Source organism: Quercus robur, chromosome 11 (genome assembly GCF_932294415.1).
Source record: "Quercus robur chromosome 11, dhQueRobu3.1, whole genome shotgun sequence".
Taxonomy (NCBI): domain Eukaryota; kingdom Viridiplantae; phylum Streptophyta; class Magnoliopsida; order Fagales; family Fagaceae; genus Quercus; species Quercus robur.
The window spans coordinates 46,522,028-46,666,206 of NC_065544.1; the positions used below are offsets into that span (position 1 = coordinate 46,522,028).

The 144,179-nt window shown below is 34.9% G+C and overlaps 6 protein-coding genes, 3 long non-coding RNA genes and 1 pseudogene across 12 annotated transcripts in view; 3 read left to right on the plus strand and 7 right to left on the minus strand.

Annotated features, from left to right (window-relative positions):
* Window positions 1-5,298: 5,298 nt before the first annotated feature.
* On the minus strand, window positions 5,299-6,001 carry LOC126706053 (histone H2B-like). Its single transcript, XM_050405313.1, has one exon. The coding sequence runs from the start codon at window positions 5,913-5,915 to the stop codon at window positions 5,469-5,471; it is 447 nt and encodes a 148-aa protein (XP_050261270.1). The 5' UTR covers window positions 5,916-6,001; the 3' UTR covers window positions 5,299-5,468.
* Window positions 6,002-15,526: 9,525 nt separating this feature from the next.
* LOC126707465 (D-ribulose kinase) lies at window positions 15,527-21,151 on the plus strand. Of its 2 annotated transcripts, none has more exons than XM_050407122.1 (9): window positions 15,527-15,652; window positions 15,943-16,163; window positions 17,201-17,340; window positions 17,436-17,688; window positions 17,796-17,928; window positions 18,164-18,252; window positions 18,693-18,970; window positions 20,557-20,626; window positions 20,741-21,151. In XM_050407122.1, the coding sequence occupies exons 1-9, from the start codon at window positions 15,601-15,603 to the stop codon at window positions 20,942-20,944; spliced, it is 1,440 nt and encodes a 479-aa protein (XP_050263079.1). In that variant the 5' UTR covers window positions 15,527-15,600; the 3' UTR covers window positions 20,945-21,151. The 2 variants fall into 2 exon arrangements, with proteins under 2 accessions (XP_050263079.1, XP_050263080.1); XM_050407123.1 differs by having other exon boundaries at window positions 15,544-15,652; window positions 17,197-17,340.
* A 1,186-nt stretch (window positions 21,152-22,337) lies between these two features.
* Window positions 22,338-62,968, minus strand: LOC126705114 (phospholipase D delta-like; annotated as a pseudogene).
* A 9,036-nt stretch (window positions 62,969-72,004) lies between these two features.
* LOC126707467 (uncharacterized) lies at window positions 72,005-75,266 on the minus strand. Its single transcript, XR_007648963.1, has 3 exons — window positions 75,109-75,266; window positions 74,877-75,017; window positions 72,005-72,296 (listed from the first exon to the last, which is right to left on the minus strand). It is a non-coding gene; the product is annotated as an uncharacterized LOC126707467 (long non-coding RNA).
* Window positions 75,267-82,418: 7,152 nt separating this feature from the next.
* On the minus strand, window positions 82,419-93,040 carry LOC126707463 (phospholipase D delta-like). The gene is made up of 10 exons (XM_050407118.1): window positions 92,216-93,040; window positions 91,199-91,369; window positions 89,413-89,607; window positions 88,914-89,189; window positions 88,379-88,438; window positions 87,057-87,186; window positions 86,732-86,871; window positions 84,995-85,162; window positions 84,231-84,437; window positions 82,419-82,768 (listed from the first exon to the last, which is right to left on the minus strand). Exons 1-10 carry the CDS (start codon window positions 93,020-93,022, stop codon window positions 82,505-82,507), a joined length of 2,418 nt encoding a protein of 805 aa, XP_050263075.1. The 5' UTR covers window positions 93,023-93,040; the 3' UTR covers window positions 82,419-82,504.
* Window positions 93,041-110,529: 17,489 nt separating this feature from the next.
* LOC126705116 (uncharacterized) lies at window positions 110,530-111,951 on the minus strand. The gene has a single exon (XM_050404063.1). The coding sequence runs from the start codon at window positions 111,949-111,951 to the stop codon at window positions 110,530-110,532; it is 1,422 nt and encodes a 473-aa protein (XP_050260020.1).
* A 4,339-nt stretch (window positions 111,952-116,290) lies between these two features.
* LOC126707464 (phospholipase D delta-like) lies at window positions 116,291-125,966 on the minus strand. Of its 2 annotated transcripts, none has more exons than XM_050407119.1 (10): window positions 125,112-125,966; window positions 122,754-122,903; window positions 122,046-122,240; window positions 120,161-120,427; window positions 119,079-119,129; window positions 118,829-118,958; window positions 118,521-118,666; window positions 118,146-118,316; window positions 116,672-116,902; window positions 116,291-116,314 (listed from the first exon to the last, which is right to left on the minus strand). In XM_050407119.1, exons 1-9 carry the CDS (start codon window positions 125,895-125,897, stop codon window positions 116,798-116,800), a joined length of 2,001 nt encoding a protein of 666 aa, XP_050263076.1. In that variant the 5' UTR covers window positions 125,898-125,966; the 3' UTR covers window positions 116,291-116,314; window positions 116,672-116,797. The 2 variants fall into 2 exon arrangements, with proteins under 2 accessions (XP_050263076.1, XP_050263078.1); XM_050407121.1 differs by having other exon boundaries at window positions 116,305-116,314; window positions 116,701-116,902.
* A 4,366-nt stretch (window positions 125,967-130,332) lies between these two features.
* Window positions 130,333-132,933, plus strand: LOC126707468 (uncharacterized). Its single transcript, XR_007648964.1, has 3 exons — window positions 130,333-131,072; window positions 132,672-132,745; window positions 132,883-132,933. It is a non-coding gene; the product is annotated as an uncharacterized LOC126707468 (long non-coding RNA).
* Window positions 132,934-133,021: 88 nt separating this feature from the next.
* LOC126707466 (uncharacterized) lies at window positions 133,022-134,472 on the plus strand. 2 transcript variants are annotated; one of them, XR_007648962.1, is made up of 4 exons: window positions 133,022-133,118; window positions 133,513-133,572; window positions 134,087-134,169; window positions 134,382-134,472. It is a non-coding gene; the product is annotated as an uncharacterized LOC126707466 (long non-coding RNA). The 2 variants fall into 2 exon arrangements; XR_007648961.1 differs by having other exon boundaries at window positions 134,087-134,466.
* Window positions 134,473-135,626: 1,154 nt separating this feature from the next.
* LOC126707462 (phospholipase D delta-like) overlaps window positions 135,627-144,179 on the minus strand; it is a 9,525-nt gene continuing 972 nt past the window's right edge. Inside the window, exons 2-10 of the mRNA XM_050407117.1 lie at window positions 142,459-142,617; window positions 141,361-141,555; window positions 140,873-141,142; window positions 140,383-140,436; window positions 139,871-140,000; window positions 139,577-139,716; window positions 138,028-138,195; window positions 137,323-137,526; window positions 135,627-136,100 (exon numbers count right to left, since the gene is read on the minus strand). Coding sequence (XP_050263074.1) covers window positions 135,798-136,100; window positions 137,323-137,526; window positions 138,028-138,195; window positions 139,577-139,716; window positions 139,871-140,000; window positions 140,383-140,436; window positions 140,873-141,142; window positions 141,361-141,555; window positions 142,459-142,617 — 1,623 coding nt within the window. The 3' untranslated portion in view covers window positions 135,627-135,797. The remainder of the gene's footprint in view (window positions 136,101-137,322; window positions 137,527-138,027; window positions 138,196-139,576; window positions 139,717-139,870; window positions 140,001-140,382; window positions 140,437-140,872; window positions 141,143-141,360; window positions 141,556-142,458; window positions 142,618-144,179) is intronic.

The window sequence follows — 144,179 nt, forward strand, 5'->3', positions numbered from 1 at the left end:
CTGATGATGATGGATTGGGCTAAAGGGGGCGCGAATGCTCTTAAATTGAAATTTTCTAATTTAGTATTAGGTTTTTGAATTGAGTTCCATTGGTACACGGACGATATATATGTTAGAAAAATATTATGGAGTGAATATGAAATTGACTCCTAATATGTCTACTTGAAAATAATATTGAAGTGATGAGAATCCTTGAGTCCTACATAGGAAATGATAGAGAATACGAGTTTATATATTCATGGGTTGGACACTGGGTTGAGTTTTAGACATCTATAGATTAGGCCCTCTTGTCCAAATAATAAAAAAAATTTATTTTTTTAGTCAACGAGTCTATATACAGTAGTTATGTCTGAAACAATGTATTTGTTTAGTAACATATATATTCATAATCCCTCATTCAAGAAAAAAAAAAAAAAAAACTTTGGAAAAACTCTCCCAAAGAAAAAATATTTTGTGCATTAGCATTTGAGTCAAAGAGAGAGAAAGAGACATAGATTAGTTCGCAAAGTATAGATCTTATGTGCTTCTTCTTTTTATCCTGGGAGGTAGACATCCATAAATCTCAAAGCATCACAAATTGTGCAAGGGATGAAATTTGATTTAAGAAGATTGTGTCAAACACAAGACTTGATCTATAACATTTATCTTTCATGCATTTGATTTGTGAGTTTTTAATTATATTGCAGATTTCTTTTTATATATACAAAATACAAAATTATGACCTTTGTTACATTTTGCACCCCAATGTTAGTTTTACTGTTAAGTTAGACAGAAATTAATAGCACATGATTTGCACATGATTTGCACATGATTTTTGCTTAAGTGACACTCTATTTAAAGACTAAAATACCATTTTCACAAAAATTAAAAACAAAAGTTTTTTTTTTTTTCATCCCATCAAAAAAAAACTTTTTTTTTTTCAGCTCTTTCTCTCTCCGGCGTGAGTAATTTTAACAAGACGTTTAGGGAAAACATCATCTGGGTCATGAATACGAGGGTTGTGCTCAAGTATATAAGGGTCGCCGCACTTATCACTGATTGTAGTGTGGTGGGTGGATCTTGTGGTTGTAAGATTATTGCTCTTAAGTCTTGACAGCTTCAAAAGTAGTGTGGTGGGTCTCCCAGCCTAAAAGAGCTCTTCTTTTGATTCATTGTTTCATTTTTTTTTTTTTTTTAACTATTCATTGTTTCATTTTGTGTTTTCTTACTTTATTCTTTTAATAACGTTCATAAAACTCATAGCTCAAAAACGTGTGTATTTTTCTTAAATAGTGCAGCGCCCTTATAAAGAATATAGTTGAGCACAACCCTTTATTCATGAACCAGATGATGTTTTCCCTGGACTTGTTATTAAAATTACTCATGCCGAAGAGAGAAAGAACTGAAAAAAAAATTGCTTTTGTTTTTAATTGTTTGTGAAAAGGGTGTTTTAGTCTTTAAACAAGGTGTCACTTAAGAAATAATCATGTGTAAGTTATGTGCTATTAATTTCTGTCTAACTTAACAGTAAAACTAACGCCAAGGTGCAAAGTGTAACAAATGTCATAGTTTAGGGTGCAAAGTGTGCATTCGAATAGTTTATGATGCAAAGTGTAATCTAATGTATAGTTTAGGGTGGTAAAGTGTAATTTCCCCTTATTTTTGTCTATCACACCTTTTTTGTGTTATTACTTATGTTTTTCCTTTTTGCTTAATCATAAAAGTAAATTGTTGAAATATATCTAACAAGAAGTTCAAGCATTGCTTGAACTCAATTAAGAATATATTTTGTTATGGACAATGTGAAGGTGGAGCACCCCTACCCACAACGGGGTGTAAAGAGTGTACCCAAACTGGTACAAGAAGAATAATAAGGAGTTATTGTAATTATACTAAAAGAGTTAGTCTTACACTATGTTGAAGTCTAAAAAATCACAACATCCAAGCCCAAAGAAATAACACAAGGGGCCATAAAAAGTGAATTTAAAAAAAGGTGGTAAGCCTAAAAGGCTTGAAGTCTAAAAGCCATAAAGGGACAAGCCTTAAAGCCAATGAGAAAAGAAGGAAGAAAAAGAAAAAAGGCCCCGTCTGTCAAGATCAAAAGATTGAAGAAAGACGAGTGTAAAGAGCTGAGTTAGGATCCCCAAAGGCAGCCAAAGGCTCGGGATCCCCGAGACGTGTAGCATAGCTAAGATTGGATTAAGACAGCTCAAAGGCAAAAACACAAGAAATGAAGGGCAAATATGTCCTCAGGCACCAGAGATGCAGCCAGGGCCGGCTCTATGGTGGAGCAAAAAATGCAACCGCCTAAGGCCCCAAGTAAAAAAAAGGCCCCTAAATTTTAACCAATAAGATTATTTATAATCAATAAATAAAATAATTTTTTTTATTAGATGAAAAACAAATAAAAAAATAGAGAAAAATGCAACGTCGTCCACAATATTTTTCACAACACTTTTACAACTAATGCTAAGTAGCAAGTTATTATAGCCTATTGTTGATGGCAAAAAAATAATTATACTGATATTTTCAAATAAAAAACAAAAAGCAGTTTAAAATCTGGGATTTGTTGTAAAAAATATTGTGAATGTTGCACTTCTAAAAAAAAAAGAATAATAATAAGAGTTTAATTAGCAAACTTTTACTAGTTTTCATCTAAATCTACCACTAACACCACTGTTTTACTTACCACTATCAATCTACCACACCAACAAGTATGAAAAATTTTGTCAAATTTTTTTTGTCTTAAAAATTCAAAAAAATAAAAAAAGTCTATGTAGTTCATGTTAATTAGTAGTAATTTTGCATCTAAATAAGATGATCAATCTTCGCCTTAGGCCCCCAAATGCATCAAGCCGCCCCTGGATGCAGCAAGAAAAGTAGAAAGCCTAGAGTAACCACTCACAATACAAGGGAACGGTACCTCGAGGAACCAGAATGAGGAGCTATAAAAAAGAAAGTAGCAAGAAAGACCTTCGAACCAGTAGAGATGGATTCTGCTCACTTGAGAAAAATGACAAAGAGGAAGGACGGCCAAAAGCTGAATCAAAAAGGGGTAAGAGGTTTTGAGGAACGTGAAATTAAGAACAGGCGCATTCCAAAATGGAAAGTCAGTCATGGGCTTTCAAAGAAACAGTACCAAAAGGAGGAAATTATGAGAAATAGGGAAAGGCTCAACCTTCTGGGTGATGGGTACAAAACGGGCTCTGGTACCCAGGGAGCAAAGGAGGGGAATCAATAGTTCCCCGGGACCCTAGAATGACACTATAAAAAGGGGGGAAGGCAGCCAGCAAAATGGGGGAATTTGGGAGCAAGCAATAAAAAATCTCGACAAAAAAACCATTAAGAAAACTCTGTCAAATTCAAGGGAAAACAGTAAAATATCTCCTGGTATCCCAGAAACAGCCACTATAGTACATACTTTTGGAAGGATTCAGATTTTACAAGTCTTAGGGGCTTGGATAACTATCAAAATCTGTAATTTTTGAGCTTATTTGAACCTCGAATCACGTTTTAGTGAGCACATTATAACCATAACTAAGGAAAAACTAATGAAGTATTTCTTATTAATCCAAGGATTCCTAACAATTGTTTTGTGTATTTCTTGATTACTTTGCACTCTTTTGCTATTTTTTATTGTTGTTCAATACATATATTCTTGTTTTGCTAGTTTATGTGCATTGTAGGAAACATGCTCTGTGTGCCACTTGGTTCTTAAACAACCCCTTTAGTTGCGGGGAACCAAGCCCAGTCCACTAAACTACAATTATTTGGCCCAGGATTCTTGGGCCAGTGTGCTGAAGAAAAAGGCACTCTCACACACTAAAAAAGAAAAGAAGCAAGAAGGCCACTCCATATAAAAAGAGTAGTGGTGTAGCTTTGTTGTTTACGTATGAGAATTAGGAGAAAAGTTGTCTCGTGAGAGAGTTGAAGACTAAGCTTTGTCTAGTGTGATAGTGTGAGGAAACCTCAAGGTGTATTATGTTTGGGATTAGTTTATGTTAAAGAATTTTTGTGAGAGTTTATGTGTGGTTGTAATTCCTCCTATTAATGGTGGATTTTAGTCGGTGTTGTGTATGGATGTAGGCTTTTAGAGTTAATTGAACCACAATAATTTTATTTTTCGCAGTGCTTTGTATTATATTTAGCATGTATTTCATAACAATATTAAACCATGCTCCCCACAAGCTAGTATCTCATGCTCCTGGCACATGAGAGATTTTTCCACTCCCTAGTCCCCACATAGAACTCTCTCTCTCTCTAGTAAATTGAAAATCTTCTTTTACACCTCAAATTCCTTCTCTCACTCCACTTCACTAAATGCCCTTCTCAAATAAGGAAAATACTTATCATTAAGAAGATCTAAGCTGGTTGATAAGCAAGAGAATTTGGCCAACTCTTTGTTGTGCACAGCGGAACATGCTCTCTCTCTCTCTCTCTTCACCAAAATACCAAGTTTTCCTTTTAATCCAAAGGGCACATGGAATCATGATTGGTTTACTATTCTATTGTAGCTGGAATCATGATTTTGTTATTTTTTAGCTCTGACTAATTATTGGCCATGTATTGTTGGATTCTTACATGCATTCATTGTTGAGACTAATTTGCTTCAACTTTTAACACGCTGATATTGAATTGTTGGATTTTCATACGTATTAATTATCAAAACTTTTCAGCTTTAACATACCGCTAGACACATATTATCATGTATTATTTTACTACAGGATGTCGCTATATATTTCTCTACATCTGACTTATCATTGGACATGTATTAAAGAATTTATAGTCCACTTATCATTTGTCTTCTTTGGGCCAACGTTGAGTTTCAATCTCTACCCACAAAAATTTACCAGTCTATGGACTTCACAAGACATATTAGCCAACTGTTTTTATTAAACTGAGAATAGCTATCCTCTACATGATTTTAGCATTTTCATTTGTAATTTTTTTTTCATTTATAATTTTGTTAATATAATAAGAATAAATTTAATAATTCATATGTGCTCCATTCTTCCTCCAAATTCTCTATGCTGTTAATGCCAAATATTTCACAGATTGCATAGAGCTAATACATATTACACTCTTGGCCCTATTTTGTTTGGTATAAAACGAAAAAAAAAAAAATATATATATATATATATATATATTGATAAAAATCCCAAAGTTGTGACCTATATCCCTGACTACTTGATTTCGTTTTTCCCAATTTACTAGTTCACATGTACATAACAAGAAAGAAATAACCAATTTTAAAACTACAGCGATTTTAATTCAAAACAGTAACCAAAAGAAGAAGAGGAAAATCGAAGAACACAACAATTAAGAAAAAGCTATCCGATTTCATTTTTACCATAGACATAATTTGGATCGAGAAATCCATATTGTTCAATTACAAATACCACATATTAAAAAAAAAAAAAAAAAAATCATTCATTCAACTACGAAACCCTAACCCTAACCCTAGTCACATATTGAAATTTCCTTCACTTTCAAGCGCTAGTAAACTTAGTCACCGCCTTGGTCCCCTCAGAGACGGCGTGCTTAGCGAGCTCACCGGGCAAGACCAAACGGACCGCGGTCTGGATCTCCCGAGAGGTGATGGTTGGCTTCTTGTTGTAGCGAGCCAATCGCGAGGCCTCCTGAGCGAGCTTCTCGAAGATGTCGTTGATGAAGCTGTTCATGATCCCCATGGCCTTGCTGGAGATCCCGATGTCTGGGTGAACTTGCTTCAACACCTTGAAGATGTAGATCTTGTAAGTCTCCACGCTCTTCTTCACGCGCTTCTTCTTCTTGTCTCCGGCGCCGGCTCCGCCTTCCTTTGGCAGCTTCTTCCCTGCCTTCGGCTTCTTCTCCGCCGGAGCCTTCTCGGCCACCGTTGATTTCTTCTCCTCTGCCGGCTTCTTCTCGGCGGGCTTCTTCTCAGCTTTGGGAGCCATTGGGAATTTTTCTCGGAAAGTGAAAAGGTAGAAAGGACTTTTGAATTGTGTACTGAATAAGCGGTGTGAGGTTTTTATTTTTTGAGTGGTTGTGAGAGGTTTATATAGAGAAGAGAGTTGGATTCCTATTGGATAATAGGGACTTCACGCGGATCGGTGACGTGGAATGTGTTTTCCGCCGTTAGATTGTTTGTGAAATTGACGGATGTGGCGCAATGCAGAGTTTGGGGGGCGTGGATCGATGACTTGGATAATTTTATGACCGTTCGATGGAGGACTTGAGAATTGACGGCTGAGATGATTATTTTCATTTCGTGAATTGTTTGGGTCGCGCGGGCATATCTTTGGTTTTTGGTCTTTGGGTATTTTTCAGTTTTCACCAATAAAGAAAATTAGCTTAAAGAACTTTGAACTGAAATTATCGGAGAGGCAATTTTGGAAAATAAGGAGTCATTTGGTGAAAAAGTGTGTAAAAATATGTTTAATGTTATTTAAATACTGAAAACTATTACTCAAAACACTCTATCAAACAGCCCCTAAAAGTGAGAACAACACTTCACCACTAATATTATATAAATTTTAATGAATTCCAATTAATTGGACTATTGGATTGAAAAAATCATTTACCGTTTAATAAAAATCTAGCACCAAAAAAATAATCAATCTATAATTGAATCTTATTTACATTGGAAAAAAAGGCTATTAGTGTCTTAATTTAATGATGAAAAATAATTATCATAACCCAATTTGACCTTGTTGGATTTAAAAATTCACAACTCATCACATATATTGATCATTCAACCTTCGTACGGTCTTGTCAAACTTATACATGTTCTCAAAGCCATGACAAAGACATGATTAACTCATTTAGTGTCTGTTTTGGAATAATTTTTTGTTGAAAACTTTTTTGTTGAAAGTGTGTTATTTGTGCTTTGAAAAAGTAATAAAATGTGGAAAAAAGTGATGTTTTAAAAAGCTGTACATAAAAGCTAAAAGCTAAAAACTAAGCATATAAGATAATACCAAACTAACACTTAATGTTACTTTCTATGTTACAGTACTCGGCAAAAGAGAGCATAATAGAAGTGTCTAAATATTGACCATATCCCTAAGATATTGTCGATTTAGGTAACTCGTATGGATGTGGTCAATTTGGGTAACTTGTATGAATGGAAGGAGAGAGTATGTTAGTTATGAATGCTCTATGAGGTTAGTAAGTTCGTTTTAAATGAAGAGGGGTAGTGCCAGAAATATTTGTGATTATTATAACAATTAATTAAGTGATTATTATAACAATTATTATAGAGCTCATTCAAGGGAATAAAACAGTGTTATAGTATGAGGCTAAATTTACTGAGTTGGCTCGATTGGCTTCTCATGTTGTGTCTGATGATGTTAGGAAGGCTAAGAAATTTCAAAGGGGACTACGACCAAGTATTAGAACTAGGATGGTTGCCTTACGGATGAAGGCTTATTCTAAGGTAGTGAAGATGGTAAAAGTTGTTGAGAAGGAGTGCGAAGACTATCAGAAAATTCGAGATCAAGATAAAAAGAGATCCAAGCCTAAAGAATCTCAAAAAGAAAATGAAAATGACAAACCATTCAAAAAGAAGACTACAATAGAACTAGAGCCTAAGGTGGTGCAACAAGTAATAGAGAATTGTTTGAAGTGTGGTAAAAAGCATAATGGTGTTTGCTATCGTGAAAGTGGGGCATGTTTTAAGTGTGGACAAATGGGACATCGTATCAAAGATTGTTCAGCTTTGAAGAATGAGCTGATGGTTAAGCCTAATGATGTAAATCAACGGCCAAAAATCTAAGGACGAGTGTTTGCTATTACTAGGCAAAGTGATGAGGAAACTAAGTCAGGTACCATCTCCTTATTTTCTCTTATTAAGTGTTGTATGGTTATGATAGTAGACAAGGAAGTAATGACTCACTTAATTCTCTTTAAGATTTGAGATTTCGATATGATATAATGTAGATTGGTTATCATGATACTTTTGAGTTCTAAATAGGGGTTATATTCAACGGTGTATTTCCATGTGGAAAAGATATTATGCATAGACAGTAGGCGATTGAATAGGATGACTGTGAGGGAAATATATATATATATATCGATTACCCAAGATTGTCCTTAAATCAGGTTACCATCAACTCTAAGTTAAGAAGGAAGATATTCTTAAGATTGCCATTCATACACGTTATGGATAGTATTGAGTTTTAGTGATGCTAATTTGGTTGACTAATATCTCTCTATGTTCAAGGACTAAGGTACGTCAAGTTTAGAGGTCTAAACTTATTTTAAGGGGGGGAGAGTGTAATACCCCAATTTTGTTTTTATGACTATCACAGTACCTTGTCATTTTATTAATATAGAGTTGAAGTACTATATGTGTGTGCACAGTAAGATGGGAGTAGACAATTTTGTGGTGCTACAAATAGGTGAGGAAATTAAAATTTTAGTGCATACAATTTAGTGAGGCAATTAAAATAATAAATAAATAAATAAAAGAGGAAGATGTTTTATGGGCTTCTTGGAGATTAAAGAGATAAGCTCAAGTGGGTTTTAAACTCCAACCCACTACCCCACCAAACCCATATCTCTGATGCCTTAAAATATAAGGTGAAGGAAAAGATAAATTAGGGTTTTCATAAGCAGGGTTTCATCACTAAGGAGGCTAGGAAGTGTGTTTTTCCCTTAAAGTTTAGAAGTTATAGAACACATATAATTGAAGAGGCAAAATTATTTAGGGGCATAAGATTTGGCTACAAAATCAAGGTGAGAACCCCATCTCAATATTTCTATACTGTTTATAAATCTTGAGATATATTTACGATTTTGGCAGCATGATAAGATTCAATTATGTTTACTATTTGACCAATCGATTACAATGGAAAGATGGTTATATATATGAGCATTATTCATGTAAAAATCCGATTGTAATACTCTTAAGTTATGATATTTTTGTATTTTATATTGATTACCGTTGAAATTGAGGACCTTGGGTCTAACAAAGGATTATATATATTAGATTAATTCCTAAAAGTGAGTACACGATTTCATTGAATTGCCTACAGATTTCATTTGAACATAGATTCCATGATTATAACCTTAAATCCTAAATGTGGCCTTGTATCCTTACGTTTTCAATGGGAATATTAATTTAAGTTCTAGGGTATTTCGGCTGCTGCTTCTCTAATGGTAATATAAGATTTGAGCCAATGCAATGAAACATAATTGGCCTCTGTGTATATGGCTTGCATGTTGCCCACTGTGCATCCCCAAAACAAGTGATTTTTGCCATCAAATTTCCTTTCGGATATGTATATATTAAGTCCTATTAGATTTGCCACGTTTCTTTGATTATGTATATTAGGTTGGATTAATGTTTTCTTTGGTTATATACATTGGGATGGTTTAACGTTTTGTTTGGGGTTTTATAATAAATCCTAGGTCAATGATATTTTGGCTACTGCCTTGCTCATGACAATATGAGTTTCGATTAATGCAAGGATTTATTATTGATTAGAATACCATTGGTTAGAGAAACGTTAATTTAGTGTTGAAAGTGTTATTAGTTCAGCAAAGTATAATCCTAGTGAGTCTATTTGTATAGTTCTATAAGTTTTATATTTTGTAGAGGATATTAAGAGGGCGTTTGGGCTCCGCGTCTGTGCGTCCGCGTTTTCTCCAGTTCACGTTTTCTCCTTTTTTTTTTTTTTTTTTGGCCCGCATTTGTTGACTTTGGGAGACAAATTTTACTGTTATGAACAGTGAATGCACTGTTCACGCACTGTGCTGACACTGTTCACGTATTAAAAAATATTAAAAATGGGTCCCACGGTACTATTTACACATTTAAAAATTATTTTGCTACAGTGTTTTCAGTTTTCAGTTTTCAGTTTCAACAACAATAAGCTCAATCCAAACAGACCCTAAGTATATTTTCATGATTGATTATAGGTCCCATTTAAGAGTGTTTTGAGGCTTTTTGGAGGTTGTTTCGGTTGAACTTTCAGAGTGATTCAAGTGCTGTAAGTAATTATGCATAATATGCACAATTTGTTCATTAGGTTCTTAGATGTCAAAAGTTTTCAAAAGTTATGTTTTAAGCTTACGTTTACTAAAGTTTATCAAAAGCATTTTTACATCATTGAAAGAGAAAGTTCAAATTTTAAATGTTTTGAATGTCCGAATCTCATTTAAAAGATGATTTCTAAACTAAACTCTTTTAAAAAAATAATCGAGTTTCAATGTAAGTTTTCTAAAATGGTTATTGTTTTTTAAGTTTGTTTAAAACCAAGTGATTTCAAAGCCATATTCTTATTTTCCAAATGGTACTTAAGACGTTTTCTTTTAGCAAATTTGTTTTTCAAACTTACTCAAGAATTGTAAAAATATATATATAAACTCTTCAGTTCTTATTCATTCCCTAAGAGAGTCAAGCATCCTTTGATTTATGATTCAATTTGATATTGTGATATTCGATATGCCTTTATTGTTGGAATAATTGTTAATATTAAGAAAATTATTCTATGTTGTATAAACTTTGCTTTTTATAATACGTGACTCAAAATAAGTGTTTTTAAAATTGATCATATATATGTGTAAATCCACTCACAAGATTGTATGTGAAAATATGTGTTGATCCTTCACTAGCAGGGGTTAGATGTTGGTATCCGCTCATAGGATTGTATGTGAGAATATGTGATGTGTATATGTGACACTGTGCTCTAATAAATTATCAGTATGTGTTTTCAAATGATTTTAAAGTGTGATTATATATGTATTAAGTGATTCTTTATATGTTTTAGAATGATTATATTTGATATCATTGAATGAATTTGTGAAAAACCAAAATACTTGTGCTTTGCTTGACTCTATCTTGTTGTGTATTGTGTATAACTACTTACTGGATGTGTGGCTCATCCTATCAATTACAATTTTCATATTAAAGTTTAGTTGGGGAATAGAACCTTTGGATTACTTATAAGGTGCAAGGTAGAGCGTGAGAGTTTTTAGGCAGCGTCAATAATACCTGAAGTCTTAAAGGATTATTAGTTCTTTTTATTCTGCTTTAGATTTCACAGTATTTTTGAGATTATTCTAAATTGTGGATTTTAGTATTTTAAAAGATTGATTAAGAGCATTGTTTATTTGGAGTTTTATTGAATTATGTTTAAATTAATTATTTTTATTGAGTTATGTAAGATCAGCAAGTTAGTCATGCATCTAAATTCATATTCCATGGATTTGGGTCGTGACAGTGTTAGGGTGAGCTCTGATACCAACACTATCACGACCCAAATCCATGGAACATTTATTTAGATGCATGACTAACTTGCTGAACTTATATAACTCAATAAGCATAATTAATCCAATATAAATTAAAACTCCAAAGAAACAATACTCTAAAAAAAAAAAAAAACCTCTTACAAAAATCTAAACTCCACAAATTGGAAATAATCTCCACTATATAAAACATGAATTACAAAAGAAAGGTAACTAAAATTCTATAAGTCTTCAAGTAATACTGAAGTCGCCTACAACTTCCACGCTTTACCTTGCACCCTACAAAGTGATCCAAAGGTTCTATATTTCCAACTACACTTTAATCTGAAAACAGTAATTGATGGGGTGAGCCACACATCTAGTAAGTAATTATACAGAATATACAACGGAATAAAGTCAAGCAAATCACGAGTTTGATTTCACAATTTCACTCAAAATATCAAATATAGTTTTCCAAACATATAAAGAACCACTTAATACATATATAATCAAATCTTAAAGTCATTTGAAAACACACACACACACACACACACACACACACACACACACATATATATATATAATTGATCAGAACACAGTGTCACATATACATATATCACATATTCTCACATACAATCCTGTGAGCGGATACCAACATCTAACCCCTGCTGGTGAGGGATCAACACATATTCTCACATACAATCCTGTGAGCGGATTTACACATAAATTTGATCAATTCTAAAAACACTAATTTTGAGTTACATATCACAAAACAAAATATATACAAAATAAAATAATTTTCTTAATATTAAAAATTATTCCAGATATAGAGATATATCGAATATCACAATATTGAATTGAAACAGAATCAAATGATGCTTGACTCCCTTAGGGAACAAATAGGAACCAAGGAATTATATAAATATTTTACAATTCTTGAGTAAATTTGAAAATTCAATTTGCTAAAGGAAACATTTTAAATACCATTTGGAGAATAGGAATATGACTTTGAAATCACTTGGTTTTAACAAATTTAAAGAACAAAAACCTTTTAGAAAACTTACTTTGAAACTCAATTATTTTATGAAAATAATTTAGTTTATAACTCATCTTTTGAATGAGATTCGGATGTTCAAAACGTTATTTAGAATTCAAAGTTTCTTTTTAAAACATTATTTAAAGGTCGAAGTTTCTCTTTCAATGATGTAAAAATGCTTTTGATAAACTTTGGTAAACGTAAGCTTAAAACATAATTTTTGAAAACCTTTGACATCTAAGAACATAATGTGCATATTATGCATAATTACTTACAGTACTTGAATCACTTTGAAAGTACAGCTGAAACACCCTCCAAATAGTTTCAAAATACTCTTAACTAGAACCTATAATCAATCATGGAAATATACTTAATATCCTCTACAAAATATAAAGCTTATAGAACTATACAAATGGACTCACTAGGATTATATTTTGCTGAACTAATAACACTTTCAACACTAAATTAATGTTTCTCTAACCAATGGTATTCTAATCAATAATACATCCTTGCATTAATCGAAACTCATTTTACCATGAGGAAATGCAATAGCCAACACTTTAGGGTTTAATATATAACCCCAATGCAAACGGTGGCCAAAACCAATATGATTCTGTTCATGGACTTAATATCATTGACCCTAATGGATTTAATATCACACTATTTTGGGATGAAATTACAATTTGGATAAAAATCAAGTTTGTCAATATCCTTCAAAACAATTGTAGTAGTATTGAACCTAGAGAACAAAACTTGTTTTAGGGACCCACGGTGGACAACGTGAAAGCCACACACATAGAGGCCAATTCTAAGATTTAATATATACACAAATATTTCTCCCAATGAGTTTAATAGCATATAACCTCAATGAAAAACGGTGGGCAATATCAATGACTTATTATATATATATGTATGTAAATATCCGAAAGAAAAACGTAAGCCATAATCATAGATTAGAACTTGTAATTCCATGGCTCAATTCAAGAACGAAGTCTGTAAACACTAACTAAAAGTGTAACAACAATTCTAGGAAATATCCCTTTTGAAAAATCTAAACATCATTAACGTTCTTAAGGTCAAATTCTAACTCTTTTAAATTCTTTGTTTTTAATAGATGAAAAATCATACCTGGAACAATTGGTTGTCTCTTCAATTAACTCCAAGGAAAAAACAATTGGTTCTTTCTTCCACCTTATATTTTAACGCATCAGAGATGTGGGCTTGGTGGGATAGTGGGCTGGAGTTTAAAACCCACTTAAGCTTATCTCTTTAGTTTCCAAGAAACCCATAAAACATCTTCATCTTTTATTTATTATTTTAATTGCCGCACTAAATTGTATACACTAAAACTTTAATTTTCTCACCTATTTATAGCATCACAAAATTGTCTACTCCCATCTTACTGTGCACACACACATAGTACCTCAACTCTATATTAAAAATGACAAGGTACGATGATAATCATAAAAACAAAAATTGGGGTATTACAATTTTGCTACGACCATAACTTTTGCCATAATGTTGATATGGTCAGTTGTGAGTGTGAGTGACTTGCCTATCACTTTGACATGTACCTACCACTTTTCTTCACCACCCACAATCGACTACATCAAAATTGTATCAAAAGTTGTCTACATAGAGTTTCTCTTATTCTAAACGCAATTGTGGTTAAATTGTCATTGTCTATAGTGAATAAACAGGGCTATCACAAAATGACCATTTTTTTTTTATTTTTTTTATTTTTTAAGACTAAGAGCACTAGAATTGGGGAGTGTAACACCCCCCAGTTGCTATTTTACAACCCAAAACACCGAAAACTCACTCCATCCGGGTTTGTAAACTTAAAAAAATTTGCAACCTATGACCAATAAGGTTGCATATATGCAACCTTATTGGTCATAGGTTGTAAAGAAAAAAAAAGTTATTTTAATCTTGTGGTTGTGTGTGAAGAGAAAAAGAAAGTGGGAGGAAAAAGAGAGAAAATAATACTTTTTATTATTTTATTAGGTAATTTATATTATTTTATTAAATTGTATGTAAAAATAAAAACTGGGATGTAGAGTAAGGTTTAAAATGGATTGGTAAAATAGATAAAGTAGTGTTTGAGGGTACAAAATATGTTTTTTTTTTTTCTTCATCCCTAGATGCTAGTGCACTAAGCACAAAATTGGGTAACTCATATGGACCTTTCTTTTTGGAACAAAAGCCTATGCCGTCAATTTTTGGAGAAGTCAAGAACCCCCAGACATTTTTTGTGTTTTAAAACCCTCAAGATGATTGCTTGTAGGGGGGAATGGGAAAAATGTACAAAACTCTCTTTGTGTTCTACTTGATTCTCTGTCAATCACAAATTGCCACATATTTTATTTTTTTCCTTATAAGTCCACTAATTTTTTTTGAGTAGGTTCATTAAATTTTAAAATAGGAAAAAAAAATGACATATAGCAATTTTTTATTGTGGAGCGTAAAATTAGGAAAAATGATTTCTAATTTTTAAGAGAACTAAACAATGCTATTGAGAATTGCAAATGAAGTGATGAGTTTAGTTTTTGAGAACATAAACACTCCCTAACTGAAGTTAGAGTTATAGATAGAGAGTAGACAAAAGTGTTAGTGATGAAAAGACCTAAACTAAATACTCCCTAAAGTGAAGTTAGAGTTATAGATAGATAGTCGACAAAAGTGTTAGCGATAAAAATGGTGTGAAATCAATAAAATTACTGTCAAAATTCACAACATTGAATTTACCTACCACCTCACCTCAAACATGTATACCAACTACAATCTACCATTTCATTTTTATTTTTTATTGATGACCCAGGTTTAAAGTGATAGACCAAAAAAAAAAAACACTCAATTTCTTGGCCGAATTAGATTTTACAAATTAAGAAGTGTATAGTTTGCCATGTTATTTAAAATACACTTCTTAGGTGCTGTTCTTTAAGTTTCCTTCTTAAAATTCTGCCATGTAACTACTTAACTAAAAATTACACTTCCATCTCACAAGAAGAACACCGTATAATAGAATTTTAAGAAGAAAATCTAAGGAACAACACCAAAATAATGTATTTAAGTCTTGTCATTTAAAATAACATAATAGTTGTTAATACCCATTTTCGCAATGCAAGTGAAGCCCAATTTTTTTTTTGGACCCAATTCATGTATTTAATCTCTTTTTATTTTCTTTTGCGTGGCCCAAGCTTAAATGTAAGCTAAGCCCAATTATTGTGAATTTCAATAATGATCCAAACATATCAAGTGTGAAAATAATATTAAACTTACTTCTAAAAACGACACCGTTTCATTGTTTTCCATTAATCTCCTTCCTTATCTATCCTTATTCCCTGGGAAGAGGAAGGCACAGTGCAAGAGATATGCTTTCCTCAATTAACCTTCCTTTGCTCTGCCCTTCGTTACCGAAACATGGTACCTTCTTTCCCAACATAGTGTTTATCATATAATAATAATCTATATTCTAGTTTTTGTATGACTTTCACTCTCTGCTAAATTTAGCTTAATTTTCATTATTTAGCTACAATTATGACCACCAAAATCATTTTCTAGTCACAACTTGAACACAGTTATGGGTTTTTTTTTTCGTTGTTGTTGTTAAAATTAGTTGCTGCTCTGCTGAAGATATAAATTCAAATTGCTGCAATGAAGTGCCACTTGTTTAGTTTTTAAGGTGTTAAACATATATGATATTGATGTGTCAGGATACTGTAGTTCGAGAACTAGGATATGTAGTATTGTGAGGAAAAAAAGAGCAAGAACAATGGTTTTTGCAAGGAATGAAGGTAACTCAGAAGTGGGTGTTCAAGTTAGCGAGCAGCTTTATCTTGGGTTGGACTTTGGGACTTCTGGTGCTAGGTTTGCACTCATCGACAAGGGAGGGACAATTCACGCCCAAGGGAAGAGAGAATATCCGCTATATAAGGTATAATAGTTTGTTGGAATTTTAGGAGTGATGCTAGAGATACTACAAAAACATAATTCTTATGTTTCTTTACTATGTTGTTGAAGTGGCACCAACCAATCGCATTTATTGTCTCGTCAGTTTGTAAGTTTTTTGTAAAAGTTGGTAGTTGCTTTAGTATTTGCTTTCATAGAGCAATGCTAGGGATAATCTTTTTCACAACTTATTTCACAATTTGTTAAGGTGGTAAGTTGTGATTGGTACAACATCATATTTATATGGACCCATTATTGACACCGTTTTTATTTGTGCTTCAGTTACATGTCAAGTAGCACTTGCAAAAAAGGTTGTGAAATTTTTTTTGTATCACTTATTGATATTCATACAGTGTGTGCTTGACTAAAAGTCTAGTCCCATATTAGATTGTTTCTGGGGTCTTAGTGCCACATAGGATAATAATGGGTGATTGGTTAATATAATGTTGTTGGGCCAAAATCTTTTGGGTTAAGGCTTAAGTTACTGAATTAAGGTGGTATCCTAATATATTTTGTGAAATCCTTGCAAAGAGACTATCTATGATGTTAGCTCCCAGTTAATTGCATTTGTTGGATGGTGAAACTTCAAACTTAGATGTACAAATGGACAGTCTAACACCATCCTTTGTGAAAGTGAGAACAAATGAATGTTTGTGAGTACATTTAGCAATCAAATTTTTGAGTATTAGTGTGTGTGAAGTTGAGTGTCTTAGCATCTAGACTGCACAATATTCATCATGGTAGTGTCCTTAACATTTGGGTGAATTTTTATTACAGAATAAAGTGGTCTTAGATGTTTAGTAATGAGGACCAAGTAATTTGTTGGCTAAAAGATTATGCCAGATGTTGTCTATTCAATATGAATTTTGCATACAAGTTGCATATATTAACGAAGCTTCCTACAGCTAGAATTTCTCATCATAATAGAATAGATTTTAAAGAAGAGCATAATGTTATTTTTACTACTGCAACAACATTCATTGCCCAGGTAAATTGAGAATCTTGTTTCTGTTGTCTAGAAAGAGAAAAGAAACAGTGGACTGGGTGCGTTCTTGGAAACAGACACTTTTCTTGCTACTTGAAGATGTTCCATTTCATCTTCGCCAAATTATTGCTTCCATTTCCATTGATGGTACTTCTGCAACTACCATGATTATAGACAGGTGGATACCTTACTGATTTGTCCCATATCATTGCATTGTTCTCCTTTTCCATGTCAAGATGCATTTGAAGTAGGCATCTGAATTTGGTACTGCAGCACAACAGGAGAACCATTATGGAGACCTTTTCTCTACAATGAGAGTTGTCCTGATGCTTTGCCAATAGTACAGTCTATTGCTCCTGAAAACCATACAGTTTGCTCTGGGTCATCAACTCTATGCAAGCTTGTCTCATGGTGGAACACTGTCGATTCAAATAAAGAATCTGCAGCATTGTTGCATCAAGCAGATTGGTTATTGTGGCTTCTTCATGGAAATCTTGGAGTGACTGATTACAATAATGCTTTGAAGGTATTTGGATTAATTCTTTCCAGTTTGGACCTTCTACCTCTACCACTTGTCAATAATCAAATTTCTGTGTTGGAAACTTTATTTTAATTGTTCTTTATCTTTCAAAGGTTGGCTATGATCCTGAACTTGACTCTTATCCACCTTGGCTGCTCTCTCAGTCATATTCTCAACTTTTACCTTCTGTTAAAGCTCCTGGAACTCCAATTGGTATCCTAAAAGAAGACATTAGAACACAATATGGTAAGTCTTCAGTCCCTTTTAGTAGCCTGGTAATGAAGGCTATACAACATTGTACTTTGCTTCTTAAGGCACAATTTTTATATACACAAGTATCAATTAGAAGCTTGGTCAAATTGTTATTTGCTCGGAACTAACAATTTAGGTCATACATTTCATTTGAAGAATGTTACTTTGTATAAAAAATTTCCATTAGAAGATTTCATGTAACTCAATTTTACAAAATACATCTATGCAGGTTTTGCAAAAGATTGTGTTGTATGCACGGGAACCACTGATAGTATAGCTGCCTTTCTTGCAGCTCGTGCAACAAAACCAGGGAAAGCTGTGAGATATCTGCTAGACTTACCTTTCTCCTTTATTCAGTAAGGAAATTGTAACACATGTTTAGGCTTGCCATACAGGCAGGATTCTATTGGTACAACTCATGATCTGTACCATATCTCTTTAAACTTGCAACTAAAACATGACATTTCCTCTTAAAAAAGAAGGCATTTCCCAGGAAATAAATTTGATTGATGGTTGTCATTGAATCAGACAAAGTTTTGCCATTTCCTTGTTTTAAACTTCGCATTTAGTTCTGCATTGTGAAGCCAAGTAGTGACTCACTCTGTTGCAGGTGTTGCATTTCACAGTGCTATTATTCTGTCTGTACAGATGTTGTATCTACTATTTTCCTAAGAATTTTTTTTTGGGCTTTATAATGATGCAATTAAGCTGTTATCTGAAATTTTCACGAATTTTATGTTTGTAATTTTTGTATTTAGGTCACTTCTTTGGGTTCAACACTTGCTATAAAACTTCTGAGCACCAGTAGGGTTGATGATGCCCGATATGGAGTGTATAGTCATCGTCTTGATGATAAGTGGCTTGTTGGAGGTGCTTCAAATACTGGTGGAGCTGTTCTTCGACAAATTTTTACTGATGAGCAGTTGGAGAACTTGAGCGAACAAATTAATCCCATGAAGACCTCTACACTAGATTACTACCCTCTCCCAACAGTTGGAGAGAGATTTCCCATGGCAGATCCAAAGATGGCCCCTAGGTAATAAATATTTTCCTAACTTCTTGATGAAGCCTTAGAAGAGTAATCTGAAAGCTAATAGAATCTCATATTTATATCCTAATACTTTTTGTATATGTGTGAATCAAAACTTTTGAGAAGCATTCTCTAATAATTTGCACATTAATGTATTTACATTATTGCAAATTTTGACTAATAGCACAGTATGTTCAGGATAATTTGTGACTACACAAAGGTTCATGGCAGGAAATATGAATAAAAAACTGTAAATTGAAAGGTCAGGAAAATATTCAAAAAATTAAGAAACCTACTTGGAGCTTGGTCATTTGCCATTTAAGATTGATACTTCTTATTCTTCTCTCTCTCTCTCTCTCTCTCTCTCTCTCATTTTTACATTTTTTTTTTGGAGAATTTATATATCATATTCTTGGTACACATGTTTGGGAGTCACTGCCCTCCTCCCTTCTCATGACTTTGGCAGATATTATTGGATAACTAAATCTTGTTTTTGAGTATAATCTGGCTGAAAAAAAAAGACAGGCATGTAGGTGAGAGCAGACATCTGAATCTGGTGATTTCTGCATTCTAATTCTCTAAGTTTGTGGATTTTTGTCTGTATTAAAGCAACCATAGCCGGTAGGCTTAAAGCAAGGGGGCATTTTTGTTTGATGTTACCAGGGTGTGAACTGCAAAATATTAACAGAGGGGGAAGAAGAAGACAAATTGGCTTAAGGTCTTCTGTTATGTATTGATTTGTTGGTGTTCTACCATTATTTTTGAGACTATTTGCATGTCCTGATTATAGGTAAATTTCTGTTGTTTTTAGTGTAATTTAGAAGGTCCCTAGTTTCACATGATCTTTCAAAAAATGAAGTATGACAGAAAGCAACCTGATCAAAAGTAGAAATAATATTGTCTATTTGTTTGAGATGAGGTTTCTAAATGAAATAACCACCCAAATTGCATAGGCTTTATTACACATTTCTTTAAAAAGATCAAAGATTTTTCAGCTCCTAGTTCAACATTTGTATGGCCATGCTAGATGAGATTTTTGAGTGTTACTTGAGTAATTGTTAGTTGTGGCTGTGGGAAATACCTTTATTTTCCCTTTTTGGTAATTAAGTAATCCTTTTAATGATATGATTCAGATTTGACAAATTGGACTTTGTTATTATAATATAATTCCAGAATGCAACAACTAACAAGTAGAGGGGATATGTTTCTACATCTAAGTATTTATATACCGTTTTGAATGTGTTTAGAATAATAATAGGCATACATGAGTGAACTTGAATTACTTGGCAGTAGGACGCAGTGTTATATTGATTTGTTAATTTCTATGTTGTAAATGAGATATGTCAGTTGTGGCACATTTGAAACAATAAACAACGAAGATTGTCAATTGATTATTGAATGTTACTGTCCCATGGTCTGTCCATTGATGTGTTGCAGTTAGACATTGATCTGTTTTGGGAAAGCTGAGATAACCCTCCAGAGCTTTCCCTGCCAGATCCAATGTACACGCACACTAGCACACATTCATCTCTTTGTGCATAAAGCAAGCTCCTGAATTTAGGTTGATTGAATTAGTTCTCATTTTTGTGCAGGTTACACCCTCGACCAGAAAGTGATGTTGAGTACTTGCATGGGATTTTAGAATCAATTGCACGTATTGAGGTATGAGGACTCCCTTCTATTTGTTTTAACTTTCTTGCATATTGGTAAAGAGGAAACATGTAATCTTCAACTAGAAACTAATGACATGGACGTGTATTATTATATAATATTCAGGCAAAGGCTTATAGCTTATTGAAGGATCTAGGAGCAACCCAAGTTGAAGAAGTGTTCACGGCTGGAGGTGGTGCAAAAAATGAGAAGTGGACAAAGATTCGAGAGAGGGTACTTGGTTTGCCTGTGAGTCGTGCAATTCAAACAGAGGCTGCTTATGGAGCTGCTTTATTGGCATTGAAGGGTGCCCAACAATGTGCCCAGTGAAAGCAGGGTGGAAGGGATAGACCAGGTAGATAGCAATGGAGTGAAGGCAACCGAGGAGAAGCCCAACATTAAGTGATGATTCTTATTAAGTTGTTTATTGCTCATGTAGACATTGCTTCTGGTGAATAGCACCGGTTTATGATATCATGATGGATTTATTTTTTGTTGTGATCATATCTCATATTTATTGAGCATAAATTTGCACTATTTTTTCTTGAGATAAACTCGTATAAGAAGGAAAAAAGTTAACGAGTTTTTTTCTTCTTAAAATTTCATATTAAAATAGGTGGAAAAGTATTTATTTTTGGATATAGGTATTAGGGAAAGGGTATAATTTACACTCTCATCTTCAACTTTTTTCCATTATGGACTCGAATATTATGCCTATGCAATTATGTGGAGATTATGGAGATTCTATTTTTCATTCAACGAGTGGGATAAGGGATTCAAATCCAAGTTTTATTTATCCACGCACACAGTCTACAGTTCACATAAGGTGGCTTGGGGGGTTGTTATTAAGTGTAGAGGGAAACTTTTGGAGCCATGGAATCCTCCTCCAGGTTTTGCTAAGATCAACTTTGACACAACTGTGAGATACTCCTCGGTCACTTTAGCTCCTTTGTGTTCTACTGTTATACCCCATTTGTCTGTTGCTTCTGTTACTGCGGATATTTGGGTAGTTCTAAACTCTTTTGCTTTTTGGAAAGTCTCTTGTATTTTGAGATCTGGTAAATTCTTGCTCATGTTATTGCCCGTTGGAATCTTTTTTTGAGAGGAAGGATTTCCATCTCCTTCATTCCAAGTCTTGTTTTGTCCCATTTAGAAGGAGATTGTGACTACACATTTTCAACTTTTATCCATTGTGGACACATCATACCTATATAATTATATGAGGATCATGAAGATTTTTTTCCTTACAGAAAGTGAGACAGGATTCAAATGCAATTTTTTTTTTCATGGAACAAATTGAACGATACTACTAAATCACAAGAATAGAATTATAAGAGGTTGAATATTTACCGTAGTAAAAAAAATCATAGTGTAAAAGTTGAAACCAATGTCCCAAACAAATTGCTCTATTTGGGTCTCTATAAAAATTTTCATTAAAATAAGAATTCATTTTCCCCAAATATTAATCAAACAACATTAGAATAATGTATTGAATGGTATATATGCCATATATTACAATTCAACACGCATTGCATCCTTTACAATGCAGGTAACAAATTATGAGCAAGCATAAATTCAATCAATAAGGCTCCTGTCGTTGCTCAAGGTCGTCAAGGAACCATTTTTTCCCCCTCTTTTAAGTCCCAATTAAATGCACCTTATTATTTTATTTATTTTTATTTTGACTAAATAATGCACATTAAATTATGAACAAGAAGTGTACCTATGTAGTTAATAAAGACAAATCAATGTCAACCGAAATAGATCCGGACACTTTAACGCTAATAGTTGGAAACTCAATAGATCCGATCACTTTAACGTTAACATCTGGGAAAGTCTCTTGTTCATCCAAGCACTCTACCTTCCCATTGGCATCAACCTTAATAGGGTATTTAAGGAGGTGCCCCTGCAATGGCGTAAAGTCTCGGTCTTGTACTTCCTCCAGTTTTCTTCAGCAATCTTGTTCACACTCTCAATGCAACCCAAAGTTTCAGGCTTCATGAAGTAATCATCTAAAGTCCCCAAATGTTCTGCTTACAGTGACATTCTATATCTGTATATCTGCATATGTATTGATCAAGGTGGTTAACTTACATAACAAGCAATTCTGCGCGTGTGTGCACAAATATATATTGATAATGCAATACTTGAGAGTGGGAGGATTTGAATCATAGATGTATCTGTTAGAGTGTTTACTAGTTGAGTTATAAGGCTCTTGCCTCTTGATAACTATTGCACACATATGGTGCCGACGTTTGAGTGATCACTTAAACCAAGGCATTAAATTATTTGAGCTACCCTTGGTACGTCCACCAAAACTTGCAATCATGCAATAGAAAATATAGTACAATGTATATATATATATATGAGGTCTAAATGAATGTACAAACCTGGCCATGTGGGTGGCCCTTCCTCTTACCCCAAGTGTGATGGGGTTGATATGCATCCATGGCTATTTCACTGTCTCTTGAACCATCCAAAGATCGTTCATTAATATTGGCAGAACCTAATATCATGTACTCATCATCTACAATCATTACCTTGCCATGTACGTAAACCATAAACCTTTGAAACTTTTGTGAGTTAGAAACCTGCAAGTTGGTCATGAAAAAACTCTCAGAGTCACAATTTCTTGCGTATAGTATAGGAAAATGTGATCTTTTTTATTCACTCCTAGAATTCTATTGACGAAATGAGCTAACGCTCATCTACGAGTAAAAAATTAAAATATACAATTTTATGCACATACGCTTGATCAACAAGTAGGATATATTTTCATATATGCAACTTGTATATGGCACTGTTTAATTGTGCTAGCTCAAAATAAAGCAGTAAATATTACTACATCAGTCTTACAAAATATTTTACAAATTAAAAAAAAAAATTCAAACATTTGTTTATTATATATTAAATAGTTACCAATCACAATTTGTAAGTATTTTGTATAGTAAATTAGTAGTAGTTTTAGTATTTTGCTAAATCAAAACAATCACAATGACAGTCATGAACTTTGGTTAAGTTAGTTCTATCTGTTGATTTTGAAATGAGTTGATTGAATTTTGTACATACTTATTTGTTGAAATATTTCACATGTAAGTAATGTAATTAGTTAAGTAGTAGAGTATAATGACAAAAAAAAAAAGTTGTTAATATAATATAATTGAGCCCAAACTTATAAGCTTAAACTTTTGGGTCAAGTCTTAAAAAAAAAAAATTGTGCCGAGTGGTATATATATTATATTATATTAATTAATTGATTGGATTCTCCTTATATTTGTAATGACCCAAGTAAAGACGCTAACTACATATGTACTATATTCTAGTATAGTACCCAAAGTGACTAAGTGAGACTCAACACATACTTAATTATGTATTGCTTGGACTTGATTGGAATTTGTAGTCTATGATAGCTGAGATACTTTCTCAACTTATATGTATGCACTACAAAAAACGAGGGCTATAGCTGCGTTTGAAAAACGCAGTTATAGACCCTAAAGATTATAGCTGTGTTTTTTATAGCCATATTGCCACATAATCACCCCATAGTTTTTGAAGGTTAAACACTTAAACTTATTGTATTTTTGTGTGTTTTGTGCTAGATCTCTAAGGATGTATTTTGTTTTGTGAGGGTATTTTTGTGTCATCTATTTAATCTCTCTACCTTTTAGTAAATCTTTCATTTAGACACCCCATTAACATAGGCATATGAAATAATAAATAAATATTTGTGTTTCCTATTTGATTGCTTCTTCTATCTTTCTATTCTATTTTCTCATAAACTCATATAGAAGATAGTAGTTGTATGGATATTACTACAGAGCCACTACTTGCTCCTTGTTAGCGTTGGTCAGCCTACAGACTCGTTGGCAAACCATAGTTTCGCGTTGGTCAGCCCCTTTGTTGTAGCCGACGGACAGGCGTTGTTTGGGTGGTCCTGCAATGGAGTTTCCCGAGGAGGTGGTCCCGATAGCAAGGATACCAGTGGTTAGTAATAGTTCCGCCAGTAAGTATTAATTGTTTAGAAAGAGAATAAATACATTTATTAGCTCATCATCTGTTTGCTTGTTCACACTTAGGCTAGGCACACACTAATTGAAACATGGACTATGATGATATAGATTATGATGAAGGTTATAGCATGAAAGATATAGATGAGAATTGGTCTAATAGTGATATGGATTATGAAATTGATTCTGATTCTGACAGTGAAATTGATTATAATTATAATAATAATACAAATAATTGGAGTAATTTAACAGGAGATAAAATCAACCGACAGACTAATAAACACAATAATAGTTTTTTGGACAGAATTAATAGAAAATTAGAGTCCTTGGAAAATATTGACAGATCTACTATATATACTAAAGTTGAAAAGAAAAATGATAGTTTTTTGGACCTCTATGAAAGAATGAAAGCTTTAAATTCACATTTTGAAAAAGAGATAGAATTTGAACCCCATCATAGATCATCTTTTACAGAAACTATGACAGATAATTGGTATATAAATAGTACTAAGAATTTGCAGATGCTAAAAACAACTGACAGAAGAGCTGATACAGAAATTAGCCCTATTAAGGAAAAAGCAACACGTATAAAAGATACTATAGAAAGTGTCAGAGATATAATAAATGAAGATAAAGAAAGAAGTAAGATAAGGAAAGGCATAGTAAAAGAAATGATAGAAAACATAGAAAGACAAAACAGTAAAGAAAATAACTCCCTTAAAGAATCTCTAAGTCAGAAGTTAAAAGATGAAAAGACTAATACTATAGTACAAGACAGAATGAAAGAAATGTTTGAAAGACAGAATTGCGAATTAAAAAATGCAACTCTACGTAAAGGATTAGATATAGGAAAACAAATAGACAATCTAAAGAAAGATGATAGTCCTAAAAATTATGATGATAGTTTGAAAGACTTACATGAAAGACAAAATAGTAAAGGTGTAGGGAAAGTAAAGGACATGCAAAAACCAAAAACAAATAGTAGCAAAGAATCCCTACGTAGGAAGATAGAAATAGAAAAGATGAGACATGAAAGAGAAAAAGTCAAAGTCTACAAAGGTAGGAAAAATGATAATGGTAATCTAAAAGAAAATAATGATAGTATAGTAAAAGTGGAAGTAAAAAACAAAAAATGTAATAGTTTAAAAGAAATGGTAGATGAAAGACTAAAATTAATTGAAAAATCTATAATAGAAACCCAAAATGATAATTTGACAGAATTAACTAAAAAAATGAAAATTTTAAATACACCCTTACAGACAGACAGAAATAGAGATATAACAGTTTTAAATACTACTGAGTTATCAGATAATCAGAAAACTGACAGACATGTTAGTAATACTATTTGTCATAAATATAAAAAATATGGATACCATGTTACGGATTATAGAAAGGAAGAAAAAGACAAGAAAGAAAAAATAAAAATGAAAATGAAAGAAATAAATTTACAAGACTTAATGACAGAAGCGAAAATCGTAAAAAAGGAAATTAAAGAAATTAAGAAAGAAAAATCCACAGACATAAATGAGCGCAATATTGCAGAATTGATAAACTTAAAAGAATTCTCTAATCCCACAGACAGAAAATTTGATAATAATAACAATAGACAGAATTTCTTAAGTTTAATTGACAGAATGATTTTCCAAAAATGGCATACAGAAATTACTTTGGTAATTAATAAAGAGTTTTCTTTGACAGAAATTGCTTTGATAGATTTAGGTGCTGACATGAACTGTATACAAGAAGGATTAATACCTTTAAAGTATTATGAAAAATCATCTGAAAGACTAGCTCAAGCGAATGGAGAAAAATTAATAATTAATTATAAAATACCTAGTGCTCACATATGTAATGATGGAGTTTGCTTTGAAACAGTTTTTGTTTTAATTAAAGACCTTTCTTCTAAAATCATTCTAGGAAACCCCTTTATGACTCTACTTTACCCCTTTTTAACGACAGAAGAAGGTATCAAAACTAATGTGCTAGGGAAAGATATCCTTTTTAAATTTATTTTACCACCAATTCCAAAAGATATTTATTCACTTAATACCATAGTAAAAGAAATTGATAGAGAAAGAATTGACAGAAAGAATAGACATTTGGAATCTTTAAAGACAGAAATAAAATATAAAAGGATAACTGATCAATTAACTGACCCCATATTAAATATTAAAATAAATTTATTTAGACGACAGATTGAGACATATATTTGTTCTAGTCTACCTACTGCCTTTTGGCACAGGCATCGACATATAGTACAGTTACCTTATGAGAAAGATTTTAATGAAAGACAGATACCTACTAAAGCTAGGCCAATACAAATGAATAATGAATTATTAGAACATTGTAAGAAAGAAATTGAAGACCTTTTAACTAAAGGATTAATCAGAAAAAGCAAGTCTCCTTGGAGTTGTGCTGCTTTTTATGTTAATAAACAGGCAGAATTGGAGCGAGGAGTTCCAAGATTAGTTATAAATTATAAACCTTTAAATAAAGCATTACAGTGGATAAGATATCCTATTCCCAATAAGAAAGATCTTCTTGACAGACTTCATGAAGCAACTATATTTTCTAAATTTGACATGAAAAGTGGATTTTGGTAGATACAGATAGATGAGACAGATAGATACAAAACTGCTTTTACAGTTCCTTTTGGTCATTATGAATGGAATGTTATGCCTTTTGGTTTGAAAAATGCACCCAGTGAATTTCAAAATATAATGAATGACATATTTACACCTTTCACAGATTTTTCCATTGTTTATATAGATGATGTTTTAATCTTTTCTAAAACAATAGATGAGCATTGGAAACATTTGGATATATTTGTTAGAGTAATCAAACAAAATGGTTTAGTTGTTTCAGCCTCTAAAATAAGTCTTTTTCAAGATAAAATTCGATTTTTAGGCCATAATATTTATAAGGGAACTTTAAGCCCTATTGACAGAGCTATTCAATTTGCAGATAAATTCCCAGATGAGATAAAAGATAAAAATCAATTACAGAGATTTCTCGGCAGTTTAAATTATGTTTCAGATTATTTTCAAGGATTAAGAAAAATATGCAGACCCTTGTATAAAAGATTAGAAAAGAATCCTCCACCTTGGACAGACAGACATACTATGATAGTCAGACAGATTAAGAAATTTGTTAAGCAACTTCCTTGTATTGTTATTCCCTCTCCTAATACTTTTAAAATTGTTGAGACAGATGCTTCTGACATAGGATATGGTGGAATCCTAAAACAGGTAGCAAAAATTGATGCTAAAAAACAAATTGTTAAAGAACAAATTGTTAGATTCCATTCTGGCTCTTGGTCAGCTACTCAGCAGAATTACAGCACTATTAAGAAAGAGATTTTATCTATCATACTATGTATTTCAAAATTCCAAAATGATCTTTTTAATCAAAAGTTTTTAATTAGAGTTGATTGTAAAAGTGCTAAAGAAGTTTTACAGAAAGATGTTCAAAATCTTGTTTCCAAACAGAGTTTTGCTCGATGGCAGGCTATTTTAAGTGTTTTTGACTTTGACATTGAATATATTAAAGGAGAAACTAATTCAATTCCTGATTTTCTGACCCGTGAATTTCTACAGGGAAGATGAGTTCCCCTGCAGATAAGAGCAAATCCCCAAAACCCAGAACCAGACAGTCTTATGCTGCTCCCCCAATTCCTCCTCCCCCTAGCAGATTCCTCCCTTGCCCCTCTTTCACCTCACCCACTTTCTCTTCAAATAAATCTCTAGACAGATCCCCATTAATCTGTAGCCCAAACCCTTTCCAACCACTCTCCCCTAGCCCCAATCCAACATCCAAACAGACTTATGCCATACCCTCAACCTCCTCAACCCCTCCTTTAAAGAAACCATTTAATGTAGTTGCATCTTCTTTTCCTCCTTTGACCTCTCCTTCCAACCAACCAAAATATAGATCCTCTACCTCTCCAGAAACCCAAATTGACTACCCAGGAGTGAGCACAGCAGTAATATAGAAGCATAAACAATGATAAAATAGTTGATAAGGAAGAGAATAGCAAAATAGATATAGTCAAAATAGATTAAAACAGGGTATGGAATATGAAAACTGAAACAAATAAAATCTTACTTGAAAATACTTCTGTCTTTGATTAAACTTGAAAACAAACTGTCTTTCTTACAAGCTTTGAAAATAAGAGCTGTCTGAAGAGTTACAAGATTACAAAGTAAAGTCTGTAAAGGGTTACAAGATTGTCTGTCTGGAAAGGTAAGGTTACAAAGTTATCTGTCTGAAGGGAAGGTTACAAGATTACAAAAAGATAAAGTAAAGTACAAAAGTCTTTCGGAGAGGGAAAAGGAAAGCTAAAAGTCTTTCTGAGGATTGGACCTTGGAATGGAAACTAAAACTTGGACCTTGGAAATGGACCTTAAATTTGAACCTGTCTTCTGTCTTCGGAGTCTGTCTATTTATAGATAAAGTGAACCATAGTAAGTCTTCAAAAGTAACCTGAGTTAAGTAAGGTGAACTCAAGTTAATCTGTCGGTAGAATCTTGAATAGTAAAAGTCTTTTCTGTCACGTGTCTGTCTTCTGTCTTCTTTTTGTCTTTTCTGTCGCGGGTCTGTCTTCTGTATTCTGACCTCTTTTCTTTTGGCAATCTGTCTTCTGTCTTCTTTTTGTCTTTTCTGTCACGGGTCTGTCTTCTGTATTCTGACCTCTTATCTTTTGGCAATCTGTCTTCTTTTTGTCTTTTCTGTCACGGGTCTGTCTTCTTTTTGTATTTACCTGTCGCTTGTCTTCTTTTTGTCTCCTTCTGTCACATGAGTCCTGTAGTTTGGAGAGGGTAAAGGAGGATTTCATCTGTCTGTATCTGTCGGAAACTAATCTGGCGCAAGGGGATAGGGACTTGGCGCAGTGTCTATCTCGTCTGGCAAAGTGTCTATCTTGTCTGTTATTCTGTCTAACCATTTGAATACACTGTCATTTCTGACCCTGTATTCTGAAGGGATATTATCTCTATTGAGATGCCTTCATGCTTTAATTGAAATCTGTAATAAAGATTTCTATTTTTGGCAGGATTTGGTCTGAGATTTTAGCCTTAGAATGGCTATCTTGCTTGTTAGGCAATTGACCGTTAATTTTAAAATTAACTATTTAAAGGTTATTATGAAATGGTAGAATATATGACGAGAAAGGACAAAAAATTAACTAATTATAGGTTATTACGGAATGGGAAAATATATGATGAGAAAGGACAAGAATAAACTAAAAGTCATGAACCTATAGTAGAAGACAAAAATCCTAGCAAAGAGATAGGAGATACGTAGGAACAAAAGAAGGACTTAGGATAGTCAACAAAAGTAGGAAATTTTTTTTTTATATATATATATATATATATATACGCATATATATACATGCTTAAGTATATATATACTTAAGTACTACTGCTACTGGGTAGAATAGTATTATCTACCATTGTAGGAATCTCATCATCATCTATCACTAAGTCTGCCATTGTAGGAATCTCATCATCACTCTTATCTTTTGAGATGGAAATTTCTTTCAATAAGTGTACATCTTTGGGGAATGGGGGTAGGAGGAACTTAAAGAAAACTTCTGTCTTTAAAATATTAGTACATATTCCATTATCTGTCGTGAAGAAAGGGTAGATTAAAGCCAAAAAAGGATTTCCTAATATAACTTTAGAGGACAACTTATCTGTCAAGAAGAAAGGTGTTCTGAACTTGATTCCATTATTATATATGTATGCCTTAGTTAGTTTATTACTTATTTTAAGTCTATCACCATTAGCCTGAGTTAATCTGTCTGTCGTTGATTCATAATACTTAGAGGGTATTAATCCTTCTTGTATGCAATTCATATCAGCACCTGAATCAACAAGGGCAATAACAGTTAATGAAAATTCTTTATGAATTACCAAAGTTATCTCTGTGTACCACTTTTGAAATATCATTCTGTCAATTATATTTAAAAATTCATCTTTATCATCTTCTTTATGAGAACTTTCACCAATATAATTATGTCTGTCAAGAAGAGAGGAGTCTGTTAGAGGTTCATTACAATATTTAATTCTATCTTTTATGCTAATTACCTGTGCAGTTATCTGTTCAACCATGCCTTTTAATATGAAATTTTCTGATTTTAATTTTCTCAGTTCATTTTTTAGGTTATTAATGTCTGTCTGTAGGTCTGTCACAGTTATGGGTTTATTGGGTTTAAATCTATCAGTAATTTCAGTAAAATTATAAGTTGATTTATAATCTTTTAGATCTATTTCAAATCTATCAGTTTCAGTTAAAGATTCTTTTAATTTAGATAAATAATCTTTTTTAGATTGTAGGTCTGGAAGTTTATCTATCAAATCCATTATTATGTCTTCTTGTTTTGTTAAGACACATATTTTTAATTTTCTTTTACAATAACAATTATCAGGATTGTTACAGTTACATAATTGAACATTTCTATCATGTGAAGAAACATCTGTAGAGGAGGATGAAGTACTGTTAATATTATCTATCTGGTGAATTTCATTATCTGTTTCATCACTATCTGTCAGTTCCATTATACTTATTAATTTATCCTTTAATTTTCCTGATATATCAAGTTTATTTATCTGTCTTTGAAAGTTACAGTATCTGCTAGTGTGTCCCTTTTTTCCACATTTGAAGCAAGTAATGTCACTTTCCCTACGTCTAAGTTACAGTATCTGCTAGTGTGTCCCTTTTTTCCACATTTGAAGCAAGTAATGTCACTTTCCCTACGTCTATCATAATTCTTTCTTTTGGATTCTTCTTTCTTGTCTTTAGACTTACTTTTATAATATCTTCTATTATTGTTCTTATATCTATCACTTTTGTCATCTTTCTTTTCTTTTCTTCTTTTCCTAGAGGGAGCAATTAATGGATCAAAACCATATTGCTCACAAAAAGTTCCTAATTCTTTTTTAGCAAATCTTTTTTCTTCTTCTATCTGGTTTTTTAGTCTTAAATCATTACATAGCCATAAACCTGTTTTATTAATTGAAGATATTATGTCTCCATATGTTAGGCTAGGATAGTCTATAGTTCCGTCATTATTAACTATATCAAGTCTAACTTTCTGAGCAAAGAAATAGGGTAAACCAGCAATAAATTTTTCTTTCCAATAGGACTGTTGACAATCATTCCTACTTAAAACTTTTGAAATAAAAACATCTTTATACCATCTAAAATCTGAAAGTTGTGGACATCTTAAATTAATTAAAACATCTGAAGCTCTTTCTTTATATTGATTGGGATCACCAACAAAATGTTTGGTTATAGTAAAAATTAAAGATTAACTGCATCTTGTGAAGGCTGTCTATCTGTCATTATAACACTTCCATCCGTTTCTCTTTTAACGGCTGTCAATATTCCATTTCTGTCATCATTATTTAAATAATGATCCCACCAGCCTTTCAACTGGCCAGTAAAACCAGTGACAATTAAATGAGCTATCTGATGGTCCTGTTTTCCATGATTTTTATAAACATTAGTGAGCAAAGTCATTTCATGTAAAAGGTTTATTATTTCATATTCTGACATTCCATCAATATTCCATTCATAAATTAAGTCTGGCGAATAAGATGAATTAACATAAGTATGTCTTTCTTCAAATTGTAAATCAGGGGGAGTAGGTTTAGGATACCAATTCTTTTTGGGGTATAAATCGTCAATCTTTCCTTTTTTACGATCTTGTGATGAAGATGCTAAAATTAATTTATTAATTCGTAATTTATCTGTAAATTGTGATTCCAAATTATTTATATCTGTCAAATCTGTCAATTGATTGTCTTCTGATTCTTCATCCTCTGAAGAGTCAGTTCTTCCTTTTGTATTTAATGTTATAATATTCTTATTTTTTAATGGCTCCATATCCTTTGATGATTCTAATTTCATTAAGTCTAATTTTTTATTTATTTCATTAAGTAAATTATCAGTTTTTTCTGTCACGGGTTTCTTTAAAGGTGCTCTAAGGTGAGGAGGTATCTCATGAGGGATAAATAAAGGGGTATTGGACGTGTTTTCTTTTTTTTATGGAAGTAGAAGGGGGTATTAGTCTGTCTTCTATATCTTGTAGCTTTTGACCAATAGTTTTTAGATAAGTATTGGCGTAATTGTTCTGTTGAATTATACTGTCTAGATTCTTATTATCATCACTTAGACTTGGTCTTTTAATAGGTGTAGCCAAAACTTGGACTCCACTATTTTGACTCAATATAATTGATTCAAATGGTGGATAAGTCTGATACACTTTCTCATGATTTTCTGTCTTTGTCCATGATAATATTTTCTCTATTACACTTATCTTTTTGTTATGATAATCCAAAAAGTCAAAGAAACTAAAGTGTGTCTGTAAGTCTGTCATCATTTCAAAATACTTAGTTCTTAAATTGTTTCTTTCATGTTCATTATATTCTTCAAAAAATTGGTTCTTTCTGTCATTATTTTCAGGTTTTAAATAATCATATTTTAGTAGTTCTTTATCTAAAACAAATTCTTTAGATAAAACATTAATTTGTCTATCATCTGTAAATCCTAATATATCTGTGTGGGTAGGAGAATCAGGCTGAGGTTGGGGCTGATAAAGAGGTTGGTGAACATTAGGGGTAGGTTGTGTGGTATCTGTCGGATAATAAGCTGGCTCTGTCTGAATGGGGGTTTTCTTAGTATTTATAGGGGGAAGGTGTATAATTGGAGGAAGATTCTGAGGAGGTAAAGGTCTGGAATCAGAGAAAGGTGTCCTAGAGGAAAAGGAGCTTCTAGGGGTAAACATCATTGGGGTCTTTCTGCCTGTAGAACTACTAGGTCTTATGAGACTATCAGTATGTCTTTCATTATTATTAAAAGAAATAATAACTGTACCATCTGTATTTTGGGCTATGAAGTCTGGTTCAGTGTTTTCTATTTTTGGTGTGGGGGTAACAACTTCAAGTTGCCATCTTTCAGGAAGGGTTATATCTTTCCACTGTATTTGTTGAGGTACCCGTAATCTAGTATTCCGGGTTGAGGCTTGCATAAGGAGAGTCTGTCCTTTAGGGGAAGGTTCCACTATGGATTAGGGGTCTAAAGTGGTTTTCATTAGTTTATAATAAATCCTATAAATAATAGCTAAAGGTTCTGAGCCTTCTTTCATGTAATAACCATTTGTTTTTACATTTAAAGTTAAAGCATCCATAATATTTCTGTCAGATAGACTTAAAGCAAAGTTAGGATAACAATTAAAATATACTGGTCCTTTATGTAGACTTGTTTCCATCATTCCAAGAAGTGAGTCATCAAATCTTAAATGTCTGTCATCTCTTAAGCAAAGTAAAACACTTGCATTTAAAGCTTCTCTTGTTAATGGTTTAACAGCTACTTGAACCAAACCAATATGTAAAAATGCATATTTCTGTCTATGTCTTTCAATTGAATCTATTGAGAATAACTGAATTGTTTCATATTCATTAAATAAAGAGTAAGTTCTTTCAACAGTTCTTATGGTATAATCTGTCAAGAAAGGAAATTTAGAAAAAGTAGTCTGTCTGTAAATTTTATCAGTTTTTTCAGTTGGTATATTCCATTTATTCCATTCTAATAAATTTCTGTCTATATCTCTCATGCTAAATTCTTCAGAATTAACTATCTTATCACTTTCCATGTTCAGATTAGTGTGTGCCTAGCCTAAGTGTGAACAAGCAAACAGATGATGAGCTGATAAATGTATTTATTCTCTTTCTAAAAAATTAATAATTACTGGCGGAACTATTACTAACCACTGGTATCCTTGCTATCGGGACCACCTCCTCGGGAAACTCCATTGCGGGACCACCCAAACAACGCCTGTCCGTCGGCTACAACAAAGGGGCTGACCAACGCGAAACTATGGTTTGCCAACGAGTCTGTAGGCTGACCAACGCTAACAAGGAGCAAGTAGTGGCTCTGTAGTAATATAGGTTCCTAGTAACTTCTTAATTGCAAAGAAATAAAACTCATACACCTACCACCCATGGCTCTGATACAATTGACTACCCAGGAGTGAGCACATCAGTAATATAGAAGCATAAACAATGATAAAATAGTTGATAAGGAAGAGAATAGCAAAATAGATATAGTCAAAATAGATTAAAACAGGGTATGGAATATGAAAACTGAAACAAATAAAATCTTACTTGAAAATACTTCTGTCTTTGATTATACTTGAAAACAAACTGTCTTTCTTACAAGCTTTGAAAATAAACACTGTCTGAAGAGTTACAAGATTACAAAGTAAAATCTGTAAAGGGTTACAAGATTGTCTGTCTGGAAAGGTAAGGTTACAAGATTATCTGTCTGGAGGAAAGGTTACAAGATTACAAAAAGATAAAGTAAAGTACAAAAGTCTTTCGGAGAGGGAAAAGGAAAGCTAAAAGTCTTTCTGAGGATTGGACCTTGGAATGGAAACTAAAACTTGGACCTTGGAAATGGACCTGTCTTCTGTCTTCGGAGTCTGTCTATTTATAGATAAAGTGAACCATGGTAAGTCTTCAAAAGTAACCTGAGTTAAGTAAAGTGAACTCAAGTTAATCTGTCGGTAGAATCTTGAACAGTAAAAGCCTATCTCGAACAGTAAAAGTCTATCTGTCGGTAGAATCTTGAACAGTAAAAGTCTATCTGGCAATCTGTCCGGGTACGCATGCTGGTGAACAATAAAATCTGTCTGTATCTGTCTGGACTGTAATGGATCTGTCTGGAAGCTATCCATGCATGTCGGTGAATAGTGATCTGTCTCTAGTGAATAGTGATCTGTCGCTGGTGAATAGTGATCTGTCGCTTCTGTCTGTCGGAAGAGTATTCTGTCTGTCTGTGCCTTCTGTCTATCTGTCTATCAATCTGTATCTGCGTAGTTATCATAATCTAGCGGATCAGTGTTATCCTCATACTGCTCATGCTCGTGGAGCACTCCATAATCATTACATAGGGCACAATATGAAATAGGAATGAAAACAGGAACATGATCTTTAGCTGTCATCAATCTGGGATCTTTAACAATCCTTCTTTTCCCAATGAGCCTTCCTGCTGAAGGTTTTGGGCCATACACAGCTATCCTGTCGGTGTAGCCATATAAATGAAAACCTCTGTCTAATTCTTTCTGTTCTTCATAAATCTTATTACTCATGAAATTGGACCATTCTTGAGCCAGAGCACCTGGATCATCAAGTGGTAAGTAAGTATCACCTGTATACCAGTTATATTCAAGGATACCACACCAATCATGAATAAGGACTAAAATGTGTGCTGGTTGAGCTTCCATATAATAGCTAGTGTCCCAAACTAGAAGAGTACTCCAGATTTCTATCTTCATATAATTAAGTCCTCCAATCTGTGCTGCTGCTTCTTGGATGACTCTGGGAAATAAACTAATCTGATTTGCAGAAGTAATGGTTAATTTTCTGATAAACCCTGCTTCTAGCATTTCAGATAACCATAAGGGTTCACAGATTACTGGATCTTCTGTCTCTGTGTTGATAAGTAATCCCGGGTAGGGATCAAATCTGTCTCCTGTTCTTTCATAAACTCTGTCTGAATTTCCAAAACTGTCATACCATTTAGCCTTATGAGATAACCATATATCACCTGTCATGTCTTTTGTTCTGATAAATGCTGTAGAGATTAATAATTTAAAAAGATACATCCATCTGTCATAAGAATCTGTTATAGCTTTATGAGTTAATATATTCTGTTGGATTTCAGGGGGTAAGGTTCTAATAGCAAGTCTCGTTTTTTGCTGAATCTTAGGGTGGAGCTTTGAAAAGCTTGTTCCCATAAGATAGCTTTTTAGAGACTGTAGTTCTGTCTTTGTGGAGCTTGAATCTCCATCCTCCTTGCTAGGAAGTTGACAACCGAGAGCTTCAATAAATGCCCCGGTGCTAACAAGATGTAATTCCAAAGCCTGAAGGGTCATTTGGAATAAGGGTTTCTGTCTGAGGGTGAATGCTGCCTGTAAATTATCAAGAAGTAGTTTAATATGAAGAGGAAGGTCTGTAAATTTTCCGTCTTGAAACATAACATCTCTGACGGGCACTTTTTGCAGAATTACACTTTTATCACCACATGAATACATTGCCTCTGCTAGCAGTGTATCTTGAAGGGATATTGTCTCTATCGAGACGCCTTCATGCATATCCAAAATTTGGACTGAGAGCTTTCGGAAACCTCTGGGTTGCACCGCTGGTGCCTTGCCCTTGTCTTTCTGAGAGAATCTTTTACTCATGGTAGTCTGCAATTGGGTTTTTGGAAAAGGATTATATTTGGAACAAATAAAAACTTCTTTTGGAATTCTTCTGTCAATGTCTTTCTGTGAAATTCTTTTGAAATATTTTATAAGAAAAATAAAAACATTTATAGAACAAACAAAATTTAGAAAACAAACTTTTCTTTGTACACTTTTGTGCTCTTGCTGAGTAGCAATAATATTAGAGTAGTCATAATGGGATCTGTCAAGGTAAATGAGGTTCAGAATATTTCTTAAATCTAGTATGATTCTATCTTTGTGAAGTCTTTCATTAATAGGACAATCTATCAAGGGATTAATTCTACCTGTTAGGAAATTAAATCTGTCATTATTCAAGAAATTACCATAATTAATGTTTTCTTTAATGATTAATAAAAGAGAGTCTGTCAAAGCTTCTTTTATTAAAATATCTGTTATATGAATATTTAAATATGCTATAAAGGGTGTACATTTGTCATTTAGTACTTCTATCAGTCTATCAATTTGTCTGTCATTATTAATAATAATTTTACCATCTATATTTTGTGTGGGGGCAATAGTCTCAAATTGCCATCTATCAGTCCATATACTATTATTCCATGCATATTGATTACAAAAGACTATATTCATATCTCTGTCTTTTATGGATTCTTCTGTAGAGTGGACTTTATATAAGAAAGCAATAGGAAAATAAGAACGTATCTCTGTCTCTTTATCTTGTCTATCTTTATTTTTGTCATTTTCTGTCAATTGATTAACAAGTAGCATTTCTGTCTTTAAAGATGACAATCTTCTGTCAGTTCTATAGATTCCTCTATCGTTGATATCTATTAAAATAGTAATCTTTTTGGAAGAGTATATTTCTGTCAAGACAAGTGGTAAAATCAATTTAAAGAATATATCTTTTTCTAACACATTAGTTTTAATTCCTTTATCTGTCATTAAAAAATGATAAATTAAAGCCATAAAAGGAGTTCCTAAAATAATTTTAGAAGGAAAGTCTTTAATTAAAACAAAGGCTGTCTCAAAATATATTCTATCATGGCATATATGAACATTGGGTATTTTATAATTGATTATTAGTCTTTCTCCATTGGCCTGAATTAATCTTTCAGATGATTTTTCATAATACTTTAAGGGTATTAATCTTTCTTGTATATAATCCATATCAGCACCTGAATCTGTCAACGTAATTTCTGTCAAGGAAAACTCTAAAGTAATTTCTGTATGCCATTTTCTGAAAATTAGTCTGTCAATTATACTTAAGAAATTTTGTCTATCAAATTTATCACTATTGTTTGAAACATTGATATCTATAACTTCTTTATTTGTAGGAGGAACAAGGGGGTCTATCATGAGATTAGAAAATTCTTTTACAATATCATTTATGTCTGTCGGATTTTCTTTTTTAATTTCTTCATTTTTTACCATTTTTGCTTCTGTCATTAAGTCTTGTAAAGTCACTGGTTTTATCTCTACACTATTTTGTTTTATTTTTACTTTTTCTTTCTTGTCTTTTTCTTTTTCTTTCTTTCGACATTCTGTAACATGGTGTCCATATTTCCTACACCTAATGCAAGCAATAGGTATTTCTATAGAGTCTTTCAATTTTAATAAATTTTCTTTCTTGTTTTTATGGTGATCCGGTAGATTTTCTATCAGTTTTATCATTATGTCCTTTTGTTTTCTTTTTCTCTTATTAATTTTAAGTGGGTTGGTTGATTTTAACTCTTTCTTAACTTGATCTATCTCTTTTTGACTAACATTAAATATTTCCATTAATTCATTTGTAATATCTTTCTTAAATTCTAATTTACTAATTTGTTTAGTAATTCTATTATGTCTGTCACATTGTTTTTTAGTATGTCCATATCTTTTACATTTATGACAAATAGTATTATTATCATGTCTGTCAGTTTTTTCATTATCTGATAATTCTGTAGTATTTAAAACTGTTATGTCTCTTTTTCTGTCTGTCTCCATTGGTAAACTTAAGATTTCTATCTTTTTAGCCAATTCTATTAAACTGTGATTTTCCGTTCTGTCAATTGTTTTAAGTCTCTCATCAATTTCTTCTTTAAAACTATTACTCTTTCTGTCTTTGACTTCCATTTTTGCTTTTACTACACTATCACTATTTGCTTTTTCTTTTAAATTACCATTATTTTTCCTACCATTGTTGACCTTTTCTCTTTCATGTTTTATCTTTTCTTCTACTTCTATCTCTTTTGTGTCTAAATTCCTATGTACCATTTCATTGTTTTGTCTTTTGTTTTGTCTTTCATACAATTCTTTCAAGCTATCATCATGAATTATTAAACTATCATCTTTTCTCTCTTTCATTGTCATGTTTCTTTGTTTTACTATGTCTTTTCTTATATCTAAGTCTTTTGAATTGGTTTGTTCACTATTCTGTCTTTCATATATTTCCTTCATCTCTTTTACTATTCCTTTTTTTATTATTTCTTTCTCATTATCTATTAACTTCTCATGTAGATATTCTTTCTTATCTGTCTCTATTAGGTTCTTTTGTCTATCTATGTCTAGCTCTGAACTAGAAACTTCTCTATTATTTTGCTTTTCCACTATTTCTTTCAATTCTTTTAGTCTGTCATTTTCTATAGTACTTCTATCTTCTATACGTGTTACTCTTTCCATAATTGGGTCAATTCTTTTATCAACACTTCTGTCAGTTGCTTTTAACATCTGTAAATTCTTATCTATCTCTTTTGAATTACTATTTATATACCAATTATCTGTCATGGTTTCTGTAGAAGATGATCTATGATGGGGTCCAAATTCTATATCTTTTTCAAAATGTGAATTTAAAGCTTTCATTCTTTCATAGAGGTCCAAAAAGCTATCATTATTCTTTTCAACTTTAGTATATATAGTAGATCTGTCAATATTTTCCAAGGACTCCAACTTTCTATTAATTCTGTCTAAAAAACTATTATTGTGTTTATTAGTCTGTCGGTTGATTTTATCATTTGTGAAATTACACCAATTATTTGTGTTACCATTATAGTTATAACTAGTCGCTAACCCGTGCGATGCACGGGAAAACTATTAGAAAATAATAAAGCATGCATATATTAAAAGACAATTTAAGTTTATGTGTACTTGCAAGGGATACATACCTAAATAGTTCTTGCGGTAGAAATAAAAGCCTTATCTTTGAGATAAAGAACTGATGCAAACAAACTAACCTTACATAAAACAAATTAAAAAAAAAAAAAAAAACATAAAACTGATGTCACGGGAAATTCAGCCACATAGTAGTAATATATAAATCTCTTAAAACCTAAACCTAAACCTAAACGTAAGGACTAAATATTTATGCGCCTTCTCTTGCTTTCTTGATGTATTTGGTTAAAAACATAAAACTGATGTCACGGGAAATTCAGCCACATAGTAGTAATATATAAATCTCTTAAAACTTAAACCTAAACGTAAGGACTAAATATATAAACAAACTAACCTTACAAAAGCTGAACTTTATAAGCTAAAATCTATACCGTGAGTTGTAGATCTTGAATGCTATACCGTGCGTTTAGGGCTTCCTACATTTGGAGAGAGAGAGAGTTTACAGAAACCAAAGAAAATCTCTCTATAGCTTAAGAAACACAATATACTAAAATCAAAGAGATAAAATTTTTAGAGGACAAAATATTATAAATAATTTAAAAGAAAATTTTGGTTTAATTCTTAAGCACCGCAACTCCATAAAATTCATACTAATAATAATATTTTATGATAGCGCAGTTAGAATTTTGGTTTAATTCTTGAACACTGAATTGGAAATTGATTATATGAGTATTCAATGGTAAACAAAGTACTATGTATTAATTAATATATAAACAAAACTAACCTTACAAAAGCTGAACTTTATAAGCTAAAATCTATACCGTGCGTTGTAGATCTTGAATGCTTTAGGGCTTCCTACATCTGGAGAGAGAGAGTTTGCAGAAACCGTGGCTTTATATTTCTTAACTTGAGAGAGGGGTAAGGTTGCTAGGGTTTTGTAGATCTTGAATGCTTTAGGGCTTCCTACGTCTGGAGAAAGAGAGAGTTTGCAGAAACCGTGGCTTTATATTTCTTAACTTGAGAGAGGGGTAAGGTTGCTAGGGTTTTGAGGAGTTATAATTTTTATTTATTTATTATTTTTTAAATATTGTGCTTTTTTAAATATTGTGCTGACGTGGAAAATTGTGGTACCAGCAAAGGCTTCGGTTTTATATATATATATAGATTATCAATTTCACTGTCAGAATCAGAATCTGTTTCATATTCTATATCACTATTTGACCAATTATCATCTATATCTTTCATGCTATAACCTTCATCATAATCTATATCATCATAGTCCATGTTTCAATTAGTGTGTGCCTAGCCTAAGTGTGAACAAGCAAACAGATGATGAGCTGATAAATGTATTTATTCTCTTTCTAAACAATTAATAATTATTGGCGGAACTATTACTAACCACTGGTATCCTTGCTATCGGGACCACCTCCTCGGGAAACTCCATTGCGAGACCACCCAAACACACGCCTGTCCGTCGGCTACAACAAAGGGGCTGACCAACGCGAAACTATGGTTTGCCAACGAGTCTGTAGGCTGACCAACGCTAACAAGGAGCAAGTAGTGGCTCTGTAGTAATATAAGTTCCTAGTAACTTCTTAATTGCAAAGAAATAAAACTCATACACCTACCATCCATGGCTCTGATACCATTGACTACCCAGGAGTGAGCACAGCAGTAATGTAGAGGCATAAACAATGATAAAATAGTTGATAAAGAAGAGAATAGCAAAATAGATATAGTCAAAATAGATTAAAACAGGGTATGGAATATGAAAACTGAAACAAATAAAATCTTACTTGAAAATACTTCTGTCTTTGATTATACTTGAAAACAAACTGTCTTTCTTACAAGCTTTGAAAATAAACACTGTCTGAAGAGTTACAAGATTACAAAGTAAAATCTGTAAAGGGTTACAAGATTGTCTGTCTGGAAAGGTAAGGTTACAAGATTATCTGTCTGGAGGAAAGGTTACAAGATTACAAAAAGATAAAGTAAAGTACAAAAGTCTTTCGGAGAGGGAAAAGGAAAGCTAAAAGTCTTTCTGAGGATTGGACCTTGGAATGGAAACTAAAACTTGGACCTTGGAAATGGACCTGTCTTCTGTCTTCGGAGTCTGTCTATTTATAGATAAAGTGAACCATAGTAAGTCTTCAAAAGTAACCTGAGTTAAGTAAAGTGAACTCAAGTTAATCTGTCGGTGGAATCTTGAACAGTAAAAGTCAAAAGTCTATCTTGAATAGTCTATCTGCATGTGAATAATATTCTGTCAAAATATCTTTCTGGATCTGTCTGTATTTGTTTGGACTGTAATGGATCTGTCTGGAAGCTGTCTGGAAGCTGACTATAATGGATCTGTCTGGAAGCTATCCATGTATGTCGGTGAATAGTGATCTGTCGTCGATGAATAGTAATCTGTCGTTGTTGTCTGTCGGAAGAGTATTCTGTCTGTCTGTGCCTTTTGTCTATCAGTCTGTATCTGCGTAGTTATCATAATCTAGCAGATCAGAGTTGTCCTCATCATGCTCGTGGTACACTCCATAACTATTACATAGGGCACAATATGAAATAAGACGGTAAATAGGACCACGATCCTTTGCTGTCATTAATCTGGGATCTTTAACAATCTTTCTTTGCCCAATGAGCTTTCTTGCTGAAGGTCTTGGACCATATACAGCTATCCTGTTGGTGTAGCCATATAAGTGGAAGCCTTCTCTGTCTAATTCTTTCTGTACATCATTAATCTTGTTACTCATGAAATTAGACCATTCTTGAGCCAGAGTACCTGGATCATCAAATGATAAATAAGTATCTCCTGTATACCAATTATGTTCAGGGATACAACCCCAATCATGGATAAGAACTAAAATATGGGCTGATTGAACTTCCATATAATAGCTATTATTCCAGGCTGGAAGAGTACTCCAGATTAGTAATTTCATATAGTTAAGTCCTCCAATCTGTATGGCTGCTTCTCGGATGACATTAGGAAATAAACTGATCTGATCTGCAGAAGTTATGGTTAATTTGCTGATAAACCCAGCTTCTAGCATTTCAGATAACCAAAAAGGATCACAAATTACTGGATCTTCTGTCTCTGTATTGATAAGTAATCCCGGGTAAGGATTGTATCTGTCTCCTAGTCCTTCATAAACTCTGTCTGCGTTTCCAAAACTTTCACACCATGTAGCTTTATGAGATAGCCATGTATCGTCTGTCATTTCTTCTGTCCTGATAATTGCTGTAGAAACTAATACTGTGAAAAGATGAATCCATCTGTCATAAGAACTTGTTAGGGCTTTATGAGTCAATATTTTCTGTTGAATTTCAGGAAGTAAAGCTGTGATGGCAAGTCTCGTATTTTGCTGAATCTTAGGGTGGAGCTTTGAAAAGCTTGTTCCCATAAGATAGTGTTTTAGAGACTGTGATTCTGTCATTGTGGAGCTTGAATCTCCATCCTCCTTGCCAGGGAGTTGACAACTAAGTGCTTCAATAACTGCACCAGTGTTAACAAGATGTAATTCCAAAGCCTGAAGGGTCATTTGGAATAAGGGTTTCTGTCTGAGGGTAAAGGCTGTTTGTAAATTATCAAGAAGTAGTTTAATATGAAAAGGAAGGTCTGTAAATTCTCCGTCTTGAAACATAAACTCTCTGTCGGGTACTTTTTGCAGAATTACACTTTTATCACCACATGAATACATTGCCTCTGTTAGCAGTGTATCCTGAAGGGATATTGTCTCTTTCGAGACGCCTCCATGCATTTCCGAAATTTTTACTGAAGGTTTTCAGGTACCTTTGGGTTGCACCGCTAGTGCCTTGCCCTTGTCTTTCTGAGAAAATCTTTTACTCATGGTAGTTTGCAATTGGGTTTTTGGAAAAGGAATATATTTGGAACAAATAAAAACTTCTTTTGAAATTCTTCTGTCAATGTCTTTCTGTGAAATTCTTTGGAAATATTTTGTAAGAAAAACAAGAAAAGCATTTATAAAACAAACAACATTTATAAAACAAACTTTTCTTTGTACACTTTTGTGCTCTTGCTGAGTAGCAATAATATTAGAAAAGTCATGCTGGAATCTGTCAAGGTAAGTGAGATTCAGAATATTTCTTAAATCTAGTATGATTCTATCTTCGTAAAGTCTTTCATTAATAGGAGAATCTGTCAAGGGATTATAATTAATTCTGCTTGTTGGGAAATTAAATCTGTCATTGTTCAAGAAATTACCATAATTAATGTTTTCTTTAATGATTAATAAAAGAGAGTCTGTCAAAGCTTCTTTTATTAAAATATTTGTTATATGAATATTTAAAAATGCTATAAAGGGTGTACATCTGTCATTTAGTACTTTTATCAGTCTATCAATATGTCTGTCATTATTATTAAAAGAAATAATAATTTTACCATATATATTTTGTGTGGGGGCAGTAGTCTCAAATTGCCATCTGTCAGTCCATATACTATTAGTCCATGCATATTGATTACAAAAGATTGCATTCATATTTCCGTCTTCTATGAATTCTTCTGTAGATTGGACTTTATGTAAGAAAGGAGAACAAAAACAAAGAGAATAAAAACATATCTCTGTCTTTCTGTCTTGTTTATACTCTTTTTTGTCATTTTCTGTTAATTGATTAATAAGTAGCATTTCTGTCTTTAAAGATGACAAACTTCTTTCAGTTCTATAGATTCCTCTATCGTTGATATCTATTAAAATAGTAACCTTTTTGGAAGATCCTATTTCTTTCAGGACAGGTGGTACAATGAATTTAGAGAATATATCTTTTTCCAATATATTAGTTTTAATTCCTTTATCTGTCATTAAAAAAGGATAAATTAAAGCCATAAAAGGAGTTGCTAAAATAATTTTAAAAGGAAAGTCTTTAATTAAAACAAAAGCTGTCTCAAAATATATTCTATCATGGCATATATGAACATTAGGTATATTATAATTAATTATTAGTTTTTCTCTATTGGCCTGAATTAATCTGTCAGATGATTTGTCATAACACATTAAGGGTATTAATCTTTCTTGTATATAATTTATATCAGCACCTGAATCTGTCAAAGCAATTTCTGTCAAGAAAAACTCTAAAGTAATTTCTGTATGCCATTTTTTAAAAATTACTCTGTCAATTATACTTAAGAAATTCTGTCTATCAAATTTATTATTATTGTTTGAAACATTAATATCTATAACTTCTTTATCTGTAGGAGGAACAAGGGGGTCTATCATGGGATTAGAAAATTCTTTTATTACAATATTATGTTCTGTCAGATTTTCTTCTTTAATTTCTTTAATTTCCTTTTTTACCATTTCCTCTTCTGTCAGTAGAGCTATTGGTTTTATCTCTACACCATCTTGTTTTAATTTCATTTTTACCTTTTCTTTCTTGTCTTTTTCTTTCTTTCTACAATCCGTAACATGGTGACCATATTTCCTGCACCTAATGCAAGCAATAGGTATATCTATAGTGTCTTTCAATTTTAATAAATATTCTTCCTTGTTTTTATGGTGATTCGGTAGATTTTCTATTAGTTTTATTATTATGTCTTTTTCGTTTCTTTTTCTTTTATTACTTTTAAGTGGGTTGGTTGATTTTAACTCTTTCTTTACTTGATCTATCTCTTTTTGTTTAACATTAAATATTTCCATCAATTTGTTTATTATATCTTTCTTAAATTCTAATTTACTAATCTGTTTAATAATTCTATTATGTCTGTCACATTGTTTTTTAGTATGTCCATATCTTTTACATTTATGACAAATAGTATTATTAACATGTCTGTCAGTTTTCTCATTATCTGATAATTCTGTAGTATTTAAAACTGTTATGTCTCTTTTTCTGTCTGTCTCTATTGGTAAACTTAAAATTTCTATCTTTTTAGCCAATTCTATTAAACTGTGATTTTCCGTTCTGTCAATTGTTTTAAGTCTCTCATCAATTTCTTCTTTAAAACTATTACTCTTTCTGTCTTTTACTTCCATTTTTGCTTTTACTACACTATCACTATTTGCTTTTTCTTTTAAATTACCATTATTTTTCCTACCATTGTTGACTTTTTCTCTTTCATGTTTTATCTTTTCTTCTACTTCTATCTCTTTTGTATCTAAATTCCTACGTACCATTTCATTGTTTTGTCTTTTGTTTTGTCTTTCATACAATTCTTTCAAGCTATCATCATGAATTATTAAACTATCATCTTTTCTCTCTTTCATTGTCATGTTTCTTTGTTTTACTATGTCTTTCACTTTTCCTACATCTTCTCTATTCTGTTGTTCAAACATTTCTTTCATCTCTTTTATCATTCCTTTTTTTATTATTTCTTTCTCATTATCTATTAACTTCTCATGTAGATATTCTTTCTTATCTGTCTCTATTAGGTTCTTTTGTCTATCTATGTCTAGCTCTGAACTAGAAACTTCTCTATTATTTTGCTTTTCCACTATTTCTTTCAATTCTTTTAGTCTGTCATTTTCTATAGTACTTCTATCTTCTATACGTGTTACTCTTTCCATAATTGGGTCAATTCTTTTATCAACACTTCTGTCAGTTGCTTTTAACATCTGTAAATTCTTATCTATCTCTTTTGAATTACTATTTATATACCAATTATCTGTCATGGTTTCTGTAGAAGATGATCTATGATGGGGTTCAAATTCTATATCTTTTTCAAAATGTGAATTTAAAGCTTTCATTCTTTCATAGAGGTCCAAAAAGCTATCATTATTCTTTTCAACTTTAGTATATATAGTAGATCTGTCAATATTTTCCAAGGACTCCAACTTTCTATTAATTCTGTCTAAAAAACTATTATTGTGTTTATTAGTCTGTCGGTTGATTTTATCATTTGTGAAATTACACCAATTATTTGTTTTACCATTATAATTATAATTATCCATTTCACTGTCAGAATCAGAATCTGTCTCATATTCCATATCACTATTTGACCAATTATCATCTATATCTTTCATGCTATAACCTTCATCATAATCTATATCATCATAGTCCATGTTTCAATTAGTGTGTGCCTAGCCTAAGTGTGAACAAGCAAACAGATGATGAGCTGATAAATGTATTTATTCTCTTTCTAAACAATTAATAATTACTGGCGGAACTATTACTAACCACTGGTATCCTTGCTATCGGGACCACCTCCTTGGGAAACTCCATTGCGGGACCACCCAAACACACGCCTGTCCGTCGGCTACAACAAAGGGGCTGACCAACGCGAAACTATGGTTTGCCAACGAGTCTGTAGGCTGACCAACGCTAACAAGGAGCAAGTAGTGGCTCTGTAGTAATATAGGTTCCTAGTAACTTCTTAATTGCAAAGAAATAAAACTCATACACCTACCATCCATGGCTCTGAACTACAGTCTCTAAAAAGCTATCTTATGGGAACAAGCTTTTCAAAGCTCCACCCTAAGATTCAGCAAAAAACGAGACTTGCTATTAGAACCTTACCCCCTGAAATCCAACAGAATATATTAACTCATAAAGCTATAACAGGTTCTTATGACAGATGGATGTATCTTTTTAAATTATTAGTCTCTACAGCATTTATCAGGACAGAAGACATGACAGGTGATATATGGTTATCTCATAAGGCTAAATGGTATGACAGTTTTGGAAATTCAGACAGAGTGTATGAAAGAACAGGAGACAGATTTGATCCCTACCCGGGATTACTTATCAACACAGAGACAGAAGATCCAGTAATCTGTGATCCCTTATGGTTATCTGAAATGCTAGAAGCAGGGTTTATCAGAAAATTAACCATTACTTCTGCAAATCAGATTAGTCTATTTCCCAGAGTCATCCAAGAAGCAGCAGCGCAGATTGGAGGACTTAATTATATGAAGATAGAAATCTGGAGTACTCTTCCAGTTTGGGACACTAGCTATTATATAGAAGCTCAACCAGCACACATTTTAGTCCTTATTCATGATTGGTGTGGTATCCTTGAATATAACTGGTATACAGGTGATACTTACTTACCACTTGATGATCCAGGTGCTCTGGCTCAAGAATGGTCCAATTTCATGAGTAATAAGATTTATGAAGAACAGAAAGAATTAGACAGAGGTTTTCATTTATATGGCTACACCGACAGGATAGCTGTGTATGGCCCAAAACCTTCAGCAGGAAGGCTCATTGGGAAAAGAAGGATTGTTAAAGATCCCAGATTGATGACAGCCAAAGATCATGTTCCTGTTTTCATTCCTATTTCATATTGTGCCCTATGTAATGATTATGGAGTGCTCCACGAGCATGAGCAGTATGAGGATAACACTGATCCGCTAGATTATGATAACTACGCGGATACAGATTGATAGACAGATAGACAGAAGGCACAGACAGACAGAAGACAAAAGAAGACAGAAGACAGACCCGTGACAGAAAAGACAAAAGAAGACAGAAGACAGACCCGTGATAGAAAAGACAAAAGAAGACAGAAGATAGACCAAAAGATAAGATGTCAGAATACAGAAGACACACCCGTGACAGAAAAGACAAAAGAAGACAGAAGACAGATAGACTTTTACTGTTCAAGATTCTACCGACAGATTAACTAGAGACAGATAAGAAAGAATATCTACATGAGAAGTTAATAGATAATGAGAAAGAAATAATAAAAAAAGGAATAGTAAAAGAGATGAAGGAAATATATGAAAGACAGAATAGTGAACAAACCAATTCAAAAGACTTAGATATAAGAAAAGACATAGTAAAACAAAGAAACATGACAATGAAAGAGAGAAAAGATGATAGTTTAATAATTCATGATGATAGCTTGAAAGAATTGTATGAAAGACAAAACAAAAGACAAAACAATGAAATGGTACGTAGGAATTTAGACACAAAAGAGATAGAAGTAGAAGAAAAGATAAAACATGAAAGAGAAAAGGTCAACAATGGTAGGAAAAATAATGGTAATTTAAAAGAAAAAGCAAATAGTGATAGTGTAGTAAAAGCAAAAATGGAAGTCAAAGACAGAAAGAGTAATAGTTTTAAAGAAGAAATTGATGAGAGACTTAAAACAATTGACAGAACGGAAAATCACAGTTTAATAGAATTGGCTAAAAAGATAGAAATCTTAAGTTTATCAAAGAAAGAATAATCTATAGAACTGAAAGAAGTTTGTCATCTTTAAAGACAGAAATGCTACTTATTAATCAATTAACAGAAAATGACAAGAAAGTTTATATTCTTTCTTGTCATTTTCTGTTAATTGATTAATAAGTAGCATTTCTGTCTTTAAAGATGACAAACTTCTTTCAGTTCTATAGATTATTCTTTCTTTGATATCTGTAAAAATAGTAATCTTTTTGGAAGAGTGTATTTCTGTCAAGACAAGTGGTAAAATCAATTTAAAGAATATATCTTTTTCTAACACATTAGTTTTAATTCCTTTATCTGTCATTAAAAAAGGATAAATTAAAGCCATAAAAGGAGCTCCTAAAATAATTTTGGAAGGAAAGTCTTTAATTAAAACAAAGGCTGTCTCAAAATATATTCTATCATGACATATATGAACATTAGGTATATTATAATTAATTATTAGTTTTTCTCCATTGGCTTGAATTAATCTTTCAGATGATTTATCATAATACTTTAAGGGTAATAATCTTTCTTGTATGCAATTCATATCAGCACCTGAATCTGTCAAAGCAATTTTTGTCAAAGAAAACTGTTTAGTAATATCTGTATGCCATTTTTTGAAAATTACTCTGTCAATTATACTTAAGAAATTCTGTCTATTAAATTTATTACTATTGTTTGAAACATTAGTATCTATAACTTCTTTATCTGTAGGAGGAACAAGGGGGTCTATCATGGGATTAGAAAATTCTTTTATTATTTCTACAATATTATGTTCATTTATGTCTGTCAGATTTTCTTCTTTAATTTCTTTAATTTCTCTTTTTACCATTTCTTCTTCTGTCAGTAGAGCTATTGGTTTTATCTTTACACCATCTTGTTTTAATTTTATTTTTACCTTTTCTTTCTTGTCTTTTTCTTTCTTGGCTTTTTCTTCCTTTCTACAATCCGTGACATGGTGACCATCTTTCCTGCACCTAATGCAAGCAATAGGTATTTCTATAGTGTCTTTCAATTTTAATAAATATTCTTTCTTGTCTTTATAGTGATTTGGTAGATTTTCTATCAGTTTTATCATTATGTCCTTTTGTTTTCTTTTTCTCTTATTAATTTTAAGTGGGTTGGTTGATTTTAACTCTTTCTTAACTTGATCTATCTCTTTTTGACTAACATTAAATATTTCCATTAATTCATTTGTAATATCTTTCTTAAATTCTAATTTACTAATTTGTTTAGTAATTCTATTATGTCTGTCACATTGTTTTTTAGTATGTCCATATCTTTTACATTTATGACAAATAGTATTATTATCATGTCTGTCAGTTTTTTCATTATCTGATAATTCTGTAGTATTTAAAACTGTTATGTCTCTTTTTCTGTCTGTCTCCATTGGTAAACTTAAGATTTCTATCTTTTTAGCCAATTCTATTAAACTGTGATTTTCCGTTCTGTCAATTGTTTTAAGTCTCTCATCAATTTCTTCTTTAAAACTATTACTCTTTCTGTCTTTGACTTCCATTTTTGCTTTTACTACACTATCACTATCACTAGTTCTAAAAGAAATAATAATTTTACCATCTATATTTTGTGTGGGGGCAATAGTCTCAAATTGCCATCTGTCAGTCCATATACTATTAGTCCCTGTCTATTGACTACACCAACTATTTGTTATTCCTATGAGTTTTATTTCTTTGCAATTAAGAAGTTACTAGGAACTTATATTACTACAGAGCCACTACTTGCTCCTTGTTAGCGTTGGTCAGCCTACAGACTCGTTGGCAAACCATAGTTTCGCGTTGGTCAGCCCCTTTGTTGTAGCCGACGGACAGACGTGTGTTTGGGTGGTCCCGCAATGGAGTTTCCCGAGGAGGTGGTCCCGATAGCAAGGATACCAGTGGTTAGTAATAGTTCCGCCAGTAATTATTAATTGTTTAGAAAGAGAATAAATACATTTATCAGCTCATCATCTGTTTGCTTGTTCACACTTAGGCTAGGCACACACTAATTGAAACATGGACTATGATGATATAGATTATGATGAAGGTTATAGCATGAAAGATATAGATGATAATTGGTCAAATAGTGATATAGAATATGAAACAGATTCTGATTCTGACAGTGAAATTGATAATTATAACTATAATGGTAACACAAATAATTGGTGTAATTTCACAAATGATAAAATCAACCGACAGACTAATAAACACAATAATAGTTTTTTAGACAGAATTAATAGAAAGTTGGAGTCCTTGGAAAATATTGACAGATCTACTATATATACTAAAGTTGAAAAGAAAAATGATAGCTTTTTGGACCTCTATGAAAGAATGAAAGCTTTAAATTCACATTATAAAAATGAAATAGAATTTGAACCCCATCATAGATTATCTTTTACAGAAATTATGACAGATAATTGGTATATAAATAGTAATTCAAAAGAAGTTATAGATAAGAACTTACAGATGTTAAAAACAATTGACAGAAGGGCTGATTTAGAAATTGGCCCTATTAAGGAAAGAGTAACATGTATAAAAGATAGAAGCACTATAGAAGGTGTCAGAAATGTTATAGAAAATGACAGACTAAAAGAATTGAAAGAAACAGTGGAAAAGCAAAATAATAGAGAAGTTTCTAGTTCAGAGCTAGACATAGATAGACAAAAGAACCTAATAGAGACAGACAAGAAAGAATCTCTATATGAGAAGCTAATAGATAATAATAAAGAAATAATAAAAAAAGGAATGAAAGAAAGGTTTGAACGACAGAATAGTAAAGATACAGGGAAAGTGATAGACATAGTAAAGCAAAGAAACATGGCAAAGAAAGAGTTAAAAGATGATAGTTTTAGAAATAATGATGATAGCTTGAAAGAATTATATGAAAGACAAAACAAAAAACAAAACAATGAAAACAGGAACAATGTTTCTTTGAAAGATATAACCCTTCCTGAAAGATGGCAACTTGAAGTTATTACCCCCACACCAAAAATAGAAAACACTGAACCAGACTTCATAGCCCAAAATACAGATGGTACAGTTATTATTTCTTTTAATAATAATGACAGACATACTGATAGTCTCATAAGACCTAGTAGTTCTACAGGCAGAAAGACCCCAATGATGTTTACCCCTAGAAGCTCCTTTTCCTCTAGGACACCTTTCTCTGATTCCAGACCTTTACCTCCTCAGAATCTTCCTCCAGTTATACACCTTCCCCCTATAAATACTAAAAAAACCCCTATTCAGACAGAGCCAGCTTATTATCCGACAGATACCACACAACCTACCCCTAATGTTCACCAACCTCTTTATCAGCCCCAACCTCAACCTGATTCTCCTACCCACACAGATATATTAGGATTTACAGATGATAGACAAATTAATGTTTTATCTAAAGAATTTGTTTTAGATAAAGAACTACTAAAATATGATTATTTAAAACCTGAAAATAATGACAGAAAGAACCAATTTTTTGAAGAATATAATGAACATGAAAGAAACAATTTAAGAACTAAGTATTTTGAAATGATGACAGACTTACAGACACACTTTAGTTTCTTTGACTTTTTGGACTATCATAACAAAAAGATAAGTGTAATAGAGAAAATATTATCATGGACAAAGACAGAAAATCATGAGAAAGTGTATCAGACTTATCCACCGTTTGAATCAATTATATTGAGTCAAAATAGTGGAGTCCAAGTTTTGGCTACACCTATTAAAAGACCCAGTCTAAGTGATGATAATAAGAATCTAGATAGTATAATTCAACAAAACAATTACACCAATACTTATCTAAAAACTATTGGTCAAAAGCTAAAAGATATAGAAGACAGACTAATACCCCCTTCTACTTCCATAAAAAAAGAAAACACGTCCAATACCCCTTTATTTATCCCTCATGAGATACCTCCTCACCTTAGAGCACCTTTAAAGAAACCCATGACAGAGAAAACTGATAATTTACTTAATGAAATAAATAAAAAATTAGACTTAATGAAATTAGAATCATCAAAGGATATGGAGCCATTAAAAAATAAGAATATTATAACATTAAATACAAAAGGAAGAACTGACTCTTCAGAGGATGAAGAATCAGAAGACAATCAACTGACAGATTTGACAGATATAAATAATTTGGAATCACAATTTACAGATAAATTACGAATTAATAAATTAATTTTAGCATCTTCATCACAAGATCGTAAAAAAGGAAAGATTGACGATTTATACCCCAGAAAGAATTGGTATCCTAAACCTACTCCCCCTGATTTACAATTTGAAGAAAGACATACTTATGTTAATTCATCCTACTCACCAGACTTAATTTATGAATGGAATATTGATGGAATGTCAGAATATGAAATAATAAACCTTTTACATGAAATGACTTTGCTCACTAATGTTTATAAAAATCATGGAAAACAGGATCATCAGATAGCTCATTTAATTGTCACTGGTTTTACTGGCCAGTTGAAAGGCTGGTAGGATCATTATTTAAATAATGATGACAGAAATGGAATATTGACAGCAGTTAAAAGAGAAACGGATGGAAGTGTTATAATGACAGATAGACAGCCTTCACAAGATGCAGTTAATACTTTAATTTTTACTATAACCAAACATTTTGTTGGTGATCCCAATCAATATAAAGAAAGAGCTTCAGGTGTTTTAATTAATTTAAGATGTCCACAACTTTCAGATTTTAGATGGTATAAAGATGTTTTTATTTCAAAAGTTTTAAGTAGGAATGATTGTCAACAGTCCTATTAGAAAGAAAAATTTATTGCTGGTTTACCCTATTTCTTTGCTCAGAAAGTTAGACTTGATATAGTTAATAATGACGGAACTATAGACTATCCTAGCCTAACATATGGAGACATAATATCTTCAATTAATAAAACAGGTTTATGGCTATGTAATGATTTAAGACTAAAAAACCAGATAGAAAAAGAAAAAAGATTTGCTAAAAAAGAGTTAGGAACTTTTTGTGAGCAATATGGTTTTGATCCATTAATTGCTCCCTCTAGGAAAAGAAGAAAAGAAAAGAAAGATGACAGAAGTGATAGATATAAGAACAATAATAGAAGATATTATAAAAGTAAGTCTAAAGACAAGAAAGAAGAATCCAAAAGAAAGAACTATGATAGACGTAGGGAAAGTGACATTACTTGCTTCAAATGTGGAAAAAAGGGACACACTAGCAGATACTGTAACTTTCAAAGACAGATAAATAAACTTGATATATCAGGAAAATTAAAGGATAAATTATTAAGTATAATAGAACTGACAGATAGTGATGAAACAGATAATGAAATTCACCAGATAGATAATATTAACAGTACTTCATCCTCCTCTACAGATGTTTCTTCACATGATAGAAATGTTCAATTATGTAACTGTAACAATCCTGATAATTGTTATTGTAAAAGAAAATTAAAAATATGTGTCTTAACAAAACAAGAAGACATAATAATGGATTTGATAGATAAACTTCCAGACCTACAATCTAAAAAAGATTATTTATCTAAATTAAAAGAATCTTTAACTGAAACTGATAGATTTGAAATAGATCTAAAAGATTATAAGTCAACTTATAATTTTACTGAAATTACTGATAGATTTAAACCCAATAAACCTATAACTGTGACAGACCTACAGATAGACATTAATAACCTAAAAAATGAACTGAGAAAATTAAAATCAGAAAATTTCATATTAAAAGGCATGGTTGAACAGATAACTGCGCAGGTAATTAGCATAAAAGATAGAATTAAATATTGTAATGAACCTCTAACAGACTCCTCTCTTCTTGACAGACATAATTATATTGGTGAAAGTTCTCATAAAGAAGATGATAAAGATGAATTTTTAAATATAATTGACAGAATGATATTTCAAAAGTGGTACACAGAGATAACTTTGGTAATTCATAAAGAATTTTCATTAACTGTTATTGCCCTTGTTGATTCAGGTGCTGATATGAATTGCATACAAGAAGGATTAATACCCTCTAAGTATTATGAATCAACGACAGACAGATTAACTCAGGCTAATGGTGATAGACTTAAAATAAGTAATAAACTAACTAAGGCATACATATATAATAATGGAATCAAGTTCAGAACACCTTTCTTCTTAACAGATAAGTTGTCCTCTAAAGTTATATTAGGAAATCCTTTTTTGGCTTTAATCTACCCTTTCTTCACGACAGATAATGGAATATGTACTAATATTTTAAAGATAGAAGTTTTCTTTAAGTTCCTCCTACCCCCATTCCCCAAAGATATACACTTATTGAAAGAAATTTCCATCTCAAAAGATAAAAGTGATGATGAGATTCCTACAATGGCAGACTTAGTGATAGATGATGAGATTCCTACAATGGTAGATAATACTATTCTACCCAGTAGCAGTAGTACTTAAGTATATATACACTTAAGCATGTATATATATGCGTATATATATATATATAAAATTTTTTTTTTTTTTTACTTTTGTTGACTATTCTAAGTCCTTCTTTTGTTCCTACGTATCTTTCCATCATTTCTCCTATCCCTTTGCTAGGATTTTTGTCTTGTACTATAGGTTCATGACTTTTAGTTTATTCTTGTCCTTTCTCATTATATATTTTACCATTTCATAATAACCTTTAAATAGTTAATTTTAAAATTAACGGTCAATTGCCTAGCAAGCAAGATAGCCATTCTAAGGCTAAATTCTCAGACCAAATCCTGCCAAAATTAGAAATCTTTATTACAGATTTCAATTAAAGCATGAAGGCGTCTCAATAGAGATAATATCCCTTCAGAATACAGGGTCAAAAATGACAGTGTATTCAAATGGTTAGACAGAATAACAGACAAGATAGACACTTTGCCAGACGAGATAGACACTGCGCCAGGTCCCTATCCCCTTGCGCCAGATTAGTTTCCGACGGATACAGACAGAAGAAATCCTCCTTTATCCTCTCCAAACTACAGGACTCATGTGACAGAAGGAGACAAAAAGAAGACAAGCGACAGATAGATACAAAAAGAAGACAAGAGACAGATTGCCAAAAGATAAGATGTCAGAATACAGAAGACAGACCCGTGACAGAAAAGACAAAAAGAAGACAAGAGACAGATTGCCAAAAGATAAGATGTCAGAATACAGAAGACAGACCCGTGACAGAAAAGACAAAAAGAAGACAGAAAACAGACACGTGACAGAAAAGACTTTTACTATTCAAGATTCTACCGACAGAATAACTTGAGTTCACTTTACTTAACTCAGGTTACTTTTGAAGACTTACCATGGTTCATTTCATCTATAAATAGACAGACTCCGAAGACAGAAGACAAGGTCCGAAATTGAAGGTTCAAATTTAAGGTCCATTTCCAAGGTCCAAGTTTTAGTTTCCATTCCAAGGTCCAATCCTCAGAAAGACTTTTAGCTTTTCCCTCTCCGAAAGACTTTTGTACTTTACTTTATCTTTTTGTAATCTTGTAACCTTTCCTCCAGACAGATAATCTTGTAACCTTACCTTTCCAGACAGACAATCTTGTAACCCTTTACAGATTTTACTTTGTAATCTTGTAACTCTTCAGACAGTGTTTATTTTCAAAGCTTGTAAGAAAGACAGTTTGTTTTCAAGTATAATCAAAGACAGAAGTATTTTCAAGTAAGATTTTATTTGTTTCAGTTTTCATATTCCATACCCTGTTTTAATCTATTTTGACTATATCTATTTTGCTATTCTCTTCCTTATCAACTATTTTATCATTGTTTATGCTTCTATATTACTGCTGTGCTCACTCCTGGGTAGTCAATGGTCTTGGGGATGTGAATCTTCAAGATGCATAGATTTCAACTCTCGTGCTATGATTCCATACATCATTTGCATTGTCTGGTTCTGAGTACAGCAAAAGAACAAGATAATAATATGGAATTTAATAATACAATGATTAAATGTAATTACATTACCCCATGCATGAAGGAAAACTACTATCTACTTGATTTAACGTTTTGGACAACCATGCAAGGTTCAATAAGTAGGAGGAAAATAATGTAAATGCTAATTGGTTAAAGAATTGTGAATGTTACCTGCCAAAATAGCATTTCTTCTGTGGCTATGCGCCTTGTACCTTCGGGGTACATTGTTATGACAATGTAAACTGCAAATCTCTCCTTTGCTCTAATCTTACTAGCAATCTTTAAAGCCAGCTCCATTGGAATTAAATTATTGGCACCTGATCAAACCCAAAAAAGAGTCATTGAAGTAAGAGTTTGATGAATAAGAAAAAAAAAAGAATATAGAGGAGCCATTGGACAGTTGAGTTTGAGCATTGTAGAGAACAATATTACAAATTGTAGAGATTGGGTCTATGACCTGGGTCTTTGTCAGATTGTCATGCATATGAAGATCCAAGAAAAAATTGATTCTCAATGTATATAAAATGCTGGGCAGATCTAATTGCCTGGATGTACGCTGATTGAATGCTCTTCTCTACAACCAAATTCTACAACAGAAGTGAAAGGCAGAGAAATCATAATGGAAAGTGTGGTGAAATGTACTAACAATTTTCCTATCAGAATATAAGGCAAGCAGCTAGCTCTGTACTTATTTAAAACTAAAAGTAGTGAATGAAGAATCAATATATCATTATCACTTAGAAAATAGTAAACCTGAGTTGCAGGAAATATTTCCAAACACCCTGAATCAACTGAGCGGAAAACCTGCCTAGAATGAACAGCTAAAGACTAGGTAGAACTAAATGAATATATGTAATAAATTATAGGTTTAATTCCCATTTAAGCTCCTTACCTTGGTTTTATGTTTAAAAACGGTCCAAATGTGCCATTTTACTCCTTAATCTTTTGATATATTGTATCAAAATAGTCACTACCATTGAGTAGTACATAGAAAAGTCCAACATGACATAAAGTGATATTAAAATAGTATTTTTGATTATGAATGAATGCCTCGTGTGATGCCACGTGACCTTTGTTAAAGGAAGTTTTTTTAAAACCTTTTGACGTGTCAAAATAATTACGTCGCTTTTATATTTTTCCGTGTTCAAAGGTGGTATAGTGCTTATCATAAATCAGATATACGAGTCTTCATGAAGGGCAATGCTTCGGTACAATTGCTTCGAGGTCTGTAACATGCCGTTCATAAATTGATTTGGGTTTGGGATGGTCTGATGTTAAGGGAGTAAAAAAGGCTGTGGAAAATTATGATAGATCAGGAAAAAGATTTGAAATTCATGACTGTCCTTTTCTATTCACTCATATCTTCACTCTTGCTACCAAAAATATCTTCCTTCACTTTCAAGGAAAAAATATACCCTTTAGTGGGTATATGCAACATCTCTTTTATAGGGTATTGAGATTAGGCACAATTAATATGTAATTACTCTCAAGGGTTGAGATTGAGAATTGAAAACTTTCAGTCTCAATCTTTAAATAAAAAAAGTTAAAAGTTAAAATATTTTGTGAGAAGAATGGAGCTAATTGCACCCATGTAATACCCTAAGTTGCACGGGCCCTAATCCATCGGTAGGAACTATTTTGACACAAATTCAAAATGTTAAAGACTAAAATAACAAATTTGAAATGCTAAGGACCATTTTAAAACATGAGACAAAAGTGAAGAACAAAAAATAGGGATTAAACCTAATCATATAAGCTTCACTTTGAGAAGCGCATACTAACTACTTTACCTGAACATGCTAGTTTTCTAGATCATCTTCCTTGGAAACCCAAAATTTAGGGTCATCATCTGAAATTCATTGGGAAGAACTCGGCATGGGGATGTCTAAGTTCATTAAATCACGAAGAAAGATTTTGCAGCACTTCTTAAGCCCTGACGACCATCTTGCAGCTTTGCCCCAAAGCTGCTCAAAAGTAGTGAGCACATCATACGCAGCAGGCCCTTCTATCTTGCAATATAAATCATGCCATGGTAGCCTTGGATGCTGAGTTTCTGCCTATTATTTGAGAAGAGACGAGAAAGAAAGATCCAATTTGTGAGCTGTGGGGGCAGAGAATTTGTGATCCCGGCCCACTTTTCATTAGGGCCCAAGGCTTGCGCCGAGGAGAGTCGTTGCCGAGGACATGCAGCGAAAGTCCAAATGGCCTAGAGATGCAGCCGAGGACGACCTTGTCCTCGGCATCCCAAGGCCTAGAAGGGAAGAACGACACGCCATCAAAGGCAGCCCCCAAAGCGCTCCCAGAAGAAAAGGCGAGTAGAATAGAACTCGTATGAGGGTACAGTGTGGGAGCGGTTCAAGGAAAGAACGTCACCTCCGCATTGAATGCGCCAACAAACGTCCTGGCCACATTGATGGGAAAAGACCCCTGAACAGTGTGGTTTCGGTTATTGCAACTAACAAAAAGTGTGGGAAGACGGCTGATGGGACAAGCACTCGAGTAGTTACCTGCCTGATCAACAGATGGAAGGTCAGGATCAACGGAGAGGGGCTATATAATGTAAGAATTCATGCGCCAAAGGAGGAGGATCGAATCTTGAACCATGGGAACCGAAGGTAAAAGGAATAATAAGAACATTAACCTCCTCGGACGAGGTCCAATGACCGGAGCCGCTCAGGCCGCGCCAGAGAGAAAGTCTTCTTGGACAAACTCAGTTCACCTCTGTGCGACCATCATGAACACCATGACTAACAACTATCCGGTGACCAAGGCCTAGCCTTTTAGCCCACTCTCTACAAATTTATTATTTGGGCCTTTAATGTTCGAACCCAATACACCAATTTGGGATCGTTACGAATTGAGTCCTTACATGAGCTATGATGTGGTTTTGAACCCAAGTTCTCCCTGGAGATGGTGAATTAGTGGCACAGCCACTTGGAGGGGGTATACTTTTTATTTTTATTTTTATTTTTAATGTTAATATAGGCATGGTTATAAGGTTTTTATTTATTTATTTTAATTTTTAAATAACACTTGGCCCTTGAAATTTTTTCAATATTTATATTATAAATTTATAAGCACATACATAAGGTTTCCATCACATGCATTAGTTTATAAGTATAGTGAATATATTCCAATGATAATATTCCAAGCGCAATGGATGAAAGTGGTGTGACTAAAGCATTTGTAAATCAAATGATTCTGATTAAAAAAATTTAAAACATGAGGTGTGATTAGAAAATATTAATCAAAGGTAGAATAATATATGTATATTTTATTTATTTATTACAAATATTTGAATCTTATACAAAGATATTATTTTTTAAGGATAATTAGATTAAGGAGTAAGGACAATCCTGGCTCTCTCCCATCGAACTTTTTTGGCTAAGTCACTAAGGTGGTGGATTGAGGAGTGAAATTTTCTAACATCTCTTGCCAAAGTTGTCAAAGTTTATGTATTAAAACTTAAATGCCCCCAACCCCAAAGTTTATGGATTTCTTTTATATTTTTCTTTTTTAAACGTCAAATTTTATTTAAAAAAGAAAAGAAAAATATGTCTATGTTATCCATAAAACTTTATGTATTAAAAGAAGCTCAAATTCTTAAATGCAATAATTTATTCATCCTCAATAAAATTTTTTGTTAAAGTAATAACATATAAGGATATATACAAAATAAGAGTAATGCTACATGTGAGGCCCAATAATTTATGGGCCAGGCCCACTTACTCATGGGGAGTCCTAAGGCCCAAGCCAAAAAGGGTTATGGTCCAAACTCAATAATATAAAGCACAAAATGGTCCGGAGATGCAGTCGAGGACAGTTTAGTCCTCGGTAGACCCAAAGTTCCACCGAGAAGAGGGGCAAAAACGGTATAGGAACAAACTTGAAAGAAAATCTAAAATATCTAAGAAAAGCTGCCCTTACTACCCTTCCCATACAATACTCTGCACCTAACAGAGCCGTATTCTTCGGCTTTTTCAACCACCCCCAACGACTTTGGGTCTGGACTGACGGGACAAGTATCAATCTGGGAAAGGTCGACCCTACACGTGGACGAAGGACAGCGAACGCAGGTAAATATAAAAGAAAAAGTGAGTAATCTGGAGAGAGGGGCTGGGGAAAAATGGCCAAAAGGAAGGGCCTCCCAACCCACCTCCAGGAGAAAGGCTCCAGGGGTGAAAACACCTTAAACATGTATGAATACCACAAAAAAACCCACCGCCGGGTAACCAAGGCCTAGCCTTTCAAACCCACTCTCTACAAATGATATTGTCTGGGCCTTTTTACGTGCGAACCCAACACTGTTGTGGTTCGTTGCGAATCGTGTCCTTACACTACAGGTACAAATTATTTTACAACATTTTTACAAAATGTTGATATGGCCAACCTCTTATTGGTTTTCATCTAGTCTGGCCCAGCATTAATGTCATATTTTCATTTACCAATAATCACTCACCACATCAGTAGTTTATAAATTTTTTTTGTATCTTTAGCATTATTCACATAATAAACTCTAAAGTTTTTTTTTTTTTTTTTAATTTATTGTTTTCAAGTTAAACTTTGAATTCAAGTGCATATATATATATATATATATATATATTCATAGTATAGTTTTTTTTTTTTTAAAAAGTTACATTTTGATTATTTTGTGGGTTTATATTAACCAAAAGGTCAAAAATCACATGAGCCATACTCGGCATTTGTCTAGCTACTAAAAATATTTTTCTTTAGAATCATAAATTCAAATTGAAATTAAAAAAAAAAAAAACCACAAAGTGTCTTATTCACGTGTAAAAGAAGCAAAAAAAAAAAAAAAAAAAAATCATAATACATAAACACAACTCCTTTTCCTCTCCCTTGTGTGTGTATGTGTTTGTTTCTCAAAATATATAACTTATTATTAATGTGAATGATTTTTATCAATCAATTATGTTTCATGTACTTGCGTGCATGTATGCGCATATGTGTCGCTAATGAATTATTCCCCCCCTCCCCCCAACAAATAAAATCATTATCCGTCATTGATTCTTCACATAGAGAGAATACAATTTGTTTACAGGACTCTTGGCAATGGCCTATTCTACTAAAAAGATAATAAAAGTCTCCAAGATATAAATAGTAAATACTCATAGGAAGTATTGGATTACAATAATCGTTCTGATATACAGTGTAACAATCACGAAATAGTCGATGCTCAGGGGTATTATAGCGGCCATTACGAAGGTCTAAACCTCCAATGAAAGCAGTTATCTTCCTTGTATCATCAGATGCTTGCGTATCCACAATCACACATTTCTGATGATGCGAACAAAGAAATTTATTGACCTGAAGAGTGAAGATACACACCATAAGATAATTGTGAGCAATTTGATTTGCTTAATCATACATCAAGCTAAGAAATAAAATTCAGGCTTCATTCTAAGCTAAGAAGTGCAATTTTTTGTCTAATTTGCAACCTACCATGTAAGATAAATTTCTATACAAAAGAAATTTGAAGGAGCCAGTGAAGCATAGACATGCATTAAGATGTTTTTCCTTTCTTAAGTCCAATTAAATGGTCATTAAACTTTAATTATGACAAGTAATCAATTTTCTAATATTAAAACATTACATTATTGCACACTTTTAGTGTGATGGTCACTTCATAAGTAAAAGTGCTTGTGGGAGGGAGGGGGGTTTAAGTCTTTAGAATGAAGTTTTACACATATACACTTAAATTAGACTATAGTAGAATTCTATCTCAAATAAAAAATAATACAAGAAAATAAAATATTGATTTATTCTAAAATTGGAAAAAAAAATGACACATTTTAAGCATGTTTTGAATTAATCTTCAGTAGAAAATCAATACCATAAATTTCCTTGTCAAAGTCACAATTCCTGGTTCTCTGTCTAGATATTTGAAAAGGTTTAGCTGACTTCGAGATGACAGTATACATTGGACGGAAGAGTTCTTGAAAAAATTCTGAGTTTTCTCATCATGAGTACCCATCATACGAAGCTGCATGCAAAGCTCTACGAGTTAAATAATTATTTTGTAAGAGAAAAATTTAGGTATAATACCTAAAGTTATCTAATTAAATTCAAATTCAAATAAATGATTGTATTGATTAATATAGATTTAATGCTATTATGTGTTTGAATTATATTAATTTAGTTCCTCAAATTTTAAAAGTTAGTATATATGATCATTCTTGGATCTCCTTTACATTTGCATTTTATTAAAATTAATAGTTGAAATTGACTTGATTTTGAAAATTTAACTTTTTCATTATAGTCATTTAAAGTGTGCTCTTACGAAGCACCAGCACAAATACAGGAACGGGTACAAGTACAAATATGGTGCAGTGACACGACAATTTTTGAAAAAGTAGAACATGAGTATGGCGGGGATATGTATATGAGTAATGCTACGGCCATAAACCATTTTACAAATTATTGATGTAACCAATTTCTTATTGGTTTTTATTTAAACCTACCATTAACATCACTTTTTCATTTACTAATAACCACTCACTATATCAGTAGTTTGTAAATTTTTTTGTATTTCTAGCAATACTCTACGTATATTAATTAATTATTAAATATATTTTTATATATAGTTAAGCATTTATTTTTCATATAATATTAAACATATATATATATATATATCAATTTAATAGAAATAATGAATATTTTCTTTCTATTTATTATTAATCATTTATTTTTTTATTAAATTAAGAGTAATAATGGATAATAAAGTAAATTCATGACTGTAGGGACAAAGTTTGGAGCCCAAGCCCGAACCGTATGGAATCTTGGTCCAAAAAGCCCGATACAATGAATTTTGTAGAGTATGGGTCAAAGAACTAGGTTTAGATGAGTTGAGCAATGGCTTGCATGGAATTGAAGAACAAATAGACAAGAATAAAAGCTATTATGGTCAAAGGACCTTTATCTAAGGAGACTTAGGATTTTATTTATGAGTACAGATCGCCACATTAGGGTTCTTTTGTATGCTACAGTATTATCATCTTCTTTTCTCCTCAATTAAGTCTAAACTTCTTTCTAGCAATTCGTGGTTGTTACTTGGGGTAAAGGTGCCGGTTTTCAACGTTGGAAAGCTAGTTTCCAAGGGGAGTACAGCCTCGGCCCTGTAAGTCATAGAAAAATGAGTCTCTCCCGTTGACCGTCGTGGCATAGTTCGATAGGTCCATAGGACGTGTGGTAGTTCTTCTACCCATCTTCCCTTTGCATCATCCAATCTCTTTTTTATCCCATTAACTATGACCTTATTTACAGCCTCGGCTTGCCCGTTTCCTCGAGGATAGGCCGGAGTGGAATATCGGTTCATAATACCCAGGTCGCAGCAATATTTCCTGAAGGTCTTACTATCAAATTGAAGGCTGTTGTCTGAGATGAGGGTACAAGGGATTCCGAAGCGTGTAATGATGTTTCTCCAGATGAATTTCTTTGCATCCACGTTTCTGATGTTGGTTAGAGGCTCATCTTCGACCCATTTGGTGAAGTAATTTGTGCCGACCATCAAGTATCGCTTGTTTCCTGCTGCTTTCGGGAAAGGGTCGACAATATCTAGGCCCCATTGAGCGAATGGCCAAGGACTAGAGAGGGGATTAAGGACTCATCCCGGTCGGTGGATATTTGGGGCAAACCTCTGGCATTAGTCGCACTTCTTGACATATTCTTGGGCCTCTTTCTGCATGCCCGGCCACCAGTACCCTTGAGTGAGGGCTTTGTGTGCCAGCGATCTTCCTCTTGTGTGGATCCTGCAAATTCCTTCATGCAGTTCTTCGAGTAACATCTCTGATGCTTTTGGGTGTACGCATAATAGATATGGCCTAGAATAGGAGTGCTTGTACAGCTTGTGATCTCCTGACAGCCAGAACCGATGAGCTTTTCTTCGTACTTTCTCGGCTTCCGATTTCTCTTCGGGTAATACATCATCCTTGAGAAAACTCACTATGGGATCCATCCAACTCGGACTTACTTTGACTTGATGGATTCGGACCATGTCCTTTTTGGTTGCATCTGCCTTGCTCAAATCCTCGACGAGGATGATTCGAGGTAGATCATGCTCCGAGGAAGTGGCAAGAGTGGCTAATGAATCCGCATGTGTGTTCCCGCTTCTAGAGATGTGTGTCAAGTTGAAAAATTCAAAGTCTGATTGCAAGCGCTTGATTTGACCAAGGTATTCCTGCACTCTTACATCCTTAGCTTCCAACTCACCTCTCACCTGGCCTACAACCAGTCTAGAATCCGAGAACACTTCTAATGCCTTTCCCCCCATTTTCTGCACCATGGCCATTCCTTGCAATAAAGCCTCATACTCGACTTCGTTGTTTGTAGCCGAGAACCCAAGTCTCAATGATTTTCAATGGTAATCTTCTTAGGGGATATTAGAACCAACCCTACCCCGGATCCCCTTTGGTTTGCCGCGTCATCAACGTAGACTTTCCACTGTAAGACTCCTTGTGTAGAGATTGTGTCAACCGATTTTCCATTCATGTTTTCCTCCTTTGCTACTGCTTCTACTGGGGGTTCAGTAAATTCGGCTATTAAATCAACGAGAACTTGGCCCTTGACGGAGTCCGAGGCATGTATTTAATATCGAAAGCTCCTAGGAGCGTGCTCCACATGGCAATTCTTCCTGTGTAATCGGCGCTCCGGAGTACCGACTTGAGGAGAAGTTGGGTTAGAACAATGACCGTGTGTGCCTGGAAGTAGTGGGGGAGTTTCTGTGTAGCATGCATTATTGCAAGAATTGCCTTCTCCAGCGGTAAGTAACGCACCTCGGCTTCATGTAATGATTTACTCACATAGTAAACTGGTTGTTGTACGTCGTCGTCAACCTGTATTAATACCAAGCTCACAGCGTGAGGGGCCATTGCTATGTAGGCGAATAGAACTTCGTCAGTCTCAGGGCTAGACATTATGGGCGGCCGCGACAAGTACTCTTTAAGTTGCTAGAAGGCTAAGGCACAGCCCTCGGATCACTCAAATCTTTTCCATTTGTTCATCAGGAGGTAGAAAGGGCGGCATCAGTCTACAGATTGGGAAATAAACCGATTTAATACCGCGATCATTTCAGTGAGTTTCTGGACTTCTTTTGGGTTCCGAGGAGCTTGTAAGTTATGAATTGCTTTGATTTGATCTGGGCTCACCTCTATTCCCCTGTGAGTTACCATATAGCCTAAAAATTTGCCGAACCCGACACCAAATGAGCACTTAGAGGCATTGAGACGCAGTTTGTGTTTTCTTAAGATGCCAAAGATGACTTCGAGATCTCTCACATACTCGGATACCACTTTACTCTTTACTACCATATCGTTTATGTAGACTTCAATACTCTTGCCTAGTTGTGGTCCAAACATTTTGGTCATCATCCTTTGGTAGGTAGACCCTGCATTCTTTAAACCGAAAGGCATCACTTTGTAGTGGTAGTTTCCAATAGGAGTCATGAATGCTGTTTTTTCTTGATCTCCTGGGGCCAATGGTATTTGATGATAACCCTGGAAGACATCCAAGAAGCTCATTCGAGGGTGGCCTACAGTTGCGTCTACCAATCAGTCTATCCGAGGCATTGGGAATAGGTCTTTTGGGCACGCCTTGTTCAAGTCTGTGAAATCTACGCAGACTCGCCACTTCCCAATCTTCTTTTTTACCACTACTGTATTCGCTACTCGGGGTAAAAGACTTCTTTGATAGCCCCTGCCTTTTTCAGTTTTGTCACTTCGTCCTTAACAGCGTCGGCATGCTTTTGGGCACGCCTTTTTCAAGTTTATGAAATCTACGCAAACTCGCCACTTCCCAATCTTCTTTTTTACCACTACTGTATTCGCTAACCACTAGGGGTAAAAGACTTCTTTGATAGCCTCTGCCTTTTTCAGTTTTGTCACTTCGTCCTTAACAGCGTCGGTATGCTTTTTTGACCGGCGTCGGGGTGGTTGCTTTTTGGGAATAGAGGATGGGTTAACATTTAGGTAGTGGCAAATGAGATTTGGATCAACCCCTGGGGCATCATAGGAGTCCCAGGCAAATACGTCAACATTTCCTCTCAGAAACCCAATCAATTCCTCTCTCCCTCGGAGGGGTAATTCCGAGCCGACTTGAAAGAATCTCTCTAGATCGTGGTCAACAATAACCATTTCTAGATTTTCGCATTTTACCTCTTCGGCTGGCTCATTAACGGGTATTGCCAAGGTGGCTGATTGCTATAAGTCCTTTCTTGTAGAGGTCGAGGATTTTGCCTTGGATTGGCGTGAGATGGTAGCCACCATGCATTGTCTGGCCATGGCTTGATTTCCTACAATCTCCTCTACTCGGCCCTCTGACGGGTATTTTACCTTCTGGTGAAGTGTAGAAGAAACGGCTCCTAGGGCATGGAGCCAAAGTTTGGCCATTATGGCTGTGTACGGTGAGTAGGCGTCGACCACGATGAAATCCACCTCCACCACGTCTGAGCCGGTCTGTATGGACAGTTTGATTTGTCCCCTTGGTGTAACAGTCTTCCCTTCGAAACTTACCAAAGGGGAGTCATATGCTGTTAGGTCCTTGGGCTTTAGGTTCAGTCCCTTGTACAGATCAGTGTACATTACTTCCATAGCACTGCCCTGGTCTACTAGTACTCTTTTCACATCAAACCCCCTAATCTTAAGTGTAACTACTAAAGCATCGTTATGGGGTTGGATGGTTCCAATCTTATCCTCGTCCGAGAATCCCAGCACAAGTGAGGCTCCCTTCTTAGACCTTTTGGATTCCCGATTATTGTTCTTGGTGGAGAGCCGAGCCACAGACATTACCGTGGAGGGAAAAGAGCCGGTTCTACCTGGAGAGGCAAGGATGACATTTATCGTACCCATGGGAGGTCTTATAGATATGTCTTTTATGGGGTTCTTGGTTTGCCTGACCCGGATGATCGCTGGAAGGATGTAACAGGTGCCGCAATTTTCCTTCTCGGACCAACTGATCCAGGTGGTTCCATAGGTTCCTGTAGTCTTCAGTGGTATGTCCGTGGTCTTGGTGGTACTGACAATACAAACTCTGATTGCGTTTTGAGGAGTCTCTGGCCATTTTTTTCGGCCACTTGAAAAATGGCTCATTCTTGACTTTCTCCAAAACCTGTTATACCGGTTCTCTGAATACGGCGTTAACCGTTTGCGTGTTGGTTGATCCAGATTGCCCCGCAAAATCTCTTCTCAGATGGTTATTGTTGTATTGTTCTGACCTGAAATCATTCCTCTTGTGAGGGATGATCTTTTCCTTTCCTTTCCCTTGTAGTTGGTCCTCTTCCACCCTTTTGTATTTGTCAATCCAGTCCATAAGTTGACGAACGCTGGTAGTAGGTTTACCAGTTAGGGATTTCCTTAAATAATGCTCGGTGAGGAGACCGCTTTTAAACGTGCTGATGGTGACGTCGTCGTAGTTGCCATCCATCTCGTTGTACATTTCCTAATATTTGTTCGAGCACGCTTTTAAAGTTTCCCCTTTGCGTATGGACAATGACAACAATGAACTCAAAGGCTGAGGAACCCTGTTGTTTGTAATGAAACGAGAGCCAAAGGCTTGGGTGAGCTGCTTGTAGGAATCTATGGAGTTCATTTTCAAGCTGTTGAACCACCTCATCGCCACAGGTCCTAGACTGGACGGGAAAATTTTGCACATCAAAGCCTCGTTTTGAGAATGGATGATAATTCTTTGGTTAAATTGGCTCACATGCTCCACAGGGTCTGTTCGGCCATTATAAATAGTGAACGTAGGTTGGTGGAAACGCCGAGGTAGTCTAGCCCCTTCTATCTTGTGCGTGAAAGGTGACTTAGAGATCTGATCCAGAGCTTTATTCATGGCATCATTACCCAAGCCCTTACCAGATGGGCTCTTATGTCTCCGTCCATGACGCTACTTTTTTTCATAAGAGAAGGTTTCGCTTGGGGGAGTTCTTGATCTCTACCTGTAACTGACGTCCTCCTCCTCATTAATATGTCGGAACTGGAAAGGGACCGCCTTTATTGTGCATGGCACAATCTCCTTCTCAAGTCATCGATCTCTCGCTGCATGGCCTGACGATTGTTTTGTCTTTGGGATATGCGACTACCTACTTGGGAATGGCTTTGGCTTGTCTGGGTAGTATGTACACTCCCCTCTCGATTCCTTTCATTGCCCTGATTTTGCTCAGGGTCAGGAGGATTACTTTGCCGTTGAGGCCCAATGGGCTCTGTCCGCTGGGGATCGGTTTGGCGTGGGTTTTCTTGGTGTGGACCTAACTTTACCATGTTTAACCGTCGCGCTCACTAACACCCAAGTTCTTCCCCATAGACGGCGCCAATTGTAGGGACAAAGTTTGGAGCCCAAGCCCGAACAGTATGGAATCCTGGTCCAAAAAGCCCGATACAATGAATTTTGTAGAGTATGGGTTAAAGAACTAGGTTTAGATTAGTTAAGCAATGGCTTGCATGGAATTGAAGAACAAACAGACAAGAATAAAAGCTATTATGGTCAAAGGACCTCTGTCCGAGGAGACTTAGGATTTTATTTATGAGTATAGATCACCACATTAGGGTTTTTTTGTATGCTACATTATTATCTTTTTCTTTTCTCCTCCTCTACTTCATAGGGGCTTCTCTACATTATATAAGCTCTTTTTGATCATCTGGGCCTTACACTTGTTGATCATCTGGACCTCCACTTGAGCACCCATCCCATTAGACACCCATTTCAGTTCTTTGTGAGTTGCGGCAACCAAGGTAACACCGTTCAGGGGTCTTCTCCACATTAATACGGCCAGAAAAGCAACAGCTATGCATTTAATGTGGTGGTGGCAGCATTTCCTTAGATATTTTGAGTTTTCTTCTCTTTCATGTGTTCAGGGGGCGTACTTCAACCGCTTCACTAACACCCAAGTTCTTCCCCACAGACAGCGCCAATTGTAGGGACAAAGTTTGGAGCCTAAGCCCGAACCGTATGGAATCCTGGTCCAAAAAGCCTGATACAATGAATTTTGTAGAGTATGGGTCAAAGAACTAGGTTTAGATGAGTTGAACAATGGCTTGCATGGAATTGAAGAACAAACAGACAAGAATAAAAGCTATTATGGTCAAAGGACCTCTGTCCAAAGAGACTTAGGATTTTATTTATGAGTACAGATCACAACATTAGGGTTCTTTTGTATGCTACAGTATTATCCTCTTCTTTTCTCTTCCTCTACTTCATGAGGGCTTCTCTACATTATATAGGCTCTTTCTGATCATCTGAGTCTTACACTTGTTGATCATCTGGACCTCCACTTGAGCACCCATCCCATTAGACACCCATTTCAGTCCTTTGTGAGTTGCAGCAACCAATGCAACACTGTTCAGGGGTCTTCTCCACATTAATGTGGCCAGAAAAGCAGCTGCAATGCATTTAATGTGGTGGCGGCAACCTTTCCTTAGATATTTTGAATTTTCTTCTCTTTCACGTGTTCAGGGGGCGTACTTCAACCGCTTGAATATTAACTTGGTTTGGGTTTGCCGTGTCCGAGGAGAAGTTCGTCCTCAGACTTTCTTCCCTTTGTCTCCCAATGGTTGGGCTTTCAAAGTAGATCACTTAAGTCATGTTTCTCTTCTCGGACTTGTTAGTGTCCTCGGACAAGGCCCAAGGCCCAATACATTATTTTGGGCCATAGTCCCCACAATTACTATTAAAGGATTTTCAAAAATTAGAATACAAATCAAGAATAAAGATATTTATTAATTTTCAAATGCAATATTATTATTTAGAGTATAAATGTTTTCTTTGTTTTGTGAAAGGGTATTCGATTCATCTTGTTCTCATGTTTTGGTTGTATCCTGCATTTTTTTTAAATTTTTTTTTTTAAAAAGGACACAATTGGGACATGCATGCGAAAGTGTCAGAAAAGTGTAAAGTGTTTGATGTGTCTAACACGGGTACGACATACTAAATAAAGTATTTGTTCTTCCTAGGTGTGCTCCATTTACCTCATCGGCTAATTCCTTTAGAAATAAAGCAAAGAGAAAACTAAATGATGAAATTGACTTGATTTTAAAAATTGAAAGTCTAATGAAAAATGACTGGCAATTCAAGTGAAAATAGCTAAAATATATTTTTGTCCTTAAATTTATTTTTTGTCCTTAAACTTTTTAACATTAAGATTAAATTGGTCATTCTGTTTGTTTTGTCTATAAAATAAATTATAACTATTTTATTTTTATTTTTTTTTATCAGCTATAAGCCTATAACTATTCACATATATGATATGACCCTACTTTACTATATTTAACGGTAATTCATAGTCAACGAAGGTCGGAAGCTTCGTCTAGAAAGAAATGTTGAAGTTAAAGCACTGCAATAATAACAACAATAAAAAAAAAAAAAAAAAAAAATTATAGACATAACAATGTAGAAAATTTAAAGTTCGGACGCTAATAAGTTGAAACTAGTCGCTAACCCGTGCGATGCATGGGAAAGCTATTAGAAAATAAATTTAATCCGTCTTTTTGTTCTATTAAATATATTCTTTCTTTTATTCTTTTAAAGTTTAGGTCTAATGATAAAAAAACAATCATCGTGTAACAGACGTAATAGATTAATATTTTATTAAAATTATAAAAAAAAAGGGTATAACATTATTTTAAATAGTAAATCTATAGTTTTATAACATCTTAAACTTTTTTTTCTTAATGGCATAATGTGTTAGGATCATAAAGGAGTTTGTGTAAAATCTAACTGTGAAAAGTTGTTCTTAGAGGTTCAGAAAATCTAACTTTTATCACATTTTATAATAACTTTACAAATTTATAGCATTTATCTTTTAGTTAAGGTTGTATTAGAGGATTGGAGTTTTTCTTGCCCAATTGACATAAAGCTTGAAAAGCAAACAGTCCCAAAAAACATGCAACTACTTCACAGTCTTGGCTTTAGTGTTCTTGGAACCAAATGCTTACTAAACATTAGATTTTCTATATCAAATTGTTGCACACTCTAAATGCTTTATTCATCTGTTAACAATTTCCACAATTACTACAACAGGGCATTGAAAAAAAATTATATAGCAATAGTAACTAATAATGTTAGGTCTATCTTTATCTTAAAGCTAAGATAGTAATGTTTGAGGGAACATTTCAACTTAATGGGGTGCAAACAAAATGCAAATCAAACTAAACTCTTAGGATAAACCACTACTATAAAAAAAAATAAAAATGCAGGTCCTCCCATTCCTTCTTGCAAGCCAATAGTAGCTGCAAGAGTTATCTCGATTGCTCAATTCCATGAGAGTATTCCACCTGATGGTCTTGACGCAAGCATCCTCCTCCTTTATCCCATCCCTTGCAAGTTAAAATTTTTAAGAATGAAAATTGTCAATTGGTGGTTTCAAGAAAAAGTTACATTTGTACAAAATATAAGCAGCCTAACTCATTTGCTTGAGGAAAGAAAGACCAACACCTCAGAAATTTCTGACTACAAATAGGAAATTACTTCAATTTAGCTGAAAAAAAGAAAAGAAAATGCAAAGTCTACAACGCTTCCCAAACCTAAAAGAAAATAAAAAGAATGAAACAAAATGTTCATCAAAGCATCATTCACAGTAATATATATAAAAGAGCCCAAAAGAACTACAAACAACCAAATCAAGTAAAAAGTAACAATATTCACACAAAAAAAAGAGCCTCATGTGAGGATTATGCTACTCTTTTAAGTTTTTTTATTTTTTTTTTAGCTTTAAATCTCACTTATCAAAGTAGAATTTTTTTTTTTTTTTTAATCTCTCACCATTTTGTGAGTACCATCATCAATTGGAAACAACTGGAGCTTCAGCTTCATAGGAGTTATTATTCTCAACAAAATTTTTTTGCAAAAAGGAAGGCAAAGGAGGCAGAACTTTGCCAACAAAATTAGAATCCTTTTGGTCTGGAATTTAGATTGGAAACAAATCACACCATCAAAAACTTTAGATGTTTAGAATTTAAATCCTTTTATGAATACAAAAGGAAAAAAATAGGCACCCTCCTAGAGCACCTAGGTCATGTTCAACCTCTTTATCCACAACTACCTGCTACAATTGCTCAGTTGCATTGAAAACCAAAGAAAACCCAACAAATGCAGCTTTTTTGCATTTATTATATGTATATGATGAGATGACACCAGCTAATTTCCATTTTAATGACCTTCATGAAATATTAACATTGTGCATTTGTGATGCTGCAAACAGCAAGATTAAAGATGGTTAGTCACTATGATTCTTTTGTCAATCATAGTAACAGGGTGCTAAGTAAACTACTTAGCCCCTCAGGGGTGAAAAGCCCTTGAATTAAACATCTCTTATGAATGAAAGTATATGCAGCCAATTACAACAATTTAACCCAACAGAGCAAGTTGTTAAACAATTGTTTTTGTTGAAAATAAATAATTTTCCTTTGAAACAAATAGAAGCTCATTTAGCAAATATATGTTTCTGGGAAAATAGCAAGACGTAGATATAATGGAAGATGTAGCCCACTTTATCAATGAAGAAAAGCCAAAAGAATTGGTGCATAGAAACGTGATTTTATCAAAAATCACGAGAAGAGGAAGTGTCATTTGATTTGAGTTACAATTCATTGGGATATGCTTCTAGTCCATGAGTATTTCTAATTGAAGAAAATCCTATGTAGGGACTGTGGCAGAACCAAAAATTAGCACTGCTGCTGAACCATTGTTGCTTAATGCTGTTCGTGGGGAAGATGTTGAAAGACCCCCGGTTTGGCTCATGAGGCAAGCAGGGAGGTACATGAAGGCAGGTTTAAACAGAGATCTTTGGATAACAATTCTTATGTTCATGGCCCATTTTTTAGAGAATATATTTAGATGCCTTTTCTATAAAACTTCTATTACCTATACCAAAAAAAAAAAAAAAAAAAATCATGCCTTTTCTTGGATTTGTATAGCACCAAACCTGCAAATTCAGAATGTCTGAGTTTCTTATACTTTGTGTTTTTTTACTTGTTGGACCCTCATTTTATTTCTAAAATAAAGGACCAGAAGTGGTCTTCTCTTTTGCCTCAGGATGAGGATCATGTTACTACTTTGGAATACTAATTTGTTTTTTTAAGTGGTCCAACTACTTCATTAGTCACTATCCCAGATTTCCTTAGAATTGTTTTGTTTACTTTACATCCCATTCATTTGTTATTTGTTCATAAGCTATATTTCTACATAAATTTGGGTTTTAATAGTCTTTTAAGTAAAGTTACCTAGAGAAAGTTGACTGCTATGTCTGATCTGTAGATCACTAATTTTCACAATGTTCTGCTTTACCAGATCGGCTGTACTTTGAAATTTCCATAATTTTTTTGTAGTATCTGTTTCTTTTATATCTTTCACTGCTGAGAGAAGGTTAATCTTGCATTCCCTATAGCATTGCAATGCATATATGACATTAGTCCCCCCTACATAACTTGGACCTCATTTATTGACAATTTCTTGTGATAGAGCTACCAAATTATCAGTGAGAAGTATCCTTCATTTCGTACACGAATCCAATTCAAATGTAAAAGGACCAATGAAAATGTATCCAAATCAGAGTAGTGCTTCCAACTTTTCTACTTATCATAACAAAAATCACTTATAAAGTTCACAGACATTATATCCTCATCATATAAAGGCTATGAAATTGAACAAAAACCGAATAACCCAGCATCAAAATCAACAATAAGAAAATGTAAAAAAAAAAAAAAAAAAAAAAACGCTCTCAGACCATCCACAAAAACCCATCTACACACTAAAATAAATGAATAAATTCTCAACATTTGGATAACCAAAAATATCTAAAGCGCATCCAAACAACTTCTAAGAAACCCAACGACCCAGAATCGAAATCATCAAGAAGGAAACGAAAAAAAAAAGCGATGGATTAGTAAAATACCAACCGTAACCAAACGCGGAGGTACCGTAAGTCGTTTTTGTAACGGCGATCGGAATCGAAGGTCTGTGCACACTTCTGCAAAAACCGTGGCAGCTTCTCATTCAGAACTTGCGAAGGCAACGAATCCTTCATCTTTCTGATCCCTCTGTATATACAAAAAGCCAAACAATCTCACTTTTTAAAACCATTAACAGAGCTACCCACAAAGAGAGAGAGAGAGAGATAAAGAGGCATACCGGAGCCATATGGTTGGTGATGCCTTCTTTCTATCTCAGACCTGACAGCGTGGGGATGGCTTCTAGGCAGGATTGATTTTCAGTGTTGGGTTTTGGGGAAGGAGAAGGTAGAGAAAAAGAGAACAGAGAGGAACAGCAGAGCTTTCTTGGTGCTTATGTTTTTTTATACTTGGGTTTTTATCGGGTTTTAGGAAAGGTTTTTCTTTGTTTATTTATTTATTTATTTTTATTTATGTTTTTTTTTAATATTGTGCTGACGTGGAAATTTGTGAGAGTTTCAAAAGTTTCGGTTTTATATATATATATATATATATAGAATATAGATTATATTATTTATCTTATCCAAAAAACTAAAAAATTTAAATGCCAATTCACTGTAAGCTCATACCACATCGTTCCAAAGCAAAAGCAAAACTCGAACGCCCTGCTTCGACTTGTGCTTGAGCAAATCCCCCAAGTACGTTCAAATTCCCAGCACTAGGCAATGGCCTTGTCGGCTCTCTCACCAGCTTCACCTTATGGTAAAAGGACCACCCAACAATGTACGCCACTTTTTATGCCTCCAATATTGCATGGCACATATCCTCCCAACATTTTTCGTGCTCAAACACCTTCCCGTCTTGTAACTTAATCTCTTGCAGCAAGTCTGGCACATGCGTGTCTTGATACAGCGTCACAGACCCCGCCTTTCCGAACTGGGAAGCGACAATCCTTAACTCCAAAATTATTCGGATCAGACGCAAAACCATACTGGTACAACGGAATGTCCTCACAGTTAGTGAATTTCACTTTAATGAAGGTGGCGACATCGGGTTTCGTTTGTTTACCGGTACACGGGCACCAATGGCTGATAGTTTCGCCAGTTACGATTTGCTGGACCGAGACAGAAGTTGTTCCTATCGACTTCGAGTTAAACTTCTCATTGTACTGCAGGTTGAAGTGGAGCTCTGCTTTGAAGACCGGGTAGGCTAGGGGAATCTGGAGGTGCTCATTCCATTCGGGGCTTCCACTTACAGTTCCAGAGTTGTAGACTACGGGGCAAGTGCAAGCCAAATTGAAATCACCGAGCAAAACCGTGACATAAGTGTCTGGGGGGATGATCTCGAAGCCGCGACCTTTGAGGATTTTCAGATCAAGGTCTCCATGAAGGTACTGCAGCGAGTCTGAAGTAGTATTAACTTCGGCCATGAGGACCGTTCTCGAGAAAGAGAGAAGGTGGTGGGAAAACAAGTCACAAGTGTGTGATCCATTATTGTTGTTCCATTCTATATAAATTGTAGTGTTGGACACGAGGAATAATTTCTCCTCGTTTTAGAAGGTAATTGATTTTTTTTTCTTTTTTTTTCTTCTACATGAAATCATGGATAGAGTGATTTTATACCTTTTGAGTTGTACTAAAGCAATTCTTGTCTTGCGTAAAGACCAGTTCATGATTCTTATGAGAGTGTTCTATAAATTTGGATCATATAAAAGAAAATTCATAATAAAATTAAATATGAAATGTAATGACTATTAAATACAAAATTACCAATATATGAACAAATGATAGACTCCAAACTTCAAAGTTATAAATTTCAACACCTAGCTAAAAGGTTCTAAATTAACACAACACAACACAAAGAACAATGTTTCCAACCATTTTCACTATGGCAACAACACAAGCATACATAATGATGAATAATATCTTTCAAACCAAGTTCTTTATTTCTTTGTTAGATGATTTACTAAAAAGGGGATCTCATCATCATAAACAACATTCTCACTTGTGTTGATAGGCCAAGAATGTATTGACTCTTTGTGATGAATTAACCAATTAATTAGCCAAGTTAATTAATTAATTCAATTAACATGCAATATGCGTGATAACACAAACAAATCATCAACTAAGTTAATATGTAGCGGGAAATAAAGTTGACACGGTGATTTGTTTACAAATGGGAAAAACCTCCAAGACAAAAATCTCACCGGGTGATTTTAAGGCCACTAATCCCGAGAATTCACTATTATTATAATAAGCGGTTACAAGTAAAGGAATCCTAATACTTATACCAACCTACAGTTGAACCCTTACCCCAATACACAATTGGACTTGTTCTGTAGTGATAATCTCTCATTTTCAATACACAGCTCCCAGTATGTAACTAACCAATCGATGCACGGATTCAAGTACGTGACTAACCACCAACTTGAGAAGGATGTTGGCTGCAAAGTTCTTCAGTTCATCAACACGATGAAGATCACGAAGCTCCTTGGTTACAAAACCCTACGGCGTACAAACACAGCAGCTTCTTCAATAGAAAGATGAATTAGGACATATGTCTCCGGTCACAATATGTTTGTGAAAGACTTTTGCATCAAGTTGCATCCACTTGCATCAGTTGTGATGGCCCTTAAAATAATCCTTATATAGGTTTAGGGCTGTGAGAAAAGAAAGCCTAAACAAGTATACACAGATATATGTGAAATCAGATCTGAAAAACTGATTTTCGTAAATCTCAATAGATAGGTTATCTATCAAGTAGCTATCGAGTATCGGGCTGAAACTCCCTTTTAAACCTTGATAGATGCTATCTATCGAGCTTTAAAATATATCACTTCTTCACTTGATTATTGGACAGATTTGCATGACTTTAACACTTAGACTTGAACTCTTTTTTCTTGAAGTATTAAACACATCCTAGATCTACCAAATTACAAGTAAAATGCATTTTGTCAAATGATCAGCCAATTCTAAATGATATATGTTCTTAACATGATTCACATATGTCTTAACATGTGTTTAGCAAAAAATAAAATAAAATAAAAACCATTCTCACTCATGTTGTTGCTAGCACGGATATCATTTATGGGAAAGAGAAAAGAGCATATTTAAGAATTATTAAAGAGAAAAGGGAAAAAAATAGAAAGTAAAAAATTGGCAATAAATTGATAAACCAAAACATGATTGACTTGGGCTTAAATCTAAATTTTTTTACATGCTTTGACAAGCTCATTTTATATGGGTTTATTTGGTTTAAAAACTAAAATGGGTAAAATTACAATTATACCTAAAATAGGTGAGGCAATTAAAAAAGTCTTATAAATTAGTGGCATTATTCGATTCTCTCAATAAGAGAAAACTTGAGTTCGAATCTCCTTCCCCCACTTATTGTAAGAAAAAATGAAAAAGCTTAAAAGATGTGAGACTTTAAATATATATATATATAAAAAAAACATAAATAAGCTCGCTTTGAAATTAAAGTGGATTTTAAGCAAAAACAAATGAACCATGCATTAGTCTGAAGTTTAAGAAAGGAATAGTAAAATCAAGGTGGCTTTTTTCACTTCGATGTGAATGACTCACTTATATTTTATTTATTTATTTATTAATAAAGAAAGGTATTTTGAGCCCGTGTTAATGTTTAAGCAATTCTTAACTTGTGTAATCTCTGAATCTAACTCTTTTTTAGCCAAAACTTCAAAGAAAGGAATCGTATAATCATGACGGCTTCCTTTCTTTCGATGTAAATGCTCCATTTATACTCAATTTTAATAACGAAAGGGACTCTGTAAGCCTATTATCTTCCACAAAGAATTGTATGCCTTTGTGTTGAAGCAATAGTTGGCTTGTGTAAACTCAAATATAACTTCTCTTAGGGTTTTTTTTTTTTTTTTTTAATTTTTTTATAAAGTTGTTTTCATTGATTTATTTTACTTAGAAACTATGCTAAGTAAAAGTAAAAATAGCCTTAAAATATTCTTAAAAATTATAAATAAGTTGGTAGTGAAAATAAGTTGAATTTTGAGTAAAAAAGCAAATGAACCATTAGCTAGAAGTTCAATAAAGGAATCGTGCAATTGTGTTAACTTTTCTCGTTTAATGTGATTGGTCCCCTTATATTCTTTTTAATAATGGAGAAAGGGATTCTAATGTCACAAAAGTTACAAGAAAACAAGAACGTTACTTTCTGAATGGAAAAGAAACTAAACACGTTAGCTTTTAAATGAAAACCTCAAATCCACAAGGAGTTCCTTGAATCCACAAGGTGATAGGATTCTAGAATCCACCAGAAAGAAATAGATAAAGTTTGTATTTTTTATGAAAACTGAACTACCCTAGAAGTTACAATATGTTTAAATAGTAAAAGCAACCTTAGGGTGGTTAGAAAAACGCCTAGAAACCCTAATCCGTGCTAATCATGTAATTAGGTGGCAAAATAGTAATTTTTTTTTCAAAAGTATCAAAATTTAGATAATTGTAGAAAATGAAAATAATGTTTCTAAGAGATGTCCCAAAACAGTCGAGACCTTATTTTGACTTTTAAACTAAAAGTTATTAAAGAAAAACAAATTAATATTACTATAAATAGCAAAAACACTGTTTTTAGGGTCTTAACAAAGGAATTTTCCTAAATTTAGATGACATTCAAGATATCTCGAGTTTGGATCAGAATGTTATTTACCTTCAACCTGCAAAATTTCATATAATTCTGACACCGTTGCCCTGATGGCCTCTATTGGCACCCCCTTGATCTTGTGCTGTGACTTCTGGCGCCCTTGCTGCTCTAGAAAGGCCTGTGTTGTTTTTTCTACATCAGATTCTATGAGGCTATGTTGAAGCAATTATTGGCTCATGTAATCTCTGGACCTAACTTTTCTTAACCCAAAAAAAAAAAAAAAAAATCCAAGTAAGGGGTAGAATTTTATGATTGTGGGAAATACCTATTCATATCCATTTTTTCAAGCTTTGTGTTTGTTTGATTATTGATTATACTTAAAAGATAATTAATTAAGTGATGTCTTAGAATATGTTAAAAAAAATGTTTAGTATAAAGTTAAAAGGCCTTGATGGCAGCCAAATGGGGTTTTGATGGTAATGATGGGGTTTTGATGACAATTGAAAGGACTTGATAATAGTATAGAATATTGTTGTCCATAAAACCTATTATATCGAGAGTGTGTGTCAATATATATGTTACAACAAGTAGGATGGAAGATGCAAATCCATGTATAGGGAAACTTTTCGAGGCATGGACCCCTCCTCCTCCTCTAGGTTTTGCTCAGATAAACTTTGACACAGTTGTGAGATACTCCTTGGTCACTTTAACTTCTGTGTATTGGGATCAAAAGGTAGAGCTCTTTTTTTTTTTTTTTTTGGAATAAAGTCTATGGGTGCTAAGACTGCGAGGATCCCTTGTGGGTTGATTAGGTTGAAGCTCAAGCAGCGTTGATGGCTATTAAAAAAGCTAAATAATATGGTTTTTCTTCGATTATTCATTTTTGAGGGGCATTTGCGCTTAATGTTACTGAGCCACTTTGAAGGGAATTAACATGAAATTCTCAAACCTGTGAGAAACAAAATAGAGAAAACACATGCCAAAGAAAAAAATAATCACACGCACAAGATAGTATTTACATGGTTCGGCAATTTGCCTACGTTCACGGAGTTGCAGGAATTTCACTATTATTAGAGAAAAAATACAAAGTGCGGCAGTACAGTTTTTCTCTCTTTCAAAAACTACATTAAGAAAACTCTAATCATCAAAACAACAGTTTCTATATCCTGTGCACAGGATTCACAATGGGCTACGGCTTGGGCCTATTGGCCCAAGCCTTCGTTTCATGGACTAAGCCTCAGAAAATCTTCCATGAAAAACCACACAACATCATTTCGGGTCGGGTCATTATCTGGATCAAACACAACTAAGCTCCACAAAGCCCAACACACTTGTGTGTACTATAGTTGTGTTCCATTGGTCTCTTGCTTCTAACATTGTGGATAGTTTGGCAGTTTTAAACTCCTCTGCTTTTTGTAAGGTTTCTTGTATTTTGAGATTCGGTAATTCTCTTGCTCATGTTATTGCCGGTTGGAAAAGCGTTTGTAATCTAAGAGGAAGGATTTCCATCTCTTCCCTTTCAAGTCTTTTATCATGTTTTAGAAGAAGAACTCTCTCTCAATCTTGATAATTTTTTTTTCTTGTTATTCAAAAATAATTTCTCATAAAATGGAATAAATTGAATCTTTACGTAGAAGTTGCTGGGGACATAAAAAGTTGAATATTTGTGGTACATCAAAAATCATTATTTAATGGCGGTTTGGCATGATTAATTTTACCAACTTATTTTACTATTCAGCTTATTTTTGTTACTATTCATGGGTCTCACTACACTTTTTGGTACTATTTATAGGTCTCACTGTACTATTTTAGCTAACTTTTACCTTTATCTACAGTAATTTCAACAAAAAGTTTTCTGTTTTAGTAAAATAAGCAGATCTCAAACAAACCATTAACATTGGAGCTTTTATTTTAACAAAAAATTTTTTTTAGCTCTAAAAAAATCCATTCTATATTCGGGTTGCTAAATCTAAATTTTTTTTTTAGGAACTTGCTATACATAGATTGCTATGAGCTATCTGTAACAACTACTATAGCAACAAGTTAAAATAAAAATCAATATTAATATTAACTCTTTCTCTCTCTCAATGAAATATTCTCTCTCCTAAAAAATCTCTCTCTCTCTCTCTCTCTCTGGGGATTGTGGTTCCGATCAATCTAGTTTTCGGTGGGGTTTCGGTGCTCCAATTTGGTTTTTGATGGTGGGGTTCAGTGGCGATGGTTCGTGGTTTGATTTGGATCAATGGGTCATGGGTCACGATGGTTCCATTAATCCTCATTGTGTGGCTTTCATAGGTTCCAATTTGCATAGTTTTCATAAGTCATGGTTGGTGTCCTTGTTTTTGTTTTTGTTTTGTTCTTCTTTTTTTTTTAAAAAAAATTTTTCGGCTAATTAATGGTGGTGATGCAGTTGTGTTGGTTGGTTGTTATTTCGGTGGTTATTTTAATAGGCTTTACGGTGGTGGTTTTTGGGTTGTGGTGGCTAGTTATGATAGTCAATGGTTGCTATGGATTTTTGTGGGCTGTGTTCTATGCTATTTTAATGGGTGTTTATATTATTTCAATGGGTGATGTGTTAAAATAAGGGATGAGATTGTAGGGTGTATTGTTAAATATGGTGTTAAAATAGATAAACTAATTTTTTGAGTTGCTAAAAACTAAATCTTTTAGTATCACCGATGTAAATGCTCAAAAGTTGAAAGTGGAAACCAAAATCTCAAATAAATTGCTTTATATGAATCTCTATAAAAATTACAATATTAGAATAATGAATTGAATGGTATACACATCACATATTTCAATGCAAAACTCATTGCATCCTTTACACTGCAGGTAAGAAATTATGAGCTTGGCCTAAATTCAACCAACAAGGCTCCGGTTCTCACTGACTCAAGCTCGTCAAGGAACCACTTCTATGTAAGTTATGTACTTATGTCCAAGCAAATGGCCATTAAATTATTATTATTATTATGATTTGCTAAAAAGTTTACATTCAATTATGTACAAGAAAATGCTTTTACCTATGTAGTTAAAGCATAAATTACCTCCACTGGGAAAGGCTCTTTTCCAGGCAATACTTCTATCTTCCCATCGGCATTTACCTGAATAGGGAATTTAAGGAGGTGCCCCTGCAATGGTGTAAAATCCTTTGCCTTGTACTTGCTCAAGTTATCTACAGCAATCTTGTTCACACTCTTTACGCAATCCAAATCTTTAGGCTCCTTGAAGCAATCAGGTAAAGTCCCTAAATGTTCTGCCCAGAGTGACATTCTGTACCCATATATCTGCAAATGTATTAATCAATGTGATCAGCTTACATAACAAGTAACTTCTTTTCCCCAAAACACTTCTAAAACTTTACATGATTGAATATCAAAAAGCTTCCAATCCAAAAAAAGCTATCCATATCAATGCTGAAAGTTCAATTAAACCAAGTCCTTTTTCTTCTTTTTTTCCCTACACATGCTAATATAAGCATTTGCTTCCAAATATTGAATGGCCATCTCTTTTGTTGCGGAACAAAAAAGAGAATATAAGTCAAGGATGACGAATTTTCTCAGCTAGCTTGTGACGGTGCATACTACGATTCCCACGCTTTCTTCTTAAGGAAATTGACCAATCTTTACCACAGTAAACAATTTTCTCAATTAGTCTCAGAGGCCCCGCCGCCGTGGCTCAATAACAATACTTAGGTACAAAATCCAAAACCCCATTTGAATTTGGGGAATATGTGTTGAATTATGAATGGTTAGAGCACGCCATGAAGGTGGCATAGATGATAAAAACATGTCAAATAAGGTCAAACAAAACTGATACGAGAAAAGGACTATGCCCTAAATAATTAATATGTTGGACTGGGAGTCCTATATGACTTGGAAATGTTACTATGTGAGGATACCTTACTTATATGAATAGACACTTCCACTTTTCATGAGTAGATTAATTCCCTATTTCCTTTTTCCTTTTCTTCTTCCTTCCGTTAAATGGAAGATTGTTACCTCCATTTCTAGACATGGATCGTCATAAATATGAATTCAATTTTCAAGGATCTATTGACAAGTGTCACTAAATCTGAAAATCTGAAGGGCCAAGATCCATGTGGCACTTAAATTATTCTTTTATTGGAGAAATTATAATATTGTTTGTCATTTGTCCATAATTTCACTAAAATACTCCCACTTATTTAAAATTGTTGAGTCAGAAAATTTTTTTAAACAGAAACTAATTATTGACTTAGTAATTTTAAATATACAGAAGTCTTTTAATGAAATGGTAGACAAATAATATAGTCCACCATGAGCAACATATAACTTCTCATTTTATTGGTTCATTCGACACCAAAGACTCCTATTAAGGTGTTGGTCATTAATGGTCTTCCCTATGCGCATATTCCTTGTTTCCATAATCCCTCAAAGCCACTATTCCTCCCTCAATATGCGACATATAATCATTGAAGTAATGCATCAAATTTGCTAATATGCACCCAAATATCAGTTAAACTAATGCATCAATTTGTCACTTCTACCTTATGAGTTTATTAGGTTAATAAACACCAGATATATGGGACTATCATTTTATGCTTTGTGCAACACCTTCACCTCTAGATCGATACACAAATCCACAATATTCAAGCATAACAAACGCAATTGGCTCAGCCCTCCTCTACGACATCCATCAAAACTTGCAATCATGAAACATAAATTACATAATAAAATACATACGAGGTTTGAACGAATGTATACAAACCTGACCATATGGATGGCTCTTCTTCTTACCCCAGGTGTGGTGGGGTTGATATGCACCCACAGCTATCTCGGTGTCTCTTGAACCAGCCATAGATCGTTCATTAATATTGGCAGAACCTAATATCACGTACTCGTCATCTACAATCATTCCCTTGGAATGTACATAAACCATGAACTTTTGATCAATCGGTTGTTCTGAGTTAGAAACCTGAAAGTTGGTCATAAAAATAATTTTTATTTTTACAAAATGAGCTAACACTCATCATCTACAAGAATAAAAATAAAATATGAAATTTTATGTAATATATGCTTGATCAAGTATAGCTGTATAGGATATATATATATAAATATATATATATATATATGTATGTATTTATATATATGTATGTATGTACGTATATTACACGCGTGTAACTTGTAAATGACACTATTTAATTGTGCTACGTCAAATTTAGAGTCACACACACACACCCTACCAATTAATATATTAAAACATTCACACATGAGCTTTGGCTAAGTTAACTCTTATAGGAAAATAATCGTATGATTATGAAGCAGTTTTTTGAAGCCATTGTAGCAAGTGGAATCTATAAATATGTAAATTTCATATATATGGTGTGGGAGAGTGATCTCATAGATCCGTCCCTTGGGATAGTCTACCTAGTTGCACCCGAAGAAATTGGAGATGCCAATAATTTTCAAGTTAAAAATGGATGGTTTTCATGAAAACAATATATGGGAAATAAATTTCAAAGAGTATGATACCGATCCATTTTGGGAAGATTGATCTGGTGGAACTGACACTTCTTTGGGCAGTTCTTCCCGATTACCAAGACAGTAGAAGTTAAGGTAGTCTTCAGGATGTGAATTTTCAATATTTATGGATTTCAACTCTTGTGCTATGATGTCATACATCATTTGCATTGTCTGGCCCTGAGAAAAGGAAAATACCAAGATTACAAAAATAAAATGACATTTGATGATATTGATTAAATTTAATCATATTTTCCCTTGGGAGTAGAATAATAAAAAATTACAATTTAAACTCTATCATTTTAGAAGGATTTTCAAATTAACCCTTATAGTTCTATAAGTTGAAAATTAAACTCTATAATTTATAGGATTTCAAACTTTACCCTATAGTTTCATAAGTTACACAAAATCTTGAACATTTAAATCCACCTCAGTTCAAACTGTCTCTCTTCTTTTTTGTTCTCTGTTACTAACCATTGGGCTAAAGGTTTGAATTGAAGCAGATTTAAAATTTTAGTTTAATTTATAACTTATAAAATCATACTAATTAATTTAAAACCTCTTATAAACTATATGAATTCATTTGCAACTTATTAAATATTAGTTTAATTTGAAACCTACTCAACTGTGATTTCCCCAAAAAGGGTTTTATCACCATTCTTATTTAATTTGACATTTTGGATGAGAGTGAGGGATATATATATATATATATATATATATATATATATATATATTTATATATATATTTACACACACCAAAGCACAATAAAAAAATCATAAAGATCATTCTAAACATTCACATCTCCTTTAATTATCAACTTTTTTTTTTTAGTTGCAATAAGATTTGAACATATGGTGTATGCTCCATGATAATTACTCTTTATTATCATGCCAAGATATTAATTGGTTTTTTTGTGTAGGTGTGATTTGAGCTCAAGTCCCTTATTTGAACAAGTGATTTAATCAGTTAAATTAGCTGAAACTCACTATGACAATAATTACCAACTTTTGTGCAAAAAATTCTTATGGAAAATGATAAAATTACTGCAAAATATTTATGGATTGATGTGACAATTTATATAATTGTTATACTTCTACGACATAATAAATGACCATTTGAGTTCATTTTAGCAATTAGTGACACATTAATTTGTAATATCTATGTAGTACTACTAAAATTTATACTATCCCTAGCATCACCCTTTCCTTATGCAATACATTATGCTAAATTGAATTTACTTGCCCTTAAAAAGATAGCAGAGGTGCCTTACTGGTCAATGTAATTTATGTACGTGATTTTAATTAGAAAACTTAGGGTGCATTTAGTTTGCTGTAATGTGTCATTGATGTGATATATATTACAATAATGTGATATTAAGATTTTTAGTTTATTTTATTTTTTCTAATATTATCATAATCTAAAATTACAAAATATATCACATCATCTTCCTAAATAATATAATGTTGTATTCTTATATTGATATTACATTAATGTATTACGGTGTAATGTAACGTCACTGCGAATCAAATGGACCCTTAATGTATTGTATTTAAAGAACTGTATCTAAGTTTCCCCTTAACCTTTTTAATGCCTTTATCTTGAGCGGAAAACCTACACAATAATTTCAAACACTTGCACAATAATTTTTTTTGTGTTATCAGTAATCTCCTTATAAATATTTTTACTATTTTTATTTTTTTAGATGAAATCTCATTGTAATTAATTGGTTGAAGAATTGTATACATTACCTGCCAAAAGAGAATTTGTTCCGTGAAAAGGTGACCATCGGGTTGCATTGGTATGACAATGTACACTGCAAATCTCTCATTCGCTCTAATCTTACTAGCAATCTTTAATGCCAACTCCATTGGAATTAAATTATTGGCGCCTGATCAAAATTCAAAACCCGAAAGAGTCATTGGAGGTAGAATTTGATGAACAAGAAACAAAAGAAGCCATCAGAATAACAAGAAACAAAAGAAGCCATCAGAATTTTGAGTTTGAGCATTGTGAGAGAATGACAATGTAAAATTCAATGTACTAATTATTGTAGAGATTGGACCTATATATGACCTGCGTCTTTGTGGGATGGCCATGCATATGACGACCCAATAAAAAATTGATTCTCGATGTATATAAAATGTTGGGCAGATCTGATCGCTTGGATGTATGCTGATTGAATGCTCTTCTCTATAATCAAATTCTGCAACAGAAGTGAAATTCATATAAGAAATCTGAAATTCAAAGAAGCATGCCACTCTTTTTTTTCTTTTTCTTTTTGAGTAAAGAAGCATGCCACTCTTATTTAATTATTTTCACACTAGAAGAAGTAATTATTAATGTATTATACTCTATAATCTATATATAAAAATCGAGTATGGTCACAACAAAAATTTCTCAACACTTGGGCAAATTTTGCACACCACCTCACACATATATAAGTCATTAAAAAAAAATTGTAATTACAGATTGCGGCAAAACCAAAAGAGTCAATATCGTACTGGAGATTATTTCAATTTATTCAAAGAAATGAAATATTTTGGTACTAGTTAATACCGGTATACCGTTTCGAAATTACCGCTATATATTACAAATACTTAAAATTTACATATTTTGCATAAGTTTAATATATTAGTCACTGTACATTACTCCAATATATTAACATAAATTTCATTAGAAAAATGTATTAACATAAATGATATATTTATAATAATAAAAGGAAAAAAAGAAAAAGAAAAAAAAGAAACATGCACACGTGACATCTCAAAAATACTTTAATCCCACCCCACCCCAACTCTTACCTAACCATCTGACATAGTTTAATGGGAAATTTAAAAATACACAAAAGCACAAAGCTATCTTGCATTGCCAATGGAGAAAGTAAGAGGCAGAAAAGGGAAAGAAAGGAAGCAGAAGGAGAAGAAAGAAGAGGCTGTAGAGACAAGCTGCTAGGGAGGCTGAACAAGATCCAAATAAGAAAATGTTTAAGAAGGAAAAATGAAAGATTTGGAGCACAGATCAAAACCCACAAATCAGGCACTGTGTGGCTGACCCATTCTTCTCTTTCTCTTCTTCTTTTTCTTCTTCTTTCTTTTTCTTTTTATTCTCTGTTCTGTACCGGTCCGAAATATCTTTTCTGGCCATGAGACCGGTAAAACCTGGTATTTGAGGCGATACGAATCACAACTATTTCTGTACTAGTTTAGGCTCCGGTGTGGTAAATTCTGGCCGTACTGGCCAGTATGGTACAAAATTCACTCCTTTAGGCAAAACTAGGTGTGAGATGATAGGCAAATTAGAAGATTATGCAATTGTAGTGAATTTTTACAGTGATCCTAATTTTATTGATATAATCATTAATGTAGCTATCCATTTTAACTTAAAATGTAGTAAACCTGATCAGTTGTTCTTGCAGGATGTGTTTTCAAACTCTCTGAATCGATTGAGCGGAAAACCTGCCAATTTCAGAATAAACAACTAAGACATAAGACAAAAAAAGAAGTAGAACTAAATGACTTTAATAAAGGGTGAATTACAATAACTTCCTTCAAGGTTTGAGGAAATTTCATAAACCCCTCCTATTATTATAAAGAAACTCCACCCCTTGAGATTTTTATTTATATAACAAGTAACTCCTATAGCTCATCTAGAACAAGCTCAAAATAATGCTTACTAAACCATGCATATTGGTTATATGTTATATAACAATTTTAAAATAAAAATAGTAACTTCAAGGAGTTATGCATCAATTTTAAAAATAGGAGAAAGGTTTTTGACATTTCCTCACATTTTAAGGAAATTTAATGTAATTTACCCTAATAAATTATAGGAAAAGTTTTTGCTACATACTAGTACACAGCAAAACTTGCAGCAAAACTTTCCCCTAAATTATATAAGCACTACTTAGGGAAGAGCAAACTAGTTTATAACCTGAATATGCCAGTTTTCAGGATCATCTTCCTTGTAAGTCCAAAATGTAGGGTCGTCCTCTGGAATTGATTGGGAATGACTCAGTAAGGGTATGCCTAAAAATCTTGTCACAACATCAGTTAGAAATTGTGCCATTTTGAAGCCCTGCTTGAAATCTGACGGTTTTCCGAACTTGTTCCAAAGCTGCTCAAAATGAATGAGCATGAAATGAGCAGCAGGCCCTTCTATCTTGCAATGTAAATCATGCCATGGTAGCCTTGGACCCGTCACTCCTTCCTATTATTTGATGAGAGAGAGAGAGAGATCATCCAATCTGTGGGTTACATATAAAATAATTACTATAAATTGCCATTTTTTTTATAACTCATCAATGGTACTGATAAGTGCAAATTCTTCTTAATTTTCATTTCATAAGGTAAGATTTTATTTTTAGTATTTGACAGTATATATACAATATCACTTCATTTAAAAATTTTAAATGGTGGATTAAAATACTCACAAGAAGTGTTGGATTAAGATAATCGTTCTTAAATACAGTGTCACGATCACGAAATAGTCTATGCTCAGGAGTATCATAACGGCCATCGCAAAGGTCTAAACCTCCAACAAAAGCGGTTGTTTTTCTGCTATTTTCATATGCTTGTGTATCCACAACCACAAATTTTTGATGATGCGAATAAAGAAATGCATTGACCTAATTCACCAAAACCACGAGATAATTGTCAGCAATTTGCTCAACTATGCAACAACTAAATTTCCTTCTAATTTGCAATATACTATATGTAAGATAAATTGACAAAGCCGATGTCTTATTTTGCCCCTGTAGACATCCGTTAACATGTTTTCCCTAGCCCCCTCAAGTTCAATTTATTTTTTACGCAACTTTTTTTTAATATAAAAATCTATAGTTGGGAGAGGAGGTTTAAAATTTTGAATCCTCAGTGTCTCTTTTAAAAATATGAAGAGATGTTAGTTAAGTTACAACACTCGGGTTTTTTTTATGCAAACCTTAAGATCTTAAGTTCAATTAAATGGGTCATTAATCTTTAGTATAATAATCAGTTTTCTAAGAACAAAAAACATTACAAAATATGGAAAGGATTACATATGGAGCACTAAATAATTGTTCAACCATGGTTTCTCAACCAAAAAAAAAACAAAAAAAGAAGAAGGATTAACCATGGTATTCTCCGATGTTATTTAGATTGAGGAACTCCTCCGAGTTTGGAGAGACTTTTAGAAAATACTATATTTTTGGAGAATATTAAATTATTAATGAAAGTTAACTACCTTCTCATAAATAAATAAAAAATTGTTTAACCGTGGTATAAAGCGTACCGTATCCTTATGATCTGTTTGGATTGAGAGGGAGAGAGGAGGAGTAGAGTAGAGTAAAATTAATCCAAAATTAGCCTAATTTCAGCCAACTCTACTCTACTCTCCCCCCTTTCCCCTCAATCCAAACGGGCCATTAATGTTAACCGTTGGTCCTCTAAATGTGATTATATATACACACACACAAAGAGAGGGGTTCCCTTTAAAAAAGGAGTTTTGAAAAAAAATAATCTATCCCTTTTTAAAGAAATAAAAATTGTTTTCAACAATCTGATCCTTTTATGTACTTTGACTAATGAGTTTTTTTTTTTTTTAATTATTTTATTTTAATGAAGACTAATGAGTTTGATATATGAATGTATAATATACAAATTATGAAATTATTTATTTGTTTTAATTTTCAATTATTTGTCGATACTTCTTCAGAACATTAAATTCATTATTATAGTGCTTAAAGGAATAATATATAGCATAGTAGAGATTTAAATTTAACATTACAGATGATAATAGTTTTTGGTTTTTTTTTTTGAGAGAAGATGATAATAGTTAGATAGGGGAGATTATATATATATATATATATATATATATCATAAATATGGGAGTTTTTCCTATTAATTGCAAAACTTTGCTATAAAATTGATAATAGGTGAATTTTATTATATTAAAGATTGTCAAGGTGCCTAAATTAACATAAATTTAGAAAATCTTTGTATTCTCGTTAAAATTTGGGAAGGCGTTAAGTTTTTTTTTTTTTTTTTTCAAAAACAATCTATATGAGTGTCACAGTGTAACAAAATAGATAATTTTGTATACAAAATATTAATTTAATTATAAAAAATGACATGCATATCAATATATATATTTCCTTAAGGAATGCTTTTAGGGCTTAAGGTATCTGTTAACCAAAAAAAAAAAAATATATATATATATATATATATCAAACTTATTACCATATGTTGGATGCCAGAAAACAAACTTTCTATTTTCGTCAATGGATAATGAGAATTTTTTAACTCATTAATGACGGCCGGGACGAGTCGAGGTGCCAGGACACATAAAACGGAGGAGTTCTTAAAAAACTTGATAGTTTCTTTAGCGTGAGTGTTGATCATATAAGCTGACTGCATGAAAAGCTTCATAAGTTAAAACATGATTTTTTTTTTTTTTTTTAATTTTAAGTACACTCAATTAACCTATTAAAAGTAATAAAAAATAATCGTAAAGTAGACATTACTAAAATCTTCAAATGGAAAGTTACTATAATCCACAAAATAACCGATTTGCATTTAAAAAGAAGTACCTATATGAATATCGGATACATATATAATTAATCTCACCACAAAGTTTGGCTAAAAACTTTTTTTTTTAAGAAACAAACTAATTGCTAAATACACACACTTTTTTTTTTTTTTTGAGAAACAAGACCAGAAAGTCTGGGAATTTATTTATAAACTAAACAGTTCAGAAAGCATTTCTTACAACTAAAACGTCCCTAAACACACACACACTTTAATTATACTCTTTTATCAAACTAAAACATATTACTTAATCCAAAGTACCACTATAAAAGTGCTTGACTAAAAACATGGTTGTAGCCTAAATCTACAATACTCACTCAAAAAATTAATATTACTACATACTTTAAAATCTATTCATTAAATTGAATGTTCTTTATGTTCTTAATATGTATGCTAAATTTTGTGACAATTGGATGTTATTTACTATTTGATCCATAAACTTATTTTTTATGTATAATTTTAAACTACAAAAACTTCCTACTATATTTGAGTTATATATATATTGAGTAGAAAAAATTTTAGGTAATCCTAGAACATGAAAAAATGATATTAGAAAGAGTATCATCCTCTAAAGAGTAACTAAAAATTACTCACGTGAGAGAAAAGAAAAAAAAAAAAAAAGTATATTCTTTGACTACACAACAATTTTCCATATATATACACACATACCGGACTACTCCAAACAATGACCAAAACTGGCACGCCCTGCTCGGCCTTATACTTGAGCAAATTCCCCAAGTTGTAATTGGTAACACCATTAGGCAATGGCCTCCTCGTCTGCTCTCTTACCAGCTTCACCTTGTGATAAATGGACCAACCAACAATGTACACCATTTGTTTTGCCTCCAATATCGCATGGCATATATCCACCCAACACTTTTTCTGCTCAAACACCTTCCCTCCATCTAACTCTATCTTCGGCAGCATCCCATCTGGCACGTGCGCGTCCTGATACAGCGTCACCGATCCGCTTTTCAGAACCGGAAAGTCAGTATTCTGAAGCCCGAAATTTTCCGGGTCTGACGCAATGCCGTACCGGTACAACGGACTGTACTCGCAATTGTTGAACGTCATTTCGATGAGAATGGCGACACCACCTTGACTCTCTGGCTCAGAGCCACTGTCCAATATCGGGAACCATTCGAGGATCGTTTCGCCGGTTAGGATTCGTTGGATCGGAACGAAGGCGGTTCCGACCATGATTTTGTTGTGCTTGAGGTCGAAGTGGATCGAGTCCGAGTTGGGGAGCTGGTGAGCCAGGGGAATCTGCAAGGGCTGGCCACTTGTAGATGGAGGCATATCAGTTTTGCTACAAAACAGGACGCGCGTGGAATCCAAGTTGAGTTTACCGAGACGGACTGTGACGATAGGGGCTGGGAGGTTATTGAAGGCCGAGTGCATAGACCTGCCTTTGATGATTTTCACATGAAGGTCTCCGTGGAGGTACACCTGCGAGTCTGAACTGCGTTCGGCCATGGAAAATGAACAAGAGGAAGAGAGAGAGAGTGTGATTAATTATTTGTGCAATGCTTCCTTATATGGTGTTGGTTGGACATGTGGAATAATAATCTCCCTCATTTTACATACTTGGGGGAACTTATTTTCTCTTTTAATCAAGAAAAGGGATTCTATGCTTTGTGCTCAAGTAATTCTTGCCTCGTGTAAACTTAACTCTCATTATTTTTTTTCTTAAGCTTTGTTTGAAAGAGATTTATTTCATGGATATACAGTGTTCTTTTTTCTTTTTTTTGGTAATTCGATAGTTAAAGTACTGAGGATTTGAACCATGAATTTATTTGTTGGAATCCAAGAGATGATGGTTAAATTACAAGTCACTTGATAATGATATACAATATTAGTTACAAGGAACGCAAGTTAAATAAATTAAGAAAATTTTAATTCAAAGCATAACTACTAATTAAATTTATACATAAAAAAATGTTGAGGAAATTACATAAAAAGACGAAGTTTATACCAAATGTTAGATAGGTCTCATAGTTTTAGTTTTGTTAATTAAAGTCCATAATATATGACATTGCTTCAATTTGAAACTTTTGTATATATCTCTGTTATTTGTCTCTATTATTATTTTTAGTAATAAAGTAGAGAAAAAAAAAAAAAAAACCATCAATTAAACTCTGTGTTTCACCTAAAGTTTGTTCATAATTAATTTGATAGCTATTGAGAGAGAGAGAGAGAGAGAGAGAGAGAGAGAGAGAGAGAGAGAGAGAGAGAGAGAGAGTTTCACTTAGAGTGAGAAATTGAAAATCAAAGTAGCATTACTTAAATGAAACACAATTTATTATCAATGGTTTCCTTTTTTCTTTGCTTTGATACTATCATATTAATGAAGATATGGAGGTTTCAAATTGAAATTATTTCATAAGTTTGAGACTTTAATTGACATAATTATAAATATGGGACCTAATCTTACAAAATGTATAAACCCTAGGATTTTTTCTATAATTTCCCCAACTTTTTTATAAACATAATTTAACAGAATTTATATTCTCATATATAACAAAAATATTTACATCAAATTATTCTTTATATGATTGAACACTTCTTTTTTTTTTTTTTTTTTTTTTTTTTTTTTTTTTTTTTTTTTACTTTAGGTCATTACTTCTTATAAATCACATTAATAACAATTAATATTTTTTTAACATTTGAAATAAACATTTTTTGTTAAAAATATATAAGAGATTACGCAATTAAAGTACACTAATAGCTTTAAAATTTATTAAACTTATAAACATTTAATTAATGTTAATTAATTTAAATAACAGACATCACTTTTACATGTCTAAACATAAACGAGTTTATATAAGAAAACTACCAATATCATCATGCTATATTACCAATTGTTACAAAATTTTAAACTATTAGAAAATTATGAATTTAATCATAATTCTAACAATCATTTAATCATATATAGTCATCTATGAAAAGAATATAAATTTTCACAAGTATGTAAATGAGGAGATAGTATTAGTGTGCATTTAGCTCAGTTTAAAAAGCCAATTTATTTTACTATTTAGCTTATTTTTGTTACTATTTATGGGACCCACCGTACTTTTTGGTACTATTTATGGGTCTCACTGTACTATTTCAACTAACTTTTACCTTTATTTATAGTACTTTTAACAGAAAAATTTCAGTTTCAGCAAAATAAATGAATCGCAAACAGACCCTTAGTCTCCACATTTACCCCACACCAATGGCAAAGGGAGAGAGGGACAAGACTAGCTTTTGAAAACCGCCCTTCTCCTTATAAATTTATACAAATTTTAATAATATTTGATTACATATATGTCCACTCCTTATAATTTTATAAAAAAAATTAACTATATATGATTACATATAAGTGGGGGGTTTTCAAAAGCTAGTCCTAACCTCCCTCTCCCTTTGCCACTAGTGTGGGGTACATGTAGAGAATGATATTATCTCCTCATTTACATATGAAAATTTATATTATTTTCTTGACAAAGAAAAGGGTTCTATGCCCTATGTTAAAACAATTCTTGGCTTGTGTAAATTTATGTCTAATTTTTTCTCATAGCGTGTTTAGAAAAACTAATTTGCCCCTAGTGTGGGGTATATGTGGATTGAGAATAATACTATCTTCTTGTTTACGTACTTGTGAAAATTCATATTCTTTTCTTGACGAAGTAAAGATTCTATGCCCTATATATGCTAAAACAATTTTTTGCTCGTGTAAATTTTTGTTTAATTTTTTCTTAAGGCGTGTTTAGAAAAGCTAATTTGCAACTGGTGTGGGCTACATGTGGAGAATAATACTATCGCCTCATTTACATACTTGCAAAAAATTTATATTCTTTTCTTGACAAAGAAAAGGGTTCTATGCCCTATGCTAAAGCAATTCTTAGCTCATGTAAATTTATGTTTAATTTTTTCTTAAAGCGTGTTTTGAAAAGCTATTTTGCCACTGGTGTAGGGTACATGTGGGGAATAATACCATTTATTTGTTTAAATATTTGTGAAAATTTATATTCTTTTTCTTGTCGAAAAAAGGGTTCTATGCCTATACTAAAGCAATTCTTAGCTCGTGTAAATTTTAAGTTGTGTTTAGAAAAGCTTGTTTTGAACGAAGAAAGGCATTTTGTGAGCCTATGTTGATTAAATTAGAGTCGATTAAGTAATTTATGAGAAGTTGTTGTAAATTAAGGTTTGGTATATAAAGTTAAAAAGCTTTGATAGCGGTGATGGGGTTTTGACGACGACTACAAATGGATTTTAATGGCATGAAGCGTGTTGCTTTCGTTGATGCAAGTACAACTGATAGTGATCAATGGAGGCATCAATGATTTGTTTTTTATTCTTTGGTGCAATTGCATGCATGCATACACACACCCCAAAAGAAATAAGTGGGAGCTAGGGGTAGTAATTTTTATGAAAAATTGAAAAAGTTGTAAAAAAGAATTAGGTATTTATTTATTTTTTCATAAAAATTTCATAAAGTAGTTTATTATAATATATGTCATAAGAGCATTCATTAGTAAAATATTTAAGAGTAATCTTACAGTTACATACTATTTTATAACATTTTTACAAATTGTGAATATAACTAGCATTTTATTAGTTTTCATCTAGACCCACGTTAGATCTATGTTCTACTTGATTTTTTTTTTTTTTTTTTTTGGTGAAAAGGAATGTATTAAACAACTAAGAAGAACAAAACAACTCAGGACAGAGCCTGTTCAGGTACAACCCTTTAAAGTCAGAATCTAAAAGCTTAACTAAACCCACAGGCGGGCACATAAACATAACAAAATCCGTGGCTTGAAGACCACCTAAACGAGCAAGCTCATCAGCGCCCCTATTGGCTTCGCGATAACAATGCCTAAGGTGAATCTGGGGGATCCGAGACACCAAGAGCTTGCAGTCATCCATGAGAGGGGAGACAAATACATTAGAGTAGTTCGGGTTGGAAATGGCATGCACAATAGCTTTAACATTTATCTCTACTTCTACTGCAGCAAAATTGTAACTGAGACACAGATTTAGTCCATCATGAAGAGCCCAAAGTTCCACAAGAAAGCTGGTAGTCGAACCAATCTTGCGCGCAAAGCCCACTATCCAGTTCCCTTCTTCATCACGAATTAAACCTCCTCCCCCTACTCGGCCCGGGTTACCAAGTGAGGATCCATCTGTGTTCAATTTAACCCGCCCATTTGCTGGCTTACACCAACGGACAGGTTTATAGATGCAAGTGGTAGCTTCCTTATGAGAGCCAGCAAGGAAGTTAAATTCCACAGCCCTTCGAGAAATTTCCTTAGCTAAGTTATGATTCGGCCTTTGCTCCTTGAACACTACCTGGTTTCTATGCTTCCAAATAAGCCAAATAGCAAAGAGAAACATTATACTCCATGGAATAGCATAACAACCAATGACCTGCTGCTTGGTTCCATTCTCCTCCAACCACTCCTGAAGGTTGCTGCTGAAGAAGGACCTATTAACCCGATTTCCACCCAGCTGGTTCCATATATGCTTAACCACATTACAATCACGAAGAGCATGGAGAATAGATTCGCTAGATGAATGACATAGAGGGCAATGGGTGTCAAGAAGCATACCCCTATGATTGAGACACTCCTTCACTCCGATACTATCATGGTAACACAGCCACACAAAGGATTGAATTCTAGGTAACACCTTAGCCTTCCAAATCCACATACCCCTAAAGGAATCAGCATTAACCTGGTCAATAGCTATCTTGTAAGCTGAACCGAGATTAAACATACCATTATCCGACTCTTTCCAAGTCAACTTGTCCTCCCCATGGGATGCCATAGCAAACGGAATGACTTGGAAATCTTACTTAACTGAATTCGGGAACTCAAAGGAAGTAGCAAACCAATCCCACCTATTAGCGGATACAACATCTTTAACCTTCAAATCCATTAGCTCACAAGGAATGGGGCCATGAATGATCTACCTTACAGCACCAAACTTTGACCAGTTGTCAAACCAAAAGTTAAGATTACTCTCCCTGCCATAAGTCCACCTAACCCCCTTTTGGAAGATTTCTTTCCCCTTTTTCATAGCAGTCCAAACTCTAGAGCACGAGAGCTTATCTCTATTCCTATAAGTCAATCTCTGAGTACTGCAATATTTTCCTTTCAGCACTTTAACCCATAGAGACTCCCCTTCTGTTTGGAATCTCCAATTTAACTTAGCTAGAAGGGCTAGGTTCCTTCCCTTGGCAGATTGGATACCCAATCCCCCCTCTTCTTTAGGTTTTGTGACTTTACTCCAACCCACCCAATGCATTTTTTTCACCGAGTCAGTTGAGCCCTATATGAAATTTCTATTAACTTGATCGATGCTTCTATGATCTTGTTAGGAAGATGAGCACACTGCATAACATAGTTCGGCATGGTGGGCGACACATGCTTAACAAGGATTGATCTACCCGCTAGAGACAATAGATTCGCCTTCCAACCAGCCAGCTTCTGTTTTACTCGCTCGAGAACAAAGATGAAGTCCTGTGAAGAGGGCCCCGGATGCTTGATGGGAATACCGAGGTACTTTTCTGGATTGGGCGTGGATTGGAAGCCCAAAATATCACATAGCTCTTCCCTCCTATCCCTTTCAACATTCAGGGAGAAATAGACCCTAGATTTGGCCCCGCTGACCGAATGACCCGATCTGCTACAGAGCAAATCTAGCACCTCCCTTATAACAGCATAATTCTCCTGATCAGCTTTAGCAAAAAGAACCAAGTCGTCCGCAAAGAAAAGATGAGAGAAGGCCATGCCACTTTTCGATGCCTTAACCGGCTTCCAGCTCTTGGTACTACACTTTTCTTCAATGAGTTGGATTAGAAAGTCCATACAGAGGATGAAAATATATGGGGAAAGAGGATCCCCTTGTCTAAGGCCCCTTGAAGGCAAAATCAGATCTAGAGCTCCCCCATTCACCACAATGGAGGTGGAAACCGTCAACACACAACTCATCATCAACTGAATAAGATTCCGAGGAAGATTTACTCTGATTAGCATTTCTCTAATAAAGCTCCACTCAGGCTTATCATAAGCTTTTTCCAGATCAATTTTGATTGCCACAAAGCCAATCCTTCCCTTCTTCCTACTAATCGTGTGAACAAGTTCTTGAACAATAATGGCGTTATCCGTTCCTCTTCTTCCAGGCACAAAGGCAGATTGGTAAGGAGATATAAGTTTACCAAGAAGAGGCCTAAGGCGGGAAACCAAGATTTTGGAAACAATCTTGTACACTGTGTTACACAGACTAATAGGGCGGTAGTTACTAAGCGTTTCCGAGCCAGGAATTTTTGGGATAAGCGGGATGGAAGTCCTATTTAACTCCTTAGGGACTTCCTTAGCAAAAAAAATCCTCTTAACTTCTTCCATCACTAAGTTGCCTATTATAAGCCAGAAGCGATGAAAAAAGCCTGCATGGAGGCCATCAGGGCCAAGGGCTTTAAAGGCTTTCAGAGACCACAAACCCGCCTTAATCTCGTCATCTGAGACACCTCTATCAATACTATCCCGCTCTACATTGGTTAACTAAGCTTGCCAGGCAGAGCCAGCCGGGACCATAAGGGCAGAGAAACTATGGGATGTGGTATAAAGATCAGAAAAAACCATTTCGAATAACCTCCTTAACTACCACTTCATCATGCACCCACTCCCCGGTATTGGACATAATAGTCGTAATAGAGTTCCTCTTCCTTCTAACCAGCGTTGAAATATGGTAGAAGGACGTATTCCTATCTCCCAGCAACATCCAGTTAACTCTGGATTTAAGCGCCCATAATTCTTCCTCTTGATCCAAGATGCTACATAAATCTGCCTGAAGCTTCCTCTCCAACTCCACCAGAGAAACCGAAGGACAAATAGCTAAGTCTCTCTGGATTCCTCCTAATCTCGCCATAATTCTTTTCTTCTTATCGAAAATGTTGCCAAAGTGCTCCTTATTCCAATCTGAAGCAACGTGCGAGAACTTATTGATGGCTCCCTGAAGGCTAGGGGCTCCTGCCCAAGCTTTCTGGACAACTTGGGGAAAGGAAGGGTCCGATAAGAACAAACATCAATAGGAGGGTAAGGAATTGCCTCCTCCTTCCAGCTCCATCCCATCCACCTCCACAATTCCAACTGTATGGCACCGAGATCCCAGGCCCACACAGGCCCTGGGCCCAGTCCCATACAGGCCCTGGGCCCAATCCCACGCAGGCCCCGGGCCGAGGCCCATACCAGCCTGGGGCAAAGGTCCAGCAGAAAGGTCCGGTTGTCCTGCGCCCTTCTTGGAGCTTCCTTCATGTACGAACAAGCGTAGGGCATTGAATTCCGAGAGGTGGTCGGACAAACGTTCCCGGTCAAATATACGAACTGTTCCCGGGAAAGTGTGATATTCCCAGGGAACTGAGTTGCCGAACATAGTCGGTCAAGATGGAGCCAAGTTCCAAGATCGTAAATGCTGCACCGCCCTTTCACCTAAACACCCACTTTAATAAGATAATATTGGACCTCCAGTAGCACTAACGGTGGCTGTAATCATAATCTCCCCACTAACCTTAGCTATAAATAGAAGAAAGTTGGGAGAAGAAGGGGTTCAGAAAAATTGAGAGAAAACAGTCAAGGAGAGGGTATCATCTGAGTGTTACTTTGAGTCTCTCTGCCGAGAACGACCCATTGTAGGAAATCCTTAAGCCCACTACAAATTAATTGTGAGCCCAAGTGACCTAAGGTCCAGAAGTCTTGTACTTGGTTCTTACAATTGGCGCCCACCGTGGGGCCCTCCTACGAAGCTGTGGTTTGAGAGAGACTCAAGCAAGGGAGATGTCTGAAGAGCGTTCAGGGGGGCACGTTCCGAGCAATTCCGCAGGATATTCTCGGGGATCGACGTGGAGGGAGAGAAGGCAGAAACGGCTGGAGGACAGGGAGCATCCAAGAGGAGAAGAAAGGTCCGGATTGGGAGAAGGATCGGCCCAGACACACCGGACAATTTCAAGCGTCTCAGCACATCGGCAATATGATGATAGAGACCGGGAGCTGGAGCGGCTACGCAGATTGGTAATGGACTTGGAGCTGGAAGCAAGGGGTCGGCGCCACGAAAGGAACCACAACCCCCAACCCAGGAGAAACCGTGGCGAGGAGGGTTCCAGCCGATCTGTTACGCAACAATACCGAGATCGATCACGCTCACAAGAGTCACATCGACACTCCCGGGAGACGCGTCGTAGACGGGACCGTTCCCGATCGCATGGCTATGATAACCAAGGGTCAGAGTCACCAGAGGAGCGGCGGCACCACAACGCCGCAATGGACGCCATGAGCAGAGCCTTGCGGATGGCAGCCCGGTCTCCATTCTCTGATGAGATTGAACGGGCACCCATGCCGAGCAGATTCACACGTCCACCATTCAATTCCTACGAGGGGAGGACAGACCCCGTGGAGCATGTCAGTCATTACATCCACATGATGTCTTTGCATTCGCACAACGATGCATTGATGTGTAAAGTATTCCCCTCCAGTCTCGGCTCTACCGCATTGAGATGGTTCAGTGGGTTGCAGAAAGGTTCTATACACAGCTTCGCCGAGCTGATTCAGGAATTCGGCAGCAGGTTCGTAACATGCAGCCGAGTGCAACAGCCGGTCGACGCATTGCTTTCCATGAAAATGAGGGTCGGGGAAACCCTTCGGAGTTATGCCAGCCGATACTGGGAACTCTACAACGAGATTGGTGGAGGAAACGAGAAAATTGCGGCTAGCACCTTCAGGATGGGGCTCCCCGAAGATTCTGAATTGCGGGAGTCGCTGACAAGAAGACCCCCGGAGGACATGAGACAACTGATGAGACGCATAGAGGAGTACAAACGCCTGGAGGATGACCGGCTGCAAAGCAGGGGGAAAGCTCCTTTTACGGGGAGATCTCGGCAAAGCATCTTGCCGCCAAAGCCAAAAAGGGACTTCAGAATGCAGGAACCAGAGGTGCAGATCGAAGGGGTTAATGTGTTGTTTAAAGAGCCCGTGCACAAAATATTGGAATGAATAAGGAACGAGCCATTCTTCAGATGGCCGAACAAAATGGGGGGCGACCCATCTCGGAGGAACCAAAACCTATACTGCACTTATCACAGAGACAAGGGGCACACCACAGAGCAGTGTAGGGTATTGAAGGATCATCTCGGACAGTTAGTGAAGGCAGAGCACCTGAAAGAGTTTGTAGCAGATTCCACTGACCGGGAGCCCGGGCAGGGCGCCCAACAGAAAAGGAACCCCCTTCCACCACCCCTGGGGGTAATCAACGTCATTCATGCCGCACCGAGAAGAGCAGCAGTGGCAAAAAGGGTAATGACAGTGGCTTGCACGGAGGGAGAATCATCTAATAAGAAAAAGAAAGTTGGACGGCTGGACATCTCGTTTGGAGAAGATGATTTGGAAGGAACGATCCAACCTCACGACGACGCTTTGGTGGTGACAGCCCGGATAGGCGGATTCTTGGTGAAGAGGGTGATGATTGATCAAGGTAGCGGGGCTGACGTCATGTACCCGGACCTCTTCAAAGGGCTCGGGTTGAAGACCCAGGATTTGGCGAAGTATGACACGCCATTGGTCTCGTTTGACGGGAGAGTTGTAATTCCCGAGGGGCAAATCTCTCTCCCAATGGACATGGAAGGCAAGGAAGTCATAGTTACATTCATAGTAGTCCGATCATTCGCACCTTACACCGCGATCCTGGGGAGGTCGTGGATTCACGCCATGGGCACTGTTCCGTCCACCCTTCACGTGAAAGTAAAATTTCTTACTGAGTATGGAGTTGCGGAGGTAAGGGGGAATCAACAAGTGGCGAAGCAGTGCCTCGTAGCCGCGGTCCGGTGGGAAAAGGAACAACTCGGTCAAGCTGAGCACGCCGAGAAAGAGACTGCATAGCAATTACAGAAACCCCGGGAAACTGGGGCGGACGTTGCCGAGGAGGTGCTGAAGGTGAGAATTCTCCCAGATAGTGACAAATATTTCCAGATAGGTACAAGCATGAATGACTGGGAAAGGGTAGAGATGTTGTTGTTCCTGTTGCAGAACATAGATGTCTTCGCATGGAACTCGTATGAAGTGCCCAACGTAGACCCCGAGTTCATTGTTCACAAACTCAACGTGGACCCATCATTCCCCCCGAAGAAGCAAAAGCCAAGAAGAGCATCAAAGGAACACGTCGATGCAATAAACATAGAGGTCCAGCGACTGAAGGAAGCCAGGGTCATAAAAGAAATATTCTTCCCGAGATGGCTAGCAAACACTGTCGTAGTGAAGAAGAAGAGCGATAAATGGAGAGTTTGTGTGGACACACCGATTTGAACAGAGCGTGTCCCAAGGACCCGTTCCCGATGCCCAAGATTAATCAGCTAGTGGATGCCACGTACGGGCACCCGAGAATGAGCTTCCTGGACGCCTTCCAAGGCTACCACCAGATTGCCTTGGCGCCCGAGGACCAAGAAAAGACAGCATTTATATCCCCGAACGCAAACTATCACTACGAGGTCATGCCGTTTGGATTGAAGAATGCCGGGGCCACCTACCAGCGTATGATGACAAGGATGTTCCGAGAAAAAATTGGATGCACGGTTGAAGTTTATATTGACGACATGGTGGTAAAAAGCAGAAAAGAGTCGCTGCATACTGAAGACCTTCGGGGAGTATTCGAGATACTACGACGACACAAGCTGCGCCTGAATGCCGAAAAGTGCACTTTCGGAGTGGGGGCTGGCAAGTTCTTGGGTTATCTGATCTCCACTCGGGGAATAGAGGCTAACCCCGACCAAATAGAGGCCGTCAATCGCCTCAAACCACCGAGCAATCCTAAGGAGGTGCAAGTGCTCACTGGGATGTTGGCCGCCCTGAACCGATTCATCTCCAAGTTTGCCGATCGCTGCCGGCCATTCTATCAACTTCTGAAGAAGTGGAAGGGGTTTCAATGGGACGAGAGCTGCGATGAAGCTTTTCGAGAACTAAAGGAATATTTGGCGAAGGCGCTGAGGTTGACAGCCCCGGAGCCCGGGGAGGATCTGTTTATGTACATTGCAGTCACCGATCATGCCGTAAGTGCTGTGTTACTAAGGGACCGGGGAGTGCAAATGCCGGTGTATTACGTGAGCAAAACCTTGGTCGATGCCGAGACAAGGTACCTGCCTCTTGAAAAGTTGGTTTTGGCCCTGGTGCACGCCACGAGGAAGTTACCACACTACTTCCAGGCACACACAGTGTTCGTCCTCGCCGAGTATCCATTGCAATCACTATTGAAGAGATCCGACTTCACAGGACGGATTGCTAAATGGGGGACTCGGTTGGGATCGTTTGACATAAGATACCGACCTAGAAGCTCGGTGAAGGGATAGGTTCTCGCTGATTTCATCGCAGAATTTACACCCAAGAATGAAGGCAAGGTAATCTGTAGTGCGGAGATTCGCCCGTGGAGGTTATTTGTGGACGGCGCATCAAATGCTATGGGGGCCGGGACTGGTATTGTCATAATCACCCCTGAAGGTATGCGACTGGAACACTCTTTCAGATTGGGGTTCAAAGCCTCGAACAACGAAGCCGAATATGAAGCCCTACTGGCCGGGTTGAGGGCAGTATTGCATCTGGGTGCAAAGGACGTGGAGGTCTACTCGGACTCTCAGCTGGTCGTTTATCAGATCACTGGGGCCTTCGAGGCTCGGGACCCCCGAATGAAAGCTTATCTAAGTGCGGCAAAGCAAATTATCGGTCAGTTTGGAACGGTAAAGATATCCCAGGTAGCCCGGTCACAAAACAAGCATGCTGACTCTCTTGCCACGTTAGCCTCATCGGCTACCGAGGACACGCCGAGGCTTATCACGATAGAACTTATAAGGGAGCCAAGCATCTGTGTGAAGACTGCTCTTGACCAGGCCGGAGTAAAGGTTGCGCAGGTGGCGGTAGCCGGACCATGCTGGATGAACCCGATCATAGACTTTCTTTCCGAAGATAAAGTTCCAGAGGATGAGGCCGAGGCCAACAAGATTCGACGAACGGCTCCCAGGTACTGGTTGTCTTCGGACCGAAAGTTGTACAGAAGGTCCTTCGCGGGCCCTTACCTCTTGTGCCTGCATCCTGAAAGAGTCAAGGAGCTTCTAACCGAGCTACATGAAGGAGTGTGCGGCGGGCATGCTGGGGGACGATCTTTAGCACACAGAGCAATGACGCAGGGGTTTTGGTGGCCACAGATGCAGAAGGATGCCGCCGAATACGTTCGGAGCTGCGAACAATGTCAAAAGCACGCCCCAATGATCCATCAGCCGACAGGACGTCTAAATCCTGTCAGCAGCCCGTGGCCATTTGCACAATGGGGGCTTGACATCCTTGGGCCATTCCCCCGAGCAACGGGGAACCGTCGATTTTTACTGGTGGCTGTAGATTACTTCACAAAGTGGGCTGAAGCTGAAGCCTTGGCCAATATCCGGGATACTGACGTAAAAAAATTTTTGTGGAAAAACATAGTTACAAGGTTTGGGGTACCGAATTCGCTAGTGACAGACAATGGGCTACAGTTTGACAGCAATGCTTTTCGGACCTTTTGCAGCGAGCTCGGCATCAAGAACAAGTATTCAACCCCGGCATACCCCCAGAGCAACGGCCAAGCTGAAGCAGTAAACAAGACTATTTTGAACGGGCTCAAGAGAAGGTTGGATGGAGCGAAAGGAAGATGGGCAGAAGAACTACCCAGTGTTTTATGGGCCTACCGCACGACCCCCAGGAGATCCACAGGGGAAACCTCGTTTTCTCTGGCATACGGAGTAGAAGCAGTGATACCAACCGAGGTGAGCTTATGCAGTGCACGGGTCGCCGGGTTTGACCCCGTACAGAACGCCGACCTGATGATGGAGCATTTGGATTGGCTAGAAGAATGCAGGGAGGCTGCGACCGTACGTCTTGCCGAGTATCAGCAGAAGCTGGCCCAAAGGTACAACCGAAACGTAAAGGCCAGGGAATTCAGTGCCGGGGAGTTAGTGTTAAGAAGGGTAGTGGGGAACATGCGGGACATGGCTGCAAGGAAGCTTGCTCAGAGTTGGGAGGGACCATACAGAGTCACAGCCATCGCAAGTGCAGGGGCCTACTACTTGGAAGACCTGGACGAGAGACCGCTTCCCCGACCATGGAACGCCAACAACCTGAAGAAATTCTACGCGTAATCATCGATGTAAGCCAGAACTTGTATTCTATTAAGATTAAGAGCATGATGAACTTTTTTTGTTTATGCTGTTTTTGACTCTGTAACCGCACACCAAGAGAATCGCCAATAAATTCTAAGGACAGAAGCCTGACCCTCGGCTCGATCAATATCGCCGAGCAGGTGAAAACCTTAAAAATAAATCCTAAGGACAGAAGTCTGACCCTCGGCTCGATCAATATCGCCGAGCAGGTGAAAACCTTGCAAATAAATCCTAAGGACAGAAGCCTGACCCTCGGCTCGATCAATATCGCCGAGCAGGTGAAAACCTTACAAATAAATCCTAAGGACAGAAACCTGACCCTCGGCTCGATCAATATCGCCGAGCAGGTGAAAACCTTACAAATAAATCCTAAGGACAGAAACCTGACCCTCGGCTCGATCAATATCGCCGAGCAGGTGAAAACCTTACAAATAAATCCTAAGGATAGAAACCTGACCCTCGGCTCGATCAATATCGCCGAGCAAGTGAAAACCTTAAAAATAAATCCTAAGGAAAAAAGCTTGACCCTTGGCTAACCCTTTTACAAATACTAAGTCCAATAGCGCTCTCAAATTACCCACAGCGCCGCACAACAGGTTTTAGGGGGTACCATTCTATTAAGCGGCCATAGCACTGGTATAATTCAAGCAAAACACAAACAGATATAAATTCATTCAACAGATTGAAACGGAAAAAGAAAACGGACTACTAATTAAACAAGTAAAAACAATTGTTCAATCACCACATCCCGGTGACATGGGCAAATAAAACCGATAAGTTAAAGCAATTGTTCAATCACCACATCCCGGTGACGTGGGCAAATAAAACCAATAAGTAAAAACAATTGTTCAATCACCACATCCCGGTGACATAGGCAAATAAAAATAAAATAAAAATAAGCTAATAAGTCAAAGTAAAATCAGCTGGGAGGTTGGGTCGGCGGTGGCACTTCCTGCTGGACGGTCAGGGGAAAAGGCTGGCCCTCACCAAGAAGCTCCTGCACAGTAGGTATGCTCGTGGCCTCCATTTCCTCGGGCTCGGCATGAGAATCGATTTGCTCAACCAACTCCCTCATACTGGCCGTCTCCTCCTCGTCAAAAGCAGCCGGGGCATCCTGGACGGCAGGTACAGGGTTCGCAAATGGAATCTGGTTGGGGTCTCTCAGCGGCGAATCTTCAGGAACTCCCATTGCCTGAAGAGCGGCTATCCACCCGGCCTCGAAACCCATATTCCGAGCCCGAGCCACCACCGGCTCTGCGGAATTCTCGGCGTCGGCAAAACCTACGTCATACCACTTCTGTTCCGCGGCCGCCAAGCCTGCCCTGAGATCGGCGATCTCCTCGGCACTGGAAGTGTTAAGGCTGATGGCTTCGGCTAGTTTGACTTCCATCTCATTTTGCTTGGTCAGGAGCTCTGCATTCCTTTTTTCTGCCAATGCCCGGAACTTCTCCGCAGCAGCAGCCTTCTTCTCAGCAGCCTTAGCAATCTTCAGCTTTTCCTTAGCTGTTTTCACTGCTGACTCCAGCGCCCCCTTCTCGCGCTCGTTTTCCTCATCAAGCTCTCGTGCCCGGCCAGCCACAATGTGCGCCAGTTGAGCGGCCTAGCAAGCACGGATGTTAGCAAAGAAACAAAAGGAAACCTATATGGAGTAGATAGAGAAAAGAATTACCGCAATGGCGTGCCACTCTAACCGGCGCCCCACAGACTCCTTGGACCCATCATCGAAAGCGTGCACGTCCTCGGGAAGTTGGAGAGCTTCAGCCAAAGTTTGGGCAATACGGCCGCCCTCGCCTTTATCCCACATCCGAACAGAGGCGGTTGAGGGCAATGGCTTGCCGTCCAAAAGGAACTTTGGCTCCCACGCTGGAGCCACTTGGGAGGAGGACGCGCCCCCCGTGCCAGCTTCGGTTGGCGGCTCGCGGATAACGATCCCACCTGTTGGTCGGGGAGGAGTCTGGACTGCGGCATCCCCCGGGCCCGTGGAAGGTTATTCGGATACTTTCTGCTTCTTACGGGCCCGTCCGGACTGCGGAGGGGGAGGAGGCTGAGACGCTGGACCCCGACCCTGAGTAGGCGGGGGCTGGTTGGGAGGCCGGGCACCAGGCACGAACCGGTCGAGGGTCATGACTCTCCTTGCGACCATTCTTGCACCGGGTTGGATCGCTTCAGCTAGCAAGTTAGCAGCTTCTATCACTTGCTGTTGAGGCTCGGCGGGTGGATTCTCGGGATGGGGCTGCTCTTGGGCTTGGTCCCCTTGCTGTATGGCTTCGTGAGCTCTCTCTCTAAGGCGCTGAGATACCCGTTCCGCGGAATCGTCTCGCAGGGGAACTAGTTCGTCCGCAGCAGTGAACCACCGACCAAATTCCCTCGCTTCCCCGGTTGTAAGCTTCGGCGGCAAAAAATTCACGTACCGGACATCTATGTATGATAGCAGGGGGCTGTCAACTATCAGCGCCTGCTTAAAAGGCTACCAGGTAGAATAAACCGGCTCTACTCCGAGGATTAGGTGTGAAGCCCGGAGTTGCCCGTCCCAATGCACGTAGATCTCGGAACGGAGGACGAAGTTTAAATCCCTGGTGTGGACGGCTCTGAGGTCCTGAACAAACACTTTGCCGTCTGCAAAAGAACAGGTGACGCATTAGCCTTTAACAATAAAATTTTTTTTTTTTTTACTCCAATAAGAAGAAAAGAAGAGGCGGTGGAAAACAATTATATGAAGGGGATGGTACGAACCCACTTCTCGCCGTGTAAGGGGGCAAGGGATCTCCCCGGCAAACCAATTGCCGCGCACCCTGACGAACTCCCCGGCGGAGTTCCTGTTCGAATCGGGTAGGCACGATATCAGCCGTACCCGAGCATCCCTTGTCTTTAAGTAATAATTGGTGGATTTGCTCCCACAGAGGCTATACATTTGGTTAATATCATGGTGGTCTAACTGTAAGTTAAAGGTATGGTTCAACTTGCTGACACAACTAACTACCCGATAAAAATTGGGGGGAAGCTGGTCAGGGCACAACCCATAGTAAGTGAGTGTGCTTATCAAGAGGGGATCTACGGGGAACCTAACTCCACCTTCTAAGATGGACATCAAAGGAAAGAAGGCTGTACCCTGCCCTCGGTGGAGTTCCATATCACTCTCATGGCAGTAAGCCACGTCCACGTCATTGGGAATACTAAATTTACTCCTAAAGGTGGCCAAAGCAGCCGGGGATTCTAGAAGGTAAGAGTAACCCATCTATAAAGCCTAAAACTACGAAAATGAACTCAAAGAAACAAAGCTGAAGGAACAGGAAGGGGAAGAAAGACTTACTTTGGGCTCTAAGGAGGAAAAGAACACTGAGCAAGCAAGCGCACAGAAATGTGGTCGGCAGAGAGTAAGCACTAAAGATCAGAGGCGAAGGAAAAATGGAATGGTGTTCAGAGAGGGACTATTTATAAAGCCAAAAAGAAGTGGGGGGAGAAGAAACGTTTATTCAAGCAATAAATGGGCACAATTTACGAGCGACCCAGCGACTGCCAAACGTAACCGATTCGCGCGCCGCTTCGGTCCACGAACCGTCAGGCAATAATGACGACTGCGTCTGGCGCCGCGAGACGGCGCGTCTTTTGAGAATATTAGTAAAAAGTAACAATCATAAGTCCCAGATAAGAAGGTTCCCCGAGGTCAAGAGGCCCAAACAGCTCCTTGATTCTTCTCGGTGACCGAGTATGAATCAAGGGGGGGCTATTGTACGGCACCGAGATCCCAGGCCCACACAGGCCCTGGGCCCAGTCCCATACAGGCCCTGGGCCCAGTCCCATACAGGCCCTGGGCCGAGGCCCATACCAGCCTGGGGCAAAGGTCCAGCAAAAAGGTCCAGTTGTCCTGCGCCCTTCTTGGAGCTTCCTTCATGTATGAACAAACGTAGGGCATTGAATTCCGAGAGGTGGTCGGACAAACGTTCTCGGTCAAATATACGAACTGTTCCCGGGAAAGTGTGATATTCCCAGGGAACTGAGTTGCCGAACATAGTCGGTCAAGATGGAGCCAAGTTCCAAGATCGTAAATGCTGCACCGCCCTTTCACCTAAACACCCACTTTAATCAGATAATATTGGACCTCCAGTAGCACTAACGGTGGCTGTAATCATAATCTCCCCACTAACCTTAGCTATAAATAGAAGAAAGTTGAGAGAAGAAGGGGTTCAGAAAAATTGAGAGAAAACAGTCAAGGAGAGGGTATCATCTGAGTGTTACTTTGAGTCTCTCTGCCGAGAACGACCCATTATAGGAAATCCTTAAGCCCACTACAAATTAATTATGAGCCCAAGTGACCTAAGGTCCAGAAGTCTTATACTTGGTTCTTACACCAACAATTGACCTTTCCCCGAGATTAGAGTTGAGCAATACCTGAGTATCCCCATCTCCAACTTGGTGATTTGGCAGAGGCTGAATAACTTCACCGTGACTTGAAACACCCGTTCGAGGAACCTGCTGCGGATGGCTCTTGGTTTGAACCCCAGCCACTTCCTCTCTAATAGACTTTCCACCTAAATCCTCCAACCGGTTAGAAATTACTCCTCCGGTGACAGCCCCTTGAGTGGAGCTTCCCTTAATGGGGTTTGACTCTTTTCCCAAGGTGGGGCGATCACTGGCCATTGCATCTTCTTGAGTGGACATAGCAGCTCCCAAAGATTAAGGATCAACACTTGCCGTAGCTGTGAACATAAAATTGGAGTCATCTCGTGAACTAGTACCGTAGTTGGATTTTGATGTGGAGCGAAAGAGATTTGCTCTAGAATGTTCGTGCTACTCTCACTGGATGTATATGTGCCCTACTATGGGCAAAGTCTTTTTTCCCTTTTACTGAAACACGCTGGGCCTGTGTAGTAGCTAATCCATTATTAAAATGGCCCGTATGACCTGCATCCATAAGCCCAGTAATTCCCTTAGAGTGGCCCATATCCTTCCCTTCATTCCCCTTAGACACCGTGGCCTTAGGCTCTTGAACCCGGCTTTCTGGAAGAGCCTCATCAGCCTTCCTTTTATTTAACTCCATATTATTGATCTTGGACCCTACCCTCAAATAAGCTGTCCCTCCACTCACTCTGAGGTAAACAATTCCACTACTCTCTAGCGTGTTCCTTACACCTCTGTTTCCTCGTCGTTTTTTGGTGACCACTACCCACGGACCATAAGTGTCCTCTTGCTCAGGAGACCTAGGGGCCTCGCCTAGAGTGGGGTCCCCCAAATCACACCCAACGTGTGAACTGTTGACCTGGCCATCCACACTGTCACCATTAACGATATCTGTCATGGGCATGCTCCGGATCGTGTAAGGACAAGCCTCCTTCCGGTGACCAATCCGGCCACATGAAAAACAAAACCTATGAATCCCTTCATAGTTAACCGGTTGATGGATGCCTCCGATAAGGATGTTCGTCACCAATGGCTTGTCTAAGTCCACCTGAATGCATAACTTGGCAAAGCGACCTCTTGCCTCAGCAGCTGTGTGAGTGTCAATCCGAAGAACCTTGCCTACCGAGTTCCCAATCTGCTTTAAAACCTCCACTTCATAATACTCAATGGGTAGTTCATTTAGTCTAATCCATATTGCGATGGATGACACATTCGTAGTGGAAGGTTTAAAATTTGGTTCCCAAGGACGAATCGAGAGGAAATGCTCCCCTATGAACCACAGGCCATTCCTGAGGACCTTATCATGATCTTCCTTGCAGCTGAACCGTGTTAAGAAGAAATCCTTTCCTAAATCGATAACATCCAATCTACCATTGGGCTTCCAAAGAGCATTAAGCCTGGTTTGAATATAACTGAAACCTACGGACCTCCCATAAACTTTGACGATGAGTGAGCTAGCCCAGACCGCTCTGATGCGATGCTTCACACCCTTGGAGAGCTTGACAGCTGCAAACCCTTCCCTTAGCTCTTCCAACTCCTCATCTGACTCTATATCTGCTTCCATATGTTCCTCAAAAGCAAAAGCTTGGTTATATGCCCCTGGTATTTCCCCCAAGAGCTTGTCTTTGAAAGACGATTTCTCACCGTGGCTAGGGCTATTAAGACGACCCTGTGACTGAAAGCTACTATCATGACTGACCGAGAAGCCAGCGTGACGTACATCTTTTACTTTTTTATTGCTGCGTTCTAGCTCTGCTTCCTCCTCACTAGAGAAAGCACGACTCTTAGTACGGACCATTTTTCTCTTTTTTTAGGGGAATTATTTCTGCCACGTTCTACTTGATTTTCTGTCAATCACAAATGGCCACATATTTTCTTTTCTTTCTTTATAAGTCCACTAATTTTTTGAGTAGGTTCATTAAATTTTAAAATAGGAGAAAAAAACATATAGCAATTTTTTATTTGTGGAGCGTAAAATTAGGAAAAATGATTTCTAATTTTTAAGAGAACTAAACAATGCTATTGAGAATTGCAAATGAAGTGATGAGTTTAGTTTTTGAGAACATAAGTGAAGCTAGAGTTATAGGTAGATAGCAGACAAAAGTGTTATTGAAAAAAATGAAGTGAAAACAATAAAATTACTGTCAAAATTCACAACACTACGGAATTTACCTACCACACCACCTCACCTCACCTCACACACATATACCAACTATAATCTACCATTTATTTATTTATTTATTTTTTTGTTGATGACCCATGTTTAAAGTGATAGACAAAAAAAAAAAAAAAAAGGGTAAAATATCATTTTTGTCTCTAAATTTTCACAAAAGATTGTTTTTCGTTCTTAAACTATTAAAAATTTATTTTTCGTCTCTAAACTTTTCAAACCGTTTTACATTTTTTCCTTCTATCTATGTTTGTTAATTTGTATCATACGTGGCCTAATGAAGTACCGACATGATATCTGACTTGAACTAAATTATTTTATATATAAAAAATAGACACATGGCTAAGAGTTATTGGTACCCTAATAACTATTATTTAAAAGGACAAAATTATGCCCACAACTTTAATGATCCTTTAGGCCTCCACAATTGATTATTGAATGTTACTGTCCCATGGTCTGTCCATTGATGTGATGCAGTTAGACATTGATCTGTTTTGGGAAAGCTGAGATAACCCTCCAGAGCTTTACCTGCCAGACCCAGTACACACACACTAGCACACATTCATCTTTAGTTCTCATTTTTGTGCAGGTTACACCCTCGATCAGAAAGTGATGTTGAGTACTTGCATGGGATTTTAGAATCAATTGCACATATTGAGGTATGAGGACTCCCTTCTATTTGTTTTAACTTTCTTGCATATTCGTAAAGAGGAAACATGTAATCTTCAACTAGAAACTAATGACTTGGACGTGTATTATTATATAATATTCAGGCAAAGGCTTATAGCTTATTGAAGGATCTAGGAGCAACCCAAGTTGAAGAAGCGTTCACGGCTGGAGGTGGTGCAAAAAATGAGAAATGGTCAAAGATTCGTGAGAGGGTACTTGGTTTGCCTATGAGTCGTGCAATTCAAACAGAGACTGCTTATGGAGCGGCTTTATTGGCATTGAAGGGTGCCCAACAATGTGCCCAGTGAGAGCAGGGTGGAGGGGATAGACCTAAGTTGCACCGACACAGACATGGATATGGATACGGATACGGGAGTATGGCCATTTTTGAAAAATAAGAGTATGAGATGGCGGCAATTAAATATTTAATTAAATTTTATATTTAGACAAATTTTTAGACATAAAATACGTTTATGTGTAGAATTTAAATTATGTAAGAACTACAAATAAGTAAACTAACACCTAAAGTAGTACAATAATACACATAAAATGTTTAGAGTACGAACCAAAAGTTTAAATAGGCTACATTCAACATCAAACTAAAAACATAAAAGGAAAATAATTTGTGAATTTTTGTTTTTTTGTTTTCACTACTGGCATGTCCACCGTGTCCATGCCATGTTGAAAAGAAAAAAAAAAAAAACCACTCGGACACCGGAGTCCGGCGAGTCTTACCAATATCAATGTCCAACACATGTCGGACACCAGTACTTTGCCAAAAATGGCGAGTCAGTGCAACCTAGGGATAGACCATGTAGATGGCAATGGAGTGAAGGCAACAGAGGAGAAACCCAACATTAAGTGATGGTTCTTGTTGGGTTAAAATGAATTGACCTCTTGTAAATTAATTAATTACCAAGTTAACTAATTAGTCAAATTACATGCAATAGCGTGGTAGCACAAACAAATCACCAAATAACTAAATGTAGCGGAAAATAAATTTGACACAGGTGATTTGTTTATGAATAGAGAAAACCACCAAGACAAAATCTCATCGGGTGAATTTAAGGTCACCACTCTCGAGAATCCACTATTATCAATTCTAAGTGGTTACAAGTATAAGGAATCTTACCAAACCTTTTGGCCTATATTAAAATACCAACCTACATTTGAACTCTTACCCCAATACCCAATTGAACTTGTATTGTAGCGGCAATCTCTCTGTTCAATGCACAAATCCCAGTACGTGACTAACCAATGATGCACAGATTTTAGTACATAACTAAATCACCAACTTGAGAAAGATGTTGGCAGCAAAGTGCTTCAGTTCATCAACAATGAAGATCAGAAAGCTTCATGGTCACAAAACCCTTGGCATAAAAACACAGTAACTTCTACAGAGAGAATGATGAACTAGAGCAATTCTGCCTCCGATCACACAATGCATATATTATTCTTTTTGCATCACCTTGTGACGGCCCTTAAAATAATTCTTATATATGTCTAGGGTTGTGAGAAAAGAAACCCTACACAAATACTTAAGGATATGCGTGTAATCTGAAAAACCTGATTTCATAATTCTCGACAGATACAGCTTATGTCAAGCTTCTATCAAGCTTCAACATTAAATCTCAATAGAAAGGATTCTATCGAGCTTTAATGAACAGTACTTCATTCACTTGTTTTTTGGTCAGACTTGCATGGCTTCAATACTTAACTTGAACACTTATTTCTTATAGTACTAAATCCATCCTAGATCTATTCAATTACCAGTAAAGTGCGTTTTGTCAAAAGATTAGCCAATTACATAAATATGTCTCTAACAATTCTTCTAGTGAATAGCACCGGTTTATGATATCATGATATATTTATTTTTTGTTGTGATCATATCTCATATTTATTGAGCAAAAATTTGCACTATTTTTCTCAAGATAAACTTACATAAAACGTAAAAAAGTTATGAGTTTTTTTCTTCTTAAAATTTCATATTAAAAGAGGAGGAAAAGTATTTATTTTTGGATTTAGGGGAGAGTTTTTTTCTTCTTAAAATTTCATATTAAATAGGAGGAAAAGTATTTATTTTTGGATTTAGGGGAAGGGGATAATTTACACCCTCATCTTCAACTTTTTTCCATTATGGACTCACACATTATGCCTATACAATTATATGGAGATTATAGAGATTCTATTTTTCATTCAACATGTGGGATAAGGGATTCAAATCCAAGTTTTATTGCTTCTGTTACTGCGGATATTTGTGTAGTTCTAAACTCTTTTGCTTTTTGGAAAGTCTCTTGTATTTTGAGATCTGGTAAATTCTTGCTCGTGTTATTGCCCGTTGGAATCTTTTTTTGAGAGGAAGGATTTCCATCTCCTTCATTCCAAGTCTTGTTTTGTTCCATTTAGAAGGAGATTGTGACAACACATTTTCAACTTTTGTCCATTGTGGACACATCATACCTATACAATTATATGAGGATCATGAAGATTTTTTTTCCTTACAATAAGTGAGATGGAGGATTCAAATGCAAATTCTTTTTCATGGAACAAATTGAACGATACTACTAAATCACAAGACTCTTAATAGAATTATAAGAAGTTGAATATATACATTTGTAAAAAAATCATAATGGAAAAGTTGAAACCAAAGTCCCAAACAAATTGCTCTATTTGGGTCAATAAAAATTTTCATTAAAATAAGAATTCATTTTCCCCAAATATTAATTAAACAACATTAGAATAATGTATTGAATGGTATATATGCCATATATTACAATCCAACACGCATTGCATCCTTTACAATGCAGGTAACAAATTATGAGCAAGCATAAATTCAATCAACAAGGCTCCTGTTGTTGCTCAAGCTCGTCAAGGAACCATTTTTGCCCCCTCTTTCAAGTCCCAATTAAATGCACCTTATTACTTTTAATTATTTTTATTTTGACTAAATAATGCACATTAAATTATGAACAAGAAGTGTACCCTATGTAGTTAATAAAGACAAATCAATGTCAATCGGAATGGATCCAAGCACTTTAACGCTAATAGTTGGAACCCCAACAGATCCAAGTACTTTAACGTTAATATCTGGGAAAGTCTCTTGTTCATCCAAGCACTCTACCTTCCCATTGGCATCAACCTTAATAGGGTATTTAAGGAGGTGCCCTTGCAATGGTGTAAATTCCTCGGTCTTGTACTTCCTCCAGTTTTCTTCAGCAATCTTGTTCACACTCTCAATGCAACCCAAAGTTTCAGGCTCCATGAAGTAATCATCTAAAGTCCCCAAATGTTCTGCCCACAGAGACATTCTATATCCGTATATCTGCATATGTATTGATCAAGGTGGTTAACTTAAATAACAAGCAATTCTGCGCTCGTGCGTGCACCCGCGCGCACATAGATATATATATATATATACACACATATATTGATAATGCAATACTTGGGAACAAGAGGATTTGAATTATAGATATCTCCGTTAAAGTGTCAATTAGTTGAGTTATAAGGCTCTTGCCTCTGGATAACTATTACACATATATGGTGCCGATGTTTGAATGATGAATTAAACCAAGACATTAAATTATTTGAGCTACCTTTGATACGTCCACCAAAACTTGCAATCATGCAATAGAAAATACAGTACAATGTATATATACAAGGTCTAAATGAATGTGCAAACCTGGCCATGTGGGTGGCCCTTCCTCTTACCCCAAGTGTGATGGGGTTGATATGCCCCCATGGCTATCTCACTGTCTCTTGAACCATCCAAAGATCGTTCATTAATATTGGCAGAACCTAATATCACTTACTCGTCATCTACAATCATTCCCTTGCCATGTACGTAAACCATAAACCGTTGAAACTTTTGTGAGTTAGAAACCTGCAAGTTTTTTTTTGAGAAACTAGAAACCTGCAAGTTGATCATGAAAAAACTCAGAGTCACAATTTCTTGCGTATAGTATAGGAAAATGTGATTTTTATTTATTTATTTATTTATTCACTCCTAGAATTCTATTGACGAAATGAGCTAAGCTAACGCTCATCTACGAGTAAAAAGTATACATTTTATGTACATACGCTTGATCAACAAGGATATACACATTTACATATGTGCAACTTGTATATGGCACTGTTTAATTGTGCTAGCTCAAAATAAAGGAGTAAATGTTACTACATCAGTCTTCCAAAATATATTACAAATAACAAAAAATTCAAACATTTGTTTATTATATATTAAATAATTACCAATCACATTAATTTATAAGTATTTTGTAGTAAAATTAGTAGTTGTTTTAGTAATTTGCTAAATTAAAACAATCATAGTCACACTCATAAGTTTTGGTTAAGTTAGTTGATCTATTTATCAATTTTGAAATGAGTTGATTGAATTTTGTACATACTTATTTGTTGGAATATTTCACGTGTAAGTGACGTAGTCAGTTAAGTAGTGAAGTATAATAACAAAAATGAGTTGTTAATATAACATAATTAGACCCAAATTCATAAACTTAAACTTTTGGATCAAGTCTTTTCAAAAAAAAAAAATTTATGTCGAGTGGTATATATATTATATTATTAATTACCATGATTGGATTCTCCCTAGATTTGTAATGACCCAAGTTTTTTTTTTTTTTTTTTTTTTGAGAAGGAAAATGACCCAAATAATTAAAGACGCTAACTACATATGTACTGTATCCCAGTATAGTACCCGAAGTAAGACTTAACACACACTTAATTAAGCATTTCTTGGAATTTGTAGTCTATGATGGCCATTGCCAAGATAATTTCTCGACTTATGTATGGCAACTATATTGCCACATAATCACACCAAATTTTTTGAAGGTTAATTAAACTTATTGTATTTTCGTGTGTTTTGCGCTAGATCTCTAAGGATGTATAATTGTTTTGTGAGGGTATTTTCGTGTCGTCTATTTAATCTCTCTACCTTTTAGTAAATCTTTCTTTTAGACACCCCCATTAACATAGGCCTATGAAAGAATAAATAAATATTTGGGTTTCCTATTTGATTGCTTCTTCTATCTTTCCATTCTATTTTCTCATAAACTCATGTATGTATAAAAAGTTAAAACTTCTGCTATCTCAAAAAAAAAACGAAAAACACTGGCCAAAATTTTCATAGAGCATTATGATACCTTTTCCGCCTTCTTGACGGATTGAATAGGTGGGGCTGACACTTCTTTGGTCAGTTCTTCCCGCTTACCAAGACAATAGAAATTCAGGTAGTCTTGGGGATGTGAATCTTCAAGATGCATGGATTTCAACTCTCGTGCTATGATTCCATACATCATTTGCATTGTCTGGCTCTGAGAACAGCAAATTAAAAGAACAAGATAATAATATGGAATTTAATAATACAATGATTAAATGTAACACTGTAACTACAGTACCCCATGCATGGAGGAAAACTATTATCTACTTGATTTAACGTTTTGGACAACCATGCAAGGTTCAATAAGTAGGAGGAAAATAATGTAAATGCTAATTGGTTAAAGAATTATGAATGTTACCTGCCAAAATAGCACTTCTTCTGTGACTATGCGCCATGTACCTTCGGGGCACATTGGTATGACAATGTAAACTGCAAATCTCTCCTTTGCTCTAATCTTACTAGCAATCTTCAATGCCAGCTCCATTGGAATTAAATTATTGGCACCTGATCAAACCCAAAAAAGAGTCATTGAAGTAAGAGTTTGATGAGTAAGGAAAAAAAAAAAAAAAAAAGAATATAGAAGAGCCATAGGACAGTTGAGTTTGAGCATTGTAGAGCGAATGGCAAGGTAATAATATTACTAATTGTAGAGATTGGGTCTATGACCTGGCTCTTTGTCAGATTGCCATGCATATGAAGATCCAAGAAAAAATTGATTCTCAATGTATATAAAATGCTGGGCAGATCTAATTGCCTGGATGTACGCTGATTGAATGCTCTTCTCTACAACCAAATTCTACAACAGAAGTGAAAGGCAGAGAACTTCCCTAAGCAGCTAGCTCTGTACTTATTTAAAACTAAAAGTAGTGAATGAAGAATCAATTAATATATCATTATCACTTAGAAAATGGAAAACCTGAGTTGCAGGAAATATTTCCAAACACCCTGAATCAACTGAGCGGAAAACCTGCCAATTTTAGAATGAACAACTAAGGACTAAGTAGAACTAAATGAATATATGTAATAAATTATAGGTTTAATTCCCATTTTAGCTCCTTACCTTGGTTTTATGTTTAAAAACGGTCCATAATATTTTAAATGTGCCATTTTACTCCTTGATATTTTGATATATTGTGTCAAAATAGCCACTACTATTAAGTAGTGCATGGAAAAATCTAACATGACATATGGTAATATTAAAATAATTTTTTTGATTATAAATGAATGCCTCGTGTGATGCCATGTGACCTTGGTTATAAAGAGTTTTTTTTAACCTTTTGACGTGTCAAATATTTATCTGTCTTCAAATGTGGTATAGTGCTTATCACAAATCAGATATACGAAGTCTTCATCTTTCTCAAAAAAAGATATACGAAGTCTTCATGAACGGCAATGCTTCGGTACAATTGCTTCAAGGTCTGTAACATGCCGTTCATAAATTGATTTGGGTTTTGGATGGTCTGATGTTAATGGAGTAAAAAAGGCTGTGGAAAATTATGATAGATCAGGAAAAAGATTTGAAATTCATGACTTTGTCCTTTTCTAGTCACTCATATCTTCACTCTTGCTACCAAAAATATCTTCCTTCACTTTCAAGGAAAAAATATACCCTTCAGTGGGTACATATATGCAACATCTCTTTCATAGCGATTTGAGATTAGGCACAATTATTGTGCAATTACTCTCAAGGGCTGAGATTGAGAATTAAAAAAGAAAACTTTCAGCCTCAATCTTTAAATTAAAAAAAGTTCAAAAGTAAAAATATTTTGTGAGAGAAATAGAGCTAATTGCACCCATGTAATATTCTAGATTGCACGGGTCCTAATCCGTAGGTAGGAACTATTTTGACACAAATTGATCAAAATGTTAAAGACTAAAATAACAAATTTGAAATGTTAAAGACCATTTTAAAACATGAGACAAAAGTGAAGAACAAAAATAAGGATTAAACCTAATCATATTAGCTTTATTTTGAGAAGCGCATACTAATTACTTTACCTGAATATGCCAGTTTTCTGGATCATCTTCTTTGGAAACCCAAAATTTAAAGTCGTCATTTGAAATTGATTGGGAAGAACTCGGCATGGGGGTGTCTAAGTTCATTAAAACACGAAAAATGATTTTGCAGCACTTCTTAAGCCCTGACGACCATTTTGCAGCTTTGCCCCAAAGCTGCTCAAAAGTAGTGAGCACATCATATGCAGCAGGCCCTTCTATCTTGCAATGTAAATCATGCCATGGTTGCCTTGGACGGTGAGCTCCTGCCTATTATTTGAGAAGAAACGAGAAAGAAAGATCATCCAATCTGTGAGCTATGATGGGGTTTTGAACCCAAGTTCTCCCTAAGGGTGGAGATGGTGGATTAGTGGCGGGGCCACTTGAAGGACCTATGCTTTTTATTTCTATTTTTAATGTTAATATAGGTATAGTTATAACGGTTTTTTTTTTTTTTTTTTTCTATTAAATAACACTTGGCTCCTGAATTTTTTTCAATATTTATATTATAAGCATATACATAAGGTTTAAATCACATGCATTAGTTTTTAATTATAGTGAATTCCAATGATAATATTCCAAGCACAATGGATGAAAGTGGTGTGACTAAAGCATTTGTAAATCTTCAGCCCAAAAAAAAAAAAAAAAGCATTTGTAAATCAAATGATTATGATTAAAAATTTTAAAACATGAGGTGTGATTAGAAAATATTTATCAAAGGTGGAATAATATATGTAAATTTCATTTATTTATTTATAAATATATGAATCTTGTACAAAGAGATTATTTTTTAAGGATAATTAGCATAAGGAGTCAGGACAATCCTGGCTCTCTCCCATCGAACTTTTTTGGCCAAGTCACTAAGGTGGTGGATTGAGGGGTGAAATTTTACAACCAATCTTGCCAAAATTTTCGAAGTTTATGTATTAAAACTTAAATCCCCCCAACCCCAAAGTTTATGGATTTCTTTTATATTTTTCTTTTTTATATGTCAAATTTTATTAAAAAAAGAAAGGAAAAATATTTCATATTTTATCACTGATTTTTAAAATTAAAGTTCAAAACCTACAAAAGGTTGAAGAAAAAAGAAATAATTTATTCATCTTCAATAAATTTACTCGAAAAGAGAAGAAAAAAAAAATGTTAAAAAAAGCTCAAATTCTTAATGCAATAATTTATTCATCTTCAATAAATTTTTTCATTAAGTAATAAAATATAAGGATATATGCATAATAAACTCTAAAGTTTAATAATTTAAAAAAAATCGTTTTCAAGTTTTTTTTTTTTTTTTTTTTTTGTTGGAGAAAAATATCGTTTTCAAGTTAAACTTTGAATTCAAGTGCATATATATTCTCTTCCAAAAAAAAGTGAATGTATATTCATAGTATAGTTTTTTTTTTTTTTTTTAAGTTACATTTTGATTATTTTTTGAATTAACCAAATATCAAAAAATTTTAATAGCTAGACAAATGTTGAGTACTCAACATTTGTCTAGCTACTAAAAATATTTTCGTGAGAATCATAGATTCAAATTGAAATTTAAAAAAAGTCACAAAGTGTCTTATTCACGTGTAAAAAAAGCCACACAAAAAAAAAAATTCATAATACATAAACACAATATAAAATATAGCTTATTATTAACGTGAATCATTTTTATCAATCAATTACGTTTCATGTACTTGTGTGCATGTATGCGCATATGTGTCGCTTATGAATTACTCCCCACCACCCCCCCCCCCCCCCACCCCAACAAATAAAATCATGGCCCATTATTGATTCTTCACATAGAGAGAATTGGACAACAAAATTCGGTTTCAAGACTCTTGGTAATGGCCTATTCTACTAAAAAGATAATAAAACTCTTCAAGATATAATAGTAAATACTCACAAGAAGTGTTGGATTACGATAATCGTTTTGATATACAGTGCAATGATCACGAAATAGTCGATGCTCAGGGGTATCATAGCGGCCATCACGAAGGTCTAGACCTCCAATAAAAGCAGTTATCTTCCTTGTATCATCAGACGCTTGTGTATCCACAATCACACATTTCTGATGATGTGAACAAAGAAATTTATTGGCCTGGAGCACCACAAGATAATTGTGAGCAATTTGATTTGCTTAATCATGCATCAAGCTAAGAAATAAAATTCAGGCTTCATTCTAAGCTAAGAAGTGCAATTTTTCGTCTAATTTGTAACCTACCTTGTAAGATAAATTTGTATACAAAAGAATTTTGAAGGAGCAAGTGAAGCATAGACATGCATTAAGATGTTTTCCTTCTCTTAAGTCCAATTAAATGGAACCCTAAACTCAAAGTATTACAAGTAATTAGTTTTCTAATATTAAAACATTACACAATTACACACTCTTAGTGTGATGGTCACTTCACAAATATAAGTGCTTGTGAGAGGGAGGGCGATTCAAGCCTCCTGAATGAAGCTTCACACACATACAGTTAAATTAAACTATAGTAAAATTCTATCTCAAATAAAAAATAATTCAAAAAAATAAAATATTGATTTATTCTAACATTGGAAAAAAATGACACATTTTAAGCATGTTTTGAATTAATCTTCAGTAAAATATCAATACCATAAATTTCCTTGTCAAAGTCACAATTCCTGGTTCACTGTCTAGATATTTGAAAAGGTTTAGCTGACTTCGAGATGACAATATACATTGGACGGAAGAGTTCTTGAAAAAATTCTGAGTTTCTTCATCATGAGTGTCCATCATACCAAACTGCATGCAAAGCTCTATGAGTTAAATAATTATTTTGTAAGGGAAAACGTTTAGATATAATACCTTAATATCTATAATTAAATTCAAATAAATGATGGAATTGATCAATATAGATTTAATGCAGTTATGTGTTTGAATTATATTAATTTAGTTCCTCAAATTTTAAAAGTTAGTATGATCATTCTTGGATCTCCTTTACATTTGCATTTTATTAAAATTAATAGTTGAAATTGACTTGTGTAGGGATAAGGGCCCAAGGTTGTATATTGGGCCTTGGACTTAGCCAAGAACTTAGGATGATCCGAGGACGAATAACAGTAGCAAGGGCGTTAAGCTCAGAGTCCCATAAGCAAAATGCAAATAGAAAGTTTGGGAAAGGTGGTCTGAGGAGGAGTATCTCCTCAGATGGACAAAACACAAATCAAATGTATACCCTTTCATTGAAAGTGACCCTCCGGAAAATTTCACTGATAAAAACGTGCATTATGAACGTACGTACAAGAGGGATGGAAGCTCAGAAATATCTAAGGAAAGGTTACTGCCACCGCATTAAATGCTCTGCAACTAACTTTCTAGCTACATTAATGTGGAGAAAACTCCTGAACAATGTTATCTTGGCTACCCTAACTCACAAAGGACCTGGGAGGGTGTCCGATGGAACAAGCATTCAAGTAGTGGCTTAGATGATCAACAAGTATAAGGCCAAGATTGTTCAAATAGAACTATATAATATAAGAGACCCTCCATTGAAAAAGGATAAGGGAGAAATCAAGAGAAAAACACTGTAACAATCAAGAAACAACTTGTAATCAAACTTAAGAAAAATATATAAGAACCGATCTCCTTAGATTGTGTCGAGGACGATTTTCTTTAGTTGCATCATTTTGTCTTTTTGTTCTTGTCATTGAAACCCACTATATTGGTCATCCAACTCGTCTAAGCCTAATTTTCCAACCCACTCTCTACAAATTTATTGTTTTGGACTTTTTAGGCTTGAGTCCATCTATCATTTGGGCTGAGGTCCGAATATGGTCCATACAACTTGATTTTGAAAATTTAACCTTTCCATTATAGTCATTTAAAGTATGCTCCTAGAAAGCACCTGCATAAATATGGGCATGGGTACATGTTCGGTATTGTACGATGACACAACATTTTTTGAAAAAATAGGATACAGGTACGATGGATATACATATATTAATTAGTTATTAAATATATATTTATATATAGTTAAACATTTATTTTTCATAAATATTAAACATATATCAATTTAGGATAAATAATGAATATTTTATTTCTATATATTATTAATCGTTTATGTTTTTTTTTTTATCAAATTAAGAGTAATAATGGATAATAAATCAAATTCATTACTATTAAAGGATTCTCATAAAACAAATCAAGAATAAAGATATTTATTAATTTTTTAATACAATATTATTATTTAGAGCACAAATGTTTTCTTTGTTTTGTTAGAAAGTATTTGATCCATCTTGTTTTTGTGTCTCGGTTGTGTCCTACATTTTTTTTTTTTAATTTTAAAAAAATGACACAACTGGGACATGCATGCAAAAGTATCCTAGGAGTGTCAAGTGTTCGATGTGTGTAGCACAGGTACAACACTCCAAATGAAGTATCTGTACTTCCTATTTATGTTCCATTTACCTCATCAAATAATTCCTTTAAAAATAAAGCAAAGAGAAAACTAAATAATGAAATTGACTTGATTTTAAAAATTGAAAGTCTAACGAAAAATGACTGGCAATTCAAGGGAAAATAGCTAAAACATATTTTAGTCCTTAAAATTTATTTTTTTTGTCATTTTTGTCCTTAAACTTTAACATTAAAATTAAATTGATTATTCCATTTGTTTTGTCTATGAAAGAAAATATAACCATTCACATATATAATATGACCCTACTTTACTATATTTAGCGGTAATCCATAGTCAACAAAGGTCGCAAGCTCTGTCTAAATAGAAATGTTGAAGTTAAAATACTACAATAACAACAATTAAAAAAAAATTATAGACATAATTATGTGAATTTCAATTAACACAATTAATAAAACTTTTTGTTATCAAATAAAAAATTTATAAAAAAATATAATGTTTGGCCGTAATTGTCTCATTAGAAAACAAAAAACTTAAATGCCTTTAATTTTTAAAAAAAATAAAACCATAAATGCCAATTCACTGTTAGCTCATACCACATCGTTCCAAAGCAAGAGCAAAACTCGAACGCCCTGCTTCGACTTATGCTTGAGCAAATCTCCCAAATTCAAATTCCCAGCACTAGGCAATGGCCTCGTCGGCTCTCTCACCAGCTTCACCTTGTGGTAAATGGACCACCCAATAATGTACACCACTTTTTCTGCCTCCAATATCGCATGGCACATATCCTCCCAACACTTTTCGTGCTCAAACACCTTCCCGTCTTGTAACTTAATCTCCGGCAGCATCGAGTCTGGCACATGCGCGTCTTGATACAGCGTCACAGACCCGCCTTTCCGAACCGGGAAGCGACAATCCTTTACTCCAAAATTATCCGGATCAGACGCAATACCATACTGGTACAACGGAGTGTCCTCACAGTTGGTGAATTTCACTTCAATGAAGATAGCGGCATCGGGTTTCATTTGTTTACCGGAACACGGGAACCAATGGCTGATAGCTTCGCCGGTGACGATTTGCTGGACCGAGACGGAAGTGGTTCCTATCGACTTCGTGTTATTAATGTAATCATTGTACTGCAGGTTGAAGCGGAGCTCCGGTTTGAAGACCGGGTGGGCTAGGGGAATCTGGAAGTGCTCATTCCATTCTGGGCTTCCAGAGTTGTACACTACGGTGCGAGTGCGAGCCAAGTTGATATCACCGAGCAAAACGGTGACATAAGTGTCTGAGGGGATCTCGAAGCCGCGACCTCTGAGGATTTTCAGATCAAGGTCTCCATGAAGGTACTGCAACGAGTCTGAATTAGTATTAACTTCGGCCATGAGGACAGTATAATATCTTGAAAAAGAGAGAGGGTGGTGGAAAACAAGTTGCAAGTGTGTGATCCATTATTGATGTTCCATCCCATATAAATTATAGTGTGGGACACATGAGGAATAATTTCTCCTCGTTTTACACGGTAATTGATTTTCTTTTTTTTTCTTCTACATGAAATCATGGATAGAGTGATTTTATACCTTTTGAGTTGTGCTAAAGCAATTCTTGTCTTGCGTAAAGACCAGTAGTTCATGATTCTCGTGAGAGTGTTCTATAAATTTGGATCATATAAAAGAAAATTCATGATATATGTTAAAGAATCTATTGAAGTGAAATGTCACCAATAATAACAAAATATGATAAAGATTATTGGAAAAAAATAAAGCAAGTTCTTTATTTCTTTGTTAGATGATTTACTAAAAAGGGGATCTCATCATCATAATTTCATAAACAACATTCTCACTCATGTGTTTAGCAAAAAAAAAATTCTCACTCATGTTGTTGCTAGCACGCATATCATTTAAGGGGAAGAGAAAATAGCATATTTAAGAATTATTAAAGAGAAAAGGGAAAGTAATAGCAAGTAAAAAATTTGCAATAAATTGATAAACCAAAACATGATTGACTTGGGTTTAAATCTAAATTTTTTTACATGCTTTGACAAGCTTATTTTATATGGGTTTATTTGGTTTAAAAACTAAAATGGGTAAAATTACAATTATACTTAAAATAGGTGAGGTAATTAAAAAAATCTTATAACTCAGTGGCATTATTCAATTCTCTCAATAAAAGAAAACTTGAGTTTGAATCTTCCTCCCCACTTATTGTAAGAAAAAATGAAAAAGCTTAAAAGATGTGAGACTAAAAAAAAAAAAACAAAACAAAACAAAACACAAAAAACAAAAAAAAAAAAAAAAAAACATAAATAAGCTTGCTTTGAAATTAAAGAGGATTTTAAGCAAAAACAAATGAACCATGCATTAGTCTGAAGTTTAAGAAAGGAATCGTAAAATCGAGGTGGCTTTTTTCACTTCGATGGGAATGACCCACTTATATTCTTTTTATTATTAATAAAGAAAGGTATTTTGAGCCCATGTCAACGTTAAAGCAATTCTTAACTTGGGAAATCTCTGTATCTAACTCGTTTTTAGCCAAAACTTCAAAGAAAGGAATTGTATAATCATGACTGTGCGTACCCAAAATATAAGACTATTGGGCTTGATTTCTATTTGGGCTCACAATCTATTTGTTTTGTGGGCTTTTGGGTTTCCTACCATGGGTGGTTCTATGCCCGGCAGACCCAAATATACTTCTATTTCCTCACACCTTTCACTCTTCCTCACAGAATCACTCATTTGTTTTCTCTAAGTGTTTACTCTTTTTTTCTAGTGCTCTTCCCAAAATTGCTTACCCCCTTTCCTCATTCTCTCTCAAGGATGAGTGGAGGAGTTATGATTACTTCTCCTTCTTAGTGCAAATGGCGGTCTAATTTCATCATCTCAAGGTGAACGTTTCGTTGGGAAGGTAGGAGTGGCATTGGAACTGATTCCTACTTCCGTCGTTTGTTCAGTAGTGACATTGTCAAATGCACAGTTGAGCAGCTAGGCACGGGGCGCCTCCAGGCAATAACTCTCCCGTCTCGGCCAGGGATAAAGGGAAGGGGGGGGGGGGGGGCTTGCTCGATGTGTCCAATATGGTCTCATTTTAGGTTCCCGAGTCCAAATTGGGCTCAGAGGCATCTGGGCCAAGGTTTAAGGCCCAAGTGTGAGGATGGGTGTATGACATGATGTGGGCTTTGGGCCCTAGGAAGATGGGTTCAAAGGCCTAATCCCTATATCGGGGGCTTAATTCCCGTACAATGACGGTTTGCTTTCTTTCGATGTGAATGATCCATTTATACTCAGTTTTAATAATGAAAAGGACTCTGTAAGCCTATTATTTTCCACAAAGAATTGTATGCCTTTGTGTTAAAGCAATATTTGGCTTGTATAAACTCAAATATAACTTCTTTTAGGTTTTTTTTTTTTTTTTATAAAATTATTTTCATTTATTTATTTTACTTAGAAACTATGCTAAGTAAAAGTACAAATAGCCTTAAAATATGCTTAAAAATTATAAATAAGTTGGTAGTGAAAATAAGTTAAATTTTGAGTTAAAAAGCAAATGAACCATTAGCTAGAAGTTCAAGAAAGGCGTGCAATTGTGTTTACTTTTCTCCTTTCAATATGATTAGTCCCCTTATATTCTTTTTAATAATGGAGAAAGGGAGTCTGATGTCACAGAAGTTACAAGAAAACAAACACATTGCTTTTTGAATGGAAAAAGAAACTAAACATGTTAGCTTCTAAATGAAAACCTCGAATCGATGAGGGGTCTCTTGAATCCACAAGGTGATAGGATTCTGGAATCCACCAAAGAGAAATAGACAAAGTCTGTATTTCTTACAATAAGTTATAAATAGTAAAAGCAAACCTAGGGTGGCTAGGAAAACGCCTAAAAACCCTAATCCGCGCTAATAATGTAATTAGGTGGCAAAATAGTAAATTTTGTTCCAAAAATATCAAAATTTAGATAATTGAAGAAAATGAAAATAATGTCTCTAAGAGATGTCCCAAAACAAATGGGATCTTATTCTGACTTTTAAACTAAAAGTTATTAAGGAAAAAAGAATACTATAAATATCAAAAACACTATTTTCAGGCCTTAACAAAGGAATTTGTTTAAATTTAGGCGACGCTCGAGATATATCGAGTTTGGATCAGAATGCTGTTTCCTTTCAACCTGCCAAATTTCATATAATTTTGACACCATCACCCCAGTGGCCTCTACTAACACCCCCTTGATCTTGTGCTGTGACTTCCAGCACCTTTACTACTCCAGAAAGATCTGTGCTGTCTTTTCTACATCAGATTCTATGAGCCTATGTTGAAGCAATTATTAGCTCATGTAATCTCTTGACCTAACTTTTCTTAACCCCCCCCCCCCCCCCTCCCCCCAAAAAAAAATCCAAAAAAGAGGTAGAATTTTATGATTGTGGGAAATACTTATTCATATCCATTTTTTCAAGCTTTGTGTTTGTTTGATTATTGATTATACTTAAAAGAGAATAAAAGGCCTTGATGGATAAAGTTAAAAAAATGTTTAGTATAAAGTTAAAAGGCCTTGATGGCAGCCAAATGGGGTTTTGATGACAATTGAAAGGGTTTGATAACAACATAGAATATTGTTGTCCATAAAACCTATTATATCGAGAGTGTGTGTCTATATATATATATATATATATATATTACAACAAGTAGGATGGAGGATGCAAATCCATGTATAGGGGAACTTTTGGAGCCATGGACCCCTCCTCCCCTAGGTTTTGCTCAAATAAACTTTGACACAGTTGTGAGATACTCCTCGATCACTTTAGCTTCTGTGTGTTGGGATCCAAAAGGTAGAGCTCTCTTTTTTTTGGACTAAAGTCTATGGGTGCAAGACTGCGAGGGATCCCTTGTGGGTTGAAGGCTTGAAGCTCAAGTAGCATTGATGGCTATTAAAAAAGCTAAATAATAGGGTCTTTCTTCAATTATTCTTGAGGGGCATATGCGCTTAATGTTACTGAGCCACTTGTGTGTGCTACTGTTGTGTTCCATTGGTCTATTGCTTCTAATATTGCGAATAGTTTGGCAGTTTTAAACTCCTATGCTTTTTGTAAGGTTTCTCGTATTTTGAGATTTGGTAATTCTCTTGTTTATGTTATTGCCGGTTGGAAAAGCGTTTGTAATCTAAGAGGAAGGATTTCCATCTCTTCCCTTTCAAGTCTTTTATCATGTTTTTAAAGGAGAAATCTCTCTCAATCTTGATAATTTTTTTTTCTCGTTATTCAAAAATAATTTCTCATAAAATGGAATAAACCGAATCTTTACGTAGAAGTTGCTGGGACATAAAAAGTTGAATATTTGTGTTACATCAAAAATCATTCTTTAAAGCATTAACATTGGAGCTTTTATTCTAACAAAAATGTTTTTTTTTAGCTCTAAAAAAAACCATGCTTTATTCGGGTTGCTAAATCTAAATTTTTTTTAGTAACTTGCTACATAGATTGCTACAAGCTATCTATAGCAACTACTGTAGCAATAAGTTAAAATAAAAATCAATTTTTTTATTAACTCTCTCTCTCTCTCTCTCTCAATTTAATATTCACACTACAAAAAACGCGGCTCAAAGGGAGGGCTGGAGCCGCGTTTTTGTTTTTCCAAAAACGCGGCTCAAAGGAAAGCCTACAGCCGCGTTTTCCAAAAACGCGGCTCCAAAACGCGGCTTCAGTCCCGTCCGGATTTTTTTTTTTTTTTTTTTTTTTAATTATAGCTTGAGCTGCGTTTTTTAAACGCAGCTTCAAAATGTTTGAAACAGACTTTACAAGTCTGGAGCTGCGTTTAAAACGCAGCTTAGACATTTAGATTGAGCTGCGTTTAAAAAACGCAGCTTCAATTCATATTTAAAAAAAAAAAAAAGCCCTCAATAGGACACAACAACGGAAAAAACCCTAAATTGAAAAAACTCTCAGCTCACTCAGCCCCAGACCTTCCTTTCTCCCACGCCTGAGATCGAACCCAACCTTGAAACTTTTTGACCAGCAAGGGCATCGGCTTGGGCATTAGAGTTGAGGTGATATCAGTGTGGAGATTCGTGGGATCGTGCTCCGATCTGTGCTCCGATTTGTGGGATCATGGGTGTCGCCGTCGGTCTGGCCGTAGGTCGTGGTTGTGGTGCTTGTTTTGCCGTGGTGCTGGGTTTCTATTTTTGTCATGGGTTGCTGTGGGTTTCTATTTCTGCTCTCTCACCTTCTTTCTCACTCTCTCCCTTAGACTCCCAAACCCTCACCTCCAACCCACCCATCTCTACCACCGATCCTCCCCACTAGGACCTTCGCCTCCACCTCCATCACCTCCTTCGCCAACCCTCACTTCGAAGAATCCAACCTCAACGCATTGCTATTCGTGAACGACAATCGCCTGAACGGACGGCAGAGATTTAGAGGAGGAGTGAGGGGGTTGTGGAGGTGAATGTCGACGGAGCTCATTGTGCTTTGTCCCGATTTGTGGAAAAGCATGCTTGATCGAGAATGGGCTTTTTTAATAATTGATGAATCTCACCATGTTCGGTGTTCTAAGAAAGTGTCTGAACCAGAAGAGGTACAATCACTCTCCTATGTCTTGACATATGTGAAAGCAATTGGGTGGGTTTGATATTTTCTTCTTACCTGTTAAATAAAATTTGATAATTATGCCTCAATAACATCTAATTCTCAAATGAGACTTCCATTGCATCAAGGAGTTAGAGCATTTATTTTTGCTGCTTTAGTTTTTTGACTTCTTGTTGTTGAAATTTAATACATCTAAACACGGAACCTCCCCTGCAGTGGAAAATATATTGCCTAAATATTCAAATATGATTTTTTTTTTTAAAAAAATTTATATAGGTTCTAAACCTGCTGTGCATGCACCATAGGACCATATTTTGTTGCTATTATATGCAGAAATTATGTATTTAAAAAAACAATGGAACTTTATGCATGAAAAGTTGGAATGCATGATGAAAAATAGACTTTCATGTATGATCTATTGCCTAAAAATGGCCAATAAGACTGTTGAAACTTGGGGGCATTTCTCAAAATAATTGAAATATAGAAACACAGCATATATATATATATATATATATATATTTGTTTTTTTTGTGTCGTGTTGGTCTGCAGTATGATAGATATAATTTTACTTTGGATGCCTCCCTGTTCTTCTTGATCATTGTAATTTGGGTTACTAATTTATGCCACTATAGTACTATTCCAGTGTATTTGGGTTGGCTATTCTTTAATAAAAAGCTCTTATGTTATTTATTATAAAAAAAATGTTTTACTTTGGATGCACATGATCTATTATTTTTATTTATTTTTTTCTGTTCCAAAATATTTACTAACATTGACTAAAAATTTTTTATCCCATTGATAAATAAAATTGGCCTAAAATGCTATTAACAGTTCAATATATTTCTAAATACCAATATAATCATAGGTTGAACAAGTATGATAAGTGATGGAAATATATACTCCTTTTAGTCAACAGAAGCAACTTTCATTGTTCTTTACTTCCTGAAAGTCAAATTCAATTTTGTCAAGACTTGAGTAGGAATGTGAGGTTGAAATTTTGGCAACTGTATTGTACAAACTTCATTGAATATGAAAGCATATAGTTTGAGGTGGAAGATGGGATGAAAGGACTATTGTTTAATGTGGTGTCTTTGGCAGGAAAGTAATGCTTGTGGCTTTGAGGGATGTGAAATGACTATTTCGGATCTGAAACTGCTGTTTTTTCAAATCTTTGTATGAATGGTTGCTAGCTTTAGGCTCATTTTCCTTTTCCACCCTATTGAATTTTTTTGATCATTGTGGGTGACTTGCTTTTTTCTGATTTATATAATTTTTATTACTTGTCAAAAAAATTCTTGAACCAAAAAAAGAATATGAAAACATATTGAAAACATTTTTTTTAAAGGGTAGTCCTCACTATTGCTGTTTTTCCATACAATCATCTCTTCCACAAGACATTATAAAAGGAAAAAATGGTGAGTATGAACCAAAGGGTAGTCCTCATTTTCATGAACAATCTCTTTTGTAATTTGCTTTCATATTCCACTTTTTTATTGCTATGGTTAGTTAATTGTACTTATCATCTGCAAGGATCCTTTTGCCATATGTTAATTTTTTTTTCCTTTGTTCTTTTTTGGTTTATTGACAGATAAAAGCTGTCCTTGATGTGGCTCTGAAGATCAAGTGAATAGTTCTACTATCTGGGACCCCTTCTTTTTTGAGGTTGTGGGACATTTAAACAATGCGACCATTCCTTTTTAATTGATACTCTATCTTGCTTGGCTTTCTAATGTTTTGTGTGGCTTTATTTTTTAATTTTTTTTTAATGAATTCTAATATCTTAGTTGTATATTTCCTAGGTGATCATAGGCCATATGACATTTTCTCATCAGATAAACATGCTATGGCAAGTTTCTTTACACCTTTATGTCTTACAAGATTGATTTTCTTTTACACAGTTTGTTAATATAATCTATTTTTTCTTGGCAATTCTATTGGTAATAGGCCTGGTCTACTGGGAATGAACAAATATGAGTTTGCAAAAACTTACTGTGTTGTCAGAGTTGTCCGTGATTCTCAAGGGAAATTTTATCAGGTAGTCTTTAGAATTGTGTCAGAATGGCACTATGTGGTTTGGATAAATTACTTTTCATACTGCCTTGTGGTTAAGTTGGTGTTTTAACGACCCATTAATAAGCAAAAAACAAAAAGCATCATGCTGAGCATGCTTTTCATGAAGGTGATGAAAGACCATGTGGCTAACTGTATTTCTTGGATGATAGAGTTGACCACTTTGTGGATTCTTATCCTATAAGGGATATCTATAAAGACATTGGTAATAGGTATGCCATGTGATTGGAAAACAGAGAGGCCATATCTTTTATCTAGAGAATTGTGTAATGATATCTATAAGTGTTCTGATCATAAGCTTTTTCTCATATTTTGCTGTTGCAAAGAACTTTTTAAAACATTTCATGTTGTTCTTGTAGGATTTCTCGAAGGGAATTCGCTTGGAAGAGTTGAATGTGTTACTTAGGCAAACTATTATGGTTTGTGCTCTTGTTCTCAATATGATAAAAATCTCTCATCTATACTTTCTTTTTCTTTTTCTTTTTTTCAGTTAAACCATTATATATTAACTAAAAAATTAGAGACTCTTTTGATTGAGGTCCTAAGCAGCCCATAAATTGCATGAGCACCTAGAGTACGGCCTTAATGTAGCCCACATAGGTATATATATATATATATATATATTTTAAACTCTAATATTTTGAAGTTTATTTTTTTAGACCATTAGTTGGCTTGGTTTCTAGTGCTCTTCATTGGCCCACTCTATTTTTAGTTGATTTGTTTTAGTCGAACTTTGATCAGCTTAATTATTTATTGTCTCTTGATAAGTGCAAATTGATAAGTGCTTGGATTCTTTTAGGAAAAAATTCTGGAAAAAATTTGCGCCCTTTCTGCATTTTGTTGTTGTGAGCTTCTGTGTTGCATATAATCATCCTCAACTCTCTCTTTCTAGTTTTAATTTTTTTCATCTTCTGTGCCTTTTTTATTTCCCAGTTACTGTTAGTGAAGTTGAAGAACCTTTTGAGCTTTAGAAGAGCATTAGCAGTTCTGTAATCAATGATGGGTTGATAAACAAGGTATGTTAGTGCTTAAAACCAAGGCTTCTTCTCTTCAACAGTTTGCTTATCATGTTGCATTTCCTACCATGCCCTTGCTTCTATCCCTGATTTTTCTTGATTTTTTTTAGACTTCTTGTTTGGGTATGGAAAAACTAGTTGCATAGGGCGGAATTACCAAATGAGAAATCAGATATTAAAAATTAAATGTCATTTATTTTATTTTCCAACAGTTGCCTTGTATGTTCTTCCACGAGCAGGAGATTCACTGTGGTATATTTTAGTGAATCGCCACCTGCTTCCAGATAATAAGAATGCAGAGGTATTAGTTATAGCCGCGTTTCTTAGAAACGCCGCTATAGGTCCCGTTTCAAACGCGGCTACAGACGTCGTATTCAGCTTGTTTGGAATACCTATAGCCGCGTTTTTAAAAACGCGGCTATAGGTCCGCAACGATAGCCGCGTTTGAAACGCAGCTCGAAGCTGTCCTGGAGCCGCGTTTTTAGTAAACGCGGCTATAGGTCGAATCCTGGAGCCGCGGTTAGAAAACGCAGCTCCAGGTCCGGTTTTAGCCGCGTTTTCTGAAAACGCGGCTATAGGGTTTGAGCTGCGGACATTAGGCCGCGTTTACAAACGCGGCCATAGGAAACGCGGCTAAAATCTTATAGCCGCGTTTTTGGGGTCTTAAGCTGCGTTTTTCAAACGCAGCTTTAGACCCTTTTTTTTGTAGGGTCACTCTTCTCAAAAGTATCTCTCTCTCTGTGGATTATGGTTCTGATCTAGTTTTCAATGGGGTTTCAGTTATCCAATTTGGTTTTTGATGGTGGGGTTCGATGGCGATGGTTCATGAATTTGATTTGGATCAATGGGTCATGGGTCACGGTGGTTCCAATCCTCATTGCATGGCTTTTATGGGTTCCAATATGCATAGTTTTCATAAGTCATGCTGGTTGGGGTCTTTGTTTTTGTTTGGTTTTATTTTATTTTATTTTGTTTATTTTTCGGCTAGTGGTGGTGATGCAATTGTGGTGGTTGGTTGTTATTTTGGTGGTTATTTAAATAGGCTTTACGGTGGTGGTCTTTGGGTTTTGGTGGCTAGTTATGACAATCGATGGTTGTTATGGATTTTTGTGGGGTTGTGTACGTTCTATGCTATTTTAATGGGTGTTTATATAATTTTAATGGGTGATGTGCTAAAATAAGAGATGGGATCGTAGGGTGTATTGTTAAATATGGTATTAAATTAGATAAACTAATTTTTTGAGTTGCTAAAAACTAAATCTTTTAATATCACAGAAATGAATGCTCAAAAGTTTAAAGTGGAAACCAAAATCTCAAATAAATTGCTTTATATGAATCTCTATAAAAAATTATAACATTAGAACAATGAATTGAATGGTATACACATCACATATTTCAATGCAAAACGTATTGCATCTTTTACACTGCAGGTAAGAAATTATGAGCTTAGCCTAAATTCAACCAACAAGGCTCCGGTTGTCACTGACTCTTATGTAAGTTATGTACTTATGTCCAAGCAAATGCCCATTAAATTATTGTTATTATGATTTGCTAAAAGTGAACATTCAATTATGTACAAGAAAAACTCTCTAAAAAAAAAATTATGTACAAGAAAATGCTTGTAGTACCTACGTAGTTAAAGCATAAATAACCTCCTTAAAATAATTAAAATAATTGTTGCCCCGATCATCATCTGAAAAATAACGCACTTTTCCAGGCAATACTTCTATCTTCCCATTGGCATTTACCTGAATAGGGAATTTAAGGAGGTGCCCCTGCAATGGGGTAAAATCCTCGGCCTTATACTTGCTCCAGTTAACTACAGCAATCTTGTTCACATTCTTTACGCAATCCAAATCTTTAGGCTCCTTGAAGCTATCATGTAAAGTCCCCAAATGTTCTGCCCAAAGTGACATTCTGTACCCATATATCTGCAAATGTATTAATCAATGTGATCAGCTTACATAACAAGTAACTTCTTTGCCCCAAAACACTTCTAAAACTTTAAATGATTGAATATCAAAAAGCTTCCAATAAATAAATAATTAAAAAATAAAAAAAGCTATCCATATCAATGCTGAATGTTCAATTAAACCAAGTCTTTTTTCTTCTTTTTATCCCTACACATGCTAATAATATAAGCATTTGCTTCCAAATATTGAATGGCCATCCCTTTTGTTGCGGGACAAAAAAGAGAATATAAGTCAAGGATGACGAATTTTCTCAGCTAGCTAGTGACGGTACATACTACGATTCCCACACTTTCTTCTTAAAGAAATTAACCAATCTTTACCACAGTAAACAATTTTCTCAATTGGTCTCAAAGGCCCCGCCGCCCTGGCTCAATAACAATACTTAGGTACAAAATCCAATACTCCATCTGAATTTAGGGAATATGTGTTGAATTATGAATGGTTAGAGCATGCCATGAAGGTGGCATAGATGATAAAAACAAGTCGAATAATATCAAACAAAAATGATACGAGACAAGGACTATGCCCTAAATAATATGTCGGACTGAGAGTCCTATATGACTTGGAAATGTTACTAAGTGGGGATACCTCACTTATATGAATAAATACTTCCACTTTTTTATTTTTCTATAAAAAGTTTTTTAAAATAATTTATTAATATATACATTAAGACATACATTCATTAGTAAAATCTTTCTCTGTTTCCATAATTCCTCAAAGCCACCATTCTCAAGTAATTCCCTCAACACGTTACGTATAATTATAAGAAGTAGGCGCTTTAATCTCTGTCCATGGTCAAGATAGCATGCTAGCCTTTGCTAGAGTCTTAAATCTAGACATATATAATCCAAGTTTGTCGTCTTAATCTCATGACTTGGGGCACCCCGAAAAGAGTAGGGTTAGTTATCCAGTCAAATATATCTCAATGCATCTTAGCGACGTCAGGTCCACATATATTGGCGTATCATTTTATGCTTGTGCAACACCTTCGATCAACTCTAAATCAATATGCATTCTCAAAAGAAAAACTCTAAATCAATACACAAATACACACTATTCATGCATAACACACGCAATTGGCTCAGCCCTCCTCTACAACATCCATCAAAACTTGCAATCATGAAACATAAATTACATAATAAAATACATACGAGGTCTATCTGAATGAATGTATACAAACCTGACCATATGGATGGCTCTTCTTCTTAGCCCAGGTGTGATGGGGTTGATATGAACCCATAGCTATTTCGGTGTCTCTTGAACCAGCCATAGATCGTTCATTAATATTGGCAGAACCTAATATCACGTACTCGTCATCTACAATCATTCCCTTGGAATGTACATAAACCATGAACTTTTGAATCGGTTGTTCTGAGTTGGAAGCCTGAAAGTTGGTCATAAATTTCTTTTTTTTTAACAAAATGAGCTAACACTCATCATCTACAAGAATAAAAATAAAATATACAATTTTATGCATATGCTTGATCAAGTATAGCTGTATAGGATATATATATATACACGTGTAACTTGCAAATGACACTATTTAATTTTGCTACGTCAAATTTAGAGTCATACACACACTCACACATCCTACCAATCATTATATTAAAACATTCACACACGAGCTTTGGATAAGTGAACTCTACTAGGAAAATTATCGTATGATTATGAAGCAGTTTTTTGAAGCCATTATAACAAGCGTGGAATCTATAAATTAATATGTAAATTTCATAGGGTGTGAGAGAATGATCTCATAGATCCGTCCCTTGGGATAGTCTACCTAGTTGCACTCGAAGAAATTTGAGATCCCAATCATTTTCAAGTTAAAAATGGATGGTTTTAATGAAAACAATGGGAAATAAATTACAAAGAGTATATATGATACCGATCCATTTTGGGAAGATTGATCAGGTGGAACTGACACTTCTTTGGGTAGTTCTTCCCGATTACCAAGACAATAGAAGTTAAGGTAGTCTTCAGGATGTGAATTTTCAATATGCATGGATTTCAACTCTTGTGCTATGATGTCATACATCATTTGCATTGTTTGGCCCTGAGAAAAGGAAAATACCGAGATTACAATAATAATATGACATTTGATGATATTGATTAAATTCAATCATATTTTCCCGTGGGAAAAGAATAATAAAAAATTACAATTTAAACTCTACCATTTTAGAAGGATTTTCAAATTAACCCTTATAGTTCTATAAGTTGAAAATTAAACTCTATAATTTATGGGATTTCAATTTTACCCTATAGTTTCATAAGTTACACATAAAATCTTGAACATTTAAATCCGCCTCAATTCAAACTCTCTCTCTTCTTTTGTTCTCTGTCACTAACCATTGGGCTCAAGGTTTGAATTGATGCAGATTTGAAAATTCATAGTTTAATTTATAACTTATAAAACCATACTAATTAATTTAAAACCTCCTATAAACTTTATGAATTCATTTGCAACTTATTACACCATATTAGTTTAATTTGAAACCTACTCAACTGTGATTTCCCCAAAAAGGGTTTTATCACCATTCTTATTTAATTTGATAATTTGGATGAGTGTGACTGTGTGAGGGAAATATATGTGTGTGTCTATATATATATATATATATATATATATATATATATATATATTACTACTAACATCAAAGCTCAATAAAAAAAATCATAAAGATCATTCTAAACATTCATGTCTCCTTTAATTATCAACTTTTTTTTACTAGATGCAATAAGATTTGAACATATGGTGTATGCTCCATGATAATTACTCTTTATCATCATGTTAAGATATAAACTGGTTTTTTTGTGTAGGTGTGATTTGAGTTCAAGTCCCTTATTTGAACAAGTAATTTTACCAATTAAGTTAGCTGAAACTCACTATGATCCGTAATTACCAACTTTTGGGCAAAACATTCTTATGGAAAATGATAAAATTACTACAAAACATTTATGGATTGATGTGATAATTAATGTAATTGTTGTACTTCAACAACATAAGAAATGACTTTTTGAGTTCATTTTTAACAATTAGTGACATATTAGTTTGTAATATCTATGTAGTACTACTAAAATTTATACTATCCCTAACATCACTCTTTCCTTATATGCAATACATTATGCTAAATTGAATTTTCTTGTCTTTAAAAAGATAGCAGTTACTGGTCAATATTTACTTGTCTTTAAAAAGATAGCGGTAGTGCCTTACTGGTCCATATAATTTATGTAGGTGACTTTAATTAAAAAACCTAATGAATTGTATCTAAAGAATTGTATCTAAGTTTCTCTTTAACCGTTTTAATGCCTTTAACTTGAGCGGAAAACCTGCACAACAATTTTTTTGTGTTGTCAGTAATCTCCTTATTTTTATTATTATTATTATTTTTAGATGAAATCTCATTGTAATTAATTGGTTGAAGAATTGTATACATTACCTGCCAAAAGAGAATTTCAGTGGTGAAATGGTGACCCTCGGGTTGCATTGGTATGACAATGTACACTGCAAATCTCTCATTCGCTCTAATCTTACTAGCAATCTTTAATGCCAACTCCATTGGAATTAAATTATTGGCGCCTGATCAAAATTCAAAACCCAAAAGACTCATTGGAGGAAGAATTTGATGAACAAGAAACAAAAGAAGCCATCAGAATGTTGAGTTTGAACATTGTGAGAGAATGACAATGTAAAATTCAATGTACTAATTGTAGAGATTGGGCCTATATATGACCTGCGTCTCTGTGGGATGGCCATGCATATGACGATCCAATAAAAAATTGATTCTCGATGTATATAAAATGTTGGGCAGATCTAATCGCTTGGATGTATGCTGATTGAATGCTCTTCTCTATAATCAAATTCTGCAACAGAAGTGAAAGGCAGAGAACTTCCCAATTGTTGGAATTAATATAAGAAATCTGAAATTCAATGAAGCATGCCACTTATTTAATTATTTTCACACTAGAAGAAGTAATTATTAATGTATTATAGTCTATAATCTATATATAAATCGAGTACGGTGACAACAAAAATTTCTCAACAATTGGCCAATTTTGCACACCACCTCACACATAAGTCATTAAAAAAATTTAAATAACAGATTGTGGCAAAACTAAGTGTGAGATGTAAGGCAAATTAGAATATTATATAATTGTAGAGAATTTTTAATTTTTTAAAGTGATCCTAATTTTATTGATATAATCATTAGTGGAGCTATCCATTTTCACTTAAAATGTAGTAAACCTGAGCTCTTGTAGGATGTGTTTTCAAACACCCTGAATCGATTGAGCGGAAAACCTGCCAATTTCAGAATAAACAACTAATTAAGATATAAGACAAAAAAAGAAGTAGAACTAAATATAATAAAGGGTGAATTACAATAACCTCCTTCAAGGTTTGAGGAAATTTCATAAACCCCTCCTATTGTTATAAAGAAACTCCACCCCTTGAGATTTTTATTTATATAACAAATAACTCCTATAGCTCATCTAGAACAAGCTCAAAATAATGCCTACTAACCATGCATATTGGTTATATGATACAGAACAATTTTAAAATAAAAATAATAACTTCAAAGAGTTATGCATCATTTTTAAAAAATAGGAGAAAGGTTTTTGACATTTCCTCAAATTTTAAGGAAAGTTAATGTAATCTACCCTAATAAATTACAAGAAAAGGTTTGCTACAACATACTAGTACACAGCAAAACCTTAAGAGCATACTAGTTTATAACCTGAATATGCCAGTTTTCAAGATCATCTTCCTTGTAAATCCAAAATGTAGGGTCGTCATTTGGAATTGATTGGGAATGATTGAGTAAGGGCACGTCTAAAAATCTCATCGTAGCATGAATTAGTGCCATTCTATAGCCTTGCCCGAAATCTGACCATCGTGCGAAATTGTTCCAAAGCTGCTCAAAATGAATGAGCATGAAATAAGCAGCAGGCCCTTCTATCTTGCAATGTAAGTCATGCCATGGTTGCCTTGGACCCTTCACTCCTTCCTATTATTTAATAAAAAAGAGGGAGAGATCATCCAATCTGTGGGTTACATATAAAATAATTACTATAAACTGCCATTTTTTTTATAACTCCTCAACGGTACTGACAAGTGAAAATTCTTCTCAATTTTCATTTCATAATTAATATTTTAGTTTTAGTATTTGACAATATACAACATCACTTCATTTAAAAAATTTAAATGGTGAATTAAAATACTCACAGGAAGTGTTGGATTAAGATAGTCATCTTTAAATACAGTGTCACGATCACGAAATAGTCTATGCTCAGGAGTATCATAACGGCGATCGCAAAGGTCTAAACCTCCAACAAAAGCGGTTATCTTTCTGCTATTTTCATACGCTTGTGTATCCACAATCACAAATTTTTGATGATGTGAATAAAGAAATGCATTGACCTAATTCACCAAAACCACTAGATAATTGTCAACAATTTGCTCAACTATGAAACAATATCAATTTCCTTCTAATTTGCAACATATATATATATATGTAAGATAAATGACAAAGCCGATGTCTTATTTTGTCCTTGTACACATGCATTAACATGTTTTCCCTCCCTCAAGTTCTTTTTTTTTTTAATATACAAATTTATAGTTGGGGTTTAGTCTAATCTAAATGTATATGTGTGTGAATCTCTCTCCTGAAGACTTGTACCCCGACCCTTACCTTCCACACCTCACAAATACTTATTTATACTTATGGAGTAACCATCGCATCAAGCGTGTGCAATGGTCAATGTCTTTTTTGAAAATACTAGGAAATATTAGTTGAGTTACAAGACTCTTGGTTTTTTTATGCAGATCTTAAGTTCAATTAAATAGGTCAATAATCTTTAGTATAATAATCAGTTTTCTAAGAACAAAAAAACATTAAAAAATACGGAGAGGATTAAATATGGAGCACTAAATTGTTTAACCATGGTTTCTCAACCAAAAAAAACTTTACCATAAAAATAGTTTTCAACAATCTGATCCTTTATGTACTTTGACTAGTGAGTTTTTTTTATTTATTATTTTATTTTAATGAAGACTAATGAGTTTGATATATGAATGTATAATATATAAATTAAGAAATTATTTATTTGTTTTAATTTTCAATTATTTGTCGATACTTGATTGAGATTCAAAACATTAAATTCATTATTATAGTGCTTAAAGGAATAATAGCACAGTAGAGATTTAAATTTAACATTACAGATGATAATAGTTTTGTTTTTTAGAGAAGATGATAATAGTTAGATAGGGGAGATTATATATATATATAAATATATATATATATATATATATATAACTTATTACCGTATATTGGATGGCAGAATCCACAATTTCTATTTCCGTCAATGGATAATGAGAATTTTTTAACTCATTAATGACGGGTCGAGGTGCTAGGACACATGAAACGGAAGAGTTCTCAAAAAACTTGCGAGTTTCTTCAGCGTGAGTGGTGATCTTACCAGACTGCATGAAAAGCTTCATAAGTTTTTTTTTTTTTGAGAGAGAAAAGCTTCATAAGTTAAAACATGATTTTTTTGAAGTACACCCAATTAACCTATTAAAAGTAATAAAAAATAATCGTAATGTAGACATTACTAAAATCTTCAAATGGAAAGTTATAATCCACAAAAGAACCGATATGCATTTAAAAAGAAGAACATATATGAATACCGAATCCATATACAATTAATCTCACCACAAAGTTCGGCTAAAAACTTGGTTGTAGCCTAAATCCTTGAAGATTGATCTGTTCCGCAAAATTGAGCTTTTTGGTTCGCTCTCTTATATGGTTGATCTTCTTACCAATTCGCCTCAATTGATTTTTATTTTATTTTTTATGAAATTTTTCTTAATTGATTTGAATTTGAAAATTTTTCACTTTCAATAATTACCTTTTTAAAGTCTGCTATATTTTCCATGACAATTGATTTTGTTAAAATTTAAGTGGGGACAAGACCAAAATATGAAATTAAATTATTTAAAAAGTTGAATGACTAAATCAACACATCCAATGACCTTTAGGTTAAAGGACACTTTATATTTCCAACAGAGATATTTAAGATTAAAATATTTTAACCTCTGCTTGAAATGCATAAAAAAGAAAGACTAAATAGACACAATTAATTATTAAGTGATTTAATTAATATAATTTCCAGTTTATGACCAAATTGGTAAATTAACCTCATAATTTTAATAAATTGTACTTACATTAAAACAGAGTTTTAAAATAATGTAATAAAAAAGATTTTAAACCATGAAATTTTACTTCAATAATACCTTAAACTCAAACATTAAGGAAAAAAAAAAAAAAACACCAAAACCAAACATCTAGTAAAACTCGTCATGTATAAAATTTAATAATAAGAATTTTAATTCAATTATAAAACAAGTAAAACAAATTTTATTTTTCCGCAATCATCTCAAAAAAAAAAAAAAAAAACACCCACAAAGAACAACAACAAAAATTCTTACATTTACTGCATATAAAAGAAATTATTACACAAAGATATTAGTATAAATTCATGTAAGAACCGATACTTGAACACTTATATAAAAATGAAAGCCTTAACTTTTTATTCAGTTATTCTAATGTTACCACATAAGCATTTGTAAGAACATATTTTTCCATATTATTATTATAATATTTTTAATTAGTTTAATTTATTCTTCACAAAATTTCCTCCTAACTCTTACGTGAGTGAGAAAATTTTTAGATACCAGAGTATGGAAACTTTCTCCTCTTATATTCATGATTGACCTTACAATAAATTTAAAGAATGAACTCTATCATAAATGTGAGAAAAGAAAACACCGTTCTCCTAACTCTAAAAATACTTAGTGAATGTTTGGATAATGTTTGCACTTTCAGTGTTTTGCGCGTGAGTCCTGTACACTGTTTACGAGACAGATATATCTCTTTTTTCAACAAAATTTTCATTAAAAATTATTTTGTTATAGTATTTTCTTAATTTTTAATTTTTAACATTTAACAATAAGCGAAATCCAAACAAACCCTCAAAATTACT

Coding starts and splice junctions, on each gene's coding strand:
- LOC126706053 (XM_050405313.1), bottom strand. CDS start 5,915: ATGGCTCCCAAAGCTGAGAAGAAGCCCGCCGAGAAGAAGCCGGCAGAG.
- LOC126705116 (XM_050404063.1), bottom strand. CDS start 111,951: ATGGTCCGTACTAAGAGTCGTGCTTTCTCTAGTGAGGAGGAAGCAGAG.
- LOC126707464 (XM_050407119.1), bottom strand. CDS start 125,897: ATGGCCGAAGTTAATACTAATTCAGACTCGTTGCAGTACCTTCATGGA. Junction 119,130..120,160: donor CAGAAAACTGGCATATTCAG/GTAAAGTAATTA, acceptor TAAAATTGGCAG/GTTTTCCGCTCAGTTGATTC. Junction 118,959..119,078: donor AAATATTTCCTGCAACTCAG/GTTTTCCATTTT, acceptor CTTCTGTTGTAG/AATTTGGTTGTAGAGAAGAG.
- LOC126707465 (XM_050407122.1), top strand. CDS start 15,601: ATGCTTTCCTCAATTAACCTTCCTTTGCTCTGCCCTTCGTTACCGAAA. Junction 15,653..15,942: donor CCCTTCGTTACCGAAACATG/GTACCTTCTTTC, acceptor TTGATGTGTCAG/GATACTGTAGTTCGAGAACT. Junction 17,929..18,163: donor AGACATTAGAACACAATATG/GTAAGTCTTCAG, acceptor ACATCTATGCAG/GTTTTGCAAAAGATTGTGTT.
- LOC126707463 (XM_050407118.1), bottom strand. CDS start 93,022: ATGGCCGAACGCAGTTCAGACTCGCAGGTGTACCTCCACGGAGACCTT. Junction 89,190..89,412: donor ATCTTAATCCAACACTTCTT/GTGAGTATTTTA, acceptor ATCAAATAATAG/GAAGGAGTGACGGGTCCAAG. Junction 86,872..87,056: donor GCCATCCCACAAAGACGCAG/GTCATATATAGG, acceptor AATTTTGATCAG/GCGCCAATAATTTAATTCCA.